General features: G+C 47.9%; 7 protein-coding genes across 17 annotated transcripts in view; 5 read left to right on the top strand and 2 right to left on the bottom strand.

Moving 5' to 3' along the window:
- The window catches only part of HOMER3 (homer scaffold protein 3), a 31,575-nt gene extending 3,564 nt beyond the window's left edge, over window positions 1–28,011 (top strand). Inside the window, exons 1-10 of one of the 3 annotated variants that reach the window (XM_027783228.2) lie at window positions 4,189–4,474; window positions 13,570–13,714; window positions 15,626–15,782; window positions 16,701–16,832; window positions 17,238–17,345; window positions 20,706–20,827; window positions 21,748–21,904; window positions 23,797–23,907; window positions 24,804–24,884; window positions 25,935–28,011. In XM_027783228.2, the coding sequence (XP_027639029.1) occupies window positions 13,701–13,714; window positions 15,626–15,782; window positions 16,701–16,832; window positions 17,238–17,345; window positions 20,706–20,827; window positions 21,748–21,904; window positions 23,797–23,907; window positions 24,804–24,884; window positions 25,935–26,123 (1,071 nt within the window). In that variant the 5' untranslated portion in view covers window positions 4,189–4,474; window positions 13,570–13,700 and the 3' untranslated portion in view covers window positions 26,124–28,011. Of the gene's footprint in view, window positions 1–4,188; window positions 4,475–13,569; window positions 13,715–15,625; window positions 15,783–16,700; window positions 16,833–17,237; window positions 17,346–20,705; window positions 20,828–21,747; window positions 21,905–23,796; window positions 23,908–24,803; window positions 24,885–25,934 lie in introns of those variants that run through there. The other 2 variants (XM_005234981.4, XM_027783227.2) reach the window with 2 other exon arrangements.
- An 8,117-nt stretch (window positions 28,012–36,128) lies between these two features.
- DDX49 (DEAD-box helicase 49) lies at window positions 36,129–41,393 on the bottom strand. The gene is made up of 13 exons (XM_055804816.1): window positions 41,236–41,393; window positions 41,022–41,145; window positions 40,838–40,923; window positions 40,468–40,589; window positions 40,191–40,378; window positions 39,914–40,054; window positions 39,276–39,351; window positions 39,095–39,171; window positions 38,483–38,580; window positions 38,054–38,128; window positions 37,371–37,459; window positions 36,911–36,982; window positions 36,129–36,625 (listed from the first exon to the last, which is right to left on the bottom strand). The coding sequence occupies exons 1-13, from the start codon at window positions 41,348–41,350 to the stop codon at window positions 36,434–36,436; spliced, it is 1,455 nt and encodes a 484-aa protein (XP_055660791.1). The 5' UTR covers window positions 41,351–41,393; the 3' UTR covers window positions 36,129–36,433.
- A 158-nt stretch (window positions 41,394–41,551) lies between these two features.
- Window positions 41,552–47,490, top strand: COPE (COPI coat complex subunit epsilon). The gene is made up of 10 exons (XM_005234983.2): window positions 41,552–41,711; window positions 42,026–42,088; window positions 42,510–42,610; window positions 42,819–42,971; window positions 43,438–43,491; window positions 44,397–44,478; window positions 45,528–45,683; window positions 45,960–46,028; window positions 46,536–46,610; window positions 47,150–47,490. Exons 1-10 carry the CDS (start codon window positions 41,586–41,588, stop codon window positions 47,195–47,197), a joined length of 927 nt encoding a protein of 308 aa, XP_005235040.2. The 5' UTR covers window positions 41,552–41,585; the 3' UTR covers window positions 47,198–47,490.
- Window positions 47,491–48,154: 664 nt separating this feature from the next.
- CERS1 (ceramide synthase 1) lies at window positions 48,155–64,319 on the top strand. 3 transcript variants are annotated; one of them, XM_027783258.2, is made up of 7 exons: window positions 48,155–49,484; window positions 58,511–58,670; window positions 59,179–59,359; window positions 59,689–59,850; window positions 60,943–61,090; window positions 61,698–61,846; window positions 62,314–64,319. In XM_027783258.2, exons 2-7 carry the CDS (start codon window positions 58,556–58,558, stop codon window positions 62,354–62,356), a joined length of 798 nt encoding a protein of 265 aa, XP_027639059.1. In that variant the 5' UTR covers window positions 48,155–49,484; window positions 58,511–58,555; the 3' UTR covers window positions 62,357–64,319. The 3 variants fall into 3 exon arrangements, with proteins under 3 accessions (XP_027639059.1, XP_055660813.1, XP_055660812.1); XM_055804838.1 differs by lacking the exon at window positions 48,155–49,484 and adding an exon at window positions 50,259–50,513; XM_055804837.1 differs by lacking the exon at window positions 48,155–49,484 and adding an exon at window positions 50,260–50,585.
- A 138-nt stretch (window positions 64,320–64,457) lies between these two features.
- GDF1 (growth differentiation factor 1) lies at window positions 64,458–69,672 on the top strand. Its single transcript, XM_005234984.3, has 2 exons — window positions 64,458–64,764; window positions 65,808–69,672. The coding sequence occupies exons 1-2, from the start codon at window positions 64,488–64,490 to the stop codon at window positions 66,641–66,643; spliced, it is 1,113 nt and encodes a 370-aa protein (XP_005235041.2). The 5' UTR covers window positions 64,458–64,487; the 3' UTR covers window positions 66,644–69,672.
- UPF1 (UPF1 RNA helicase and ATPase) lies at window positions 68,983–93,292 on the bottom strand. 2 transcript variants are annotated; one of them, XM_055804765.1, is made up of 24 exons: window positions 92,765–93,292; window positions 85,694–85,836; window positions 85,193–85,282; window positions 84,467–84,634; window positions 83,380–83,560; window positions 82,648–82,809; window positions 81,948–82,032; window positions 81,625–81,723; window positions 81,306–81,423; window positions 80,331–80,490; window positions 80,085–80,203; window positions 79,643–79,807; window positions 79,305–79,419; window positions 78,966–79,109; window positions 78,324–78,537; window positions 77,975–78,092; window positions 76,193–76,349; window positions 75,032–75,174; window positions 74,168–74,342; window positions 73,338–73,419; window positions 72,646–72,807; window positions 72,099–72,316; window positions 71,505–71,627; window positions 68,983–71,385 (listed from the first exon to the last, which is right to left on the bottom strand). In XM_055804765.1, exons 1-23 carry the CDS (start codon window positions 92,987–92,989, stop codon window positions 71,508–71,510), a joined length of 3,363 nt encoding a protein of 1,120 aa, XP_055660740.1. In that variant the 5' UTR covers window positions 92,990–93,292; the 3' UTR covers window positions 68,983–71,385; window positions 71,505–71,507. The 2 variants fall into 2 exon arrangements, with proteins under 2 accessions (XP_055660740.1, XP_055660742.1); XM_055804767.1 differs by having other exon boundaries at window positions 81,306–81,414; window positions 92,765–93,291.
- A 118-nt stretch (window positions 93,293–93,410) lies between these two features.
- COMP (cartilage oligomeric matrix protein) lies at window positions 93,411–130,725 on the top strand. 6 transcript variants are annotated; one of them, XM_055804787.1, is made up of 24 exons: window positions 93,411–93,702; window positions 93,828–93,982; window positions 94,798–95,828; window positions 98,525–98,636; window positions 108,976–113,156; window positions 113,634–114,878; window positions 117,013–117,098; window positions 119,289–119,340; window positions 121,514–121,686; window positions 122,950–123,087; window positions 123,902–123,979; window positions 124,130–124,288; window positions 124,829–124,933; window positions 125,096–125,203; window positions 125,373–125,532; window positions 126,772–126,890; window positions 127,329–127,381; window positions 127,817–128,010; window positions 128,507–128,685; window positions 128,826–128,874; window positions 129,124–129,320; window positions 129,463–129,635; window positions 129,798–129,937; window positions 130,103–130,725. In XM_055804787.1, exons 6-24 carry the CDS (start codon window positions 114,803–114,805, stop codon window positions 130,147–130,149), a joined length of 2,286 nt encoding a protein of 761 aa, XP_055660762.1. In that variant the 5' UTR covers window positions 93,411–93,702; window positions 93,828–93,982; window positions 94,798–95,828; window positions 98,525–98,636; window positions 108,976–113,156; window positions 113,634–114,802; the 3' UTR covers window positions 130,150–130,725. The 6 variants fall into 6 exon arrangements, with proteins under 6 accessions (XP_055660762.1, XP_055660761.1, XP_055660756.1 ...); XM_055804786.1 differs by having other exon boundaries at window positions 93,411–93,982; window positions 94,798–95,435; window positions 113,054–113,156; XM_055804781.1 differs by having other exon boundaries at window positions 93,411–93,982; window positions 94,798–95,435.
- Window positions 130,726–138,174: the final 7,449 nt, after the last annotated feature.

Below are 138,174 nucleotides of genomic sequence, written 5' to 3'. Positions count from 1 at the left end.
GTTGCCCAATTACAGAAATGAATACTTCAGAAGCTAATAATACTTAGCATTTAGTGCTTTCACCTTCAGACTTTCTGTTTAATCTACGAATAGCAACTAATTAAGTCTCCCAGTGCCCCAAGAGGTTGCTACTATTCTCATTTCACATGTGAGGTGAAATTACTTGTCACTGACCATAGTGAGTATTGGTGTCAGATCTGGTGCTTTGTTAGAAGTTCCTGAGTCATCTTCTTATATTTTATCTTTCTTTCCCTTTCCCTTCCCTCTATTTAGGCTTTCAAAACACTTCCCATGCATTTATTTTTCTAATGTGTTTTTAGTGACCTTTATGATACATCTTCCTCTGTCCAAAAATGTCATGAATCAGCTTAAGTACTGCGTTGTTCTGAATTTATTTCTGAGCTGCGGTCAACTTTCAGACATCATAGCTCCTTTTCTTAAAGGCCATTGAAAGTAGAGCATTTTTTCTGAGACACTTTTTCCTTCATTTTCAAATAAATGTTCTTTTACTTTCTCTCATTTGGAAAATAACAGGGGTTCTTGATCAGGAAAATCCCTGAACACAAAAGACTATGCTGCCTCACTCTGTCTCTTGCCAGACATGCATGAAGTACAAGGTTAATGCTCTTCTAGACACAGGCAGCTCATTTTTTTCCAGCTGCACACAAAACAAGTTTCTGCCAGCTGTAGCAAAACACCTGTTTTCAAGGTAAACAGGAATGCTTGGAAATGAAGACGATGTGTACAAACAGATACCTGGAGAGGAAAAAAGACCGGAGAAGTGGCTATGCAGTGTTTTTTCTCCCTTAAAACATAAATACGTTAAACTGCTTTATCTTGAATCGGAGTCACAGTCTCTTAGGATGCCTTCTTTCTCCCAGGGTCAAATTATTCTGTTACGCTTCATAACAACAACAGCTCCTTGGGTATTGCATGCAAATACCATAGAAGGAAGGTGAGGCCAGCTGTGGAACTTGTAAGAAGCAAATTCATGGATTACCGTGTCTGCTAACGCTGCTGCTTACCAACAGAGCAATCTTTGCACTTGCCACAGAAGGATGTAAAGGTGGGAACAGTGTCAGCCTTTCCTAGCAAGGTGAAGCCATAGGCATGAAGTGTGAGCAAGAGAACTATATACAACGGACATCTGAAAATAGGAAGACTGGATAGCTGCTGGCAAACGGTTACGCCAAGATCTGCCTGGCTGCATTTCAGTGATTTTGTTAGAGCAATGCAGAAACAACATCTGAGGTGCATGTCTTGTCTCACTGTTTGAAAGGGGGTCTACTTCTAGATTGCAGGGCTCCTTTACCTATATTCCCTCTCCCTATATGCAAAGGGCTATATGGAAATTAATGATACAGACTGGGTAGTGGTATGTAACTAACAGCATAGGAAGTGATAGAAATTTCCATTCTTATCTTTGGGGACACTTACTCTCTTCCCGTAGTGAAAGGAAGTTCAGATGGAATATAAAATCCCATTTCTGAAAATCCTCACAAGGCTACCAGCATTTGGTTTTAGTTCAATTCCTGCTGATCTAATTACCCTAATTTAAATGTGTAAAATAATTAGCTAAGAGAAGCTGTAGATAAGTTACAGTTAACAGGTCGATATGAAAGATATTGTGCCCTACTTTCAGTAGTGTCTTTGGTGCAGTTTTAGTCCTTTTGTCATTGGTTGCCATGTTGCACGTAGGAAGGACGGAGAATATGGGGCAAGAGGACTGCCGGTGCTCCGTGCTGCGACAGAGCCGAGGTAGTCCTTGAGCTACTTGTTCAGCTGCCAGCTTGGAACAGCCACCCAGCACTGCTCCGATTTGTGCCCTGCAATGGCTTTTCTGCATGTACACCAATATGCTATGAAAACGCAAACCTTCCCCATCGCTTCTAACCTCAGTTCAGCTCTCGGTGCCAGAAATCTTCTGTGCTGACAGCTGCTGCCTGTGTTTCAAACACCTTAGTGTGCTCAGAATACATCTTGATGTCACACTCAAAATCACCAGCAGCAAACCATAACCCCGAACACAGAGGCAATAGTTGTGGGGACACCGGAGACAAAGAATTACAGCTCAGTGAATCTCCCTTCTAAATACCTTATAAAGTAGGATGGAGATAAACTGCAGAAAGCAGTGTGGGAACTGGTGTTATTGCTCGTGTTTGTGCTGCTAGTATTGAAATCTGATATGAATATTGCTGAATTATGAGTGCTACTTCCACCTTTAATTGTAAAATTACCAGTACAGAGCTTACTATTTTGGTGCAAGTTCTAAAGTTTTTAACCCACGGAGAAATTAATGTGCAGGGATTAACAAAATCTCTCTTGGGAAGATTTCCTATTAAAGTGTCCTGATAAGTAAAGACCATAAAGGGGACTGGGATCATCCAGCAGTGACATAACTCAGCACCACTGAGCCTGCTCATGGGAAGTTGGGGTAGTGGCGTATTATAAAGCAAAGCTGAGGCACTTCTGGGAATGGAGTGAGGAGTGCTGGTGTTCGGTCAGGATTTGAGTGCACTGGTCAGGGTGCCTGCGAGGAAATGCAAACATAGTTTCCTGCCAGGGCCAAATTTCAGGTTCTTTACTAAGGTTTGTTTGTATGAGAAGCTTGCATAGTTGCTGCCATCTCAAAACTGTAAAACTTGTCTACAGCTTCAGAGTTATAACTTAAGGCCCAGAACAACCACACCCCACCCAGTACAGCTGATACTGGTCAATTCTGAGTTTTACCACAAGCACATTGGAATAGGTAGTGTGCAGGTTCTATTCTAGCAGGTCCCCATTCTTCTTTCGTAGGGGTGGACACCCACTGTGCTTTGCCAGCAGCACCCAGAGCAGCTGCTGTGCACAGAATCTCTGCTGCAAACCTGTTGAATATAATGCCAAAAAGGAGCAGGCATGGAGAGATCTGTTCCTGCTGTGGCTTTCCGTTGGCTTCACGAAGCCAGGCTACCAGAGCATCTCTACCCTTATGATGAAAAAACGTACCTTATTCCTAGACTGACCCATTCTGTGCGGGCTCCCAGCCCGCAGGGCTTGTGCCACCTGTGCTGGTGAAACTCAGAAGCACTCTTGTATAAAATTCCTTTCTACCAGGAAGTTTTTTATGGTTATGATCAAGTCACACCGTATCTTTTTCCTTGACGAACAGACGAAGCGCTTTTATTCTTTCAGTACAAAGCTTGTTGTGTTCTCTCTCGTGGCTCTCCTGTGAGCCCTCCCTGGTTGTTCAGCATCCTGGAGGTGCGGGCACTGGGCCTGGGCAGCGGTTCCCGGGGGGGCAGGGGTACCCCTCCTCTCCTGCTCGGAGCCTGGGCATTGGAGCCGGGGGTGCTCCGGCCACAGCGGCAGGCTGGGAGTGGCTGATGGCTCATGATCCACACTCCGCTTTCACGCAGCTCCCTTCTTCCCAGGCTATTTTCCCATCTCATACAAACGTCTTCATGATTTATGTTAATTTTCCACTTGCAGAAATGACTTCATAAAAGAACAACAAAGAGCGCCCTATTTCTGATAGAGCAGATGTCTAGACTGAGATTAAACCCCACGATTTTAGTTTTCATGGGGAGCCAGCGCCCATTAAGTTCTCCAGCGCAGCGCGGCAACCCTCCGGGGGCCGGGGTACAGCGGCGGTCGGGGGCACGGGACTGACTAGCCCCGGCTCGGCTAGCCCCGGCCCCGCTAGCCCCGGCTCGGCTAGCCCCGGCCCCGCTAGCCCCGGCCCCGCTAGCCCCGGCTCGGCTAGCCCCGGCCCCGCTAGCCCCGGCCCCGCTAGCCCCGGCCCCGTCGGCCCCGGCTCTACTGGCTCTGCCCGGCAGGTGGTGCCGCCGAGCCGGCCCCGGCCCCGGGAATAAAGTCAGGAGAAGAAGCAGAGAAATGTGACCGAGATGGGGCAGTTGGCGGAGGGAGGAGGCGGGTAGGGGGGAGAGGAGGAGGAGGGGGGAGAAATCGGGGAGAGAACAAAGAACTGGCGCTCCGGAGCGGGGCTGCACTTGGCGGGGCTGCGGGGAGCAACTTGCGGGGCTGAGGGCGCCGCAGACGGCTTTGTCTGAACGGGCTTGCGGAGTGAGGCACCACCTCCTCTTGCCGCTCCCCTCCGTGCCGGGGGGAAGGGGGAGCCCGGCAGCCGGAGCGGGGGCAGCGCCGGGGCTGCGGCGGCGGGGGGGGGGGGGCGGCGGCGGGGGGGGGGGGGGGGCAGCGCCCCGCCGAACGCTCTGCGCGGGGGTGCGGGTAGGCGCCCGCGGGGCCAGTCGGCCCCTGCCCTCCCTGCCCCGCAAGCTCGGCAGTGACTGGGCGTTTCGAGCCAACAGCAAAACTAGCAAGATTTCAAAGTGAAATTCCGGAGGAAATTTAAAGAGCATCCGGATCCGGAGAAAGACAGAAAGAAAGAGGAAGGGAGAAATAAATCAAAACGTGGGGAGAAGCGGCTGAGGAAGGACGGGAGAGGAAGAAGCCGACGCTCGGCAGAGATGGGGTGAGACCGGCAGTTTATTATTCTTGAATTGCTTTTATTGCTCGTGGCCGCTGAGCTATTTTAAAGGTTAGGGCAAAAGAAATGAAGGTTTTAAATCGCCTGTTTTCCACATTGCAAGCTTTAAAGTTTAGGCTTGCCTTTTATTTTATGGGTTAGAAAGTAGGTAATTGCAAGTCTCTGCAACTTCTTTAAATAAACTCGTATGTGAGGGAAGCCTCCAGTGATCTATATGTTGTATGAAATCCAAACTGGGAGGCTGGGTGGGAGGACTGGAGCTGGGTTGTGTCTACAAACTTTTCCAGAAGTTAGAAATTAGGAGGTTGGTTTGGCTGTTGTGATTTTGGCATTCAGTAAAATGGGTTCTGTTTGCATTTCTAAATGGATAAATAGCTGACTGGAAATCCCTGATGATTTAGTTTATGATCCCCTTTAGATTTTCCAAGAGTGAAATAATGCTGCATGGATGTGGCAGTGGATTTTGGCATGGAAATAGGAGCTTAGTCTGGTATTTAATTTATGTCCTAGTTATAAGTCTCAACCGCGTAACTTTAAGGACCTGACATGTGTTGTGAATTTCTTGTGCAGTAAAGTCTTTGTGGCTGTTTGAAAGCACACTGGATCTGTAGGAAGCCTGTCTGATCAACTCGCTCCAAACGTTTGGGTTTGACAGTGCAAGAGAAATAAATAACATTCTTAGGGGCTTGATTTCCTTTTGCTAATTTTCCTCCTGGACTACCTAGATAAAATGATTGAACAGTCAAACACAGATTGAAGAGGCAGAAAAGGTAGCGGGGAAGAATCAAAAGTGACAGTTGCGTGAATCTGGCGTTAGATCCTTTGAAGCTGGCGGAGTATGTGCTGAGCCAGGTTAAATCAGAGTGTCCCTATTTCCCTGTAACTTTTCCTGTGATCCCCAAAAGTTACTGTAAACTTCTAGAACAGCCAGGAAGGTTTAACAGGCAGATAGCTTGGGACTAGTACTTCATTAGAGTTAGTGGATGGATCCTTCTTGGATGTACTGCAGCTATGTGATTTCTTTAGAGGGTCGCCAGCTCCCATGGAAGACATTGAGATAGTGTTACCGTCTCAGTCTGCTTAGACTTCGCAGTATAATGACACTGGTGTAGTAGAAAAACTATTGTTAAGCCAGGGATAACATTTTCACCCAAAATTGCTTATTTTCACTTAACTTCTGAGGTAAAAGTGTCTTTTTTCTTGTACGTTTATCACATGAGGATCATGAGTAGCTTTCAGCAGCATTTAGCTTACTCTGGATATGAAAGAGATTAAAAGTACATCACCTTTTACATCACATTCTGGCAGCTGATTTTCATTAACTTATGTTTAAATCAGGGATTTTGGTTTCGTTCCTCCATATTATATTTCTTTCTAACATCATGTTCTGATTTTCATGGATAATTCTCCATGGCCTTTTTGTATCGACTGCACTGTAGGTATTAATGCGTTAGGGCTTCCTCTCTGAAGAGGACAGTTACTTGATAATTAACTGTTATTAACTAACTCTTGATCCTGAGGGAAGTGAATTTAGTTGGGTCCTAGCTGAGTGGAACTCTGCTGATAGCATTGTCAAATATAAATATAGGTAGGTGCAAATTTACTGGTGCCTAATTTGAGCAGTATAGAGTTTACCCGCTTGTCACGTATACCAAGCAAGTTAATTCACCCACCCCTACCTATACTGTCACCCACTGACCTCTGCTACACAGGCAGTTCAAACTGCCTGTGTCAGAGAGGCTGCTGGTTGTGTTTTGGAGCTCTGACAAGGGCAGGTTGAAAATTTGAAAGTAGTAGATGATCTTGGGGACTTTCTCTAGTGAAGCTGAGCAGGCATCTGTGCCTGGAAGTACTGAGGGTCCTGTAGCTTGTAACGGAGAGGCAGAATGTGTTGGAGGCACGGAGCATTTTGAAATGTGCATGTATCTCCACTACTCTGCTTCTAGTTATTACTGGACATGTTTTCTGGAATGTATAAAGAATTACTTAGCTGCAGTCTGGCTCTGCTGGGTTTCTTAACTTTTAATTGCTATACAGGCTTCCAGCAACTATCTGCGTGTCTCAGAAGAAAGAGCTGCTGAAGCTTAGTAGCAGAAGTAACAGTTGTCCTGGGAAGGTGAATGCACAGCTTGTATTGTAGACACCCAGTAGCATAGTGTTCAGCAGCCAAGACGTTCTGTAGATGGAGACTGGTTTCCAAAAGAAATCTGTCTCAGCTGTGTTGTGTCTTTAAATGCCCTTGATTCCCTGTCTCTGTGCCTGACCTTGCATGCTTGTCGCTGTTCCCCACGCTGATCCAACAGGAGCATATTCAGCCAGGATTCCTTTGCTGCCCTTTATCTGCAGACAGGCCATGAGGCAGCTGCTTTTCATTCCTGTGCTAAGCCCTGCTGGGTAATCTCTTGGGAGCTGGGGAGGCAGGAGGGAAGGCAGCCCCTCACCAGCTCCCGTTGCTGGAGCTGCACTGCTCCACCTTCCCTTTGTGGCTGTGGAGTAGAGGTCTGGCCTCTTTCAGTCCCATCTGGACACTAGCAGCATCTATGCATTTTCCCCAAGGTCACACAGGATGCAGCACAGAACGAAAGCAAAGCTGCAGCTAAGAGGGCTTGAACACCCGCCTGGTGGTGAGAACAAAGAGCTGGGAATCCTTTCTCCCAAACTTTGTTCCCAAAGCAGTTTTGCAGTTCAGTGTCTAACAGTCAGTGTCCTGGGGGCTTGTGCCTAAATCTTGGGTAAGCAATATCAAAGCTCGCTCTGCACCCCAGTCCTGGGGAAGCAATATCAAAGCACGCTCTCTACACCCATTTACAGTGAAACAGTAGAATCCGTAGGCTGTGGAGGGAGTTACACCCAGTCCCTGGCTCAGAGGAAGGGTTAGACTTTGGGGAGAAATGCAAAGGGAAAGAAATGAGGTTTGGCTTCCATTAACCCACACTTCTTCCCCAAACAGCACTGACGTGCAGTCAGCAGCTATTCAAGCTGCTGAGGGAAGATAAAAGGAAACAAAGACGGAGAGCAGTGGAGGAGGAGGAGATGGGTTCTCAGGCCCTCTCCGTGCTCTAGTTCTGCCTTTTGAAATACTGGGCTCTGTCTGTCTGAAATTCTGAAAAACATTTTCCCCCCATCTGCCCTGGCCAACCCTCTTCCTCAAATTATCCCGGCGGGTGCTGCTTTGCAGGGTTTCTCACCCCCGCGTGCTCTGGCTGGTGATCCAGCAGGAGGGAGAGCCCTGGCCCTGACGCCAGCAGCCAGCACGGCCTCCCAGCTGACTCAGCGTGGCGGTGGGCTTCGTGCCAGAGCTAAGCCACATATCTGTCGTGCTCACATGCTCTCACGTACCCCTTTCTGCTCTGTGCGAGCTGACCTACGGACACCCATCCAGGAAACCAGACCTTGCAGAGAGAAAGGGCTTTTGGGAGGATTGCAGTGAGAATTGCAAAGTTTCCTCACGGCAGCTGGGAAATCCTTACCTCCTGCTGTGGCTGGCAAAGGGCCTTTATCAGAAGATGACCTCTTTTGGAGGGGCTTGCTCATTGTGGCTGCGTATTGAGCCCAGTCACAGTGTAAAAATACATTCCTAGATACTCTGAAGGTATCCTGCTGCTGTCAGCAGGAACATTGCACCCCTGGAGCCCTTCCCTGCCCCTGTGGCTGAGTACTGTTCTGCCCGTGATCCACAGAAACAAATGATTCGGCTGATCTGGTACTTTGTAATTTCTTGCAAGGCATTTTTGGTGTGGTTTTTAGGTGAAGGGGAACCACAGACTGCCTACGTGCAGAGCAGAGTGTTTGAAGTGATTATCCTCTCTGCGTCCAAGTGCAGAGAGGCTCCTTTCTCTGACAAGTAAATGAATATCCCTGCAAAGAGGAGCTGCAGTGACTGAGAGGAGGTACAGGCTGGGGAACAGCACATGGACTTCCTAGAGATGCCCTTGTCTGAACCCTGTCCAGGAGCACCGAGGCAAATGCAGTTAATGAGGACCAAAGCTCAGCCTTCCCAGCATGTTCCAGCTGCTGTCTTAAGTGGCTAAAAGATTTTATTCTAAACCTCAGACCTATTCACTGTGTCTCTTGAGTACTTTGAACTTGGACTCACTGGCCAAATCCCTCTCTTAAAACACTCTACTTGTGTCTAGGTTTGGATCCCGCACTTTTGTTGCACGTCTTGCTTTGGACCTGAGAACAGGACATAAACGTTCATATAAATTTGGGGAATGGTGACTCTAAAAGCTTCCTTTTCCACAGCAAACATAAGGTTTCTTCTCTCTGGTCATGCAGCAAAGGGTGGGGGCAGGTGAGCAGGATGTGATAAGTAATTCAGTTAACTAAATGGGCATGTCACAGGCAGGCAGGATTGTGAGGTGAGAATTACTGAGGGGAAAAAAAAAAAAAAAGAGAGGATCTCAGTGGGAAAAATCTTCCAGATTGCACAGAAAATCAGAGAAGAATGAGGACAAAGCACAAGTCAAATGCAGCTGTGCAGTCAGAAAGAGACCCCTCCCCACAGCCAGCATAGCAGTGATCAAGCAAAGGCATCACTGGATGCAATAAAAGGTCTAAAGCAAACAATAAACGCCTGATTTCTTCCTCTCCCTTTCTCCCTGTGAAGAGGTCTGGCAGGAGGGCTGCTTTTTAGCAGTTGCCCTTAGGTTTAGGAATCTGCTGAAGAGAGAGCGAGCCTGGAACTGTCAAGCAGGATTTTCCCAAAGAGGTGCTATTTGCATTGGAAATACCTTGAGAAAGTAAAAGCAACACAACACGGTTTCTCTGACGTGCAAAGACCCCGACAGGCAGCTGAAGTTGGGATGGGGTAAAGAGAGAAGGGGGTGAGCATGCAGTGAAACACACCAGAGCTGCCACAGTCCTGTTGACATTTAGATCTAAATATTTTGCTGAGCAGCTCTTTCCAGGGCTCTCTGTCCCTTCCTCTAACCTGGGCTATTCCTTAGAATGGGATGTGTTGCTTTACAGGACTGTGTGCTGTTACCTTGTGGCAGGAGGCTGGAGGATGCTGTGGAGAGCATGCCCTGTTCCTAGCTCTGTCTGCGACTCCTGTGGCTTAAACCAAAAAACTCTTCACCTTTTTACTTCTGTTCCGCTATTAGACTTGTTTGCAAGTTGCAGGTATTTTTCTGAGGAGGATTAGAGAGAAAACTGTGAAATCCTCCTGTTAAAGACATACCTAGCAGAGGGATTAAGGCATGAGGTAGATGTGTGTCTGGATCCCTCTGTGCAAGATGGGCTCCGAGCTCCCGGCAGCCTGGTGTCAGCAGCTCTGCTTCAGCTTGGATATTGCTTTACTGTGCTGGGGTGGGCATGTGTCACCGTGATGCCTCCTATTTACCGATCCATACGATCCTAACACATCGCAGGTGTGTCATGGGACAAGCCTGGCACCGGTCCCTGGTGCTGACTCCTAAACAGGAAATGCTGCAGTCCCTCTTTGGAGAGACCTCTCTGGGAGGTGGCTCATCCCCCTTTCCGTTGCGTTCTCTCTGGGGGTTATTTTAGAAGATCCTGCTTAGGAAGAGGCCAGCATGCCTGCGAAGAGGAGGGTAGAGCCTGCATCCAGACAGGACACTCAAGGACAGTCCATGCATCCAGTGACATATGAGTTCAGATTGCACGGAATAGAGGGGGTGGCGCTGGTTTTAGCCTTCTCCAGCCTTTGGTACCTTTGGTGCCCGCTGTTCCCCTGCTAGGCAGAATGTGGCATGGTGCAGGGGACTGAATTGATGCCATCTGTACCTCCTTGGCACAGGGCAGTGCTTGCAGGGCAGGCTTCTCCTCCAGGGTCCTGGCAGTGCATCAGCATGTCCTAACGCAATGAGGTCCCTCATCCAGCCTTAGTGAACTTGGTCCCTTTGGCCTGCTCAGTCCATTGCTGCTCTGCTGAGACTGTAAATTAAGAGGGCAAATAATGATTTGCTCTCCTGGCAATGGTGAAATAAGCTGCTATTCATTAAGAAATCAATTTGGATTCTGAAGAGAGGGAAATAATTTAAGAACCAAGGTGGAAATGAGACCAGCGTGCAGTTTTATGTGTTGCCTTAATGACCACTGAGTCAGAGACTTCAGTCAGTGAGCAAATTGGAAATGATTGATCCATCGCCTATATTTATGTGTCCTCCCCAAACACCCCGTGACCTTCTTCCAGCTTCTCTGTAAGGAGAAGCCACAAAAGGAGGCGTTTTGGTCTTTGCTCAGGCAGCGTTCTGGAGCTGATGTGAACCCATCAGGAGTACCTAGATGAGTTAGACCATCTCTTCTTTTCAGTTTTAGTTGCTTGGTTTTGCCTGGTAGCTAGTAGCCTGCTGCTGGAGCGTTAGGGAACATTCACCGGGGACAGGTCATTTTTAAGCTATCAGGACTTGGGGTATTGAATTTTGCCCTTCCCTCCCTGGGCTGGGAGCAAATGCTGGCAGTGATGAGACCTGGATCCTTTCCAGTTGCCATCAGGCACTTGCTGATCGTGTCTGTGTCTCAGCCAGATCTTTGTCCTTTCAGTCATTTGCTTTGGTTTTTCTTAATTATCTGCGAAGGACAGCCCTGGGGGGATGTAAGTGGTTTTATTTACACATGCCCTTTTCACTGCTATGTCTGTATTGTTACAGGGACTCCCAGCTGGGAGCAGGAAAAGAAGTGTCAGCATTTAGGGGTGTGTGGTGTATCCAGCATATACACTTCAAACCCCCGGGGACAAGAGGGCTGTAGTGGGAGAGAGAACATGACAGTTTGAATCCTAGGCACTTTCAGGGCTATTTTTAAATGCTTTGTAGTGTTTTTGGAAACAAGAGGTCAGAAGCAAGCTGAATGCAGATGGGTGCTCCTCAGACATTACTCCACTGATGCGTCTCAGATCTGGCTTTCAGCACCTGTGCTTCTCCTGCTGGGAACTTCCCTCAGTCCTGCCAGTGCCCTTGCCTTGCCAATCCACCCGCTGTGCTGAGCCGTGTCAAACCCTGCCGTGGTTCTTTGCTGCTAAAGAGATCGTAGGAAGGGTGAGGGAGAGGCTTTTTCCATTTAATAAGCCATTTATGACTTCTAAGAGATGTGTCCCTAGATTTGCAGACTTTCTTGCTTTTCTTCTCTCTTGGTTTGCATTGCTGCCTACTCTGTCTGTTTTTTATTGTGTTCCACCACTTAGGCTCTCGGAGAGCTTTTGTTTCGTAGCATTTGCTTTTAACCTTGTCAGGCAAATAAGCGAGTATTGAAAGGCAGGTTTCCACGCTAGCCAGTATCCTTGACAATGAAATTCTTGTACTAGCTGGATACGATTTGTATCATTTGATGGATTTAAAACAAAGACTTTTTTTTTCTCTGCAGAAACACTGCAAAAGAAGCGTGAACATCTCTGCGCTGCTCCCATCAGAGCACAAAGCTCTCCTAAGCATTACCTACAGTGCTTAAGCAACTGCTTCCTAGAAAGCACTGTGCCCCTGCCAGGCTGGCGTTACGCTCAGGTAGCTGTGAGAAAGCAGTGCCACGCTGGCCTCTTAAAGCGATCTCCAGTCACCGTTATTAGGGACATGCAAGCTGGCAGCCACTGTTCCCATTTGCAGTGCGGGAAGGGGAAACATGGAAGATAATTCCAGGAGATTCTGCACGTTTTGCTTGGGAGGTGGGTGCAGGAGTCCCTTCTTGGCAGCAGGCAGGCAGGCGAATGCTGACGAGCCCGGCCATCGGTGCCAGGTTGCTACCTGTTGGAAGCAAAGCACATCTGGTGTAACTGGCAGCAGGCCTGTTCAGAGAGCTGGTGGGACTTCCACAGCTGTAACTGGAAGGGATAGCTCGCAGGCAGCACCAAGTTTTGTTGCTCCAGGGAAGGCCATAAGGCACAAACAAATGTATGAGGAGTGTCGAGGCAGCTGTGATTATGTGAAGGCACAAAAAGCAGAGCACTCTTCCTGGACAGCAGCACCCATCAGCAGTGTGTATTTCATATTTCGGTGTTCCTGAGACCAGGAAAACAGCATGCACGCCCCGCGGGTGTGGGATGGGCAAGAGAGCAGCGGAGTCAGTCTTGTGAATAGAAAAAAAATCAGCAAACCTCTGTGAAGGTGGGCTTTTCTCCTGCCTGACAGGCCTTCCAGTGGCATTTAATTTTCTGCTCCTGATGCTCAGAAGGAAAATAATGCTGGCTTTTGTGGTTAGTGACACTGTAATTACAGGGCAGTTGACATCTAGGTGGCCTTCTAATCCTCTTCTGTCTTGGAGTGATCAGTAGGAAGGCAATGGGGTTTTCCAGGTATGAAGACACCCGTAGGTGACCTGTTTGGAGGCAGACGTAGCTGAGAGACAGGGAGATCTGTGTGCTCTACCCCTTCTACAGGCATCCTTCATCGTGCAAATTCACTGTTTTACATTTTTGCTCTCTTTTTGAGACACACAGGCTCAGCTGATAACGGGAAAGAGCAGGGTGGGGACCAGTTACGGGAGACACTAATTTACAAAGCAAATGAATAGCACAGCTGTCTTGAATGTCATGGGGAGGCAGCAGGGGGTTCTGCACTGCTGGGGTCTGGGATCATGCCTGGCTCCGTGGAGTGTGGGGCAGGGAGTGCACACGGTGGGTGACTTCCCAGGTGTGGCTGCAGACTGTCCCTGCGGGCAGAGAAAGGTTATCCCCAGGAATGCCAGACCTCCATCAGGGTGCATGGCACGGGGCTGTTTGAAACGTTGCTTGGTCAGCAGGATGGTTTGCACCAGCTCCGGGTGCAGAGCTCCCCGCTGAACAGCGAGTGCAGGAATAGCTGCCCTGCGTGCGGGTTGAGCTCCGAGGAGGGTTTTCCGTCATGCAGCTGGCATCACGTGTGCATGACTGGAAACACTAGAGCCTTCCAGGCTTCTCCGTGACCCTCTCCCAACAGCCAGCGCCTGCTGCCAAAGGGATTTACTCCAGTTACACGTCTCACCCAATTATCTTCCATGACAGGGAAGAAAACTTGTTCAGTGATGAGAAATCATTACAAATTACAAGCTTTGTGCGTTTGGGACAAACGAAGCCCCTGAACGCTGCCTGGTTGAACGCTCTGTCTGTGCTCGGTGTAATAAATAACAGCTGACTCTTCCATCGCTAGGAAATGAATCACTGTGGAGGCAAAACCAAAAAGGAGCCTCAGTCCAGCTAGGAGCCCTGGGAAGGAAGCTGTTGGAGGAGAGACGCGTACTAACTCCACTGGCCTGTAGTCTGTCTTACCCTTACTAACAAATGTCAACAACTAGGTAATGTCCTTCCTCTGTTCTTTCTGACACTAGCCCAGGACACAGGGGTTCAGGTGCAGAAACATTATTTTTTCCCTACTCTGTAGATACTGTGTCTCAGAGGATAAGTTGTGATCCGTGTAAGATTTAGTATCTGTTAGTGGAGCCTGGAAAATTGGAATCACGTTTTGAAAACAGTCTGTGGCTGAATAAAATCAGGCAGCGAGGGTGCAGAGAAGGGGCTGGTTTAGACCCTCATGCAGTCACAAGAGATCCGAGTCAGGGCTGTAACCTGGGAGCAAAGCTTGAAACTGGGAGGTAGAGGGAGTATTTTATTTCCTTAATTTTTGATGCTGGGTTCAGAAAGCACCAGGTACGCTTGGCTTTGGATTGGTGGGAAGGTCTGCTCATTGCAGCTGTGAGGACTTGCAGTGGGGAGGAAATATAAATGTCTGGATTTTGGGAGCTTGCACATAGCAGGATTGTGACTCGGCCTTGTTTGCAGCTGTCATGGGGGTGTGGGACGTTTCCAGACACGTCAGATTTCACTAGGTTTGCATAAGGAGCATGGCAACAGCCAGTGCCTTGGGTTTTAACCAAAGTCAAATGAAGACCCCAAGCCCTGATGCACCTGGACTGTTGTGTCATGGAAACATTCCTTCCTGCCTACTGAAACGCTCAAGTTACATCCTGATGCCTGAGGTTCAACTCCTTAGTTCGGCTCAGATATTACTGGTTACAAAATCCGGGCAGTGCTTGGGTTCAGTGCTTTCTTACAGCAGCTGTGCATTGTGTGGTGAAGTGTTTCCTTTAATTCATTGTTAAGTGGCTTGCTTTTAATCCTGCGATGTGACCTTTCACTGCAGGATGCGCTTCCCAAGCATGAGTCAAGAGAGGAAGAGCTGAGCTGGGGGGAAGGTGCTTTTTGTGTTCACATCCCAAACACATCCTCCATCCATCCACCTCCCGACAGCTCCAACTTGGAGATACCCTATGAAGTACAAATAATACAGCCAGAGAAATCATACACCTGGTGAAGTTGCCACAAAGTGACCACCAAGAGGCCGAGAGATGGTGAAAGAAAGCTTGAAGTTAGGCTAAAAATAGTATAACCCCTGATCATTAGCATAGCTCTGCCACACTGGCTGTGTTGTGAAGGACCATCAGGTATGCCCCAAACATGAGATTGCCATGCCCTATTTGCACTTCTGCTTGCAAGTTTGGTGCCTGTCCTTGGGTGAAATTGCGTTCAAGATCTACTAACCTGAGGACATAGCCTGTTATTGCTGGAACGACCAGGCTGTGCTCTTTGGAAATATCTGAAGACTGCAGCAGGGGGGACTGAGAAGCTCTAGAGGAAGGTAAAAAACTGTACCTGTACTTAGAGACTCTTGGTAGCTTTGCTGTTGTGCCAAAGATATCTTCATAGACCCAGGTCACTAGTGTGCAATGAAAGCTGCTGTCATCTGGATGGTGAGCAAATAGGAGGCGTAAGCAGCCAAGGGCTTTTACTTTGCAGGAGCATCAGCCAGAAGCCCCCCAGCTTCTAAAATGGCCTTTAGAAGAGTGCCAAGGATGTGGAGGGCTCCTGGGGAGAGCACAGAAGCCCAGAGGTCTTGGGAAGGCAACTCACAGGCATGATGGAGAACTTGGGTCACGGCTGCCCTAATAAGAAGGACACTAGACGACACCAGCCCAGAGCGTGGGGAGCTGCTAGTCCCTGCAGGGAGGCTCAGTGAGGGCGAGCTGGTTGAGAAATGCTGTGTCCTTGGGAGCTGCGCTGCTTAGCACGTAGTGTCTTGGATCCCTGGAGAGAAGGCGAAAAGCAGAAGTGCTGCTGGCGGTGCATAACGCCACGCAAGGGCCAGGAAGTCGATGCGCTTCCTCCGTTGCTTCCCCTCTGCCCTGACAGTCCTGTTCACTCTCTTGCAGGGAGCAGCCAATCTTCAGCACGAGGGCCCATGTCTTCCAGATCGATCCTGCCACCAAACGGAACTGGATCCCTGCCAGCAAGCACGCTTTGACCGTCTCCTATTTCTACGATGCCACGCGCAATGTGTACCGGATCATCAGTGTGGGGGGCACCAAGGTAGGGGGTGTTTGCTGACAGCATCGCACAGCTTGACGGCAGGTTTTTCTCCGGCCAGAGTCTGTTCTGGTGTTGGTTTTGGTGGCAAGTTGGTCAGTTCTCAGCATGGCAGCAGGCAACGACAGGTAAAACATGACCTCCATGCTCAAGTGTATTTAGTGTTAGGCACTAGAAGCTGTGCTGATGAAAAACATGCCCTAGGGTCCAATGTTGTCTGTCCCTGCCCTACTCTCTTCTAACACCCAGTGCACGCAAAACACAAGCTTTTTCTGAGAGCCTTTATCCTGTGCTAAAACCAGCCGCTGTAGATATAATGAAATGACAGACAGAGGCTGGGGGAGTCGCAGAGGTAGTCTGTTCAGTCACTTTGACAAAAGGCGATTAGCTCTCCCTAAACTGTTCTTGATAGGCATTTTCCTGACTTGTTCTTGAAGACCTCCAATGGCAGATGTTCGGCAATCTTCCCAGGCAATTTATTTTGTTGCTACTCTAACCAGCAGAGAGTGTTTTGTAATGGCTAGCCCTGATTGCTGGCTAAGCCTTTTTTTTTTTTTTTTTCTTACTTGCCATGAGAATGGAGAACATCAGAAAGTTGTTAAGACCCCAGAGACAGGGATGCTGTCTCTTATTTTATTTTCCAGCAATGGAGGAAGCTGATGATGCTGAGTTGTTGGTTTGGTGGGTTGTGGTTTTTTTGTTTTCCAGCAGACATGATGATTGAGATTTGTTCATGTCGTGCAGCCATACTAGAAAGACTTTTGGTCACCAAAAGCCCGAAGTGTTGTCTTATAGATTAAACCCCAGAGCTTTCTACCCCTTGTTCCTAGAGTACACAGGGATTATAGTGCTCAGTCCCACATCACCACCGCAGGGCAGCAGGCTGGAGTTCTCTCTGACTCTCATTGCCTCTCTCTACAGGCGATCATCAACAGCACTATTACCCCCAACATGACCTTCACAAAGACCTCCCAGAAATTTGGTCAGTGGGCAGACAGCCGAGCCAATACGGTGTATGGGTTGGGCTTTGCTTCAGAGCAACATCTCTCCCAGGTAATGCTGCAGCGGGAATGTCCCTGAAACCCTGAAGGGGAGATCAGTCTCTGGAAGAGGCTTTAGGAACCTGATACAATGCTGTTCCTGCTGCACTAAAATCTAATGCAAAGATGCTAGGAAGAGCTTTAAAGTAACATTTGCAGAGTGTTTTGAGCATCATAAATTCAGTTAGGATTTGGGGCTCGATTTCTGTCATTGCTGTTTAGCTAACCCCACAGTCCTGAGTGCCAGAATCATGGGCAGGGGCAGGAAGGGACTATTCCCTGAATTTTATTGTTAGATGAAGAGAAAATAAAAAGCATGTTGAATGAAGTTGCAAGGGGAGGAGTAACCCAGGCAGCAATTCTAGTTTGTTCCACATTTTGGTGTAGCACCAGAGCTGACTTTTCCACTCCCCTCTAGTTTGCAGAGAAGTTCCAGGAAGTGAAGGAAGCAGCCCGTTTGGCGAGGGAGAAGTCACAGGATAAAACGGAACTGACCAACCCTGCCCTGAACATCACATCTCACCAGGTAATGCTGGGGGAGAGGTGTGAGTGAAGCTCACCGCAGGGCAGTGACAGCTGGGGAAAGCGACCACCGTCCTGATCTCCCCACGTAATTCTTGCTTTCATCCCTTTCTCTCTGAGAGTTTTCTGGCCAGACGCTGAGGTTGGAGCTCCACGTTTTGGTGACACGTGTGGCCCTGAGGTCACTCCATTGAAACACACGAAGTAGATTAACTAATAAGTGCTTAAATGGAGCTCCTGGGAAGGTTCACCCTCCTCCCTCTTTGCCAGTTATACTATCAAAACCATTTGACATTTTACAAAGGCATGCTGGAGGTGTGGGATTTTTTGGTTTGGTGTTTTCGGTTGTATTTCTTTTTTTCTTTAAGGCTGCTGGCTCTCCCTGGGCTCAGTATGACAGTAAGAGGCAAGTAGCAATCAGAAGTGCATGTTGCCTGGTTGAGGATCATAGGAAGGAAGACACATGGCATTTCCAACAGTCTTTCTTCCTCTTCTGGGGCTGTAGGGGGTTCTTCTCCAAGTTCTCTGACAGCTGATGGTGCTGTCCGTGAGGGTCCATGGAAAGATAATTTCCTAGAGCTGGTGAATGAGGAGTGCTGGCCAGACTCCCTTTTCTGTCATATTTCCAATGTGGAAGAGAAGCTGTGAGAGTAGAAATCACACTCCCCTAAGGTGGAACTGCATGTATGACAGCCAGTCGTTCAATTTTCTTTCCCCCAGGAAACCAAGCCAGAAAGCTTAAGCCAATCACAGATCCTGCTCGCGCACTTGTTACCTTTCTCCCCATGTGGTTAAACCAGCTCCAGCAGCAGTGGGATGGAGGGGAGAGGATAAACTGTGGAGAACTCCATGCTGCTTTTTCACATGGTGAAGCAGCTCGGTGCTGGTGGTGAAGCTGCCCTCCCAAATGGTTCACTCCAGAGGTGCCTCTGCATTTTCCAGAGCTCCTGGCAGTAGGAGAAGAGCTGTAGGATGCAGGGCACTGCATTCTCTGGGTTGAGTAAAGATGGAGTGGGAGCAGAGGAGGAGGAGGGAGTGTGAACACTACCTTGGCCTGCAGGGAGGGGAGAGGGAGGGGAAGGTGGTGGCTCTGCAGAGCGTGGAAATGTCATGTGGGGTGCAAAACCAGGGAAAATCTGCCTAGCTTTTGACTCCTGCTAACTCTAAGCCCCATCCCAATGGGTGGCATTACAGTATGCAGTAAAGCATTTGTAGCAGAACCAAAGGTTCAGGAAAAAGACTCTGGTCAGTAACAGTTACCCAAGACAAAACTTGATGGCCAGCTGCAGCCTCCACCTCCCAGCTCCCCTGGCCACAGGAGATGGAGGCTGGGAGTAGAGGTACTCCCTCTTACCCTGTTTACACCAGGCACCACTCCTCAGATGCCACAACAGGATGCGTTCATCTCCCCTGTGCTGCAATGGCAACTTGCAACCGAAGGGATGAAGAGGTCAGAAGCTGAAGGTTAAACCCAGATCAGGGAAATGGCTGAAGGCTCTGTTCAATTCTTCTCACCTGGCTCAGCAGCTCTAAAACTGCCACATCGTGAGCCCATTGAGCCTGCCCTGTCTCTAGGTGGGAGAGCTCAAGCACAAGTACGCACAGCCCCTGCCTGCAGCCATCGTGGTGCCACAGCCATGCGTGCGCTGTCCCCTGCCATGTGGGCGTGCAGATCTTGTCCTGCCTCCCCCAGCCCGGGCATCCGTCATCCCTTCTCCCGCTGTCCCGCTCCTGATTTGCGGTCTCTGCGTTAGTAGAGCTTCAAACATGAGTTTCGTCCTTGAATAATTGATTGTGTTTCTGTTTGCAAGTGAGCAGAGAGTAGATCTGTCTCCTGAAATCAAATCAGGGCTTCCTCATTTTCTGCATCTGCACTAGTTTACTTAGGCTTCAGATTTTCAGAGCTGGGGAAATCCCAGGATAGCATCTTTCTCCTCTCCTTTAGTACTTTCTAGGCCAATCCCCATCCCATTTAGCATCCCCATTGCAGAGTATGTCACTAGGGATGCTGTAAGCAGCAAAACAGTATGGCACATACATCCTCAGCTGTTCTCAGTTTGAGTTGGACTCACAGGGTCTCAGCACACCAGAACAGGAAACTTCTGCCCCTTCCCTTCCTCAGTGTCCCCACCTTGTAGTAAAGGTGAGGCAGGGTTGTGTTTTGCAGGTCTCACTTCTCAGTTGCTCCCTGGAGCTGGTGTTGGACACATCTCCTGGCCCTGCCTGGTTCTATTTATAGATGTCAGCCGACCCTGAGGGCAGGTGGCTGTCCTTAACCACCGGCATTTGAGGGCTACCTATGAACTCCAGCGGGCTCCCCAGCCACTGGTCTCATAGTCCCCAACTTAGGATCCCAGGGACCCATTGCTCAGAGTGTCTTTTTATAGCTGTTTTCCCCGTCAGTGCCCAGCTGCCCCCCCGCTGTGAGAGCAGACTGTGCCGACGGGGTCCCTGAGGGGGCTGGAGGGTGTAAAGTTGGCTTCTGCATGTTCATCTCTGCTCCACTGCCACTCAGGATGAGTTGGTTGCAAGCTCTGATGTATGCAGGAATATGAAGCCATAGAGAAGGATATACTTTGGTGCAGAGGCTGTGAGTTTCCTCTCCCATGCCTTTGGGAAATGGGGACCAGAGTCATCTGAGCAACAGCAGAGCTTCCCCGCCTTGAGCCGGAGAAACACCATCCCAGTGGCACCTGGTGTCTTCATTCGAGGTGGACATGCGACTGAACCCAGGTGGCCTGGTAGACCTGTGTTTAGAGTTGAGTCTTTCCACTGCTCTGAGAACCAGCAAGAAAATCCTGTTAAGAACTCCGCAGCCCCCTGAAACAGGCAGCTTGAGCAGTTCCGAGTGCTTGCACGGCCCTGGGGCTCCGGTTACAGCTATAACGTGGCTGGCATTTGTCAAGGGGAAGCTGAGAGCTGGAGAATTCAGTACCTCGAGGTGGGAGGGAGGAATAGTTGGTGCACGCAAGCTGTGAGCCCACCTGCTCAGGGTGCCTGTGCGCTGGGATCGCTGCCCCAGCATGGCATGGAGACAGGGAGAGAGAGGACGTGGCAGCTGCTGGAGGAGCAAAGCACTGATCTACTTATCCCAGAGAGAGCCCCGTGGCCATGTAGCTTCCAAAGTCATCGCTATGCTATGACTGGTGTTGCTGAGCCATGCAGGAGGCTCTCTGCCACCCCTGGTCATGTAGACAAGCACAGCACCATCTAAGCGAGGACTGAAAGCCAGCGTTTCTCACAAGAGCGCAGGGGCTGGGAACCAGCCCTGTGAACTGGGCTGTGGATGAGTTTGCAGAGACCTCGTGGCCACGTGGCCTCTCATCACTGCTGTGTGATAACCCGTCTCTTCTTCATCCCCCAGGTACTTCCCAGCCCCATCATCAGCTCCAATGGGCCAGGAGAAGATAAGCTATTCCGGAGCCAAAGTGCCGATGTTGAAATAACAACAGAGAAGGAGCGGCTGAAGAAGATGCTTTCAGAAGGGTGAGGCTGCCACAAGCGCTCTCTGCTCCTGACTCCTAAACTCTCTCTTTTGGCATGATTTGGTGCATGTCCCTTCCTCCCAAATACTTTTGACCCAACGCTACTTCTTTAAGTAGCCGAGTAATGCCCCGTGTCTGCTGCTGCTCAGACCCTCCACTGTACCAATTTCCCCTCTTCCCTAGTAGAAAGTTATTGCAGCTTGGCCGTGAAATTTGCTGTTCAGGCTGATGGGAAGAAGAGCGCTTTGTGCCTGCAGCAGGGATGAGTTGATGCCAGTTATCTACAGATCAGTAGTTTGTGATACCAGAAGATGTTCACGCTTTTCCAGCTGGCCCAGGGCTGCATTTGTGTTAATTCCCCTGATGATTCCAGCAAAGTCCCTGCTGCTTCCGTTCTTTGTCTGTTGAAAAGGCTCTGGGCTGGATTCTGCCCTGTGGCTCCTATTAAGCTCCCAGCTGAACACTTAGAATATTTTTAAATCAAAAGCAAGTGTCCTTTGCTACCTTCTCCTGAGTCTAGGGTGGTAGGGTTTTATTCAAAGCAAACTCAGATCTAAGAAGGATTTTAAAAATGCATTTGCAGTCCCACGTTGCAAAGCTCCTTTATAGTAGCCATATCTTCCCCCACCCCCCCCAACCCATTAATCTCACAGTGTGGTTCCTGCAGTCTCAAGCAAGCACACATGGCCTCAAAGTCAAACATTATCCAGGGATAAAGGAAAGGGATGCAAATTCAGGGCTGGGAGAAGCATTTAAATTTGGGAAGCGACATGAAAGCCAAATAGAAAACTGTCGAGGAGCAGGTAGCTGCCCAGCACGTGCAAGAACGTTGTTTCAGTACGTGTTAGCACTGGGAGAAGAAATCTCCATGCTGAGACTCTCTTACACTTTCCTGAACATTTCTTCTGTTCTCTCACACAGTTCGGTGAGTGAGGTCCAGTGGGAAGCTGAATTCTTCAGCCTGCAGGACAACAACAACAAGCTTGTGGCTGCTCTCCATGAAGCAAATGCCAACGTGGACCAGTGGAAGAAGCAGCTGGCTGCTTATCAGGAGGAGACGGAAATGCTGCGGCAGCGGGTGAGCGCGGGAGGGCCTTTACAGAGCAGGTCAGAGGAAGCCCTGCCTCAGAGCCAGATGGTGCCCTTGACCTCATTCTCCCATCGGCTTCCATGGGTGCCTGCAGGAGATGGGATGGAAATCCAGGATGCTGCATGAGCCTGGCAGGGAAAACATGTCAAGGAATAAGGCCATGTAACTAGGGAGCTCTCACAAGAGCTCCTCTTTTCTGCAGAGCACATTGGGGCGTGCTGGGTCCCCATGGATAAAGGGAGGAAACGAGAGTACAAAGTCAACGATCACCAGCTTCCCTTGAGATTTTCTGGGGGGCCCAGCAATACTGAGTAAAGCCTGTGCCCCCCCTGAGCTGGGCATAGGGGCAATGTTCTGGCTGCTGGCAGGAAGGATGAAGATTGCTCTATCTGCTATAATTAGCTCGAATCCAAGCTGCAACATCATGAAACCCGGGTGGCGCCGTACAAACAAGCCCTTGTTCGGTTGGAATAATAGAATCTTTTGACCTACATAATGTCAGAGAGGTCACGGATCAACTGAGGAGGCCTGTGTGCATCTGGGCAGGGGAGTGAGAGTCACACGGCTGGGTTTGTTGGGAGGGAAGAACTGTGGAGTGCTCAGGAAAAGGTTTTAGGACAGTTGGGGTTTAGCTGGGAAAGGACTCTGGAGCCCTGGAGAAGAAGGCATGAAGCCATTTCACTTCGAGATAGCTCATTCAAAGGACAGCAGGGATTTATAGCAATTAACAGCTGTTCCCACTTGATGGCTGCTGTGTGGCCAGTCTGTGCAGTACACACAGCCATCCTGCAGGATTTGCTCTGCCCGTTGCTAATTCTCATTGCTGGAGGCAGGCAGTGGGACAGATGCACTGAAAAAATTCTCTCCTCTGCGGTAGGAGCCTGACCTAGGTACAGCAGGGATCTTGGGAAGGGGTGGGTGTATACATGTGGCTTTGGGGCTGCCTTTTTCCTGCCATTGCTCTGTGCGTACTCAGCTCGTTTGTGGCTGTTCTCGCAGTCAGGAGCTAGGAGGGAGGGTTTTGTGGGCATTGGGTGAAGGGCAACCACTGGGGGCTTGGCAGAGTCACAGCAGAAACTGTAACTCAGTGAAACATCTAGATTATCATCCCTGAACTGGAGCATTTGGGGGCTGGAGCTGGTTGATTCTAGCCGTGACTCTGTGACCCTCAGAGCTCACAGCCACCGTTATGTGGACCCTCAGAGCTCACAGCCACCGTTACGTGGACCCTGGCAAGGTCCCAGGCCAGCCAGCGTTGCCTTGCTGCCCCTGCTTGTGGAAAACCATCATGCCAGGGTCCAAGCCCTGCCTGTCTGAGGGTACCCATCACTAGAGCTGCACCTGTAAAGCTCAGTGCAGGCCCCATGAGAGCTTGGGCCCCAGCCATAGCTGCTGTAGACCTTCTGATGAGCTTTTAAAAATGAGTCTTCATGATTAATCTAAGCCACCAGGCTGAATTTTTCAGGAATGGGGAGGATGCTTGGGCAAAGCCTTCCTCCCAGCTCTGCTGTGGTAGAGCTGCAGTAACTCTTGTCCTTGGCACTCGCTGCCCAGGGGTGTAAATGGAACTAGATCTAGCCATCCCTTTGGGTTGTAGGCTCATGTGCTTGGTGTCAGCCGGTTGGGCTTTGCTGGAAGTGCAGAACTGCAGGAGAAAGCAGAGACAGAGCCTCTAGACCAAGTTCCACCACGATGTGTTTCTGTGCAGAGCAGGAGAGAATTTTTTCCTAACAGCCTCTGGGTGGGAGCCACTACCATATTGTAAGCCCCGTTGGGTTTGTAAGGAAGCCAGAACATGATAGAGAATGACTGTGGGTGACAAGGTGTCAGGACATTCCTGTATCTCTGAGCACGCCTTCCCTGTGCTTGCTTCCATGTAGGTAGCAGAACTGGAGTCACAGGGGGCTCACGATTCCTCCAGTGAGAACAACAAGGAAGAGCTGAGCCAAACCCTTGAGGAGCTGGAACTCCTGATCAAGGCTAAGGACGAGGTAATACCCTACAAAGCAGAGCAAAGCCTGAAGCCTGTCAATCACCAACACCTCGTCTGTCATTACAGCTTGTATGGGGTCAGAGGGCCCCTCGTGCTGTTGCACGAGCTGTCTGTGCAAGCCAGGAGCCACTGCACGGCCCCCTCAGTGGTCTCCCTTCCCAGAGAGGCAAAGCTGAGTAGGAGCAAAGTGCTGGGAGCTTCCCCTGCAAATAACCCGGAGTGGGGATGCTCCAGCACCGCACAAATGGCAGGGCTCAGCCATACCCCTTCTCTGCTCAGCCGTCTGCAGCTGCAGCTAGACTCTGCTGGAGTAATTGCTTCTCGCTTTCACTGCATGTAAATGAATAATTTAAAGCACAGTTTTAATTACAGAGGCTGTGAAGGAGGGGAGATGTGGAGAGAATCTCTCCAGTTTACACATCTGCAGGCTCTCTGGTGGCCGTGCTTCAGCAGGGTGGGTGGATGGAGCCTTCGGGTTGGAGCCACAACATGAGGATTGATGAGGGGAGTTGTTTTGGGGTTCCCAATCCTTAGAGAGTCAGCCCTCCCCCATCTCCACACCTACTCAGGCTAGGGGAAGAATGCTGGGGTAAAGGCATGCTTCACCCAACGGCCTGCGATCCGATCTTGAGCAAGGATGCAACAGGGTGCAGAGACCACTGAACCTCGCTGGCACTCAGCCAGACATCTTGATGAGGGACTAAGAGCTTAGAGGGAGGCAGCAGGTACAGCAGAAGCAGAAGGTTAGAAAGCGAGGTAGGAAAATTTGGAGCTGAGCATGGTGATGTAATCCTTGGAGTGAGGGAAAGGGCCTTGCTTGGAGTATGTGGTGGGCTCTGGCCCAGCTGGGACAGGGGCGGATCTGACACGATGCTCTTCCTCCTTATGCTTTAGGAGATTCAGATGCTGAAGAGCCAGAAGTGTGGACGATGGGAAGCAGAGGGCGAGCGTGAGGAGACACTGCAGAAGCTGCAGGTAAAGATGGCACATCTGGAACACTTCTGCACTCATAGTAGAGGGATCCATCCTCATTCCTCCTTTGAGCCAAAGGGTGAATGCCATAGAGCTGCCATGCCTATCTCTGCCTCTGGATGATGGGAAAAGGTCCTTGCCTACGTCTCTCCCTTCTGCCACCCTCCCTGTATCCCTCAGAGATAATGGCATGGGGCACAATCAGCAGGTAACAGCAAACCCAGATTAGTGTCCCCTTTTAGTAGGTCAAACAGAGGACCCAAGTCTGTATTAGAAATTCCCAATAATGGTCGAACCCAATTTATTGTTCCCAGTAATTTTTGTGCATCGTGCAGGTTTCTTACATTGGTATTGATCTGCAATGGTTGAGGAATAATAGTTTGTGCTCTCATTCGCCCCAGCCTTTGCGTACTCACCTCTAGCACTTACAGTAGCCCCTGAGATGGGACTGGAGCAGAACCTGTGGTGTCCTGTGACCCTCCATCTCTCCCAAGTCCTGCTTAGCTTGCTGGGTGGACAGGGATGGCTGGGGAGCCGAGCTCTGACTCAGTCTGGCTGGCAGAAGGGATGCAAGCTGCTCTGCACCTCAGGGCAACGACACAGATGGAAGGACGGTCTGTTGCGCAGTCTCTGGGGGCTCTGCCTGCCTGTGTTTACCTCTGAGCTACTGAACAAGGGGATCTGCTGCGGGGCTCAGCCCCGCACACGGGCACTAGTTTTCATGGCAGAATAATATCTCCAAACATCAAATGCCATCAGACCTGGAGATGATAGACATGTGAGGAGATGATCTGCATTTATATACCTTTGCAAACTGTGGGAAGATGGCTGGGTTTGGGGAACACGTGCTCACATGCGTGTGCATGCTGGCGTGCTGTGGCTTGAGATAGGGAGATGCATCGGTCAAAAAAATTGGTGGAGACCTGGGCTGGCTGGGTGTGGGTAGCCTGGCACTGGCGTGTTAGCACGGCTGTTTTGTGGAGATAAGGGTGGTCCGTGAGCAGTGTGTGTGGTCTGGGGTGGCCACCTCACTGCACCTGTGTCCTTCGGCAGGAGCTGGAGGCACGCAACACAGAGCTGGAGCGACGCCTTCACCTGGCTGAGCAGACGCTGGCAGAGACCCTAGCCGAGAGGGAGAAGATCCAGAACGAAGTCACCAAGGTTGCAGAGATAATGGATGTGAAGATATTTGAGCTCAGTGAGATCCGGCAGGGACTAGCCAAGCTGGTAGAGAGCAACTGAGCAGTAGCAAGCCCAGAGGAGACGCCTCCGGAGGAGAGGAGCCTGAGCTGGGACTGGTCACCGACAGCAGTTACAGTCACAGAACAGCCTCGAGGTCTGTTCGGGCAGGATATGCCAACATACCAGCAGCTGCCTGGACAGCATGGAGACCAGCCGCAGCCACTTACTGCCCCCTGAGTGCCCAGGCAGAGGGCAGAGAGCATCTGAGCTCCTGCATCCTCTACAGGAGCATCGACAGGTCCCAGCCAGCCCTCTCTGGACCCTGCCATGGCTGTGGCGTGGTCCAGAGATGACAACTGTCCCCGTGCTGCCTTCCCAGCCCCCCTGCTGCCACACTGTGTCTCCAGCATTTTTACAGTTTTCTAGGGGAAGGGGCTGAGCAGGCTTTGCATTTTTTTTCAGTAGTTTTTTTAGGAAACCACTTGCCTTTTGCAAGCCTTTGCTGCCTGTCTCCCCACCTAGGGAGGGAGGAGAAGTTCTAGCACACTGAGGACAACAGTCACTCCTTTTCCTCTTGCCCAGCCCTAACTACCTTGTGTCTTTCTAACAGGATCCAGTAACACTGGTAGCTGTCAGGAGCTTCCAAAGGTGGCAGTCCCCCCACTGCCCAGAAGGATGCTTGCCTGACCAGGTGTCCTTTCCACTGTTCAGTCACATCCTCCAGAGGAAGAAGAACCGCAGGTCTTAAAGCTCTTAGTTTAACACAGTGGGATTTAATGACTTGTTCAAATTTTAAGCTGAGAAGAGTAAAGGCTCGGTTGGGAAAGGGACATTAGAAATGGGACGTCCCTGAGGGGATGACCAACAAACTGCTAGATTGGCATCTCTCTGGGCCTCTAAGGGCGGCAGTTAATTGAAATTAAATGGAGCAAGTCGCAGTTGCTCTTGGTTTCTTTTTTTTCTTTTTTTATTATTGGGAAACAGTCCGCAGAGCTGTCCTGCTCCGTGCCAGCCGAGCAGTACTCCTTGTGAAGGGTACGGGTCCCAGCTTGCCACGCTTGGCCAGCTTAAACCAGAACAGGAGGCGTTTGGAGCATGCTGGGACCAGTGCCTGGAGGGGCCTGTGGGATGTTCGTGAGTTATGGTAGATGTTGTCTAGTAATAGGAATTGAGGGAGGCATCACAGAAACCTGGAAGGTTGTGTGTCCCCCAGCACGCGCTGTGTCCCTGTAGTAACCTAGGAGCATGTTAACCCCATGCTGAATGATGAAGCAGTGTCTGTGTAGAAGTAGTTAGTAGCCTTACAGGAGTGCTGATGAGTTTGGATTTTGTTCTTGGGTTTTTTTCCCTTCTTTGCCGCTCTACGTTAGGCAAAGACAGCAGCAATCCTGGGAACGTTCCACAGGTCTGCAGAAATCCTGGTGCTTGGCCAGCCCTGGCTGCCCAGCACTGCTCCCCGTGCCCAGCTGAACCTCGGCAGAGCTGCGGCTCCTCGGGGTCTGCCTCTCCCTTCGCTCACCTGCTGACCACGAGGGGAACTCGCAGTTTCCACTCGCTGCCTGCAAGTCAGGGCAGGATTTGGGTCTGGCACCCTGGTGACTCTGCTGGATTTTGTCTAGGCAAAGCCCTTCCCTTTCCCAGGGGTAACAAGGAAACATCGAGATTTCCAGACCTGCACAGCCAGGGAAGGGCTTTTCTGTTTTGTGGTTGGGGTTTTTTTGTTGTTGTTGGGTTTTATTTTATTTTTTTTTCTTTTGCATGAAGTGTTCTCACAACCGTATGAGGCTGGAGTTACTGTAGTAATATTTGTTTCAGGGTATTTAAGAAGGGAAGGAAGTAACTGGGTGACAAAAAATTTCTAGGGGTTTGTTTACCACCCCGTGCCAGTGTTCATATTTTATTCCCACAGGAGCAGCCTTCTTTTGAAATAGAGATCAGCTCCCAGAAAGGTGTGTTTGCTTTGCATCTCCGTCACTGGCATATGGAGGGAGGAGGGTGGGATTGGGGGTATGGGAGAAAGTTGTGTGAAAGTTTTACGTTCTGTACTACTACTCTCTCCCAGTTGTTTTCTGTGGCTGCCACTGGAGCTGGGTATGGATCCTTACAGTCTGGCAGGGACCGTTTTGTAGCTCAGCGTCCTGGCCACTGCCTGTGCTGTATTATTGCTCATTGACGGGGCTGACCAGCCCCGCGCATGCCACGCCTGGCTGAGTCATCTCTCCCCAGGGAGGCCGTGCTTAGGCCATTCCCGAGAAATGAGAGGGAGGAAGAAATGAGAGGGAGGACGAGAAATGAGAGGGAGGACAGCGTCAAGCTGCTGCACATCCCAGCAGGACTCCGTCTGAGCAGGGGAGAGGCAGATGCAAGCTGCAGCGTGATGCTCGGCTGAGACGGCAGCTCCGACAGCTTCATGGAGTGCTGTGCTGCCTGCTGCTCTCCCCAGACAGTCCAGGTACCAGACCTGCTTTCACTTGGGTCAGGCAGCAGTGTAGCGTTAAACCCAGCTCTTACGCTAGTTAAGGATATTTTATATCCTCAAAGCACAGCCTAGCATTGCTAGAGAACTCCACCTAGACCTACAGCAAAAAGAGAACCAACCCATTGACAGTCCGGGTTGAGTGCAAGAAGGGCTACAAGTCATGCAACAAGTCACAAACATGAGGGATCTGTAGCTAATCTTCCACCGATGTCCTGCAGGAAGCTCTTTGTTTCGTGGTGTTCGACCTCTTCATCTCAGGCTGAGTCAGCTGGTACCAGACTGTTTAAAAAATGCTGTGAAAAAAAACCACAAACCAAACCCAATGCCCTGAAAAGCACAAGTTTTAGCCTGCTGCTTATCCTCATGTCCCGTATGAAGCCAAAGCCTAGGTGACTGCTGTGGAAGCGGTCCTGCCCCCTCAGGTCTCACCAGTATGGTGAATGAAATGGGCATCGGGGGTGCTGCTGGGCTCAGGCGGTGGATGGGGTGTTTGGGTACCAACAAGAGGAGGGTGCTGTGCACCGGTCCTGCAGAGTTCCGGAACTAGTGCTTGAGACTCAGCAGCCCACTATGTGATATCCCGAGGAGGTGTAACCCCCTGGAAGTGCTGTTCCTGGCTCATGGGAGGAAGTATTACACCCAGTTGTATTAAGTGCAAATTCCTCCGCTCAGCTCTTGCATAATCAACACTTCTGCGGTGGGAACCAAGAGAGCTCATTGACTAAACTCTGAGCAGCCTGTTCCTTGCAGCCCAATGGTGCTGTCACCTCTGGAAGCTTTGCCGTCGGAGCTGCCCTGGCCCTGGCATGCTGCTAGACGCTGTTCCACTGCGTGCAGCGTACCTCCAGGCAGCGGTACTTCGCACGCGTTCGCTGTGCATCACCCACAGCTCATCACGGTCCTGCCTGTGCTGCTTTGCTCTTCCATTGTCAGGAACCGTGAACAGAAGCCATCTTCCTTTCTGCTCTTCCCCACGGGTGTTAGTTGCAATTCTTTTCCTTGCCAGAATAATCTGAATAGCGGCTTTTTGATGAGATCTGTCCTGTGCTCAGCATTTGTTAAAAAAAAAAAAAAAGGCTTTTATTGAGGCATCACAGGGTGGTGTGATGGATGGTTCTGGGAGGCACTTTCCGTTGCAGTCTTCCCCTCTTCTGAACTAATGAAAACCCATTCATCACCAGCTCTTGCCACAAATGCCCTAAATCTGCCGTTAGCGATGAGACAATCCTACTGTAGACGGTAGAGCAGCAAAGCGCTGATTCCGTCTGCCCCACGCTAGTGAGCATTTAAAAAGGACTTCAACTGTGGTTCAGAACAGTAGCGCCCTAACACATCCCGGCCACGTGCTTTCCAAGCCTCACCCCTTCCCTCTTTGTGCTGCTTTTGCTTCAAAAGAAGATATGGTGTTACAAAAGCTGAGTGGCAAGGCTGCAGGTTTATGTTTGCTTCTGTCTCACAACAATTACCGTCAGCAATTAAATAACAGTGGCTTCCTTACCGGAGGAGACATGCTACTGATTGCAGGTACCTTGAGAGAACTAATTCTTTTGGCAAATTAGAATCTTAATTATTCATAGAAAACCTAGACAGAACATTAATAAAGGGGGAAATGGCTCACATAAGAGATCAGGCTGAACAAATAAAAAAAAAATAATCTTGCAACCTTCCCCTTTGTCTGACGATGATGAGCAGCAAGGTGTGATCCTCCGCTCCGAATCCAGACCCAAGCCGAGCTCCTTCTGACCAGCTCAGCCAGAGGAAACGAAGCTTTGCTATTCCAGGACGTGCCAATAATAGAGCCTCAGAAAAAGGATGTGCCTGATGCAAACACCATCTGACAGATGCCAATACAAACCTTCTAGGCTGAGCAGGGATGCAAAGCCAGTCCAGACCTGGAGGACCACCACCAGCTTGGCAGCCTGCTCACCTGCCTGGGCTTGGATCCCTCCTTCACAAAGCAAGTAATTACCCTCCCCCAAGGATTGCTCGACTTAGATTACCAGCATCTACAAGATGCCCCGAGAGCCAGAAGAAAAGGTTAACACAGGCCAGGCTGGTTAATACCTTAAGTCTGTTGAGTGATGTTAAACAAGAAGTAAAAATCTTTCTTTTCCCCAAAAAGCTGCTGCAGAGCACCCTGGTAATGCATGTGTTGTTAGGCAGCCTCACTTCAAAGTTACTTAACAGATTGTCTTTGATAGCTGCGGTTTTGAAAGAAGCAAATTCTTGATGGAGGGAAAGCTAACTAGGCACTTTGTTTCAAATCTCCGAAGGATCAAACCTGGCGGAACTTGTAATTAAATAGTGCCATTAGTGAAAAATAGGTGACCTAACCCTTCTGAGCTCTTGCATCTGGGCTGCAGAGATCAGCTGCTCTGTTACTCAGAGGGTAGGTTATTTTTAGTTCAGAAATGGTCTGTTTACACTTGACAGCACAGGCAAGCGTGCTCCAGGAGTGTAACCCCCGCCTCTCCATGCACACACTGGGAGACAATTTCCATGTGTGCCAGAGAAGGCAATTAAATGTGTGTTTTGGAACATGTCCATGCACGCATAATAAAGCCCCCCCAAATCTGATGAGGTTCACAGTCCCCTTTCCCAGAGTCATTTATAATTGTTATCGTTATTAGATTGTGGTGTGTAAAGGCAGTTTCTGCTCCAAGGGAAAAGGCCACAAACTACAGCACTAACGATCTGTGTGCAAGGTCCTGCCTCCTCCATCAGCTTCCCTCCACCCTTCCAAAAAATCAGCGGCTGGAGTAACGCTGGAAATCAGACACTTGTGGTAAGAGCAAGCAACACTCCAGAGGGATGGCAGCTCCAGCAACAGGGAATCCAAGGAGCGAGGCCCCGGTTGGCTCGCGGCTGACGCATCACTTGCATCCACTCGGCTCCCTGGGCTCTGGCGTGCGAGCCTGGGCAGTGAGAATCAAAGGTACCAAATTCCATTTCTGCGGATGCCGCTGTTGGCTGCCTCCGTAGGGCGGTGCCAGGTGGAACAGGGCAGGAGGCTGGTCCACCTGTCCCCATGGTGTGCAGGGCAGGGCTCTGCAGTCTACAGTGCCAGCTATCCCAGTAGATACATCCGCTTTGTAGTTTACTGGGACTTGCATAAGCTGCTCCAGGTGTGAGTTGTCACCCACCTCACACAGCCTGTCCTGCGGGCTGCACGGGGGTGACGCTGCGCTCCGGAGAGAGCAGGACAGCCTCTTGCCTCAGCACTAGCTCCTCACCCTGTTCCTAGCTTATTTTTCCCAAGGACTGGAGGAACGACGAGCGTGGATGCTGTATATAGGCTCTGCCTTCTGTTTGCACCGATGCTGGGCTAACAGGGTTTCAAATCCCAGCAGGCAGCAGACAGAAAACATCTCGCTCTAGCCTTACAGGCTGGAGATACTCATGTCCAGACCTTGTTACGGGTAGATGAAAACAGTGTCTGAGCCTGGAGATCCATGGCATGAGTGCTGCCTCTCCGGTGCTCTCAATGAGAGCAGCACAGCTTGTGAAGTTTGGGCTTGGGAATTCAAGAATGATACTGGGAAGTACCGAGCAGAGATGAAAGGATGGGGCTGAGCCACTGCAACAGGTTTAGTGCTGTGTTCGCAGATTCTCTTTGCAAGGCTGGAGCGGAGTATTCTGCTCCTTGGCAACTGCTCTCCCCCTCCCAGAGGTGACAGGAATCCAAAGCAAGTCATGCAGGGATGCGTTCCCAGGAGACGAGCTGCTGCAGGGAGTGACAGACAGCTATGAATTAAACAGAGCCAGCAGGGAGGTTTTCTTAGCACAGAAGGGGAGGAAAAAAAAATATCCAGGTATTCCTTCTCTCTGTCCTATTTTTGGAGTTCTGATGCTGGCAGGGAGGAACTAGGGGAGTTACGGTGTCAAGCGTGTCATACGCGGAGTGAAGACACATGTCTGGGCAGCACCTCCTGATGGAGGGTGTGCCATGGGCAAGGAGATTAATCACCGAAAACTGGCAGGGAAAAGCTTTAAGGTGCAGCAGGGAAGGTGAAGGTTCAACAAAGGAACTGCAAGGGTCTGGGAGGAGAGACCCAGAACGGAGAGCAGCCGTAACTACAATGGAGCATTGCAGGGTTCAGGATCATCCTGCTCTGCAAGGAAAGGGAAAAGGCTGGAAGGATCAACCTGCTCTGCAAGGGAAGGGAAAAGGCTGAGGCTTGACGTGCTGACCCAGTTGGAGCCTGACCCAATGGGCAAGGCTTGGGGACACCTGCCTGTCCCCATGCTGTCTCCTGGCTTTCTCAGACCAAATCCTGAGCACCCAGCTGCCCAGACAGGGAGCCCTGTGCTCCATTTCCCTCTGAGCAAGGACCAGAGCCAGCAGCGAGGCTGTCCGGAGCACACCAGCTGCCATCTGCCGGCTATGCTGACAGGTCCCTGGGGCTGCCCCAGGAGAAGGGCCTGGAGGGGGGAAAAAGGGGAAAAAAAAAAAAAAGAAAAAGAAAAAAAGTGGCAGAAAAGCTTGTTAAGCAGCTTTTCTTAAGGCTTTCCAAACAGCTGAGGTTTTGTTTACAAAGAGCATCCAAAGGTAAAGCAGCAGCTGACAGAGTGAGGGCTGGACCAGTGGGATTTTGGACAGCATGGAGAACCTATGTGGCTACACAGCTGCTTTCAGTGGGCACAGAGATGGGGTGGGGGGTGCCCCAAGTGCAGCCCCTGTGAGGGGAGGGCTGGCACTGGTTGCACCTGCAGCTGCAGCAAAGCTGGAACACGAGCCCCAATGCAGCACTGCTGCCTCAGCGGAGAGAAATCCAAAGCCTGGCCCCAAGATTACCCCAGACTGTTTCCTTGCAGCTGCCTTTTCTTCCCTGGAGAGATCCAGAGCTTTCCTGCCTGATACAGCACCCCCACACACAGGGGGAGGCAGCTCCAAAGGTGACCAACCCCTGCGTTCCACATCTCCTTGTTCAGCAGAAGCGCCAGCACAGAGGATTTATCCAATTCTGCGTGTCTCACGTAGGAGGATCCTCACCTCTCCCTTCTCCCTGCAAAACTTCTGGGAAGCGCGCGCCAGAGGTGTGTGTTCCTCTGTAAGAGGGGCAGAGATGGGGGAAATGCTCCAGGTATTTCCTGAAGCTCAGTGAAGGCAGCCAGTCCTCGGGTCCTGGCACGTGCCCGCAGAGCCAGCGGTGCCAAGGCCAGACCCACTGCCCCGCCAGGTGGGAGATGGAGGAGCCTCTCGGAGCCACAGGGCCTGGAGATGGTTCCACACCCAGAGGAGGCAGGAGGATGAGGAGGGCTGGCAGGGGCACAGGACTGTCCCCCCACACACCCCCCGGCTGTGCCTCGTGCCAGCATGGTGCTCAGCAGCCACACACTGTCCAGGTGAGAGAAGAGGCAGCCATCCAAGATGCTGAACTGGGAAGAGTTTCCATGGCAACCCAGCCAGGGAGACCCCCCACACACATACGTCGGAGCTGGGGCTGAAGGAGCAGGGAGAGCAGTGCCTGCGGAAGGCACAGGGTGCACAGCGATAGGCGCACAGCGATGGGTGATGGGTGCGGCAGGGCACAGCAGGGCAGCCGTGCGCTGGGCCATTCTTGCACACCCCGGGCAGGGAAGCTGCGAGCACCGCTGGGGGGCTGGCAGGCAGGGCCACGGGCAGCAGCAACAGCTTTTCCACCCAAAACACAGTCTAGGCTGTGACGGGAAGGGAGTCCCTGTATTTCTGGCGGATCCCAAAGGTTTATGACAGTGCTTATAAACCCCAGACTGGAATAGCCTGCTTGGGGGCAGTACTGACAGCAAATCTGGAACATCACTCCATGTCCTTTAACCCTGGGCAAGATGTAGATTCCTAATCTGGGAATTTAAGGCATTTTTCTACATCCCAGCTAGCACAGCAACCTCTTTTTTTACTCGGCCACTCCCCAAAACTGATGATCTGAAGCAAGAACATCTAATCAGCGCTACAGAAAGTGCTTATTTCCGGCACGTGTCTTACCCTCACACAGAAGGCTGCTCAAAGAAAGACAAAGGGTGTATTAAAAGGAATTTTGAATAAAGCTTCGAGACAAGAGCCTTGATCAAACCCCACATGTCACATGCAGAAGTCACACAGAGAAAAACCCCCACCAGGCTGAAGCAAAGAGGCTTCAGACAGCAGGTTAAGGAGTGTCTGCGAGAGGGAGGGGAACAACCCACACTCAAAGGCAGGATCAGCCCCCCCAGGAGGGCAGGAGCAGCCTGTCCAAGACAGGGTGTCTTTTTAATTTACAGCTAACAGGCTCGCTCCACAAATTAGCATGCACAAAGCTGTAGAAGCGTTTGGTATTCAGAAAGCATCAGCCTGATACAAACCCATTCGCTGCTGCTGCAGCAGCTGCCACCAGCGACAGCGAGCTGTGCTGCCAGGCAGGCTGTGGAGTGTTTTTTCACCCACGAGGACGAAGTGAGGAACACATTCAGGCATCTCCAAAACCCCGTGGCCAGGTGGACCTGCATCTCCCTAGGCTGAGCCAGCGCTGCCTGGCCAGGAGGCACCCAGAGGCCCTGCTGCCCGTGGCTGCAGGAGTTTCCCCTGTGGGGAACATCAGCTTTCCTCCACGAGACCTCACCCGAGTCAGGCAAACACACCGCAGGGGTGTGTGGCCTCAGGAAAGGAGCTGGGCTCAGGCTGCGTGCAGGGACTGAGGGACGGCAACACCCACAAGCAGCTCAATCCTTACTCATCTCTTGAAATAAAACAGATTTTATCCCCAAGCTGTTTGCCCACACAAACACTGCTCCCTGCCCCCAAGATCCCAAACTCCCCTGGGTGTTGGAGGAAGTCAAACATCCAGTCACTTGTTGCAATAAATAATTTATTTGGGCACTGACCACAGAAACTATTTTCATAAGCCAGAGAACAGACATAACAGATTGTCAGTCTCAAGTCATAGAAAGCTCTGAACATTGAAGAAGGCACTTGAGGATCAAACCTGACACAGAACAGAGCTGGCCAAACTCTGCCCGGAGCTGCTCTGGGATATTAAATCCTGTCTCCACAGGGAACCACAACTGTTTCTTGGGAGAGCTCAACCCCCTCCACCCTAACCAAGCTCCTGTTCCACGCACGCGTGGTGCAAATCTACATAGGGAGGCCCAGCAGCCTACAGAGCAGAGCAGACCCAAATACAAACTGCGCTGGTTACTCTTGGATGGCACAAGAAACAAGGCAATCCTCCTCCTGGGGCTCTTCTGTGCCAGCAACCAGCCTTGAACCAACTGATCATCTCAGAAAAGAGTCCCCAGCAGCCCCGGTCTCCAAACCGTGACTCCGCTATCCGTAGGGACAGCAGCCCAGGGCTGGAGTCTGAGCCAAGGCAGATGGCTGTCTCCGAGTCTCACGTAAATGTAGAAAGCAGAATTAGCCCAAGAAAACCCCAGGACCAGCCACACAATACAACCCCCCCAAAGCGTTCCAGGAATGTTTCCTCTCAGAGATCTCTGGGCTGTGGCACCGATAGGGGCTGAGCTCATTTTGTCAACAGTATTTTTAGACCCTGGCTCAGGGGAGAATCTGTTGATATAAACAAGTGTGATGGCGAGCACCAGCCCTCAAAAGAGAAAGAGCAATGACTGAATGAAGGAGGAAGAGAGAGAAAGGATCTTTATTTCCCTTCACGTCACCAAGAATCCAGGTCTGGACTCTCCTTTGCTGGAGGAAGGAAACATGCTCTTGAAAGGTGTTCTTCCAGGAGTCTGATCCAGCTGCCAGGAATGGCCCAAGCCAGCAGGGTTGTGAAGGAAGAAAAAAATAACAGAGGCAGTTTATCAAAGTGTCCCTTCTCCCCTCACCCACCTTCCCCAGAAGCGTCCAGATTAACACACATTAGATCCCGGTATTCCCAAAGTGGCAGCAACGTCAGGGCTGTCTGAGCCAAGCAAGTCAGTCCAAGGGCTGTTCTTTCTCTTCCTTAGCACGCCGGTTGTTCCGCCGCTCCATCCTCTTCTGCAGTTTCTTCTTCAGCTGCAGCTGCTTTTTCCTCTGCAGTGTCTGCTGGAGCTTCTCGCGGCATTGCTTGTTTTTCTTCTTGATCTTTGCTAGCTCTGCCTTCCTTTTTGCTTCCAGATCTGGATCCTGCAACGGCAAATGTCAGGACACGTGACATGCCCAGGGACAGCGCCACCCCCTTTGCCCTTCCAAGCCCCTTTGCCTTCCTACTCAGTCACAGGCTAGAAAAGTCAGAGGCTGCTCCAATGCACTTTTTAATACCTTTTAGTCACCCTTTCAGATAAAATTTCACCACCCTGAAGGGGAGTGAGCAGACACACCACAGCAGTGAGGGAGAAACTGCCCTTCTTCCACGCTGACAGCATTACACCAGCTACTAATCAAAATAGTTCATATAGCAGCAGCTCTCACCTTTCCTTCAAGGATCATTTGTTTCCGCTTATTTATTTCTTTCCTCTCATCAAAATCCATTCCTTCCAGTTCCTGTCAAAGGAAAAATACAGCAGAGCACTGTGTGTGACACATAGAAAAGACAGCTCTGGAGGGTCGGAGGAACCTCCCAGCACACACATTTTCGGTAGCTTGCAGGCCTTCCCCCAAAAGTACCCACCTCAACACGCAGCAGCATAAAAATGCTGTGAAAACGTGCAATAATAGAGCAAACTTAGGGAAAGTAACTAAACCAACTCTCCATACACACATATCCAAGCGCTTCCAGCAGAAAGAGGAACACAAATTCTTACTTATATGCTCAAGAGCAAATCTGCACGTCCAGAGCCGCATGTTAGACTGTGACAAATCTCCTGCTTACATGCAGCTGCGCAGGATCTCCAGTGCTCTCAGCAAAGGTGCTTCACACTTGCACACTTACGATTTCACATTCCCTCCTGGTGACGTTCACTTGGGTGAGGATGTCAAGCACAAACTGCTCCTCCACAGAGTACTCCTGCAGCTTCAGTTCTAAATCAGGGTGAGACATTTGCAGACCATGGTTGCTTACAAAATCAAGGGGTGGGTTCTCAACTAGTAAAAAACCTAATATCTTTCCAATGATTATCAGTGGAATTGTTGTCATATGCTATGATCGCTCCAATTTCTTCAGCCTACAACAAAGGATTAAATCCTCCCCGGTGTCTACAACTGCCCATACCACAAGAGGTTGCATTTATTAGGTCTACTTCCTAAAAAAATAGGAAGCCTGAACCTATGCAAGGCAACCTGTTATTTTTGTCCCCATCCGCACAGGCAATACCAAAGGCAGTAAGGAAGAAGCTGGCCGCTTTTATAAAAGGTTAGAGAAAGCTCATCAGGCGGTTTCTCCTCCACTTGAAATAGCAGGAGGAGAAAGATGTTGATGCCTGGCACACTCAGGAGCAAAATCAAAGTTGATGGAGGTTCAAGTGCTCCTGCTCTGCTCCAAGCCTTAGCCACGCAGGGAAGAGAAACCTTTATGCCGATGATCTCGAGCATAACATTCTGCACTGATGAAATCAGTGCCGCCAGTAGCACAAGCACCAAGGAGCATCTACGATCCCCCATTTTAGTGGCACTTACTGATTTCTTCCTCAATAGCATGGACGAGGTGGATGTCATACTGTGTCACCAGTGTAATAGCTATTCCTTTGCGACCTGGATGATGAAAAAACAGCGATACATGAATCTTGACAAGCAGAGCGAGAGGAAGCCTAACCCACACCAAATTCCATCCGTCCCCATGAGTCAGCCTAGCACAGTATAGGGTCAGGGTGCTCAGAGGGGTCTTTAATTGCTCTGAAAATTCAGGTAACCATTGGCGCAGATCAGACACAAGTCAGCATGAGCCATCGGCCCAATCTGAAGGTGGGATGCTGAGCCAGAGATCCCAGTATATCTGGTACTGACTGGGAAGGCTGCGCTGCAGCTGCCTCGCACCCACTCAGGGCTCAGCCCCAACACTGGGATCCCAGTTTTAGCCAGCCAAAAAAATCGGATTCCCCTGCTCACCTGCACGGGCTGTCCGGCCAACCCGGTGAATGTAGATTTTCGGCAGGCCAGGAGTGTTGTGATTGATGACGACTTGTACTGCAGGAATGTCCAAACCTCTGGAATGCAGGGAAAAGGAACAGCAGCTGAGAAAGGCTGATTTAATAGAGGCGGTTTAAATTCTTGTCCTCTACTTTCTCCGAGAGCCCCGTATGTTAACAAATATCATCCTTACTGGCTCAGGCTGGTTCTAGGACAAACTCCCTCCTCGTGCAACTCCCCAACAGCCAAAAAACACAACGCTGCCTTTCCCCCTGCAGGTCCCCCCTAGATCCGGGAAACACATTAAGCCACAGAGAAATGATTCTGCTAGAACAGCCCCCTTCCCTGCTGCAGCAAAACAAGCCGGGATCAGAGCTACCTCCCACACAAACAGGCTCCGAAGCACAGCTCAGGGATGGTCTACAACAGGACTGAACAACCCTGTCCTACTCAAGCAGGGGGAATTTAAAGCTCACCCTCCTGCTAAATCCTAATCCTATCCCTAAATCCCACCCTAATCTCCACAGTGGTTCTGGTGTTTAGAAAGCAGGCTTAAGAGGTGTGGCAACAAAACCCACATTTTTCCCTTACCTGGCAGCAACGTCAGTGGCAATGAGAATCTTGAAAATGCTGGACTTGAACTTTGCTAAAGCTGCAAATCGTTGCCGCTGTAAAGAGAAAAGGCTGTATGAGGGATGTGGCGATGTGGACAGATGCCTGGCTCAGGGATGCAGCTGGAAGCATCCATCTCCCAGATCTGCCCATCACTCACCTGTTTCATCATGGAATGCAAAGCTACAGAAGGAAAGCTGTATCTCCTGAGCATCATGTTCAAGACCTGGCAGTCCCTTGAAGGGAAAAAAAGTAAATTACCAGAAACTAACAGGGAAATGTAAAGCTGATGGGTGAGGACAGAGCTGGGGTTTCTCGGGAAGCCCTCACACTACAATTCCCACAATGCAGTTAGTTCTAGAATGCTCTGACAGGAGTAGGGAACAGGACACCCGCTCACCCCAGAGAAAGCGACTGGATTCCCACTTGCACTCGGGGGAATGTCACCAGCTCCAGGGCTCAATCCCGGTCACCTGAACCACCGAAGGGAGGGAGCAGCACAGTGCTGTCTCCTCAACAGCGCCATTTCCCCCCTCGCTTTTCCAGTATCTATCAGCAGGAGGAAAGGAAGATGCAGGGAGGTCAAGCACCTCAACCTTCTAGCGTGCTAGATTTTTAGGAGGCCCTTCATCCCCAGATCGCTCCAAGGAAAAGGTGTTTCTCTACCAAACTTCAGAACAGACTAAGGAAGCAAATACCATCCTAGACTAACATCCCATTCAGTCCAAATCGGATCTGAACTAGAAACATAAAGACACATGTACGTTAGGAGCAATCGGGAGGAACAATGTCACTCACTTGCAGGTTTTAGTAAAGATAATAATAGACCAGTCTTCATGCTCATCCTGGAAAGTCTGGATTAAATGGACTAGGTACGCGTCCTTGACCGCTTCAGGTACAAGCAAGTAGCGCTGGTCCAACTCATCCACCGTCCGCACCCTGTCGGGAGGGGAAGGTGAAGCACCAGTTGGTGGTTGAAGATAGAACATAAGGGAGATGAAAGGCAGTAAGGAGACAAGGTAACGAAGTGGAAACGGGATTCTTCATCCGCTCAGTAGAGTGGGTGGAGACTTACTCGGACACAGCCTCCCAGAAGAATGGTCTGTTCGCAGCCAGGCTCTTCAGCTCGTTCAGCGTATCAGTCAGCGTGGCGCTGAACAGCAACGTTTGTCTGCGCGCTGGAACGGCCTCCAGAATCACCTCCAAGTCTGCCGTGAAGTCAGCACAGCCCTGCTCCAACAGCCGGTCAGCTTCATCCAAAACCTAGGCACAGTCAAAAATACTGAGCTCATCTGCATGCATACCTAAAAATCTTAAAAGTATTAAAATTTTAAAAAATAAAACTGTCTTACCAAGAACTTTAGCTTTTTAAGACTGAAAGTGTTGGAGCTGCGGAGGTGATCCGCCAGCCTGCCAGGTGTAGCGATGACAATGTGGGGTTTACGAGAGAGCTCCAGCGCCTGCGCCACCATGTCTGCAATGAGGACCACAGAGCCGAGGAACATTCGACACTGACCTTAAAATCATTTAGTCTGTAAAGCATCGCTCTCTTACTCCCACCAGCCTCCGCTGCCTCGGGCACTGGGGAACAGCTCCTCAGTGTGAAGAAAACAAACCGTGTGGAAAGAGAACCTCCCCGGGTGCCCTGCTCTGTCCCAGCCCTGCCATACCAGGGCTGGAGTGGGAGGCCGGAGGCTCCGAGCCCTGTGCAGCAGCACTCACCCAGGCCGCCCACCACCACGCAGTCCTTCAGGCCGAGGGGCTTCCCCAGGACGCGGAACTGCTCGGCGATCTGGTATGCCAGTTCCCTGCCGGGGAGGAGACAACTGCAGCAGGGCAGACGGCGGCGGCGGGGCCTCCCGCGGCCGGCTCAGCCGCTCAGCGCCCTCCCGGGGCTGCTCGGTACCTGGTGGGTGTCAGCACCAGGCAGAAGATGCCGTAGGGGTCCTCAGAGAGCACCTGCAGCACGGGCAGCACGAAGGCCGCCGTCTTCCCGCTGCCCGTCTTGGCGCAGCCCAGGCAATCGCGACCTGCGGGGGAAGAGAGGAGGCCGGGGCCCGTGAGCGGCCGCGGGGGGCGACGGCGGGCGGCGGCGGGCGCGGGGGGGGCCGGGCACTCACCCTGCAGCACGGCCGGGATGCAGGCGGCCTGCACGGGTGTGGGCCGGCTCAGCCCCACCTGCCGTGCCTGCTCCGCCAGCCACGGCGCAAGCCCCAGAGCCCGGAACCCCGCCATGGCCGCGCCGCACGCCGCTTCCTGCCGTACGTCACCAGGAGCGCCCGCCCCCTCATTGGCTACCCCCTGCCGCCCCACCCAGCCTGCCTTGCGCGGCAGGCAGCTTCCGGCGCTCTGCTGACGTCTCTAGCTCCTTGCGTGTCTATTGGCTGGCGCGGGAGGTCGCCATGGAGACGGCGGCTCCCAGCAGCCGCCGCGATTCAGCTGATTCCGGAGACGTGTCTGGGGCGGGGAAATGGCGTCCGGGGCGGGCGCGGGCTCTGCTGGTCAGGGCGGCGATGCCGACGAGCTCTTCGACGTGAAGAATAGCTTCTACATCGGGGCCTATCAGGCCGCCATCAATGAGGCGCAGCGGGTCAAGGTAGGAGCGGTTCGGGGGTAGGCGGCCTCTCCCCGGGCCTCTCCCTGGGCCTCGCCGCCCCGGCGTCTCAAGGCCTGAGCCTGGGGCTCCCCGAGTGCCCTTCGATCCTGGCCGCCACGTCCCGGCCTATCTGGGGGGCTCCCCACCGCCCCGCTCCAGCAGGGGGACGCGGGAGTGGGGGGGAAGCTCCCGTGGGCCCTGAGAGGATGGGGGCGGGGATCGTTTCCCTGCAGGAGCCTCAGGTGTTGCTGCGGGGTTGGGTTCTGGCTGTACGGATCCCTGCGGGTGAGTCTTATTTTCTGTCATCCCTTCAGCCGTCCACTCCGGAGAAGGAAGTGGAGAGGGATGTGTTCTTATTCCGCGCCTACATTGCCCAGGTGAGTGCTGTGTCTGCAGCAGCACAATCTGACTGCAGGGCTGGTGTCGAGGGGGTCGTGAACGGGAGTCCTGTGAGTACAGCGTTATACAGTTTGGTAATAATTCCCCCTTCAGCACTGGAACGTAATGCGTTCCCTGACCGTGCTGCGATTGTGATCGCAACTCACTGTATGTAGGGTCAGGGTGACCCGGTGAGACCCCTTTGAGAGGTGCTTTATTGTCTTTAAAATGGCACATGGGTAAATAGGCCTCTTTGGGGTTATGCAGTCTGGTCGCATTTTATAGAGTACAATGTGAGACATAAAGTAGAAATCTACTGTTCCTGATGGTGTTGTTCTCACTGTGGTTTTAGGAAGTAAGCGTGTATTTCTTGTGTCCTGAAAAATTAAGTCACAGGGTTTTCTTCACTGTCTTTTACAGAGAAAATATGGTGTTGTCCTGGATGAAATTAAAGCCAATGCTAGTCCTGAGCTCCAGGCAGTGAAGATGTTTGCAGAATATCTTTCAAGTGAGAATCAAAGGTAAGTCTGATAATAAGTTCGAACTCAAGCCCTGGCCTACAGGAAATATGTCTCCATGCGGAAAGTTTCTTGTAGAATTGTGGTCTTTATTGTGGTTTTTTGTGGGTTTGCAGCGAATCTCAAAAAGGCAGAACTGATGGGGAGGAAGGATCTTTTTGTCTTGCGTGGTAATGAAACACTCCCAAATACTCACCCTTGCTCTTCACAGGGATGCAATTGTTGCTGATTTGGACAAGAAAATGGCAAAAAGCGTCGATATAGCCAATACTACTTTCTTGCTGATGGCTGCTTCCATCTATTTCCACGACAAAAATCCTGACGCGGCTCTGCGTACTCTGCATCAAGGGGAGAGCTTGGAATGGTAAGTGTCACTCAGCCTGACATGGTGGAGGTGTGTGCTAGCAAAGCCTCTCTCGTCTGGGGAGAGGTGCCCTAGAAACGCCTGAGGTCTGGCTTATGTCTAAAACCCTTTAAAAACCATTGAGAAACTACTTTGAGGTTTGCTACCTTGGAGTAAATGATTTGGTGCCTGTCCTACGATGCCAAGTCTGTTGCTCCCTTGTGAAACCTAAGATCCTGCTTTATCGATTCACGTGCGTTCAGAATCGCTGAGGTGAGCATTAATGTCCTTCAGTGCAGCGAGGGAGCGCCTGGGAGCTGGGAGCAAGTTTCCCCCTGCTGGGGCCTGCACTAGTGGTTCCCTGCAGCAGGGAGTTGGGTCCCTGGGCACTGGCCACTCTCTCTGCTAAGGAGCAGGCTCCCAGGCAAAGCGCAGGGAGCAGTAAAGCCTGCAGTTGTGAAAATCACTTTGCTCTCGTTCCTTGCAGCATGGCCATGATGATACAGATTCTTCTGAAGCTTGACAGGCTTGATCTGGCTCGGTAGGTTTGTGTCGCTTTGCTTCTTGATGGTGTTTTTCTGGGGTGGGTCTTGATAAAGGAATTTTCATCCCCCAGCCTCCCTGGGCGATGCATTTCAACACCTGCAGTGGACAGAACAACTTGTGTGTAGGTGTGGGTGTGCTGCAAAATGTTTTCATTCAAGTGGCAGTAGCTGGGTACAGCTAAAGGAAGAGACTGACCTCTAGGTTTAATCTGACCTTTGATAGGATGTGATTTACTGTGTCCAGTGCTGGGCTCCCCAGTTCGAGAGAGACAGGGGACTGGTGGAGACGGGCCAGCGAAGGGCGATGAAGATGATGAGGGGCTGGAACATCTCTCTGATGAGGAAGGGCTGAGGGAACTGGGGCTGCTCATCCTGGAGGAGGGAAGGCTGAGAGGGGATCGTATCAATGCATGCAAACACCTTAAGGGCGATGTCGAGAGGACGGGGCCAGGCTCTTCCCAGCGGTGCCCAGCAACAGGACAAGGGGCAACGGGCACAAACTGCAACATGGGAAGTTCCGTCTGAATATGAGGAAAAATGTCTTTGCCATGAGGGTGGCAGAGTGCTGGGACAGGGCTCAGCCAGGCTGTGGGGTCTCCTCTGGAGACATCCAGCCCTGGAGCAGGTGCTGGGCTGGGGGGCTCCAGAGGCCCCTTCCCACCCTGGCCACGCTGAGATGCCATGTGAATTTCTTTAACTTCCCATAGGGAAGTAAACGAGGGAGGTCTTTGACAGATCATTTCAGTAAAGTATTAGGAGGTGTTTGGGCCGTGTTGCCAGCTTGCTGTGGCTGTTGTGCTATAGCGATGAAAGAGCTGAGGGAAGAAACTACAACCTTTTGTGTCTCTCTTAAAGAAGTTGCCTTGTCTTTGTTGTGCGACTCCCGCTTTTGTTTCTGCAGCAAGGAACTTAAGAAAATGCAGGAGCAAGATGAGGATGCGACTCTGACTCAGCTGGCAACTGCCTGGGTGAACCTGGCCGTAGTGAGTATCTTAAATGGGGATCCCTAGGCGGCAACATCTGAGAAACACCACTCCGTGTCTTGTTGCTTGATTGCTTTTCTCCCATCACACTTTCAGAAAAGTATCCATGGTTTTTGTTGGGTTTGGGGTGGGGTTTTTTTTTCCTTCCTTCAAGAACACAGAAAATATTGGTAGCTGGCTTCACAAACTATTTGATTCTTTGGATTGTCAGTCTTTCACCTGTGCTCCTTAGCCTTCAGATCACACAGGGAAGAGCTAAACCCCACTTAAATAATTCACAAAACCTTATAATACAAAATGGAAGGCTGCAGTGTTACTGGCATCCAGAGCTTGCAATTAAACTCCAAGAAAAAAACGTAATTCTCTGCTTAGACCAGACTTTCAGTCTTTTGCAAACATTCACAAGCATGTTTGCAAGTCAGAAACATACACTGTGTGGCAGTCCAGGTAATCAGGTGATTGAAAATAAGTAGTCTCCTAAAATTCAGTGAAGTTCAGGGTTATGCTTGCCAATAACCTGTTACACTGTTAAGAATTCTTTTTTAGCGTTCATTTGGCTTTCTTATGAAATCTCTCGTACAATAGTGTGTGGCTAGATCTTTATTAAGAGCTGAGTTTGCACAAGGGATGCCATCTCTAATTGGTGGAAGCCACTGCATGTAGAACCTGGAACTTTTTGAAAAGCCAGGTGTCCATACCTGCATTTAATTATAAAAATCTCATTTTGTAATCCTTTATTACATCAGGCATCTGAAGTGGTTCTTTTGAAGTGTTTATTTCTTTTTGAATGGAAGCTTGAACCTTTTGATCATTTAAGTGGTTCTTAATATTTTTGAATTTCTTTCATCTGTGGGCTGACGGTGATCTGGCATGGTACAGGAGATCACACGAATGCCGACAGCTGTCAGCATTTGTTCTTACACATTTCATACCTGTGCTTTATAACCTGGAAATGAACTTTGTGCTTAGTCCTGCAACCACGGCAAGAATGTACAGGCCTCTTAGCAATGCATAATGAAACTGTGGGTGTTTGTCTTCTCCCTTTGCAGGGTGGCGAGAAGTTGCAGGATGCCTATTACATCTTCCAAGAGATGGCAGACAAATGCTCCTCCACCCTCCTCCTACTTAACGGACAGGCAGCCTGCTACATGGCTATGGGCAAGTGGGACGATGCAGAGGGAGTGCTTCAGGAGGCCTTGGACAAGGTGCTTTCTGGTTTTGCCAGGCAGATTTGCTCTCGGCTGGGGGGGGGGGGGGTGTTATAGAGTAAAACAGCAAAGACTTTCACTGATAAACTTCCTGAAAATACCAGTAATTTGATACATATCGCTGAGGGTGGTCACTGTTAGCGCCTGCCTTTTCTCCTAGTTGGCCTTTTCCAGTAGAGTGAGCTGTGGGTGTGGGCAGCACTGTCCTGGTTGCTACACTTCAGTCACGGTGGCGGTAGGTCAGCTACATCAGGTGATTGTTCTTGTTTTCAGGACAGTGGCCACCCTGAAACGCTGATCAACTTTGTTGTCCTGTCGCAGCACTTGGGCAAACCACCAGAGGTGAGGCTTGTGTCCTTGTGCTCAGCAAGCGGCAACAATTGACCCCTTCTGCTGCTGAGGACAGGTTGTGTGTTCCTGGTGCAGGTGGCAGCTTTGCTTGGGTTTTGCAGTTTTAAGTGTTCCCATCAGGATTGGCATTAACACAACAGAATAGTTCTGGGGTGCGGGGAGCTCATTTCTTCAATATTCAATAAAGAATTTCTGTAGATACAGGTGAAGACAAGGATATATACTTGAGAGGAAGGCCTGGGCGGAAAAAGGAATCTCTTGAGTTCTGTGTTCAGTTCTCACAGAGTCATTTCTTGAACCTGCTATTTAAGGTCTATTTTTTACGTGGAGGGTATGGACAAGTCTTACTGGTTTTAACTGGGGCTTCTACCATTCAGGACACTGAGAAAATCAGGTCTTTACTCACTGTAAACACACACATTGAAGTGTGGTGTTTTAAACTCTTGGCTTCTCAATAATTAATCTCAATATTTAAAGTTATCTATCTCATCTCATCAGGTTACGAATCGCTATTTGTCACAGCTGAAGGATGCGCATAAAAATCACCCATTCATAAAGGAGTATCAGGCAAAGGTACTAATTGCTTTCTAATATACACTTGAATTTATCATGCTTCATACCCGTGTCTGATGGGGGGAGCGGATTCTTTACCCCTACATGATTGCAGTTCTGAGGGGGCGGGTCCGCATTCTTTCTCCCTTACATCACTTACCAGCAAATTTCCTGCCCCTTGTGGGAGATGTTGGGAAATGAGAGCCAGGCAGTAAACAAAGGGGTCATGCACCAGCACCTGGTAACATCTTGAAAGGATAGCACTGAGATACGGGTTCTGAATCCTTCAGAAGTTTGTTACCATCAGACGTGATGCGTAAATAGAGGAAATGTCCTTCTGAAAGGGAGAACTGAGGGAGGGGGAAAGAAAGGTAGTAGCAAAGGGAAAATGGAACAACTTGCAAAAAACTGAGAACTGATACAGGCAATCTTGCTGCTTAGAATTCCTTTTTTTCCTTTGTGAGCTGTGCTAGTCGTGTTCTCTTCAGCTAACGCAGGTTTTATTCAATTACCAGTAAAGTTCAAGATTTGTTCATTTTGTTTTTGTTCCTGATTTGAAGGAGAATGACTTTGACCGGCTAGCCATGCAGTATGCCCCCAGCGCGTGAGGAGAGGGGAACGAGGCTGCGGACCTGCTCTGTGGTACCTTGGGAATGGGGGTTGATGTGCAAAGCTTCCCTGGTAACATGGAAAAATGCCTTCTGGGAGTCAGTCTGGCTGAGGCAGGGTCTGGCAGTCCAGCAAGCCAGAGCTAAACCTGTATATAACACGTGGCTACTTGAGTTTGGGAGCTGAAAAGCCCGTCTTCCAGCTCGCCTGGGTCCTGAACTCAGTTTAAAATACAGTGCGAATCAATACACAACACTGTACCTTAAACATTCCTAATAAAGCCTTTTCTGGAGCTGTGTGCCCCTTAATTTCTGGAATTGGAGTAATCCCACTGTGGAACTGAGCCCGCTCAGCTGTCCCGAGGGTACAGATGTGGGAAGGGTGTGAAGGTTAATTTTAAGCATCTGCATTCAGTACATGGATGAACCCTGAGTTATGGATCTTCTTCCAGCCGGAGCAATGGCTTCTCCTTTAACTTCAGCATCCTCTGGAAGTAGCACACGCAGCTGTAAGGGTTACTGCTGGTGAGAGGGAAAGCTTCCCCAAAATAAAAATAATCCGGTTGTAATAGGCTCAACCTTAATCTTAAATTGGTAAAGTGCAGTAGCTAGTGTCCTGGAGGCAGGAAAGTACATCCTGCAGTACGTGTGGCAGTGCACTCGTCACTGGTGGCTTCTGAAAGCCTGGTGGTGGTTGAACCTCATGTGTTGTGGACGGAACGTGATCAATGCTATGAGATGATGCTTTTCTGTAGCCTTGGACTCTAGCGTCGCAGACTGTGTGTCGAATGATCGTGTTGTATCAGATGCAAAGAGCAGCTGTCGGAGCGGAGCCCTGGGCTGGGACCTCCTCTAATATTGGAATTATCTTTTGAATTGTCATTTGGGTTTTGGGGAGGGGGGGAAGAGGGGTTTATACTACGCTGTAAATGTGTCCAACTGGCATTTCCTTTGTGCCCACCTCAGCCGTGATCGCTCTGAAAGGGCTCATTGTCTCTCTCCTTGGCTTGTTTAGCGAGCAGCTATTTTCAATGAGGGGTTATTCATGGTCCGGTTTGGAATGAATGTTTCCTTTGTGGAGCTGTCTGAGGGAGACGTGAAAGGGGCTTGTGTGCTCAGGGCAGCCATTACTCACTTGATGGGCCATGATAAATTGACTTAAAAATGTAAACAATAAAAGCAAGTGGCATAGCGGGAGCCAGCGCTGTCAGTGTGAGAATAGGGGAACATGTTGTTCGGATCTGAGGGGAAGAGTTTGTGTTTTCCCATTGCTGCCCCCGAGCAATTAGAGAGGTTCCAGAGAACCTGAAGACAGAATGGCTGCGGTCAGAGGAGTGACTAGAAATGAGATAAAACTCGCGGTTTGCCTTTTTGTTTCCCTGTTGAGCTGGTTCCAGTTCCAGTTTCATGAGTGCCTGTGATGATGGTGCTGATAATTCTCCATCTCCAGCAGTAGGGATCCCACAGCTGCGATTTAGCTGATTGTCCTGGTGCGTTAGGACACAACTGGACCCTCCGTGCTTGAATCCCAACCCCGGCTGCGCTGCTGCAGCGCCTCCGTTCCGAGGTTCCTGCTGTGCCTCACCATGGGACAATTTCAGTGTTGGAGTTTTAGGGCAATGTCCATCTTAAACTCACACTTCTCCAAATGACCCAGATGTTTAATTGTCTACGTGACTGTAGGTCTATCACTTTTAATTTTAAACATATACAGAACAAGGTTTGTGTTCTATGAATCAGCAGCTAGCGGGAGCGCGCACTGCCTGCCTTCTGGAGGAGGCGTTCAGTAAAAATTTCATCAGGGGTGACCTTTTGGGAGCGTGTGTTTGTATTCGTTCAGGTGCATCTTGTTATTCCAGAGCCTTCTAAGCTGCAGCAGGTGCCGAAGCTGAGCTGTAGTGGTAGTGGAAGGTCACCAGGTGCTTCCACCCTGAAACACTTTGTGGGGAAGGGATGAATCTTCTGCTGCTTCGAGACTCTCGCTGGGAGGTATGGAAAAAAAGATGTGGAGCAGCGTTTCGCTTTGAACACTTAGGGGTGAATGTTTAAGTTGGGCATTTTCAGATGGAGAACTGCAGGAACTGCAGTGTTGCCAAAGCGCTGCGGGCCACTTGCACCCCCAGGGCCACCCAAAGGTGCACCATGGTCAGGCAGAGCAGTTTGCTGTGGTTGTATCGTCCGTCGTCATCTCCTGATCCCAGAGTGTTGGTAGTTGGGTCCGGCTCGTGCTACAGAGAGACTGCAGCCTGTTGTCACGGCTCGGGAGAGCAGTGGCATTGCCTTTTGCGTAAGAAGCTTGTATATAACAGTATATATAACATATATTATATAGATCAAATATTAACCATATATATTATTTATATCACATTTATACGATGTATGATTATTATTCGATGTATAATGATTAAATCATATATAATATATAGAAGAATAATGTATTATTTCATAAATATTGTAAATAATATTATTTGATCTATAATGATACAACACATGCATAATTTTTATATAAATATGATTATGTATATCCTATAAATATGATATAAGCAATATATATTATTATTTGACATATAGTGATATATAACATATCGAATAATCATATAATTTATATCCTATTTATAGGATATAAATAATGCATATGATTGTTATAAATTATATATATTATATATGTCAAATAATAATCATATATTATTTATATCGTATTTCTAGGTTATAAATAATGTATATGATTGTTGTTTGATATAAATTATACATATAATATATACGATGAATAATAATTTATATTATTTATATCGTATTTCTAGGGTATATGATGTTTGATAAAGACATATATGATTCTTATTCGATATATATAATATTATATATCATTTTATATCCTATAAATACGGTATAAATGATATACATATGACTGAATTCAGTGAGTGTGCTGATGGCCGGGCACCTAATGAGCCGGCGCTCCGCTGCGTGCCGATTAAGTGCTGATTAGCGGGCACCTAATGAGGCGCCGCTCCCCCTCCCCCAAGGCACGCTGCCCCTCCTCCGCGGGGGGGCGGCTCTGGGGGCGCCGGTAGCGGCGGGGGGAGGCGGGAGGCTGCGCGGCGGCTGCGCGGCGCGGCGGGCCATGGGCGGGCGGCGCTGAGCGGCGCGGAGCGGAGCCGGTGGCAGCGCCATGCCGCCTCCCGAGCCCATGCCCGGCTACGGGCAGCTGCTGCGGCGGGGCTACGGCAGCCTGGCGGCGGCGGCGCGGCGCTGCGGGGACTGCGGCTGGGAGCTGGCGCGGCGGACCTGGCTGGAGAACGCGCGGCTGGGCTGGCCCGAGGTGCTGCTCTGCGCCCTGGGCGCGCTGGCCTGGACCGCGCTGCGCCGCGCCGCCGCCCGCCGCCTCTTTCGGGTCAGTGCGGCCGGGGGCGCGGGGGGCGGCGGGGGGGCGGCAGCCGGGGCTGCGTCGCCTGGGAGAGCCCCTTCCCCCGGGCGGCGGGGGGGGTCGCAGGCGGGATGCGCGTCCCCCCCCGGGCTGCATCCCGGCAGGCTCGTCCCGGAGAGCCCCTTCTCCGGGGGGTGGGGATGTTGCAGGAGGGATGCCCGTCTCCCCCGCCTTGGGCTGCATCGTCCTGGAGAGACCCTTCCCCGCGGGCTGGGGGGGTGTGCAGGAGGGCTGCCCGACCCCCCTGGGCAGCATCCTAGAGGAACGAGCATCCCGCTCCACCGGGAGCGCTCCCCCCGCAGCCGCATCCCCGCGGGGGCTGCGGGGTGGTATTTCCATGAGGATTCCTTGGGGGGGGGCGGGGGGGGGGGGGGACGGGACGGAAAGGAAAGGACCACATTCCTGTGTGTCACCCGCGGCTTGCAGGGAAAATGGCCTTCCCCGCTTCCCTCCCCGGTGCGGCGGTGGGGAGGGATGGCGTGGGGGTGGCTGCGGTGCTGCAGCGCTGCGCTGACCTTCCTGGGAGCGCAGGGAGGCGAACCCCCAACCTCGCAGCCTCCGAGGGGTCTCTGCCCATCGTCCCCTCCCTGTTCCCGCGGTGTGCTGGCAGGGGCAGGGCGAGCAGGGGGGTACCCAGGAGCGGAGAGCAGCTCTGTTTAATTTCTCCCTGTGGAAAGCGTCGGTAACGGAACTGAGCTCCCCTCTCCTCCCGATGGCTCCGTCCCCACCTCATGAGGCGGTTTCTTCCACGCTGCTTTCCTAGAGACGCTGTGCGCTTCGCTCCGCGCTTACCCTGGCCTCCACAGGACTCGGAAGGCAGAAGTAAGGGAGATGGAGTGTTTTGGGTCAGGGGAGAGCCCTTGGCTCTCGGAGACGACCCCTTGCTCACCTCCCCATGAGTAGGCGAGAGGCCTTGAGTAGCTACAAGAGCATGTGTGGCTCTTTGCAGCTACGCAGGACAGGCCTTATTCCCTGGGTGAATGGCTTCCTTTGGAGGCTGCTTCACGGATGCGTTGCATCCCATTTCAGGGATCTCTGATTTCAGCATCTCTGAAAGACAGCTGCTTTGCATCCCAGAATTAGGCTCTGGGGAGCGACAGCTGTCCCCTCTGCCCTGTCTGCTGCCGACCTGCCTTCAAACTGCCTCTTCCTTCTGTGCGGAGCTGCCTTTGCTTATCCGGTAACACAAGGTGGATCCTGACCTTGTGCAAGGTTCCAGGCTCAGTCCCCCGGAGTCATTTGAAGCTGCTGGAGTGGCACATCGGCGAGGTGGCACGCTGGCCGTCTGGGGGGACCGAATTTCTCCTTGTTACCTGTACCCCGGCTGCCTGTGGCTACCGATGGGCAGCGTGCGGTGCTGCCGCTGGGCTGAGCGAGGTTGGAGGTGACCCTGGGTCTGTCGTGACAAACGCCCTCTTGTTTCCTTCATGCTGCAGTTGCCCCGTGCATAAGGCTCAGCGTCACGGGGAGAGCGGTGGTCAGAGCGTGAAGAAAAGCAGGATGCTCGGTGGCTTGTACGAACGCAGAGATACCATTCCCTCGGAGAAATGGGTCACGCTTGTAATTGCAGAAGGGGGGGTGGGGGTGATCAGAGCTGGTTCTTGTGGCTACATCTGCATGTGTTATAGTGATGAGAGAGGTGCCGGGTGAAATGGTGATAGCGTTGGTCTTCTCCCGGCGAATAGGTGGAAGGGTAGTGGCAGGGAGAGACAACTCTGTGTATTTTAAAAGGATCTGAAGTTTTTCTCTGTTTGTTCTGCTGGAGTTGCTATGGGAAAAGATGGAGGCTGTGGCTTTCCTCTAAAACCTCTGGCAGCATTTAGCAAATGGGTTTGTGTTGCGTGGCCCCTGTACAGGCAGCGGTGGAGTCGGGGTTGTTCAAGAAGAAAGTCGGGGAGAAAAAAGACCTCCAGGGTCCCGTGCTCGGGACTCGGCTTCCCGGTGCAGACTCGAGCCACCTTCCTCGTTTGGAATCTCTTCATGTTCCCTGCAAGAACTGAAACACAGTTACAAAAATGAATCCACTCGGTGCCTGGAGAGCGCTGCCTTCTTGCGCGTTATTTATAAATAATAAATCTTGCCTCTTGGATTGTGATCCTCTGCATCTGAGGAAGAAGTGACTTACCACAAGGCTCGGAGGGTCAAGTGCACCTTACTTAGCTCTGGCCATGGCTGCTCCTCCGAGAAACGAGCGCATTAAAGCTGTACGCCTCTTGCCGCGATGCCTGCATGGCCTGTTTTCATCAGCGGGATCCAGAGGAGAGGTGGTGGGCTCCTTGCTCCCTTCTAGGGCCACAGCAGCATTTACCCCGTGCCATCTGTGTCACAAAGGGTCTTGTGGTTGGGTTGCAGGAGTGGGGAAGGTTGTGCCTGTGATGGGAGAGGTCTGGTTGGGATTTGGTACCGTGGACCTTCGCTTGTTGCAGCAGTTGGGTCGGTCCCTGTGCATTAGACACAGGTTTCCCATCATCCTTAGAACAAAGATTAATTTTTGGCCCATTGCCTCTTCTTCACAAAATCCTCACTTGGTGCAAACACGGAAAGGAGCTGTTTTGGTGTAGGAAAGATCCCAGTTATGAGTTATGCTCGGTTTTAACCTGAGCAGGTGTGGGTTACCCGGTAGGGAGAGACCCCGCAGTCAGCTGTACTGGGGGCATGGGCATCCGTGTAAGGGCTGAGGGACGGATCCTTCCCTCTGGGGTCTGGCCTGAGAGTCTTTGCTCCTTGTCCATTGACGTCTGAGTGCACAAACATGAATGATACTCAGGGCACGTGTGATGGTATGAGCTCGCTGGAGCTGCTGACCACCTTCAGAAATGGGGACCAAGCTGGTTCCAGGTGAGTGTTCCCACCCCTGGAAGCCCCTCGCTCAGCCTGTGTCCCCTGTCCCCCTGCTGTGACCAGCATCTGGGCTCTGCTGGTCTCTGGAAGCCACTGCCCTTGCTGTGTCCCCTGTGTGGAGTGCGGCTGCAGCCAGGCTCTGAGGAGTTTGATTAAAAAGCAGCAACCTGAGCATCTCTGCGTTCGTTAAACACCCTGGAGGGCAGCTGAGCCCAGCGCTGCCGAGGCCAAGTGCCGCTGGGGAGAGGCTGGGGCAGTGGCTGGAGCTCGGCGAGCCTGCCCTAGCTGGCTCCTTTCACCAGCAGGTCTCAAGCGATGCGCTGAGCCCGAACAGGTCTAAGAGCCCCCCTGGATTCATGCATGGAGGTGAGCCCCCATAACTGTGGCAAGGCAAGGCAGGCACCAAACTACCCTGAGCCACCTTTGCTGCTGGGAGTTAAAGTCCCCAAAGTCAGCGAAGTGTAAATCCATGAGTGAGAAAAATTCATTTCGTGTAAAAGCTGCTTCTGAAGCTGGTGATGTTTGTCGGGCATCGCCCCCGTCCCTAAGAGCTGCCTGCCTTTTCTCTGCACTGGGTGAATGTTTCCTGGTTTTGGCCCAGCCGCTAGTCAGCTTGCTGTCAAAATTTGTAGGGCATTGCAGTGTCGTCTGCAAGGAGAAGCGTTGTGTAAATTGAAAAACATGCTCTGGAAAGCATGGCTTCTAGGTGTGTGAAGCGTAGCCCCGTGGAAGCTGGAAAGTGAGGGTCTCTCTTATCCCTGTCAGTGATTTATGCAACTTTTCTCCACCCTACAGTATTGCCAAGACTCATTTTTCCAAGCCCCGGTGCCGGGCGTGCGACTTGGAGGCAGGAATTACTGCTGTCCTGAAAACTGGCCACCCAACGCAACCTCTGCCGGGAGCCAAGGACCCCGACCCAGCCCAGGGGTGGGAGAAGGCTCTGCTGCGCCGGCGTTTCCTTGGCTCGTCCTGCTGCTCCAAGCACAAACCCTGGAAGCGGGAGGGGAGAAAGCCACAACAATGGGTCTTTTCTTGGGAATGAAGCTGCCACCGCTGCGCACGGGGGCTGCTCGCCCTGTGCTGCTGCGTCAGCATTGGGCACCCAGAGTTACTCAGCCCCCGCAGCACCCTGCGGGCAGATGCGTCTTGTCTTCAAAGAGTGTTGTCTTCTGCTCTTAGGGGCACGTTCTACCGCTTGCAGAGGAGGAAATAATGTCTCTTGGTTTGTTGCTGTTGTCACAATGCTTTTTTTCTACCTATTTATCTGGGAAGTCTTGTCCAGAGCCTAATGCAGCTTCCCAGTGTCTTAGCTGCTGGGTGGGCAGAGAAACTGAGGCACTGAGCAGTTTGCTCCCTGGTGTAGGGATGGAGCAGTGAGAGCTGGAGCTCTCCATGCCACGCTCCCTTCGGTCCCCTTTTGTAGCAGGGTGACGGCTGCTGCCCTCAGGTCCACAGGCTCCAGGAGACCCATTTCTTTGGGTTTAGAGACCAGTGATGGGTCTTTCTGCAGGCTCTGCACCTCATCCCTGCAGTGGCAGGGGGTGGGAGCGGTGTCCAGGCTGGGTCCGGAGGGGATTTAGTCCCTCGGGATGGAAAGGCACCATCGCCGCTGTGGGGGGACAGCACGGTGCCGCAGGGAGCTGTGCTGCTGCGGTGGAAGGGGCAGGAGCTGTTTGCCATGGCAGGTTTGGCCTCGGAGCTCTGCTTGCTCGTTGTTCTCATCCCCATGGAGTAAAAGCTGATGTAAAGCTGCCAGTTCCCTGGGCCGGGGCTGCGTCGTGCCAGCCAGTCCTTTGTGTTCTCTGGGGAACGCGTTGTGCCCAGGACCAGACGGGCACGGCTGGGATCTGGCCAGGCTCTGGTCCCCAGCCTGGGGAGGTGGCAGCGGCGACGGGGGCGGTCTGGGGGCTGCGATTCCTCTGTAACAAGCCGTGGTTCATAGCCCATCGCTGCAAGCCTGCCAGGCTGCTGGGAGGACTGGTGTCCTGCTGCTTTAGCTGGTTGTAGATTTAAGGGGGCTGGCAGCTTTCCTCTAGTGCCGGAGGCTGCAAAAAGGGAGAGAGCATGTGTTTGCTTTTTGCTACGAGTATTTTTTTGACACTTCAGCAGAGCTGTGGGCAGCGACAGTTTCCATTCGGTTTCTCTTTCCAGCTCCAAACCGCTCTCGCAGCGCGCTCTCACCCGCTGCTCCGCTCCTTCCCCCCCTCCCGCGGTGTGGGGCCGGGCTGTGGGGGGACAGTCCCGTCCCCCTGGCTGGTTAATTTTGCAAATGAATCAGAAGGTGCCTCTGAAGGTTTGCGTGGGGGAAATGGGGAGGAGGAGGAGGGAGGAAGAGCTGGTTGCCCTTTGAGCAAAGCCCCATTACATCACTTGCCAAGAGCCTTGGGCTCTTTCAGCCGGAGCCAGATCCGCTGTTCCCGCCGCAGCATCCGTCACCCTTAGCAACAGGCATCTCTGTGCTGTTGCCGTGGGAACGGCAGCCGGGTAACAGGGGGACATCCCCCACCTCGCACACCTCCCACCCCCAGGGAGAGGGCTCACACACCTCCTGCGTGGGCTGCTCCGTGCACCTCCTTGGCTCGCGCTTCCCGTGCAAGCCAGCCAGGTTTCGGTGGGGCCTCCCCACGGGCATGAACTTGTCCCCCCAGCCTGCTGGGTGCTGCTGGTTCCCTCCTTGTGTCTGCTCCGGAGCCAGCTACCATCTCTAGAGCTCGGGGTACAGCCGGGGATGCCCCGTGGCTGTCTAAGGCAGGAGGAGGGCTCTGGCCAGGGCTTGTCATTAGCCATATGCGCAGCGAGGGCTAAACCCTCTCTGAGCATTAGTTGCCACACGCTGCAGTGGGGTAGCCATTCCTTGGGTTTTGCTTTTGCTCCGGACTGAGAGCCACTGCCATGCTGGCGGTGGACCCTTCGCCAGGCGGTGCCGGCGGGCTCCCAGCAGCGATGCACTGTGCTGCTGCCATCTCCACCAAGGGTCCAAGCACCTGCAAAATGCGGGGTGTCTCCCACCGTGTGCCTGCCCCATGGGCCATGGTCCTTGCCATCAGCTCTGTCTCCCCGGGGTGGACATGTGGTGTTCCTTCCCCTTTGCAGGCAGGGAACTGAGGCACAAAGAAGAAGAGAAATGACTTGGCAGATGATGGGCGGCAAGGCTGCAACAGGGATTTGGGACTGAGCTCAGCATCCTAAATCCAGCCCCAGCTGAGGGGGCAGGGGGCTTTGCAACTCGCTGGCATGGCAGCGTGGTGAGCTGTCCCCATAGCTGAGCTGCTTCTATGCTCCACTGTATGGAGACACAAATAATTCATGCTTTCTGGGCTTAAGGACTTTGTCTCTGCATTATTTATTCACCCTTCGAGCTTCCTCCTCTTTTTCCTACCTTGGAAGAAGCCTTGGCAGCAGCGCGGTCCTGGTCTCAATGAGGACGGCCGCGCTCTGCATGCCAGACGCGTAGGGGCGAGCGGAGCTGTTGGAGGGGATATGGACCGCTTTGGCAGGGCTGTGTGGGACTGGTGCATCCAGGTCTGCCCAATGCTGGGAAACTGGGAGCTTCAAACAAAGCACTTGGAGGCTGGGACAATGCTTCGAGTGAAGTCCTTTGAAAATCTGATGCTGAGAGGGGCTAAAAGCCAGAGCAGCCACTGCCTGGGGACAGCTGGGGTCTTAATATAGCCTGGGGGCATGGAGGAGCCGGAAAAAAGTGCTGACCTGGGGCAGGGTACGGTTACTCTGCAGGCATTTTGTTTTCATCTCCAGCTTATCTGGCCTCTCCCCGGGGAGCTCTCAGCCGGGTGCCTTTGGGTGTTATCCGTGTTTGGGGCAGCGATGGTTCCCTGCGGACCTGGAGCAACGCGCTCCCCTGTGCCGGCTGCTCCCCTGCAGTTGACGGGAGGAGGTTCCCCGGGCTGATAGGGCTCTGTCACGCTGTGATGAGAAGCAGAAACGCTGCCTGTTGCTGCTCAGCTGCCACGGAGGGAAAACATCCACGGCTGGAGCCCCAGCCAGGCTGGGCATGCTCGGGGTGCAGCATCGCCCGTGCTCCGGCACGTGGGCTGAGGCGAAGGGGAGCGTCGGCTGCTGTTTTGCTGTTCAGTGCTGGGGCTTTGCTTTTGCAACAATTTCCGAGTTGTCCCGGTTCTCGGTGGCCCAGCTCTCCCACAGCTGCAGAGCGTGAGTGCTGGGAGAGCTGGGTGATGCTCCTCAGCCACGGGACTGTGGGGACATCGGGGTGAGAAAGTTTCGTTCTGATTAGCACAAGCCGTTTGCAGAACTGCTTGTCCTCCCTTCCCTCGCTTTGGCCGGATCTGGGGAGACTTCACAACCTGTTTCTGAGTCCTGGCAGGTGGGAGGGGTGCTGCAAACCACAAGTAGGGGGGAAACCAGCAGCATTTCAGCACTGGTCAGCTAGAAAAGCTGCTCTGGGAACGTGGGTGAGGGTGAGAGCAAGAGGTCCCAGTGCTCCATTACCTGCAAAAAGCTGCCCCACCCCCCCCAGCACTGGTTGCACATGCAGGGGCATCTTGCACCAGCCGGGTGTTTACAACTCTGCAAAGCCACTGCTTTCTCACTGGGAAAGCTCTTCTCTGGAGTTGGCCGTGCTGCAAGATCCATACACGTAGGGCAGTCTCGTTACAGCTTCCCCTTCTGGGTTTCCTTGTGCAGATAGGACTCGGGTTTTATTTTATGAGTTATTGGCTCTGTTGTGCAAAAGCTGGCTGTGGGCAGCCGCTCCCGGAGCGAGGGTGATGGAGTGGTGCCCGGACCACGGTGCGCGCCGTCGGCTCCTGCCTTCTCTGAGGCTCTCCCCTCACAGCTTCCCACCCTGGCCAAGGCTGAGTGGCAGAATCTCCAGCCTCCTGCTTTTCCAGGCTCTCTTGGACCTCCTTATTTGTGCTGTAAAGGCCAGAAAAATGGGGTTAGTGAGCCTGTTTTTTCCCTGTCTGGTGGCACACGCAGCATTCACATCTCTTGGAGGCCGGGTGAGCTGCCCTGGGCTCTCCAGGGCCTGACTTTTCGCCCTGTCTGATGATATTTCTCCTCTCTCCTCGCAGCCTTTCGGGGAGTGGTGCAACTTGCAGCCAAAAGATGCTGCCAAGATGCCCGAGAGTGCCTGGAAGTTCTTTTTCTACACGTTATCTTGGTCATATGGCATCTACCTGCTTTTCTTCACCGACTACCCCTTCTTCTACGACCCACCATCTGTCTTTTATGGTAAAGAACCAGGGAGAAGTGGGTATGGCTTAGCGTGTCCAGGGTCGTAGGGCACCTGGATTGACCAAGGGAATGGGAATTGGGGTGAAAGAGGAGACTGAACCTCTAAATTGCCTTTTCTATGGTGCTGTGTGTACCGAAAGGCACAACAGGCTGTCTCCCTTCATTTCGTTACAGAGAGAGTCATCTAGTGGCTATTGCAGGTGGCAGGAGCTGGGATGTGTCGGCTGAGGAGGGGAGCGGGACTGAGTAGTTAAAGCAGGAGAGAAGTAAACCAAGGCTTCCCTTTTAGGTCTGGGGGGGAGTGGGTCTAATGCCCAAGGCAGAGTGTGGGAGCCAGGATACCTGCGTTCCCTTCCAGCCTTTGGGTCTGTGATGACCTGAAAGGGAGCTGGAGCGCTGGGGCAGCTCTGGCGGCTGCGTGCTCGTGCTCGCTGCTCTTCGTGCCCCTGTCTCTGCCGCTGACGGAGGCTCTGGGCTCACCCGGGTGTCTCTTGTCCCACCCCAGACTGGAAGAAGGGCATGGATGTGCCCACGGACATCGCCATCGCCTACCTGTTGCAGTGTAGCTTCTACGGGCACTCCATCTATGCCACCGCCTACATGGACACGTGGCGCAAGGACTCTGTCGTCATGCTTCTCCACCACGTGGTCACGCTGACCCTCATAGCCTTCTCCTACGCTTTCAGGTGAGGTCCCTGCTGTGACGCTGCTCCCGGGCAGCTACGCAGCACAAGCTGCAGCTGTTCTGTGCTCACGTGCATCTGGTGGGCACGCAGCAGGAGGACTCCGGCTGGGTTGCCGTGGAGCTTCCCCTGCCTCCGTGCTCCCGCAGCAATCCTGGTGCTCATGAGCTGTTGCACCACTACGCACGTTGCTACGCTGTGCCGTGCCAGGTCTGGCTGTCTGGTTTATTCAGGGAGCGAGTCCACTCCTGGTGTGATGGACTGTGGGTGCTGGGTGCTGATGTCAACCCGCATCCCACACATCTCCCTCCCTGCGCCCCTTTTTCCTGCAGGTACCACAACGTGGGCATCCTCGTGCTCTTCCTGCATGACGTCAATGACGTGCAGCTGGAATTCACCAAGCTCAACGTCTACTTCAAGCACCGGGGGGGTGTCTATCATCGCCTCAACGACATCATCTCCAACATCGGCTGCCTCACCTTCAGCATCAGCTGGTGAGTTTGTGTGATCCCACTTCCAACTGTCCCTGCCAGCTCTTGTGGTCCCTCCAGCGCCTCAGGGTACCCAGCACCTCTGGCTTTGTGCGCATGGGAACCAGCCCTTTCCAAAACTGCTCAGGAAGAGGTTCCCGCAGAGCCTGACCCCATGCTGAGCTTGGAATCCTTCTGTAGTCACTTTGCCGTCTGCCACCACAGAAGTGCCTGCGAAATGTCGAAATGTCGCTTTGCAGCATGACAAATGACCCCGGGGGCGGAGGAGCTGTTCCCATTTCCCCGCTCTCTTGGTTTTAGCAGTCAGAAGCGCTTTTGCAAGAAGGAAATGGGACGCAAGGCTGTCCCAGATTCCAGCCTTGCTGCTCCTCTTGGGGCAAGGCAGGAGAAAAAAAGATGAAGAGTAGACAGGTAACAGGTTGTCGCTCCTAATCTGTGCCTTGGTCTCCTTCCTCCCGCTCCACGGGCTGCTCGGAAGAGCGGGCGTAGCAACAAGAGCCCCCAGTTTGAGGGAAGGAGAGCAGTGAAGGTGTTTGGTGATAAAGTGGGGAGGTGCTGGAGTAGGAAAACCTTCCAGCTATGTTCCCCTCCTGCCACCCATCCAGCTGAGGCAACCTGTAGTGCAGACCTGCCTCAGGTGCCGCGTCCCACAGAAATCACATTCTCCTTTCCCGGGAGCTGCGTGAAGCCCTGCCCAGAGCTGGACCCGGGAACCCAGGCCCGATGCCCAGAGCAGGGATGGCTGGGTGCGAGGGGGGCTGCGGGGGGCTGCTGGGGGCAGGAGGTTGTGTGAGGGGAACCTGCTCCCTCCCCGGGATCCCTGTGGGCCATTAATGCCCCCCTGCTCCCCCAGGATCCCTGTGGGCCGTTAATGCCCCCCTGCTCCCCCCAGGATCCCTGTGGGCCGTTAATGCCCCCCTGCTCCCCCCAGGATCCCTGCGGGCTGTTATTCCCACCCTGCTCCTCCCGGGATCCCTGCGGACCGTTAATCCCACCGTTCTTCCCCTGAGATCCCTGCAGGCCATTATTTCCACCCTGTTCCCCCTGGGATCCCTGTGGACCATTATTCCCACGCTGCTCCTTCTGCCCTGGCAGGTTCTGGTTCCGTCTCTACTGGTTCCCCCTCAAGGTGCTCTACGCCACTTGCTACTCCAGCCTCCAGTCGGTCCCCAATATCCCCTTCTACTTCTTCTTCAATGCTCTGCTCCTCATCCTCACTCTGATGAACATCTACTGGTTCCTGGTGAGTAGGGGGGCTCAGCGACCCCTGCCTGGCTGCTCCTGCAGGGCGCCTGCTGCCTGCCTGCCCTGGGGCAGCTGGAGGGAGGCAGGATGCTTCAGAAGACTGGGGGGGTGGCATGGAGGGGAGGAGGGAGATGGTGTCAGTGCCCGGGGGGTTCCTCTGTGTTGGAATTCAGACTGTCTCTCACCCACCCACCCCCGGGGGATCCATGGGGAGAGAGCGATAACAGCAGCTGGCGCAGGCTGGAACTTGATATGGGTGTCAATGCTCCGGCATCCCCTGAAGCTTTGGGGAGGGGGTGAGAGGGGTGGGCTTGGAGGGCTCAGGGCGGTGAGCTCGACCCTGGGTAGAGCAGGATGGCATCAGGCTTCATCATTCGGGGGGGGGGGGAAAGCAGTGAAGCGTGGTTGCAGGAGTGCTGCCTCCCCCTGCTGCGGGTCATCGGCCACGTCCCAGGGCTCTGGCCATCCCGAGGGACCTGCCCTGCCCTTCTTGGGGTTACAGACAGTGGAGGAAGGTCCCCCTTAGCCAGTGGGGTGCGAGTAGCTTGGGTGGAACAGCTCTGCGGCTCGGAGTTTGTGGCTGACGGTGTCTCTCCCCCCACCAGTACATCGTCCTGTTTGTGGCCAAGGTGCTGATGGGGCAGATGAAGGAGGTGAATGACGTGCGCGAGTACGACGTGGAGGACAGCAAGAAAACCACGATGGCCAAGAAGAAAGAGGCTGGACTCCAGCTGCCCAACGCTCTGAAAGAAGGGTATGTGGGCCGTGGGGGGGTGACACGTGTACAGCATCTGCGGGCTGGGGTAAGGGATGCTGGCAGACCTCCCAGCACCACTGTCAAAGGGTTCAGCACCGGGCTGGAAGGCAGAAGAGCAGGATGCCTTGATGCAGAGTGTAAAACATTGCTGCAGGCGTCAGGAGCTTTGTGTATCCATGCCTGGGCATCGCGGTGCGTCCCTCCATCTTTCTGTCCTGTGGATCCTCCCCTGCTCACCCTGCAGGACCGGCTCTTTGCTTGAGCCTGTTCTCTCTGAGCAGCACCTGCGCTTCGTGGGGTGAGGACTAAGTCTGGCAGGATGGATCCCACAGGGCAGGTCGGGCTGACTGGGGACAAACTGTGAGCTTGTCGAGAGGGCTGACCTGGGTAGTGATGTGTGAAAGTAAGGGAGGGAGAGTTGGCACGGAGGCCGAGCCTCACTGCCTGCCGTGTCTCTTCCGCAGGATGCACCTGAAGAACGGACTTGTGAAAGACAAGCGGTTATAAGGGCAGCGTGGCCACCGCAGCCTGGGCAGCCTGGCTGGATCTGGGGACTGGCCCAGGACCCTATACTCAAACCCAGCAAATGAAAGGCACAAGGAGAACTTCATCCCCGACACCCCTCCATCCCCTGCCCGGAGCTGGGGAAGAGATGCCACTGACAGGATCAGGCCCCTCCTGGGGCTTGCCTGTGACCAGGCTTCACCTGTGCTGCCGTGTTTCTGTAGCCAGCCTGTGCTGGTTCAGTTGAGAGGCTGGTGACTTTGCTGGTCCAGGTAGGATTTGGAGCTGGCTTTAGGTCCCCTGGTGTTTCTTCTGTCGCTCCGTCCCTTGGCTATTCTCAGCCCCTTTGTGATTCCTCCTCTCTTTATGGTTGGACCCTCCCGCCGACCCTTCCTCAGCAGCCCCTGGAGGGTCCTCTGACCCAGCATCGAACAGGGGAGGGAAGCGGCCTCTCCTCCGTTGGCATCACTGGGTGGTCCCAGGCAAGGGGAGCCCAAAGCCAGCTCTGTAGCTGCCCAGAGGGACGAGGGAGGTGATGCCGTGCCCCCCCTGAGCCTTCCCCCTCAGGAGGGGTCACCCATACGGAGCTGCCCACGTACGTCTGGGGGCACAGCACAGGTCCTGTGAGCGGGTCTCCCTGGAAGCCCAGCCCTTGGAGCATTATTCCAGCCTCCTGTCCTGATGGATGAGGGCCAGGAGATTTAAGTTGCTTAAAAAGCTGGTCCCAGTCCTGCAGGGTCTCTCTCACCCAGCAACGTCTGCGCTTGCTCAAGTAACGAATAAATAGTTCCTGCTCCCAGGGTTGGTTTTCCAGGCAGCACCGGCCCGGAGCCCTGCAGGGTCCTGAGGCCGCGCTGGGCTGTGTCCCGGTGCTGGGAAGCCCTGTGGATCTCGCAGCCCCCCCAGACCAAGCCTGCCCCATTGCTTCCCTCTGGCAGGGCTGGGACCCGCAGCTCCTGGGTCCTCCCTGGGAAGCGGAGCTCCCTCCCGGCTGAGGCAGCAGGTGGTGGCGGGGGGGATTCAGGGCATTAATTCCAGGCATCAGATGGTGGTTAATTGTTCTTTTTTTCTTGTTTGGTCTGTTGAATTGATTCAATGTGAGCCGTGGGGAAAGTTCCTTGGTAAGCAGAAAGGAAAACGTGACTTGGGGCTGATGGAAGCTGTCCCAAGCGGTGGCAGGCATTGTCACCTCGCTTGTCATCGCCTGGCATCTCGGTGCTTTAGTTCCTTGGCTTTCAAGCGGGGTTTGCAGGAAAGAGAAAATGAAGGGAACTGATATCCCAGGCTTCTTGCTGCTTGGTCGTGGCAGTCGGGGTAGTGACGGCACCGATCTGGGGGGACAGCAGCACCCGGGCAGTACGTGTGTGTGTAAACTGAGTCTTTGCGGTACTGGCTTGCCCAGCTTCAGCATTTGGTGGTAACTCGTTGGCCAGTGTCACGTGCGTGTCTAACATCAGTGGCGCTGCCTGCAGCTGCGAGGGCTAGAAAGGGGCTGTGGGACAGGGGGGCCCCTCTGCCTGGCTGGGGCAGGGACCCCGTGCCCAGGGGGGTGCTGGTGGCTTTTTGTCCTGGCCCTGGGGCTGTGTGGCTGGTGGGCAGGGCAGTGTGTGCGGCGGGGAGCTGAAGGGTCGGATGATTTGGTGTGCTGGAAGTTGATGGCCTTGAGAGAAGTGTTGGATGCGGCGATGGAATTTTGAAAAAAGAAATAAAGTTGATGTGGGAGGAGGGAGAAAGGAGAGACCCAGATCTGTGTCTCCCCCTGGGTCCAGGTGGGATGTCTGTGGTGGATGGGAGCAGGGCTGGACTTGCTGGTACTTTTGCGTGGGGAAGAGTGGCTTCTTCCCTGCCACCAAGGACTTTGTCGTTGGCCCTCGATGGTGTGGAGATACGGGAGAGGTTGTGGGAGCTCTGAGGGAGGAGGGCAGCTGCCCTCCTGCCGCGCAGCCTCAAGGGTTAACAGGTCCGGGGGAGCCTGGAGGGACTGCTCCCATCCTCTGCCCAATCCTGGGAATCCCTCTGTGCTAATTGAGCACTAACCAGATCAAAGGCTCCAATCAGGCCATCAACACCCCCCTGGCCCCTGGCTTCAGGTCCCAGCCCCGGCTGCCCTTTGTCTGCGGGAGGGAGAGCAGCAATGGGGCTTCTCCCCAGCTTCAGGGCCAGCCTTGCCTGGGCTCTGCTTGCCACCGTTCTGGCCACCGAGTTAAGCTTGCAGGAAAGTTTGCTCTTAAAATCCTTGGGTTTGAGCGCCAAGCCCAGCCCCAAATCCCCCGTTCCTGTGCCCTCTGTGCTCTGGCGGATCTTCCAGAAGAGAAAGACGATGCCTTCGGCAAACAAAGACCTGGCAGATGGCTGTAGGGTGGAGGAATTTAACGTCCCTGGGAACATCATCCGTGTCTTCGCTGACCAAGGTACAGAAACGCCATAGTTTGGGCCCTTTACTTTGGGAAGCCCCTCCGATCTCTGGGCTGGGAGATTTTTTCCTCCAGTCCTTCCTTTTCCATCTCTGGGGTGCAGCAGGAGAGGCTGGGGGGGGACAGGGCAGTGCCCTCCAGGAGAAGTCACTGCTCTGTAGGCTCTGGTCCCTCTGGATGTTGCAGATACAATTATTTAGGGTTTAGAAACACGTCGGTGGGCAAGGTGGCAGGGTGAGGGTGTGGAGCCCTGTCGGGCTCTGTCCTGCCGTCGCCTAAAGCGGTCCAGAGGTGCTGGTTTGATCCTGGGTGACCGGCGTGGCCCGTTGGGCTCGTGGCAGTGGAGGTGACTCATTGCCTGGGCAGTAGCTGCGAGACCAGCACCCAGCTCAGGGCAGGGACCAGATGCTCGGGCAGGGATGAGATGCTTGGCCATTTGGCTGTGTCCCCCCCTCCTCCTTTTTGTCCTCATGCCTCTGGCTGACCCTGGGGCACATCTGGCTGCTTCAGCCTGTGGCCCCTCTGAGCCATGTTCTCAGTTATGTGGGAACTGTTTGATTGGTGTCTTCTAGGCCTTGGGACACCACGGAGCTCGCTTCTCTTGTGGTTCCAGCTTTCCATGAAAACCTTGGGCTGGCTAAAGCAGGCAGCTTACCCGCTCCTAAACTTTGCTGCCATTTGTCCTCCTTTCCCCTCCATCCCAAACAGCCGGCACCCACAACAGCCTGGCTGGGGGGGGTAGATGTTCACAGCTGGGGAAAAATAACACACCAAGAGGTTAAGTAGCATACAGAGGAGACGCTGGGATGGCTGTAGCATCCCGGTGCTGCAGGCTGGAGCCTGGGCTAGTGTTTGTGCCTCCAGACCATTGAGCTGGTAGCCCTTACTGCAGCCTAGTCATCTTGATCCGACAACTGCAGGCTTGGCTGCCCGCCTCTGTCCGCACCATCTTCCTCTTGCTGCACAGCCAAGAGCTTAAACTGGAGTGTTGGGAGGCTGATCCCGCACCACCACCACCATCTCTGTTTCTCCTTTGTCAGGCCACTTCATTCATAACGGGCAGCCCCCGAGGCTGCTGTGCCTGCAGAAGCGCCTGTACTTTAACCTCTCCGTGCTGGAGGAGAGCGAGCGCTTGACGATGGCTCAGCTAGAGATCAAATTCAGCCACAACTCCTACCACACCTCCAGCCAGGGGCAGGTTTTTGAGCTGAGGCTCTACCAAACCTCCCAGCTGTCTCTCCGGGGCATGCCCTCGCAGGAGGGCAGCCGAAAGCTGCTGGTGGAGCAGTCCTTCGCCCAGCTGCACAAGTCTCTCCTCTTCAACCTGAGCGGGGTGGCGAAGGACTGGAGAACGTACAGCAGGAATCTGGGCTTGGTCTTGGAGATCTCGGTGAGCAGTGGCGGTGGCGCATCAGCCCTGGCAAGCATGGGACTGCAGAGCCTCTGTGCCAGCATCGATTCCTTCCTGGACACCTCTCTTTTGGTGGTGACCCTCAGCCAGCAGCAGTGCAAGGCTTCCAGGAGGAGGAGAAGTGCTCACTACACCCCGGTCACTCCGAGCAACCTCTGCAAGCCGCGGCGGCTTTACATCAGCTTCAGTGATGTTGGCTGGGAGAACTGGATCATCGCCCCGCAGGGCTACATGGCTAATTACTGCCTGGGCGAGTGCCCCTTTCCCCTGACAGCGGAGCTGAACAGCACCAACCACGCCATCCTCCAAACCATGGTGCACTCGCTGGACCCGGAGGGAACCCCCCAGCCCTGCTGTGTCCCCGTCAGGCTGTCCCCCATCTCCATCCTCTACTATGATAACAACGACAACGTGGTGCTGAGGCACTACGAGGACATGGTGGTGGATGAGTGTGGTTGCAGGTAGCGGAGTGGCTGGGGGAGCGCGTGCCCTGGGGTCCCCGAAGCACTGAATGATTGATGGAATAAATGCAAGTGTGTTAAATCCCCTCTGTGCTGGTTTCCCGGTGGTGCGTTGAGCGCTGGAGCTTCCCCCGGGCTGCTGGGGAGGAGGGCTGGCACGGGGGGAGCGGTGCTGGAGCTGTGACTGATTGATTAGGGTGCTCAGCCCTGCGTGCAGCCATCGGCCGAGGGATTATGATCAGGTCTGGTGCTGGTTGTCTGTGCCGTTCTCCACGGACGATGGCAGCAGCAGGTTGTGAATCCCAGGCCCCTCGTGCTTGTCCGAGCTGCTGCTGGTGCCAGCCAGGCACCCGCTTGGGAGAGCAGCAGCGGGCCTGTATTTTTCGCCTTTTTGGCTACATGCTGCAGCTTTCTCAGCGCAAAAAAGAAATTCCTTCTTTTGGTGAAATGATGCTGGTGGTTTCCCGTGTCCTGGGTGCAGGGCTCAGCTGCAGCGTGGCCGTGGCGGGAGGAGTTGGTGCAGCAGGAAGAGGTATGATGTCACGGCAGGAGCTGCGGCTCCGTGACTGAATCCCTTCCCGCAGCGTTTTCTCTTTTGCTGTGGAACAATTTTTGCTCTGCGGTTGGTGATGGGGCGGTTTGGGGCTGGGCTGTGCGTGGCTCGGAGGTGCCACGTGGCCAAATGCATCCGTGGTTCTGTCCGGAACGGCCCCTGGGAGCTGTGGGGCCAGTTGCTGTGCGATGGGTGTTTTGGCTGAGGGTAAGGGTGAAGCAGGGGGCTGAGGTGGGCGCGGGGTGGGGTGGTGGAGGCTCGCTCCCTCCCAGCCTGCTGGGGGTCAGTATTTAATTTACCTCATTTGCAAATTGATGAGACGGGGCTGTGTGTGCGCTTGTCCCTGCTCACCGGCAGCTGCAGCGGGAGCCAGATGGCAGCCGAGCATCGGGCACCGGCAGCCCTGCTGTACCAGGCACCACGTTCACGCGGTTGTGCGTTTTAGCGATATTTTAATTTTTTTTTGTTGGCTGCGGTGCTCAGTCCCTCGCAGTAGCGTGACTGTGCTCTCATTTAATGCCACTACCAGGAGCCAGCGGAGCAGCACTGTGCAGCGGGGACCCAGCTTTGCCCCTCCGAGCACGGTGGTCACCGACGGGAGCATTGCTGCTTTTCTTCCGCGGGGCCTTGCAGCAGCTGGGGGTCTAAAGCCTGGGCCAAGCTCCAAAGCTGCTCCCTGTGTCGTGTCAAACCGTGGGGCTGGGATTGAGCACCAGCTGCTCCAGGCTGGGCTCTCCTGCCACACCTGCAGCTTTGGGTTGTTTTTTTTTGGGGGGGTGGGGGCAGGGAGAAAGAAAAGGAATCAGAGTTAGACTTGAATTTTTTGTCTTTTTTCTTTAAATGTGAACCTGACAACATAGCATAGATTAATATTTTTTTGTTTGTTTTGTACTGATGCTGTGTTGTCTTCAAGGCGTGATGAAGTATTGCCAAGCCAAGCTGGACCCCTCCCTGGGGGGGGGACACACTGAGGGTTTAACCACTGCTGGCTTTGCAGAGGAAATGTCTCGCTGTCCCCTGCAACAGTGTTTTTCTAACACCCCTGAAACATGTAGCTGAACCCTGAGACTGGAGCAGCTCCAGTGCTTCAGCTGTGTGGTAACATCCCTCCGTTTCCACGTCCAACTGCGTTTCCCAACAGCGCCAGGGAAGAGCTATGCTGAAAACCACCTCAAGCACTTCAAACCACTTAAGGGCTTAGAGTCGGCATTAGGCAAGCAGGAGCCAGCTACTTAAGATGAGCAGAACTAAGAAAACCTTGAAGTATTAGGGTTTTTTTGTACCTGTGCTGCAGCAGACAAAGGGGGTGAAGGGCTCAGCTCATGTAACACGTGGAAAGGAGGCTCAGGGCCTGGCTCCCCAGCACCCTGACCAGCACCGCAGCGGTGGGAGCAGGAGGCAGCCCTGGTGTAGCTGCGCTGAGCTTACCCGCAGGGTGGGCAGAGCCAGGCTGAGCCACCTGGAATGGAGGGAAAAGCCTGTTTTGCGTTTACTGCAGCACAGGGGAAGCAGGAGGGGGATGTTGCAGGCCTGCCTCGTCACCTCCTACAACCAGGGTTTGGGAGCGCCGTGCTGGGGCTTGCAGTACCCCCCCCTTTGAGCCTGAGGGAGGACAGGTAGGGCATCTAACAGCGTTTTCACACTTCATTTGCTTACCCATGTACACTATGCATACACCACACTTTTGTACTAGTCTGTGTTTAAAAAAAGTAATAAACTTGAAGTTTATACAATCAGACTAAGTTTTAATGAACATTGCATGGTTTCATCATTGAAAGGTAGGGGCCACCTTGAATGCAAGAGCTGTTTATTAATATTTTATTGATGACAAACAGGTTTAAAACAAACTGAGACAAAATCAAAAAAAAAAAAGAGTAACACCGTGCTAGCACTGATGTCTGGATTTATAAAACTCAGAGTAACTGCTACAAAGGAAAAAAACAGCACAAAGCAGAGGCAAGCATTCCTGTCAGTGAAATAAAGGGGTGAGGGGAGAGGAGGGGGTTACGTTACTCAATGGATTGCATTGCACAGAGGGTTACAGCTTAAACCTATCAGAAAAATCTATGCAACTACGCAGTCTACGGAAGGAAAAAAATTAAAAAGCCCTTCGGCAATGTTAATAAATAAAACAGTCCATCTTACAAGGAAGGAAGGTGGCCTGTGTCTCCATTCTTTCACATTTTAGAAGTCTAAACTCTGGAGGCTTTTTATGAGAAAAGAATGGGTTTCATTTCTGGAAAGTTTCTTTTGCAGTTCTCAAACTATGTTCGCTGCAGGACCGAACAAAAAAAATTTTGAACACCTGTTCCATGTTTATGTGCATGCTACTCACAGTTTGTGGGTATGCTACACCAGGTCTGCACTGGGGGAGAGACACTCTTGAAAAACTACAGCAAATACAGGTTATGAAAGCGGTCAACAATCTACAGAAAGGACAGTAATGAAAGGGCTTCCCCCCCAGTTACAAAAAGTGGGTTTTACGTCATTTAAGTACATTCATATGAGAGGTATTTTGAGTTCCCCCAAAAAAAAGACTAGAAACACTTGGAGCCCTTTGAGTATAAAGCTAACTTAATTCAAACTTTAAAAACACCGAGGTTAGTGAATCACACTCTACTGTTCTTTGCCAATTAGGAGGTAGAGGTTAGTCTAATTTAGGGATCTGATAAAAATGGGTCTGTAGGAATTTTAAATTCTCTGCGCCGTTTCTAAAAAGGTTTAGACAGAAATAAAATGCTCCCAGTGTTCCCATATGACTTATTTAAGACATGGGTACAACTTAGAAATTGGATGGCTTCTCTTATGTGCTGTTTTTGACTTCCAGCTATTTCTCAAGCCAGCATTGATGGCACAGCCGTGTCCACTACCTGAAAAATAGGCTCCGGGTTTGGTTTTCAACACCTGAATCTTTCAGCTATCTGCATTAATCACCGAAGAAGCCACACAAAAGCCTAACCCATTATCTCTAATTATACCCAGCTATCAGAGGCCACCTTCCAACAACTGCCTGCTTTGTCCATTTTTTTCCAACCTTCTTCGGTTAACATTGTAGAGTCTTTACTTCAAAACCAATATAATCCCCAGTTTCCACTACTTCTTCCCCAGGTCTGAGGGAGCAAGTAAAGCAGGCCTGTTAGCATCTTTTCCTCCAGGGCCGAAGGGCACAGGAACCCATCCCCTTTCAAGCGCAAAGTTCATCTTACAGAAAGGCTTGTTTTTCACAGAGTAGAGTCCAGACAGTAGCCAATTAAAGCATACAGAAAACACTTTGAAACCCTCCTCCTGCTCGAGCGCGCAGGCTCCTTTCACTCTAACTGCTATCCAATGTAGGAAGAAGAGGCTGATTGCTGCAACTTTAAAATCACACTGAAAGTTCTCAAGGTTGGTGCTCTAATTTAGTTTTGTTTTAAACTTTTTGTAAGCTTCTCAGAACAAGGATCTCCCAGGTCCACCACTAAGAATTCAGAGACAAACTTCTAAAAATCCAGTGCTCCTTTGAAAGAATCTCTTTAAAACCACCTTGTCACGAAAGACCCGTTCAGAATGTGGGCGACACGATGACACTAGGATTTCAGAGCCAGTGTTGGACAACAAAACCTGCATCTCAGAGTTGAGCATCAGCTATGTTCTGCTGGATTTCTGCTTGGCTTGCTGTCACTTAGGAACTCTCTCTCTCTCTCTCTCTCAGATACTCTGCTTCTAAAATGTAAACAGTTACTGCTAAAATATAGTACCCCTTTAAAACGAGAACAACTCTGAGATGAGGGTTTTCCTCTCCCCATCTGCTCTGAAAAGTAATGCCCTGCTCGCAAAGAGAAGTATGGAATGAAGTGAAACCTGCTTAAGGCCCTTCTCTCGAGCTTGTTTGACTGGGGGAGCAGGGACTCAGCTGACCACTCATTTCAGGGTGAGTTGCCTTCCCAGTGAGGCGCCAGCCAGTCCTTCAGTGCGCTCTCTCCTCTCCGGTCAGTCTCCTTGTCTCAGTGAGCTAGCAGTGGGCTCTCTCGCGCGCGCTCCTTTCTCTCTCTCTCCTCTCCGTTGGTTGGTTTCTTTCTCCTGTTGCTCTCACACAGTGGTGCTTCAGTTTTAGCAGTGGAAAACAGGTATCCATTTTATTTTATTTTTTTTATTACCCAGAATAAAATGCTGATGAACTAAGCTCCACACAAGCTTAGCTCTTCTTCCTCAACCTGAAAGCAAGAAAGCAAAACAACAGCTGCATTAGGGATGTCGCTTTTAAGACAGACACTGTGTTTGTGAACTTAAATCGGGGAGTAAGAAGCAGAGGAGTGAACCTCAAGTGCCTTACACTCTAATACTGTGACAGTCCCGTCACTCCACCATGTTGATATGCACGTTCACCCTGGTAAGTAGAGTCCTGTGACAGCGCCACGTCAATCTGAGATTTAAACTCATCACCAAGGTAACTGTCCTGAAAATGAAAGTGGGTGTTAAGCCTTTAACTCATTATCAAGCTCAAGTCCTCCCTTACAAAGCAGAATGCCTAGCAGCCAGGGTTAATAAAGAAGTCTGAGAGGTTTGGGTTTGTCAGGGATTTGTTGAACTGTGTTCTGTTGATTTTTTTTATTTTTTTTTTTTTAGATCTACTTTTTTTGCTGCAAATTACCACAAGCATAAAGGGGTTTGCAATAGCTGGCCAATGAACAGGCAAGCAGTTCAACATTAAGGCTCGAGTTCAAGTCTCTACATGCAGCATTTCACTTTTATTCTCAGGCGTACTTAGAGAGCCCACCAAATGGAGGAGTATGAAATGCTGTGGCCAAGTCATTGAAAATGGTTTTAGTTTCCATTTTCCTTAGTACTAGGAAACAAGGATGTGCACACACAAAGATCAATACAAAACCCAGGGAAAAGGGCACACCATACATCAAATCCTGCTTACCTGTGATAATTCTGGTTGGGAGAGCCCAGGCTGACTCATCTGTGATGGCTGACTCATGGAGATATACCCCTGAGTCAGTGGACCCTGGGAGAAAGGCTGGGACACCACATCTTGGCTCGCTTGACTATTCGGAAGGTTTGACTGACTAGTTCCAGGAATCCCAAAACGATTTTTCTGGCGCCCACCACGACCAGTCTTTCCTTTTGGCGCCCCACGTCCTGGAAAAGCGTTTATACCAACCAACAGTGAGAAGTCTTACACATGCAAACATGTGAGAATTAACTTTCTAGGAAGACTTGACCACTTGCAAGACACAACGTTTTACAGGTCATCAACATAGCAGGTGCAGAGAAACCAAAAGGCAGAACCACCAGTGCAGATGCAGCAAAGGGACACTTGCTAGTGGCTGTAGCGCTCCCAACTAAGACTTACTACTGAAGCACATCATCTACTCTCATCAGCGCTGCTGCAAGAGTAGCAAAACCCCCCATTCTTCAACTTCAGACCTAAATTATAGGTTTTGCACCATTCACCCTTGCCCCCATACCTGCAGCTGGTCCGTTAGCCTGGCCAAAGTACCCCGGCGGTGGCATCGGTGGCATCACAAGGTTGAAAGGGATAGGAATGTTCATAGCAGTGACATGGCTGGGGCCAGCACTGATCATCCCAATCTGGTCGTGGGTTTGGAAGTACATGTTGGATGGGCGCCCTGAGGAGGGGAGGAAAGCCACAGTGATTTCAGGCCCGCTGAATATTTAGAAATCAATTAATATTTCTGCTTTTAACAGTAAGGCAGGATTTGTAAGCAGGATAAATCAGAATGAGAAATTGAAAGGACAAGCCTACCACTGCCAAGAACCACCAGTATTTCCAGTTCACCAATTATTCCACACTTGAAAATTTCAGACTTGGCGAACACATGTTCCTCCCTACAGATACTTTTACTGTATTTGTAAAATTTAAGACTCTTGAAACATTTACACACAGACACACACACGCTCCCTTCCCCCTCATTTTTCACTTGCTCTGCAGACATCAAGTTAAGACTGTAGGGGCTTCTATACACAGAGAGCAAAATCCAGGCACCTCATGAACATTCTCAGTTCTCAAATTCTGTATTTTTCTGGAGTGGCTCTTCAACCGTTTAGCAGTTTGAAGTCCGTAACGTACCACCCCACAAGGACTAGTTGAGGAAAAAAAGTTATCTATGAAGGCGTTAATTCTGATGGCTTCCTTTACCTTGACTGCTCCGGTCATAGACAGATCCTGGAATAATAGCCTCGCGTGCGTCATACATGGCAGTAGTCATGAAACGGGCACCCTGGAAACATTATAGGAATTAGACAAAGCCTTTGCACAGAAAACTTTGCACTGCAACTTCAATGTAAGTTATTTTGGGTAAAAATCCAGAAAAACTCCACAGATCACACCTACTTTACAAGTGCTGAGGAAACTAACCAGTTCTAATACACAGAAAACATCCAATGATCATTTCAACTTCATCATGACAACAAGAAAAAGAAGTTAAGATTCTACAGGCAGCTGATCTCAAACTGTGAAACACCGGATGAATTTTCAGTCCATTCCAAGGTTCTGATGATAGCTCTCCCCTTGCTCCATCCCTGCCGCTCTCCTCCTGTGATGGCGGACAACCTTCCTCCCGCAAACGACTACTTATCTTATGTTAAAGGACTAAGTATAAAACTTACAGGTTGAAGATTATAGTATAATGCTATTAAGTATACGTGCTTAATGAGCTTGCCATTTCTACAGAAAACAGTTACTTTGTTTCGCTCACCTCAGAAGTTACCCTCTCATAAAATTTTGCAGTAAATAAAGAGCAATAATTTAAAAAGCACACTAAAACAGCTTTTCTACGCGTGCTCAACTTGGAAAGAGCTGAAGCAGCAACTGACTTGAGTCACACATCATTCACTAGGCAACAAAAATGGAAAGTCATGGCTGTGTGAGGCTACGTAGGTGACTTTATTCCATCCATTTCTAACTGATCAATCGATTCCCAACTGTTTCATGCCACAAACATCTGAGAGAAGATGTCGTCAACTCACTGGGTTGATGGTATTGACAAGTTTCCGGGGTTTGCTGAACTGCATAAGGCTTTCCCGGAGGTTATTCAGTGGTCCCTCCACCAGAACCTTCTGTTCTTTGTAGTAATTCAGTAGGTGATTCCAAAGTGGTTGTTTAGACAGTGCTTTTGGGTTCCCAACAATAATTACTCCATACCTGTACAACAGCAGACAGAGAAACTAAAATTAACTTTGACTAAAAATAAAGCCATGCTACATATTAATGTCAGAACAGCCTTGAAGCCAATCTCTTTTGCAGTAAATCAAGGCACATAACAGAAGCCCATGACAGTGGGAGACCCCGATACAATTGTTTTGTTTACAGCAGATGATTTCTGTAGTATGACAAAAGACTTGAAAGGAGATTGCTGCAGTCAGTTTCTCAATAATCACAAGCTTCCTTTTGCAGGCTTACCAAACCCATCTGTGTACCCAACCAACCACCACCCTGCACTGGTTTGCAAGCTTGCAGAAACCAAGGAAGCCAACCAAATAGTGTTGTACTCTTCTCAGTAATCAAACCCATTAAGAGAAGCAAAATGGGAAAATGGCTGCTGGAAGGGATAAAGCAGCAGATGAAGGGAAGAGTGCTGTCCTGCAAGCAAAGGGGAACGACATGGCGGCTTCTGCTAACTACTGATGCCACATGGTGACACTGATTAGGTTGAGATTGCTCCTGTAAATTGTAGGGAATGTGGAAATATTCAGGTTCCCTTAAACCAGGTGGAGTGGGGAACGGGCCTGCTACCCACAAAACACAGACCTTTTGTTAGGTGGGCTGTATTGATGCTTTAGCAGACCAAATTCTGTGTCTAGAATAGATAAGTTTGCTTGATTTTACTTTACCTTGCTCTTGTAAGAGCTACATTAAGACGCCTGGGGTCATTCAGAAACCCTATTCCTTGGTGTTCATTGGCCCTCACACAAGAAAGGATAATAAAGTCCTTCTCACGTCCCTGGAAGGCATCCACACTTGCAATTTCCACTTCCTGGAACAGAAGGAAAACATGTAGATCACGGAAGCACAGTGCAAAACAGTTACGCTACCAACAGGCATTACAAAATGCATGGGCCATGCACTAGCAGTTCCCATCATTTGACAAAAAATGTTTTGTTTTTTTTTTAAATGATGAGTGATTTAGTAATTCCACTGGTCAGTAAATAGTTTCCCTAAAGAGGAACAGACAGTCTCAGTTTAGGACAAATTACTTTTATATTCACTGCTTTATAGTTCTCATATTTCCTCCCCAAAACTGGCATTTGCACTATGGAAAGCATTCCTTTTCTAGGTATTTTGCCAAGAAGACTTCTGAGTATTCCAAAACCTTGTAGTAAGATGGGTCCAAATGAGCACTGCTGCCCCCAGCTACCGAGAAACCCGAATCAGAGGGACAGATCATTCCTGGCAGAAGGAAAAGTATTTCCACTAAGTCTTCCTTCAGTGAAAACACTGACCAAGTTCTCAATATTGCAAAACAGACGACATTAAACATACAACCATCTTGTTTGTAGCAACAAATGTTCATGTTTGGTAGAGGAGTTCTACTGATGCGAGGACATGTTCCCAAGCAAATAAATAGTATGACCATCAGAATTTATGGAGCTTGGTTTCCTGCATGTCTCTTGGCATGGCTCTTTTATCCTACGGCACAAGCTGACTGAAGCTTTTCCATAGCTGAAGCACTAATGACCTCTCCCTTCTGTGCCTCCGTGAGTCCTCAGAGGAGAAAGGAAGGCTTCAGTGCGTTCCAACAGAGACCTTAGAGCTTTCTCCTTTATCTGGCCAGCTGCTCCCCTGACACTTCCTGGCACTCGATACCTCTTAAACTCTTCTCCCCAGTCTATTTTAACCGCAATCAACTAAAAAATTCAAAAACGACTAAGAATAAACACAGACTGACGCCTAAAAAGCCAGACTAAAAATGAAAATATTGTGAAGTTTCACAATATCTGACTTTTCTAGCTTCTCTGCATTTAAGTGCTCTCATTTGTGTAACAACTCCATACCTGGTAGAGTTTCGTATGCAAGGAACCACTGAACTGCATATACTGCACCAGATAGGATCGTTGACCTTCGTAAGGAGTAATAATGCCAATCTGATCTGGTTTGGCACCAGCTTTCAATAGCTTTGTAGTTATCTTCTCCACATTGGCAGCTTCCGTCCTAGAAAAAGAGATTTGTTTATCTAAGGAGAATCAAGGCATTAGGTTTAACTTTCTGCAAGTTAATGGGTCTAAAAAACTTGACCATGTACTCTGTGCTAGCCTTTTGTCAGAAAGGCTACTTCGGGAAAAAGATCAATTTTACACCGCTCAAGCACTCAGATTAATTCTGCTTAAGCATTCACCACTAATCACCTCTTGACTTAGGCCAGACACAAGATATTCTCAGCCAGAGGAATATGAGCAAAAGCCAACATCTCAAAAAAAAGGTCTCAGAAGGACACAGAAATTTCTTCTTACATAGACCTCCACCTTCTCAGAGCTACACAACTAGACTTTCTGGAACAATTAAATTCACGGTGGCTATTATTCCAAGATGGAACTACTTAGTTAAAAGTACATGTGTACATTTATGAGCCAGATCATTAAAAATGTTCCATCCCACTGTGCGAACGGTTCCTTCAGTTGCTTTATCTTCTAGTTTTAAATATAGACTGTTTTTAATGCCAGTCTCCCTGTCAGCCAACTATTGTGCCATTTGTGTGTGCACAATCTGGCTTGCTGCATTCAGCAGTCTTGCACATGCTGTTCATGAAACAGACAGATTAAAAATATCACAGCAGATATTTTTCTTAAGTTGGGCTGGTTTCCCTTCCAGGCACATGAACACACACATACAAATAAGAGGAATAAGGTGTTTTAAGCTCACTAACTGAAAAACGTGGAAAGTGCAGGGAAAAAAAAAAAAGGGGTAGAAAAGAGAAAATTAAGTTCCCATTCCTTTCGCACCCCACCAAAGTCTAAGAATTAGGACTCTGCTTCAGGAGCTATTTGGGTTCTGGCCTCAAAATGCAACTTGATCAGCATTTCCTGCTGCAGCTGCAGTCAGTTGACTCACTGGCCCAAATTCATTCCACATATTAGGCACTTAATTGTCCCATGCTCCTTATACTACTAGTGAAGGAAAACACACATCTCCACAGAACAATTCAAACCCACTTAAGATCTGAACTGCTCCCATTGCAGATGCCTTTTTCTCTTTGTTTACTGTGAAGGGAGCCTAGGGCAAATCGACTCCAAAAGGCAGCTCAGCCTGCACTATCCCTGATGGCAGCTTTTATTAAAAACCAGCACACAAGCAATTCCAATCATAGCTGTTAATAGGAAACAACGTTTTATTAATTTAGAAGAGCTACTGCAGAACATAAGAATCGATAACACTGAAGTACTGTATCCCAGCACACAACACATTTGAGGTCGGGGGCTGGCTCATTTGAAGCCGAGATACCACCGTCACAGAAACAGAAGTAACTTCTTTGAGAACACAAGCCTTTATTTAGCTGTTACGCCTTTATTCGCACAGCAAGGCACCACAAGTCACAGTGAATACAGCATACTGTTGAGTTTTGTTGCGGAGATTCTGAAGGATACAGAAACGCTTAGCTATTTGGTCTGCAGCAGGAACTGTACACTGCACTCTCCTGACTTCATTTAATTGTGACTGTCTCCAAGAGATGTCACCAGACTGTTAAATGGATCTGTTAATAATCTCCCTTACATTTGAGATGCACTGGGACAAAATATTTTTTTTTTTAAGTTTATATCTCAGCATTTAATTTTGTTTACCTGTTTAAGTAAGAAGTGCCTGAGCTGGCAATTTCTTCCTGTCCTTGTGTAACATAGAAAAACATCGGCTTATCTGGCTGTGGCCACTGGAAATCAAAACCTTTTTTCACACGGTCCGCTGAAGAGCACAAAACCAGTAAGTAAAAAAAACCAGTTAGCACTGTGCTTTACTAGCAAACATACTTATTCTCATATCAAAGCACTGTAAAGACTCAACACTAAGTGCAGTGGAAATTCTTTTTTTAGGCAAATGTATTAAAAAAACCCCTCATCTAGATTAAAGAAGCCTGCCTTTGATCCTTAATGAATGGAAAAGAAAATAATTCGCAGGCATATCACTCTTGCTTACCTGCAGTAACACCATTCTGGAGTGAACCCTCATAGAAGATATTGGATGGAAAAGCACTCAGTGCAGGATGCATGCGGTACTGCACTTGTAGGCGAATTGGCCGAATCCCCAGCACCACAAGCCTCTCGAAGAGAGACTGAGACAGGCCAGCCTTTGCAGCCTTTTTACACATCACAACAGGACCAAGCTGGCAGTGGTCACCCACAAGAATAAGCTGTGGAAAAAGAAGGTTGCAGATTTCTAAGTTATTTTCTGAAACTGGCCCAACAGCTAGAACAATAGCAGTATCCTACTATAAAATATACTACCAAGTAATCAGTCTGAATTTAAGGCTTATAAACCTTTAGCATCCACTAGCTTTTCAGCTGATCATTTTCAATTAAGATCTTATTTGGTCTCCACATTGTTCCAACAGCACCAACATATTCCAGGCAAAGATTACGCCACAGAAACAGAAAACTAAGAGGACTAACACAAAATAAAATCATTTAGATCTATATTATGGAACCACCTTCCACGAAAGGAAAGGATTTTGTATCCTTACGTGCCTACACTGTGAATGTTACTGCTTGATGCTACTTCCTCTATTCATAAACTCTTTCTTCAATGACATTTTCTTTAGTGAAATCCAATGGCTCCTACCTGTTTTGCTCCCAGGACAACTGGCACCATGCACTCCGGCTCAGTAGCCTGGGTGCTTTCATCAATCAGAATGGAGCGGAACTGCATTTTTGCAAGTCTTGGATCACCAGCTCCCACACACGTGCAACAGATCACGTCTGCATTCTGAAACAGAAACAGAACTGAAATTAGTCAAGTAGGTTATCAACAGACAGTATTTCTACACCGAAGTATATTCAATACCATCCCAGGAATCCTCCCAAAATTTAAGTTGTACGCTGATCTCTACCAGCAAACTGCAGCTAAGCCTCAACTGGGAGAAGGCAATTATTCAAGCTGCTAGAAGCGAGGGAACCTTACCATAAGTAATTCACGCTCTGCTGTTCGTTTCAGTGCACGGTAACGTTTCTCATCAGCAGATGACAGTTCTCCAGTTTCATCTTTAAGCTGCTGCAGTTTCTGAAGCTCTGGCATGCTAAAGAAAAAAACCAGAATTTTGCTTTACAGCCTAATTAAGAACTGGGTAGGATTACAGCAGAACTCATTTGTAAAACTAAATATGACACATGTATAGAAGCAAAAAAGTTATCACATCAAGCAAGTATCACATCATCACCACAGAGTTAATCAGTTGTGCCCACCACAACACTTCAGTTGATTTTTCACCCCCCACCCCCCCCCCCTCAACCACTTCTTACCTATCCATGTTTCTGATCTGGTTATGTAATGCCAAGAAGGAGACAGGAGAGTCAATTGCCTCACGACTTTTAGCACACAGACGAACCACTTTCAGTCCAGTTTGATGGATCTTCTCAGTCAACTGATCGACAGCTATATTACTTGGAGCACAGACTAACACAGGCCTTGACAAAAATAAAGCAAGAAGTCAGTCTCAATGCACTGTAAAACTTTTTTCCAATGGACTTGTAATAAAACCATGCGTTATGGCACACACACCCTAAAAACATGCTGCAGAAAAACATTTTCTGAAATAAGCACAAATCTTCCCAGAAAAGTATACTTCTAGAAAACCTTACTAGCTCAATGATACAAGTTATTTTAGTTTTTAAAATCAAGTTGATTCTTTGACCATTAATATCGTAACCTTATACATAAAGATTTAGGGAGAGCAGTTCTTACCCATTGCCTTGTCTAGCCAGATGATAGACGATTGTGGCTGATGTCACTGTTTTTCCAGTACCAGGGGGACCCTGAATAAGGCTCAGAGGACGCTGCAGGACAGTCTTCACAGCATAAACCTAAAAAAAAAAAATAATTTTATTGCTGTTTAGCATTCTATGCATAGGAAGTTACAAAGTTGTTCAACCTCTATTTATAAATTCTTCATCATATTCTTTGTGTGTAGTAAAAAGGAGATGAGGTTACCTGAGAATGGTTGAGATCAGGAAGTCCTTGTGCTGTAAAGCGCTTTGGCAACTGGCATTTAATAATTACATCTTCTACCTCATGACCTAACAGTTTGTGATAGATGTACCCAGACACTGAAGTCTCATCCACAGCAAATGTTTTTAAAGCACTCTGCATTCTGAAACGAGGGAAGGACAGAAAAAAAAAAAATCAGTATGACTTCAAATACAACTATCCACAAGCATCCTACACAAAGGTTAATCAGACATCAGGCACAAACGCCTTGGGGAAAAAGAACAATGTAGAATGCCTGCTAATAGAATTAAGAGATGAACATTAGACCCTGAGAACACCGCTGTTGTTTTTCCCTATGTGAATACTACAAAGTATTATAACCAGAAAAATCCACAGAGAAGCACCAGCCTCCAAAAGAATTTGCAGTAGTAATTTTAGGTGCAAGATCTGAAGAAAATGTGTACTCTTCCACTGTAATAAAACTCCTAACAAAATGCAGTACAGACATGTCTGAAGCTTACTGATGCCACAGCAGATTCAAATGCCTTGAAATTTCAGCTAAAGTAACTCAAAGTTTAGAATGTCAACTCAAATCAGAGCATACTTCATGATGGAGCAGTGTTCAGGAAGCTGAACTACAAAACAATTTTTCTTCATACGTTCCAAATATTACTAGACATAAGGTAAGTTTCTCCCCCTTGATGTACTTGCAACAAACCCTAAGCATCCCTTCAAAATGAGAAAAAAGGTAGTTTGATGGCATTCAGATTAATTCCATTTCTAGTAAAAGTTAGGCCTGTTGCTCTATGAACCAGTTACCATGTTCATAGACTTGATACATTGGGCATACTCAGATTTGATTGCTAGCATCACAAAACAATACAACTTTCCTTGTTCAAAAATTCCCGCCAAAGGTAAAGGAAAATATACACATCAACTGCACCCACTATTTGCAAAGGTTAAGTGCTTTCTCAATACCTGTCAAAGGAAGTTGACTTCCATACAAAATCCACCTGGAAGTTATGAGTAACTTCCACAGGTGCTCCAACGCTGCTCCTCAGCTCAATGGCTATCTCATCACCATAATCTGTAGAACCTCGTTAAGTAGTAATCTATAGCAAAAATTTGAATTTTATTTTCCCCAATTTTGATTTGGTTTTTTTTAGCAGACACCCAGCCGCCCGCCCTCAACAAATTAAAATTATCTCAAAATTACTTTTGTACACAATTACTGATTTCTTGGAGAGACTTAAACCTTCAATTAAGCCTTCCTGAAGGCTCATTAAGTAAAGGATACTATCAGGAACTTTGATAACATGACCAATTCCTTTCCATAAAGGAGCCAGGTCTCCTTTATACCTCAAGCAGATCTCATCTCCTTGCATAAGACGCATATCTACAAAGGAAGGAAAAAAAACCCACACTCAGAATACTCACCAAGAAACAACCATCCCCCGACACAAAAAACCCCTTACAATACTATCTTATATCCCAGGCCAGATCACAGTTCTTTAAAAACTTATGTTATTCACTGGGCAGTAAAAAAAAACAAACCAAAAACCAAACCACACAAAACAAAACCCAAAAACCCCCGACAAAACATAATCGAGTTGTCATTACCTGAATCAGTCTTTGGCAAAGTGAAATAAGCAATCCTTTTCTTGTTCAAGCCCAAGTCCCATCTCACTGTGATGTTATCTTGTGTCTAATGGTAAAGAAAAAGCATCTATTATGTTCTTAAAGAGCTGTTTGCTGATACGACAGCCCTCGCTGTCCTATACTTTGAAACAGTAGAGAAATACTAAAGGTGCTGTACCAACGTCACAGTACAGACAAATCTCTGTATTTATTCCTACGGACTGAGTTCACACCATCTACAGAAGATAATTCTGTTCTACGAAAGTTACTTAATGAGAAATGAAGTCGTAATCACCACTTGCATTATTATTCTCTCACCCCCAACTTTAAAACATTCAGTAAGTGCTTGCATGACCTCACAAAATTCAATGACAACATAAAAGAAGGTGGCCAAACTGCAGTTCTATGATAGAACATGGTTCTTGGAAAGATGAACTTTGAACAAAGGTGGAAGTTCCCAAGTATTTCAAGCTCTTTTTTAAAACCTCAATTTATTTTCCTTTCCTCTCCCTGCTACCATACATCACCATTACTACTGCAATTACTATGATGCGACAGTACTGTAATAAAGACATATATTTCATTTGGGCCTTTGTTCTACGCTGTTGAGAATGACCACGTGCTTTGATACCTGAGAACTAGCCAGAAGCCCCCTCAAACAAGCGTACTTCAAGCACATTACCTGAGACTCCTTGAGTTTCTTGTCATAGTCTGCCTCAAGCTTGACTAGAGGACCAAATATATTTTGGTATTGATAAGCATCTTCATATCTAAGCAGAACATGCTGTGGTTCTTCATCAACACCAGGCTTTTCTAAGTCCTCAAGGGTTGCAGATGGATTTTCCTAGAATGTAAAGCACCAGTGTTTTGTTTCAAGGTTTTAAGCACAAACAAGTGATAAGCTCTCATTGTGCAATGGACTGGTAATACCATGTTTTACTATTATGGGAAGTTATATCAAGGTATGACCACCTGTTAAAACTACACTCACATCCAGTCAGGTCTGTTATGCTTTAAAGGATGTACAGAAAAGCCTCTCAAAAAGCATTAACTGAATACCAAGCATGGACTAACTGTTCCCATCTCAGCTAGTCACCACATAAAGCAGAAACAAGTGAAAGACTCAAAATGGGGAAGGAAAGTTGTTTTTTCAGATTGCTTGACAGTGCAACTTGAACAGAGCTGAGGAACCCAAGGGTGAAACTTTCCTACTGAGACAAACAATTTCGTGACTCTGACTCTGTTGACCAATTTCCAGTTACACTGCTTGTCAAATCTGCAGGATTTAAACCTCATGTAATTTAAGTATGTCCTCTGTCTTATACAGCTGTTAAAACAGCCTTGTCCCTCCTTCATAAAGCCAGAAAATTAGCACTTCGTAAAATATAACCAGTACTTGAAAAGCAGCACATACCTTCCAAAGTTCTTCCAGTTTGTTAATCTGTTGAGCTGTAATCTGACGTGCTCTCAACTGTTCCTGTTCGGATGGAATCTTTACCAGCCATGAAAGGAAACAACGATCTTGGATAAGAGGCTGCCACTGTGAACTGTCCCAATTAATATCCTTTAAACTGCTCTGACTGGCACATGGCTGCCTGCACAACCAAAACATTGAAAAAAATTATTAAATTAGACAGGTGTAAGAAAAAGTCTATCATATCAAATGTAAAAATAGGCTCTTAAAACAACTCCAGTATCTCAGTTAAAAGGAAAAAAAAAACCAACCACCACCACCCCAGCCTACCGGCCCAATTAATTTTTTAGTTCCTGTATTTGCTACTTCAACACTGGGAAGGCTCAGTATCCTACATAGCATTTCTTGGGCATTTCTAGAACTGAAGTTTCAGCATCTAAAATATTATATATGACACTCACCTTTGGAAGTGGTTACAGTCCATTAAGATTATGCACACATATAATATATCAGAAAACACTCAGGATTACTTCCCATCTGTTTTTTTAAACAAATAGAATAACTCATTCCATAGAAACACACCTTCTACTGTCAAATACATGGTGACAGCATTTAATTAAAATGCATACAATTATGAAATCATGATTTCTGATAGAACCTGTCAGAGAACAACTCCTGATTTACTGTCATCTTCAAATGATTCTACGTGCTGACAGAAAAACGCACTAAGTAACAGAGGGACTACTCCAGCAACACTCCAGAGTAATTTTCTGAACTGATTTGTTACTCTTCCAAATCTGAAAAAGCAGAGTTTAAAAAAAAAAAAAAAAGGAAAACCACACGTTTCTTCCATTAAGGACTGCTTCATTTTCTATAGAGTTAAGATATTTGCCCCACATAACAGAATGTTCAGTTATTGCATTATCTACACAAGGCATGAAGTCTATATGATCATCTAAAGGAAGAACGGTAGCAAATTAAGAGTATAAAATGTGTTTCGGTACCAAATGAAAGCAAGCATTATCCTTTAGAAACAAGGTTATGCAACAGACTTGACACAAACATGCCAACAAAGGCATTCTCTCACCTGCACAGCAAAACCACCACAGAGTCTGCCTTAGCTGGAATAAAGCCAAGGAGAAACACATTACGACATCCACAGTTATAACATTCCAAGACAGTCTCTCCTAGAGGTCCATCTTTATGGAGAGTCACCTCTTTGCACTTCGCTCTCACAAGATGATTAACAATGTGGCTGAAACCAAAGAGGACATACATTTATATTAAGTTAACAGGAAAACCACATTTAGTCCTAACTTGATATGTCAACTCAGTTATTAAAAGACACAAAATCTATTTACACTGTGGCAGACGTTGGCAAGATCTTGCTCTTTTCATCCAAGCAAAGACACTGCCACTGCAGTTTCGGTGGTTTCTCAGTGAATGAACACTTTAAAGGTAGATGAATGTAAAAGAATTTCTTACAAGTTTCCTATTCTTTCAATGTTACTGATAATTGAAAGAAGCCTCCCAAAGCTCCACAGGTCAAGAGCATCAGTTCTACTGTGCTTTGCAGGAATTCACGATAAGAGAAGCAGCAGCAAGCTGACTTCACAGAAGTGATTCAAGTTTTGCTGAAATCGAGGTCTGAGCTGGGAACAGCAGAAAAGCTAAAGAGGCAGCTGGAGGTTCACATTTAAGTCACTAGACCTAGATTATCACCAAATGTCAGTCACAGCCATCATACCACTTCAAAACCAACACACTCTAAAGACAAGATTGTCATTGTTATTTCCATCATTTGACCATTTACCTGCCAGATGTATTTCCACGCCCATTACAGAACCACTTTTTGCTGGTGTTACAGTAGACCACACAGGCAGGGTCATGGATGCCACAGTAGCTGGAATTAAAAAAAGCAAAAATGGGAAGCGATTGGGTACTCGCGTATAGGAAAATTCAAACACAAGATTTAAATTCCCTAGTAGCATACAAAAGTGAGGGGAAGCAGAAAATTAGGGAACATGAGTGTTGGTAAAAGCATCAAACACGAGCTTCTGTTTTGAGTCACAAGTATTTTATCACTTCCCACCATTACCATCCCTAGGCTGGCTTAGCCTTTTTATTCTTCAAGGGAGCTCAAAGACCTGCTGGATGTAGCAGCTCTAAGTCTCTATAAGAGCTCACCAGAGGGCACCACCCTCCTACCCATAATGTGGCTGTCTCCAAAATCCTCTAAGCATCCACCTTTCACTCACACAAAGTACTCCTGCCCCCTGGAAATAATAAGCCTGGGGCAAAGCTTAGGCCTTACCTGCAAGCATGCACAGGAAGATCCTTTGTATAATAGGTATCTTCTTCATCTTCTTCAAAATTCAACTCTGCCAGAAGCTGGCTGGTTTTAGCCACATTATCATCCACAGCTCCATTCTGTAGAATGCCATCAGGTCCATTAACCTGAAATGCAAGGTCAGTGCTTAAGTTATACAATCAAAACAGACTCCAAAACATAAAGCCAAGGACAGTGACCCCTACTCCTCAAAGCAAAAATTTGTGTTCAATGTAGAAAATCTCAAAAGGAAAGAAAAATGCTGGTAAGAGCTGGAGCACATACCAGTTATATAATCAATACTTGCTTCATTAGCTCCTATCTTACAGCATTATTTAAACACCAACTGATAAGCAGAAAAAAGTTGAAAGGAGATGGCTTTTCTGCAATTATGTCTTTCCACCCAGTCTTACACAATGCACAAAATCCTGTTTAAACAGTTCCAGCAGCATCAAACATGGTTTTTTTTTCACCCTTGATTTTACTCCAGAAATCTACCTGAAAGCAGAATCTTTATTGTACAGGGCTTTCACCACCTATTTCTGCAGGTCTCCATCCACCAAATCCATGTTTCCCCCCAACCAAAGACATCAGAAGCACAACTTCATGCCACTTGTCCAACACAGAGCAGGTAATCAAGAAAGCTCTTCTCATATAAGCCAAATTAAAAAAAAAAAAAAAAGATTGAAATAGCACAAGAAAGAACAGAAACTGGTTTTCAGCTGAGTCTCTAACTCTCCAGGCAGTATCACTTGTTCAAGATGTACCAACTCTATGTCCTGTTTTCAGTTGGGATAAGGGTTGATTTTCTTAGTAGCTGGTGCAGTGCTGTGTTTTGGATTTTGTGTGAGAACAATGTTGATAACACATTGGTGGTTTTAATTGTGGCTAGGTAACGTTCATACCAAGTCAAGCACTTTTCAGCTTCTCAGACCTTGCCAGCAATAAGGCTGAAGGGGCACAAGAAATTGTGAGGGGACACAGCCAGGACAGCCAACCCCAAGTAGCCAGAGGGGTACTGCATACATCATGCTCAGTATATAAACTGGGGGGAGTTTGCCAAGGCCTGCTGATCACTGCTTGGGGACTGGCTGGGCATTGCTCAGCAGGTGGCAAGCACTTGTATCGTGCATCACTTGGGGTTTCTTTTTCTCCCTTCCATTTGAGTTTTATTCCTCTCCCCTACTCCCTTTTCATTATAATTGTTATTATTGTTGTTTTGGTTTTCCCTCCTGTTTTAATTATTAAGTTGTTCTTATTTCCACCTTCAAGTTCTATCTTCCTTTCCAAACCCAAGATGGTGGCGGGGGAAGCAAGCAGCTGCATGGTACTTTGTTTCTGGCTGGGGTTAAACCACAACACCGTATTACACACAGAATCAAGCATACTTGCAAAATACATCCGGTGTGACAGTCACTATTGTGTTACTTTAGATTTGGGTTAGCTACAATATGTTTTCCTTTTAAAAAACGAGGCCTAAGTTACCCAAGAAAGCTGCCAAAGTCCATCAAAACCAGTAATGCAGCCCAAGTTTTCAGAGCAACACACTTCAGAGATCAAGTGCACTAACAGCATACAAGCACAGGTGCGCTCTTTCCACTGAGGATACACTAACTGCCAGAACCACCAACTCCTGCAACGTTTGGTGCTGCATCAGCAACTTTCACACACCAACCCTTTCTCATGCTAAAAATAAGTCCTTTTTGGCAATACTGGGTAAAGTGCATTTACCACCAGGAAGGAGCATCAAGAAGCACACATGTCACAAATCAGATTGCAACATGACTAGTACAGCTGCTGGCCCTTGGGCCTCACAGGTGTTCCTTGTTTAATTCCACTGCTGCACAGACTAACAGCCATGGAGAGCCTTAGCACCTTAACACCATGCTGTCAAGAACCTCCCAAGATGGCCAGATCCTCACATCCCCCAAAATGTTGTTCACTCAGCCACCTGATTCTTTGACTTGTTCAGCCAAGATCTCAGTAAAACGTGGGAAGAGATAAGCATGCCATAATTCACAGAAACCTTGAGTGGAAAAAGGTGGGAAAGGGACCACCACAGTGACTGCAGTGGTTATTAATAGAACATTTGAGATGAGCCCAGTGAGGTAGTTTCCCTATCACAGCAAAATCATCAGATTTATTAATACTCCCACCACACACAATGTTTTTAAAGGTACTGGGTGAGACAAGATGAATTTATTCCTGAAAATTTTCAAACTAGCTAATAAATGGCAGCATAAGAATCACTCAAGGCCTCCATCTATCAACGTAGTATTTTAGTAACTCTTGCACTTAAGACACTGTAATGCAATTTATCTGGTATCTGTAACATGATTCTCTGACAAGAGAAAGCTGTCCACAGCGAGAAGAACGCTAAATCTTTATTAAAAGAAATTTGATAAAAATAGTTGCTGTAGCATTTTATAGCTGTAACTCATAGGCAAATCAAAACAAGCTTACTTCTCTGAAAGTCTCATTTAGATTCCATGCCAGTTAGTTTCAGTATTGCACATTAAAATTTAACAGCCAATTGCAAGAGTTAAACTTAAAAATAAGTGTAAGCCGCTTCACTTTTGCCCTCAGCAGTAAGGAATTGGACTCAATGACACAAGCTCTGTTCCATTATCTTCAAATGAAATGAGGCTCATTTGCAAAACACAGTCTAAATAGCATGACTTTATATGATGTTACCTCCAAGTACTGGCTTTTAATAGAAAGAATCAGCCAAGAGGAACCGTCAGCCCAGAACGTGCAAAACCAGCAGAGGGAAAAGATTAAAAAAAAACTGAAAGAAACTGCAGCAGCATGCAACAACCCACTAGTATGATGAACCCAAATCCAATCAGCTCAATGTGTAATGGCATCTGCACTGATGTTTGAAGATAAACATCCATTTTTAAATATACAATGCCATTTTACAAAATACGAAGATAACTTATTAACTGATCATGAAGCAGGTGGAATTCCAAAGCCTTAAGTTAAACTGAATTTCTTAGAAGCACAAATACCAGGCATTCACCAGTGCATTTCTATCAGTCTATTCCAAAGAGGCAGAACACATTATTATACACATCAGTTGACAAGTTTAATACTTTTTTTGGGTGCTCATAAAAAATTAAGATTACTGAACAGTAATAAAACTATTTTTTTTTATAATGCAGAAAACCAAGAAACTACAACGATTGCAAGCTATCTGTACTTCTGCACCAGGTGACTGTGTTAGTTACACCCTGGGGAGCTCCTGCCCTTTCAGAGAGTTAGGCAGGAATGATGTCACCTGTTACTATGAAAATCCGGCAGTGAGCGAGTACTAGGCCTTGGCAGGCACACAATGAGGAAGTGACTCAACTATTGTTCTAAAACCTACTCTGATGTTAGCCTATGTGCATATTATTAAAAATCTGGCACCATCAACTGTTGTATAAAGGAGGGGGGAGGCCTCCTCTATTTTAAAAAGTGTTGACTGAAACTTCTAGCACAGCAAGTTTAACAGCTACAGCAGTCTAAACACTGAGGTGCTCCAAAACTACCACCAAGGTACTGGTCCCTCCCTTGCTCCTTTCCTGGCGTCTAAAATACCAGTCGAGAGAGCTGAGTTACAGAATCGTAAACCAGACTATGTTGTGGCTTCTACTGACCATGTATAAGCGAGTCCCAAAATCAGCAGGAACAGAGTATTACCATCTCAGTTTCTCCCAGTGCTTCCAGCTAATGTACCCCACCCACATCAGAAGCTGATCCACAAGTGAACGCAGCTACATCAGCTTTATGTAGTTCTACTTTCAAGTAGCACATTTCAAGCTGTAACAAGAAAACTAATTGCAGTTAAGTAGGTATTTTGCTACAAGAGTAAGCCTTACAAGACTACTGTCCAATCAATCATGGCAACACACTTCAACACTGCACAGTAACTGCAGGACACCCAGTCACACTGTCCCAGCCTAGGTAATTTTCCCCTCATGCTTTAGAAAAAATACATACTTTTGGACTTGTATGGGTAACCCAAGCACTTGGTGTTTATAGAGGTATATAATATTACATTAAAGCTATAGATTAGTTATGGTATTTTATTATAATCTCTTATAAAGATTTGCTTTCCCTTTCAAAATCAGGAAGGGGATATTACAGAGAACATTCACTGCCACAACACCTCCAGAGCAGCGTAGACACTAAACTGTATTTCCAGATGGGGACCTGAGCAACAAGGACTCATTTTGCTAAGACAAACAGTCTTTGTTAGAACTGGAAATTAAATCCAGCCCCCATAGTCTAGACCAAAAATCTAATAGCTGACCCAGCCTCCCTCAACCACTTGAACAGCTTAACTAACACACTAACACCATGTGCCTTGTCCACCACACTCATCGAGCCTGTGACTGCTTCCTAGAACCGTAACTAAGCCCTTGCCTTGAAAAGGGAAAAAATAAGACAGAAACCAGAAGCTATCTTAAAATATTTAGAAAAGTGTATTCCTATGTTTGATTTTAATTATATGTAAACAACAGATAGTTTTCTGAAAACAGTAGACATTGTTTCTGCGCTGCTAACCTCTTGCTATCTTTCATCAATTGGACACTAATCAACTGTAACAACATCCTTTTAAACTATTAGTTAAATATATGTTGGGAAAGGAAGCTCTTGTAGACTGCCTAAATCAATCACATTTTAAGAAACCGGGTGCTTTGTACTGCTCAAGTAATCTTTTTAAACACTAGGACACCAAAATAAAGTACCAGAATTAAACAGCAGAGTAGAAGTATACACCTCCAACGTTTATCAGCTTCTAATAAAAGAGCATTTATTTAAGTCGCTTCAATTATGATCACAGTGACCACCTTTAATTGAGCAAAATGTATGTGATCAATTTTGGTGCTTCAGAAGTTATTATCTAGTATGTCCCCTGCCAAAAGACATAACAAGTTTAAATTATTTCTTGAAGGCAGCAAAGTTTTCCCTAGAATCTTTAAAAACCATAATTTCTGATCTTATCACTCATGAGACTGTTGAAATGTACAAGTCTAAACAGATCCAGGGATCTGGGTTTTGCTGTACCTCAGCTCAGAAGGACACTATACTTACTGCACTTCTGAGAGTTCTTGTTTGCAATAGGTCCATTCCCTCTCCCCACCCTCCCCAAAACCCACATTTCTGAAGTCAAAAGGAAGATCAGGATGACCACAAGAAATTGCGGAAACATCACAAATGCACTCACTTTAAAAAAAATAAAAGTCTTACAGACATACTAGTACCTGAATGTGCTCTCCAGATATTTTTTTTATTTTTTTTACTTCAAAGGCTTTCCAAACATGTTTAGACAAAAAATTCAAATTAATCCTCTTGTCTGGTCTTTTAGCTTATGAGGCTTATTTTGGGGTGCCTTTTCTTCTTTTAGCCACATATTCTCTACTGTGAGTTCTGGAATGATCACAACCCACTAAAGCTTTAAAAACTGAAATTTTATTAAATCTGCCTTTTTAATCAATTAATGTATAGTCTGACCGTACACAGACAAGATTTTACTATTACTTCGTAACACTAATATTTCAATGCTCAAACTGGATAAAGTCTACCAAACCCAAACTCAGAAGCTGTAAGTAAACAGAAAATACACAAACAGCCCACGGGGTCACATCTCCAATTCTATCCCAGACTCTTACCTGGAGCAGGTCCCTGCGCAGCAGCTACGCCTAGGCTGCACACTGAGCACTTTCAAGTACAAAAAAAAAAAAAAAAAGTCATTCAATTTGCCCTGGGATAAACCCGATACGGGTAGGACTGTAGGGATAATACCACCTTCAGTCCTGCACTGCACACCTGTAGATTCTCAGTGCCTGGACATGCTGGCTTGTTTCCAGTTTGCTCACTTCTGCACCCACAGTACCACTTACCAGCCCTGATACATCAGGTTTTGCAAGTAAAAGGCAAAATCAAGCCCACTCAAACTATGTTTGGTTCAGGGTTAAAAACCTATGTAAAGCATTTCAACTCCTTGTTACACTCATATTTAAAACATAGATAACATACATTTAATTGTTAATAATGGGACTGCATGAGTATTTATCCAGATGTAATGAAACTCAGCAGAACATTTCATGATCTTTAAATGGAGAAAAGTCCGGCTTTTTTTTTTTTTAAAGGAACAGTTTTTCAGGGTTTTTGTTTTTACTATAGACACAGTCAAGATGTAGCACAGTGACAGGCAGTATCTTCACTGGCAACACTTCACTTGCGAGCACATAACCCTAGCTCCTTCTTCACTTTCACTTTTGTGAATTGTTGAAAAAATGCAATTTAATTGTCATGTAGGTACCAACAGGCTATATTTAAAAAAATTCACCCGTTTAAGTTATGGGAAACCAGACCCAGATCTGAACTTAAATCTCAGGCCATGTCAACTGTCACTCCCATACAAACCCAAAACAAACCAGCGCTGCAACTGTGCAGCAGAAAAGGTGGCAAAGAAATAAAGATTACAATAATAATAACAAATTAAAAGCCTATTTTGTTTTTAAGTCATATGAAGGACGAAATTAGAAGTAACGTTTAATTTCTTCAGTACCCGACTTGATAACCAAATACTACCTATGGCCGTACTTGTTTTAAAGAGGAAAAGAAGCTGAAATGACACCCAGCAGCGTTTTTGATTTCTTACTTCAACGTCGCAAGGAAAAGCGACCCAACTGCCACGACACGGCCGCGAAGCCCGCCGGCCGGGCTCAGCCCTGCCCCCGGCGCGCTCCCCCTGCGCTTCCAGGGCAGAACCGGCCGCCAGGCTCGCTCCCCGGGCCGGCCAGGGCCCGCCGTGTGCCGGCCGCCGGCAGCCTCCTCCCGCCGGGGCGGGCGAGCAGCCACACGCGGCTCCACTTCCCCGTGCGGCGCTGCCGGGGGCCGAGCGCCCAGCCCCGCAGCCCGCCCAGGGCTTCCCCTCGCCGGCCCCACGGCCGGGTCCGCCCGCCCCTTCCGGACCCCCCCCCCCCCCCCCCCCCCCGCGCCCCAGTAGCGGAGACGCCCTGAGGCCCCCCCCCCCTCCCCCGCCTCCGGCCGCGGACTCACCTGCGCTTCGATCGGTCCCGGCGGTCCCTGCCCCGCGCCGGGGGGCCCTTGGCCCTGTCCCGGCCCCGCCTGCCCGGGCCCGGGCGGGGTTTGGGTCTGGCTGGGGAGAGTGAAGTCGGTGAACTCGAACTCGGAGCCCTGCGTGTCGGCGCCAAGCAGCTCGGCCTCCTCGGTGTCCAGGAAGGTGAGGGTCTGCGAACTGGGGCCGTACGCCTCCACGCTCATGGCGGCGGCGACGAGGAGCAGCGGCTTTTCCCCACCCCCTCCACCCCCGAGCCCGAGCCCGAGCCGGCCGGGCCTCACCTCAGGGAGCCCGGGCGCCGCGCTACGCGAGCGGCAGGATCCGCCGCGCGCACCAGGCCGCGCGGGCGAACCGGCCACCAACGAGCCCGCCGCCTTCCCGCTCGGGCGGGTCCCGCACGGCCCGGAGCCAACGGCGGAGGAAGGCGGCCGAGGCGGCGGGCGGGCGCCGCCGGAGAAGCGAACCCCGAGGCGCTGCGAGCGGAACCGTCCGGCCGCTGCTGCCGCCGCCGCGCGCCAGGCCAGGAGCGGTGACGCGGAGCGCACGGAGGACGGCGACGCCAGCACGCCCCGTACGCGCGGGAGGGGTGACGTAGCACGCACACACCTGGGGAGGGCGGCCGAGGGGGAGGAGCTGCCGCGGAAGGCGCGAAGGGGCGCGGGCGGCGCGGGGCAGGCGCCGCGAGCCACCTGGCGGGCGGGGGCGGGGAGGGGGGTCCCTGTCAGAGGCGCTCCCCCCACCGACACCCCCCCCCTCCGCGCGGTGAGGGGCGGAGCCTTCTCATGACTGACGGCTCTGACAGCCAATGGATCCTCGAGATGAAGAGGGAAGGCGGGCTGTGGAGGCGGTGGCGGGCTGTGGAGGCGGTGGCGGCCCTGAGGAGGCGGCTGGCACTTCGACTCGTGGATTCGTTTAGGTGGGTAAAGACGTAAGATTAAGTCCAACCGTTAAGCCAGAACCACAGGGTCTATCACTAAGCGCTGCATCTGCACGGTTTTTAAACACCTCCAAGCACGGTGGTTACATCGCTTCCCTGGGCAGCCTTTTCCAATGCTTGACCACTCTTTCGGTGAAGACATATTGCCTAATATCCAACCTAAACTTCCCCTGGCACAACTTGAGGCCGTTTCTTCTTGTCCCGTCTCTTGTTACTTGGGAGAAGAGGCCGACCCCACCTGCCTGCAGCCTGCTGTCAGGTAATTGTAGAGAGTCATAAGGTAAACCCCTGAGCCTCCTGTGGCGAAGGGCCCTGAGGAGGTTGGAGGGAGGAGAGAGGCTGTGCTGGTTGTCGACCCCCGTGGAGGGTTGTGGTGGTGGATGGGCTCTGTGGAGGCTGCAGCCTGTGTGGTGCTGGTGGTACCAGGTTCGTGTGAGGGGAGGTGTCGTGGTGGTTGCCCCTGTGGAGGCAGTGTGGGGCCCTTTAGCTCCTTAGAGGCTGCTGCGAGCCTGGAGCTGCAGCTGCTGGTTCTGTGGCCTGTCGGCCTCGTGCTCCTGATTAAAAGGAGTGGTTAGAGTCTGGGCTAACAGAGAGGTAGCCTGGATGAGGGAGTTACGCAGGGGCTTGAAGTGTTTTGAGGCAGACATGGTAATTAAGAAGGATTTGGTATTATAGTAATACCTGTTCTAGCCGTAATACCTATTATACCTGTAATACCTAATAAAACTGTGAGAGCCAGAAAGCTGTGTTGCTGTGAGGTGAGGGTAGTGGAGTTGGCCATGGAGATTCTCTGAGGTCAGGGAAGATGAATGACTGGGTTGTGCAGAGCAGGCGAGTAGCACATGTTTCTACCCATAAATAAACAAAGTTTTGGATCTGGTTGCCCTTATTTCAACATCCTTTTATTAGCACACAACAAATATCTTTTAAGATAACTTCTGTGTGTTGTGAAACACATCGATATGAAAGGTTAGATATTCAATCCCTCTTCCCTACTAAAGCCTTCAACTATAAGATGCAAATATGTATCTTCTTTTACAAGTAACTTTAATTTTATTTTTGCTTTTCGTGTAGGATAAAGCCTGGAACTGAAACAACATGTACCAGATTTGCAGCTGGTAGGCTGAAAAGATCTAGATGAAGATTGAAAAGCATCCTTGTCCTAGGAATGCTGCACACCAAATACAGGAAGGGAAAGAGCAAGTCAAGAGAATACAGGAGTCATCACTTCTGCACACAGACTGTTTGAATTCATCTTTAGCATTAAGCCTCTAGGAAGAATAGACTGTGTCAGTAGTTTATCAAAAATGTATCCTAATTCAGGATTCAGATTAAAGTAGGTTAATTCAACAAGCCACTAAAATCAAAAGGCAGAATGGAGAATTTATTGTTGAATTGTGACTGTCACATCAGCTCCAGTTTAACATGGTGACATCAGGATAAGCCAGTGTATACCCATACTTAGGTTCATCTGTGTCACGAGACGGTTATAATGTCTTGATTCTTCTAGATTCCTAAAGGTGAAATACAACTGAATTAAAGCCCACCAGAAGTTTGGTTGGAAAGCATCCATGGATGAACTAAACTGGTGCTTTCATAAAACAAACAGCAAATTAACTGTTTCGTAGTTCAGAAAAAAGTGTAACTGTGAGAAAATATGAAATCCTACTTGAGGATGAAAGTGGAATTGAAGAAGAAATTTATAAAACCAGGTAGGCTGCTTGGTATGAACACTTACTTATTAATAAACAGAACGTACTTGCACCATTTGGCTGCTTTACAGAATCCTCAAAAGTTTTGGAAACTGATCAAAGTTTTGATGCACTGCTGGATTTCTTTCCCTCTCACTTACTTAAAACAGAACATAACAATGCTTTTAAAGGGAAGTTGTTTGGAAAACTTGCTGAAAATTGCAGGTCCTTAGCTCGCTCTGCCATCAGAAGGTAAATTTGTCTTCTGATATGGAGGCACCAAGGACTGTTGGCCACATTTGTGGGCAAGATGATGCTGCTGTCTGAGGTGCTGAAGCTGGAGGGCTGCAAGGAGATCCCCCACCACACCATATGGTCTGCTCCTCGGTCATGCCAGGCAAAAGTAAAACCAGAGTAAGTCGGGTGGATGGCCTGCAGTTCACTTCCATATATTTTGACAAGGGGTCAAACTGGCAATTAGTTGTGGCCATTGGGCTCCTGGTTACTGTGTGTAAAAATGGAGACTGCAAATAGTCTTTATGCCAACGTAGAAGCATGACTTGTGAAGAGGGTACATGTGACTTTCACGACATTATTAATTGCAGTGCACTGCGTGCTGGAAACTCTGTGGGCTACTTTGGTGCTTTGAAAGATAAACATGGAGGGACATATGCAGGCCATGCTACAAAGCTCGTAGACAATATTTTTTGAGTAAGCCATCTTTTGTGAGTTTTCTCCTTTAAATCTAGGCTAATGCAGAGAGATGGCACTCTGACTCATTGGTCTTTGCTGTCGTGCATGCAGTATGAAATTTTAAAAGGTAACACTTCAGAAAACTGGAACACATTCTCTGAAAATGTTGTTACTTTACCATTTTTATGCATAGTTAGAAGCTAGAATTCGCAGGACATACTTAGCCATAAGATGCTATCCAAGAGAACAAATGTGGGTGAATTTGATTTTAAAAAAAGATGCTTTCTGCTTGCTTCCAGCAAACTAAATAAAGTTTAAGGTGATTATCTTGACAAGGTGATAATAAAGGTTCCTGATCATTATGAATGTAAAGGGGATGCATACAGCAGTTCAGGTGTTGGTAGAAATAACAGCCCTGACTCAAAATAATTGGCTTTGCCAGAGGACTTTCCTTGAAACTCATTTCAATTCCAAGACATGCTAGCACTGGGATTTGATAACATCCTCCACTCAGGACTGCACAAGAGAGGGCTGAAAACAAGCTGTTAGGAAAAGGAATGAACTGATTGGTCTCTGCAAACTCCAAGCCATGGAGATAGTGCTGGAAAGTGTCATCATGACGTGAGAGGTTCAGAGCCAATCAAACTGAGTGTGAGGAATCTTTGCAAAACTGCTACTTCAAATGACAGGCTTGGATAAAAAAAAATATGTGTATTTTTATCCTGGGATAAAACAATTCAGGTTAGGGGAAAACGAGTATGAAGTGGAGATCAGATGTTCTTGAGAAAGCATGCTGAAGGAATGCTCACACATTACACATCTGTATCTATATCATAAGTACTGTGGTTAGCAATGCATTTAACATATTCTAGAACAATAAATGCAATCAGCAAATTTATTATGCATATTTAACCACTTTCTTATTTCACTTCACATCTGTATTTCTTCATTGTTGTTGAATGTTCAGATAGCTCATATTGTTTTAAAAGTGCTTCATTTTCTATTTGTCTCTGTTTTTTCTTTTGCTTGCCTTTTCCCTGAAAGAAACCTTCAAATGAAAATTCCATACAATTTTACCTAGTTTACCTAGCCTGAGTACTAATAGATGGAAAAGCAAAGAATACCTATTGTTGGGTTTTTTAAAGAAAAATTATTCTCCTCTATACCAACAAAACTGCAATAAAACAAAAATTTTTATTAAAAAAAAAACACAGCAAAAATGCAGCAACAAAGCAAAAATTTTTGAAGGCTATGAATTGGGCATTCCATTGCGGATGTTACAATTCTTCTCAGTTGCCACAAGAGGGACATAGAAGGAAAGCTAATGTAGCGCTGGGGAAAAAAATAATCAAAAGAACAGCTTGAAGCAGGTTCATAGCAACATACATTTTCCTTTTGTTTAGGAAGATCCTCTGGGATTATAACATTTCTATAGCTTCCTTCATCCCATATAATCTTTAAAAAGCTTTATAGCCCTTAAAAATGTGATAATAAGCTTTAATAGCTAAAATGGATCTTTTCCCAGAACTTCGTAATTTTTCCTCAGTTTTTTCCTATTGGAATGTCTGTAGTAGCGTCAGGACAGGGAGCGGTTGGGTTGGCTGTATTTTTGTTCCATATCTAGGTATTGGACCAACAAATATTGCAGCATTGAGTAGGCATCTGGAGAAGGTGGTTATGGATCTATTTTTGTTTATTTCTATTTAATTTCTATAAATTAATGGCTGATGATGCAAATGTCGTAAGATCAGAGCTCATATAAATACCTTCATGAAACAAGAAGACCATAAAATCTCCCTGAGTAAATATTGAAGGGTTTATTGGGCTCTTGTGGAATTAAAAAGCACAGTCCTAATATGCACTAGATTGAAAGTAATGCAGCATGTGTGTGTAAGGATATGCAGTCTATTAATCCCTAATGTCAGTAAAGCTTTACTTCCAGCCGTGGTGAGACAGACGCATCATTAATTGAGCATGCTGCTTTATGGAATATGAACAATAATACTGGGAGAAAGAGCTGTTCTGAGTAAGATGGGAAAAAAAAACCCTTTTTTTTTTTATTATGATTTTATGGCTTCAGTCTTAATGCTTACATTTATATGACAGATATTTTAACATCACATTAAAAGATCTCTGTGGAGTGGTATTAGATTGAGTGGTCATTTTTGAAAAGGCCTTTAATGGACAGAATATTTTCACAAGCTAAAAGCATATCAGAAAAGTATTATTGTGTAAATGTAAGAATTTCTCTAAGGTGCCAGAAATCTAACAGCAACCCAGCTTTGATTTCAGGAGTACGAGTAACGTAGTATAGAAAATTCACAGAAAAGGGCTATTACTCATTATCAAGGGAATCTCAATGCTTTTATCCTTCAGCAAATTGTGTAATATTTCTGTTTCAACTCATTTACCTGCAGGTTCAATTGTGGCTTTAAAAAATATTCCTGAAACAAGTCATGGATAGATAACTTAATGAAGGAAAAAGAGGAGAAGATACTGACATTTCTTCAGTGATCTTGAAGGAAGAAGGTACTTATATATTAAGGTGATGATTGACATAAAAAGATAATAGCAGTATATGAAAGCCAGTAAATGAAACTAGCTATAAACTCTATGCTGTAAACCAGTTTTCTTGGCTGTCTTAAGGTAAGTGGATATTAAAAAGCTAATAAACAATGAAAAGGTAACAATGTTAAAATACTAATTAAAAATATTTTGTTTCAATCTAAAATTTGAAATCCTTCCCTGCAAAAATCTATTAAAATCCTTTCTAATTCCCACTCCTTGAAAACAGCTGAAGTGTGTGTTCATCCTAAACAATGCCACGTTAGCACAGAATCTGAATTCAAGGAACTAATGTAGGGGGGAGATCTTTTTATGAACAGAGCTTCTGGCTTTCTGCAGGTTTTTGGTTGCAAAAGTACTATGTGAAGTGATCTACTTCTCTGTAACTGACCACAGAAGTTAAAGATCGCAAGCAAAAAGGCATAGTTTCTAAAATCCAAGAAAAAAAATTGCTGGAATTGATGGATATATTCAAAAAGATATTTGAGAGTATCTGTTACCTATTAAATCTTTGGTAGGAGGTCTGGAAGGAGAAGACTTTTTAAAAATACTGTTTCTAAAGGGGCATCAACGTTTCTTTAAATGGGGCTTCTTCAAAACAGATGTTGTATCTGAGCTTAAAAACAAATATTGAAGCTCATGATTGACTACAAAGAGTGTACATGCCTCTTTGTTTTAATTTCTGGCAGTCATCCTAGGCAGATGGAGAAGCAGTGAGGTTATTTCGGTATAATGTAAAATCCAGTACTTCACAAAGGGTTTTGATGTGTGTTTGAATCTTGTGGACTGGTGTTCCTCCCTCAGTTTTAGTGGGGAAAATAGAAGAGTGCTGAGTTTTCAGGTTATCCCTGGTGTCTCATTTAAATTTATAAATACTTTGAGTTTTAGCAACAGGACTTCTGATGTGGTAGCAGCTTGCTTTCTTCTCAAAGCATTACTGCTTTATAAACATGCTTTTAACTTCTGGGGAAGGTAGCATGCACAGGGTTAAATATGAAGCTGTTTTTGTAAAGAGTATCTTAAGAGAATGGATCATTTGAAAACCAGTATTTTTTGAGTCCCACCCTATCTTTTTATTTGCTTTTTGTTTAAGTGAATAACATACTTGCATTCTCTACGTATAAAGTAAATCCTTCCTCCTGCTGTGGGAGAAGTTTGTTAATTGGGCACTTGTCTCAAAAATGAAATAATGTAAGCAATCCATCTATTAGGTGTGTTGCCCTTTGGGTTTTGCTGAGGGGTGTGTGTGTCTGTAAACACACATGTAACAATGTGTGTTTAGCCATATAATGTGGCTACATGACTTACAGGAGTGATTCAGATTCCTGCTGGACTAAACACCTGCATCCAAGAAGGTCCTTGTCCTGAAATATGAACGATTTCATTTTCTGGTCTCCAGCTCTTAAAAATTATCTTCTCTGGCTTTTCCATGAACATCTCAGTTCCTATGGATGTGAAACAGAGTTCACCAGCTAGGCCTTCTTTTTTCACTGCAAATATTAAAGGTTCAGAGAACAATGAGTGTAAGAACTTTCATACTTTGATAGTAGCAGCTATAGGTAAGGCTAGTTATGTTAACAGTTGCTTTTCCTTTATTTTTTGTCTGAAAAAAACCCAGATCTAGAATTGAGTGAGACCAAATGTATTAGGTGTTGCAGTTGTTTTGCCATCATGGAAGCCCTTCCTTTAGAAGGCTTGTGTTTCTGATGTCTGGGGGTGAGGGCAGGGCGAGAAGAGGTTGAGTGCCTGAACCAGACTGGTTTCTGGATGGAGAAGCTTGCTTGAAGTGGAAAGAATGTTTTCTTTGCAAAATGTTGTGGATTTGAGAAGGAACCAAGCCAGTACTGAACACAGGTCATGAATGGTTCCAGTGTAGCTTTGTAATGCCTTCCCAGAAGTCATGAGTTCCTTGGAAATGTACCCAGGCCACTGGCAGAATTTCATCAAACAGCATATGGAAAGATTAAGAGGGCAGTGGGGTCCCAGATTTTGACAGTACTCCTGAAAATGAACCTTTCAGTTCATAACACACCTGCTTCCTAAACACAATGGGCTTAAAATGCAGTGAATTTGCCCCTGCTTGCTTAAAACAAGGTTTCCCACTATCAGATTGATGTTAAGGAGTGTTTTGTGGAGTTTCTTTGCTAAGGGTTATTGGTTTTCCCTTTCTCAGTACAGTTTCATGGCTTGCTCCTCAGCTGCTAAGCAGGCAGAGGTGTGCCAGTGTTTTGTTGCCCTCAGTAGTTTACTCATTGGCTTTAGCAAAAGAAAACTCTTGGTTTAATTAATAGATCTCTGTAGTGTTATACCTATTTTTTGGCATCATAGTTTACAGCTTGGAAACTATTTTTGTAAGAAATAAACTTTTTTAAACATGACCAGGCCCAGATTTAGTGTGGGGTATTATCGCTTTTTTCCCCCTTTGTAACTGATTTTAACTTAGTTTAGTAAATTCAACTTACCAGAGACCTAGCTTTCAAAAGGAACCATGCTATGGATTGGCTTTCTACTCCACTAACACTGAAAGCGATTCTCTCACCCCAGCCTGGTGGTGCTGGTTACTGAGGCTTCTTCAGACTGGACCATTTAAGACCCACTGACCTGCCTTGGGGAGCAGCAGCACCCTGATGGCAACACCTCGGGATCTTCTCCAGACCTGATCCAATCTGCCTTCTACCAGATTTTCAACAGCACTTCCAAATGAACCACCCAGCTAGCCTTTGCTTTTGGCTTTTCCGTGTGCTGTGCGAGGAGGCAGAGTTCCCACTGTGGAAGGCAGCCAGTGTGACAGTGAGTAAATAAATGGAAAGGTGCTGGAAGAGCTGTGAAAAAATAGAGATAAGGAATGTTTCCATACTGTTCCTTCCAGCATCATGCAGACAGCAATTATCAAGTGATGCCATTTTCGAGATTCATGTTGCAGAAGCTGCTACAGGTGCTGTAATGAAAGTGGAGTCTGCTTGAATTCCTGGACCCTTAGGAAAGCCCATGGCAACGCTATGGACCCATCAAGTCTGGAAACTGTGAACTGAGGCTGTTTTTACTAAAAAGGTAATTACTGGCCTTGATTTATGATCAAACAGAAGTTTTCAAACAGCTTCTCAATTCTGGTCCAGAAATCCATGAGCCTTATGTCATATGGAGGAAACCCAGAACACAGATTATTTTTTTTTTAATGTAGTTGTTAGCAAATGTTATTAACAAAATGAAATATTTTTGAACTAGATCCTACAGCCTCTATTTCAGCTGTAACGTAAAGACGGAGCAAAGGTGCTATGGGAAGCTTTCTGGCAAGTAAGTGGCATTCCAATCTCAGACAAGATACTAACATATTAGGCCACCTTCCTGGCAGCAGATTAGTATATGACTTTGCTGGAAGAGGTGATTGCAAAATGGATATGAAGAAGGTCTGGAGGGCAATAATTCTAAGTAGCGCTTTAGTAATGATGTCAGTTAAACAAAAAAGTGATGTTAAACATTGGACGATGAACTCCTTTGGATCAAGAGCAGCACTGGGCCGCTAGCCAAGATGCAGAACTTCTACAGCAGGAGAAGTTGCACAGTGTAATAAAGAGCTCATGGAAAGTCCAAAGCATGCAAGGTCATGATGGAAAAGCCAGATTAGAATAATCCTAAGGAGTGGCAGGATAAATAACCCAGTATTTTCTATGAGTGTGAGGGCTTACTAGGAAATGGAGGGAAGGATGGTATTATAACTAGTCAAACAGTGTACTCATTCATGATCAGTCCATGTGTCTTGAGATCTGAAGCCAAATCTTGGGGTAGCTGGAGCAGTGGAACAGGCTGATTGCTGGATCCCAGACTGATCTGGAGCTGTTCTCTTGGGGCCCAAACCAAATCCAGTTGTAGCCTGCATCCACCTTTGTTACTGAGGAAGCAGAAAGGCTGAAACAAAACAAGGGATATTGTTCTTGTGGACTTGATGATGTGATGAGCATCGGGAAACACCAAAGATATCATTTAAGAACTGTGTTGTTACAGATGTTTTCTTTATAGAATGACCCATTATGGTGCTGCGAGTGGTCTGAATTGATGGATCACTCTCAGGCTAGGGTATAAAGGTTTGCCCTTTACTAGCAAGTATGTACTGCTTTAAACGAATTCCCACTGAATTAATCTATGAATAGCTGAAGGCCTGGTCAGCTTTGTAGGAGGCTGCATGTGCCTTGCTGCTTTTTTTCCTTTTTATACTATTTGGTCCATATTCCGCTAGAGGCCAGCACAAACCTTGGGGGTGGGGGGGTGGGGGGGCGCGGGGAAGAAAGGAAGGGGGCACTTGCAGCACTAAATGGCAAAAGCTCCTGTTTTGTAGGGAGATTTAGAAGTGTACTTGGATCTCCCTAGAAACCACTTCTCTTCCCACTGTGTTCGGAGTAACTCCCAGATGTACCTTGAAGCCAGCAAATGATCTCAGGCTGTGAGATCAGATTTTGCTGAGTGTACAGGGTTAGACATGTTCATTACTCTTTCCAGAAGATCTCCTATTCAAACCATGCATTGATATTTGATTTCCTTGGGAAATATTGGCCTTCGTGGTAGCTTTTACTGCGTTTGTGTATAGAGGCTCAGAGTTTCAACATTGTCTCCTGCCTTGCCAGTAGAAAGTTGCTTTTGTCATTGCTATTTATTCACCTGAGGCGTGGGGTTCCTGGAATTGTGTGCGCTTTCCTGGAAGAAGTGTTGAAGGGTGTAATGGCTTGTGCAGAAAGCATTCAAAGACTAAAAAGATGTCAAGGAGAGACAAAGCAGCTGGAGTTTGGGGAGAGCTCTCGGATTCCACTCTCATGATAGGTATTTCTCTGGCCGTCATTGTCTCAGGAACTCAATGTTGCTTACACCCAAAGTGTTTTGGCTTGAATAAAGGTTAATGGAAGAAACTGGCTGCTGTGCTAGCCAAAAGCAATTGGCCTTTATTGAAGGGAGTATTGCAAAAATACAGAGGATCAAACTTCTAGTTTCCATGTGGAATTAAAATTAGAGTAATGCTGTGACCATCACAATTAGGTATGAGAAGAGCAATTTAGTTGAAGCAAGGACTTACTCTGAATCTTTACACAGACCATGATACTGAACAATATTGTGAAAAATAATAGATTTGCTTTTGTGGCTGTTTTTCAGCTTTGGGTGGGGTCCGGAGAAGGAATTGCCAGAAATCTCCAGAGCCAGTTCATTCCTGTGAGATTTCTGGTCTGATATTTTCTTGAAAACTCAAGAGGTTTGTATTAGTCTCCAGGCTCCATCTTTCTGGAGAGCTTCCCACCACTTGTGAGCCTGTGTACATGCCATTTTTCCATTTCTCTAGGGGTGAAAAAAACCCCAACCCATAGTCTGGATGATGTTGAATTTTCCTCTGAGTTTATAAATGACGTACAAAGAAGCACAATTTTTGGATAAAGCCAGTAATCTGTAATGTCTCAAAGCTTATGAAAACAAAATGTGCATGTGAAAAGAGATGTATGATAAGATGAGCTGACAGTATGTGCACCAGGAGAAGTATGAATTCTCAGTTTCCACAATCTGTGGGGTTGGTGAAACAAGCAGTTTCACAAGTGCAACTGTTTAAGGCTAATATGCCTCTTGAATTGATTCTTTTGACTTGCAGCTGTTAATAACTTTCTAGTAGTCTGGACGAGGTAGCACAGACGTTCCCTTTAGCTTGGTGAAAGCTGCAACTCAGATATTTTTGAGTCATACCTGTGCGCTTTCAGGCCTCAGCAGGGAGAGACTTCTGCGTGCGAATAGCTGAGTATTTAACGTTGTTATCTAACCAAATGTGAATAAGGGCTCAGCTGCCTGGCTCTGTGCTATTATTTCTGTTTGAAAATTCAACTTCATATTGTATGAGATCTCTCTTTTGAGAGAGACAAAGTGCTCCTGGCTTCTGAGGACGATACCTGTCCTTGCCCACCCCCAGAGCGTGGGCCCAGTGAACATCTCCGTCTATTCATTCCTATGACAGCCATAATTATCTTTGACAGAAAGCCTATGGAATGCCTCAGGCAAACACTGGAAAGGGGACAGCAGTGTGGAGAATATACTGCCTTGTGATATAATGGGGTCTGTCTAGAAGATACTGGGTTTGTCATTCTTGAGGAGCTGGCATCCTTTTGTGGTCAAGATTTTGGGAACAATTAATGAAGGCATAAAAGATAGTTTCCAGGAATAAGATTCATTCTTCTTTGCTTGAAATCTAGCAGAAGTTATTAATCAGCTGAAGCAGGGTATAAGCAAAAAAGGTCGAGACAATGTTCTGCTCTACCACCATCATAAGAAGAAGAATTATTTTTGTGGAATACTAAGGTTCTGATATAATAATAAACCCATTTTCTTTTTTCATATTCAGGATTCTCATTTTACATATGGATAATGAGACCACTTTAGAGAACAGCCTTGACAATCTGCTGGTGCTTCCTGTATCTTTGTGCCCTTCATGAATGTCCTAGTCATCCTGATTCCATGGCAATCGAAGAAAGCATGTATACTTGAATAATTTTCATTGTAATTCCTAAAGGCTTGTTTCTGCATTTCCCTTGTATAAGAAAAATTCATATTTCTGCATGCAAGTGTTAAACTACTCATATGAAAGCTGAATGTGTGTGTAGCCTCTTCCTGAGACGAGACAAAGAGTGACATTTAGTGACTGACTTCTTTTCCCCCTTTCTCAGTTCCATCCAGTATGTTTAAGAGTTGAGTTTGGAAAAAACAATGGTCAGGCTTCTGACCTAATGCTTTCAGCATCCCCACAGCCAGTGAAGATGTGAGGGGGAATTAATACAGAGTGTTCTATCCTTTTTTCCCCTCCATACAAGTTAACTCTGATTTTCAGTAGCGAAAAAGTTTGTGTCTCCTGCAAACAGCTGACTGCAAATTACTTTTTTACAGAGTACCTCAACAGTGGTCTTTTGATCACTGGTGTCCTGAAAAGACCTGATGGCTTGGTGCTGGTTTTGCTTATTTCCAGCTGTTAAATCACACTAGATATCTTCCTTCTGGTTTTTGGTGTGTTGTTTGTTTTATTTTAATGTAAGCGGTAGAGCTAATTGCTATGGAAAGGTTATGTTAAAAAGAGAAAATGGGAAGGAAAAAATGGCCCCTGTTGCAGTTGGTAAGAGAGGAAGTGTCAAGAGAACTACCATTAATCTTGAATCAACACTTATTAAAAAGCTACACTTTTTGCTGCATGTATCCAGGAGACCTGAACAGGTCTGCTTAATATAACTTCTGGAATGGAAAATTTCTTGATGTTCCCTTGAGATGTCCGCAGAAAGGACAGCTTTGTGGTCTGTCTGAACGCAGTTATTAGAACTACTGGTCCAGTTTGTTGGGAAAGGTAACTTACCACTTCATACTGCTGAGGCAGAATAAACTGTGAAGTTCAAATTTTCTCTGTGGGTATTTGGGATGTGACCATAGAAAGCACAGTTCTGTCTCCCATGAATGGATGCTAACCATTCCTTGGCTCTCTCTATAAACAGCAAGGTTTTCTCTGGAGTCCTAAGCCAAATGTTTCCCTTTTTCTCTGCTGTTCTGCACTCTGTTATGTATTTGGCTGTGCTCTCTGTCCCAAAGGTGTCTATGTTCTGGTGGTATTAGGTATGAATAGATTGTCAAGTTCCTTGGGATCCTCCTTGCTGAAAGGAACGATGGAAACTTAATCTTTTTTTGAAGCTGCATGTCAAAAGGCTAATGGCATGTGCCAACTTGTGGCTGGAAAGCAGTAATTTGAGGACAGCAAATACTCATCTATGTAATACTTGTATATGTGATACAGAAATAGTATTATTCATACAGTATGTGCATTTATGTATAGCTACCGAACTAATCATGTGCAGACAGCTCCAGCAACGTATCAGAGTAGATTTCCAGGGTCCCTTAGGTTCAGTATTCTGCCTGTGAAGGGGTCAATGCCAGATGTTTCTTTTGAGTTAATAAGTCTTGGTCCGTGATCAAAACCAAGTCAGTGCTCCCTAAGAGAGGTCCCTAGACTATTAAAAAGTGTACGTGTTGTCTGCCCACCTACATGTGTGATCTCAGAGCACTGAGCACTTCCAGTCCCTTCTGTAATGAGACAATTCCTGTTTACACTCTTGCTGAAGACCCCTGGATTACACAATAAGGATTGACCATGGAGGTGAATTATATACATCATTTAGGGGAAAAGAAAAACCAGTCTGCTAAGAAAAGCTTTTGTTTTTAAGGTTTGCCATACCTAAGAGTTCGGGGAAGTGACTTAGTGCATACTAAGCAATGAGTGAAAGCAATCAGTAAAACTGTGTTATTGTCATTATGACTCTGGGAGGTGTCTTTTAGTAGCAAAAATCAAAAAGGGAGACCATGGCCAAAGCAGTTTTACTGAAAAAACCTGCATACTCTAACGATACTCCCACCAATAATTCCCAGCAAGACATGATGGCTTAACCATCGCATCAGTTTGCTTCTCTCTTGGTCAAAACAGCCTTCAGTCTTCTCCTTTTTTCCAGTACAATTCAGCTAATTATTCCCAGTTCCCTCAACAAGTCTGAGCTCCCACTGGTTCCTGGAGCAATAGTAGCTCATTGTTGCAAATGAGCTTAATCCAGTGTTAGAAGTCTTTATTGTCCCTAATAGAAAATGGCATGAATAGTAAAGGAAAAAATGTGAGATGTTTCCTGTAAGGTTTTAACAACCCTTCTGGGTGTATGATTACGACATATGCTGGGGAACAGTTTTGAGCCGGGTGGCGGTGGGGAGAAGGAGCTCTGGCAGCATTTTAAACCCCCATCTGTACGCCTCATTACAGCGAGCTGCTTGAGAGGACGGGAAGGATGGGAGACAGCTCTTCTTGATCTGAACGTGCTGCTGCTTTTCAGCCCCTTGGGCTTCTCTTTCATTATGGTTTGTCTTTGGCAGGCTTAAATGAGAGGTAAGGCAAAGCTGAATGAGGACCAACACGAAATCTGTGGGCCCTTTGATTGGCCTTCTGCCCTCAGTTTTGAACAAAGCATTTCAGTTCCAGGTGTCTTAGTTCTCTTCAGGCAGGATTATGTTGACACAATGTCTCAGGCATTTTGGAAGGGGTCAGCTTATCAGTGTGGAACCCTGGAGTGTGGAATATTTGACAGTGCTGTGACCTTTCTAGAGACAACATATTAGAGTATTAAAACTCATTGAGCCACTGGGAAGTTTTGGGCTATATTTTAAATGAAGAACAACGTTCAACGTGATCTTTTAGCCCTGTCTCAGGATAGACCTTGGACCTATATTGTGTCTTTGTCACCAGTCCTGTCACTGGCCTTGTCTCCTGCTGATCCTGAGTCAAGTCCCTGGATGTACCTACTGGTAACCAAGTAATCAAGTAATCTAGGTGACCTGAACAGTCTAGGCTAGCCTCATTCGTACTTCCTGCTGCTCTCTGAGTATTGGAAGTGCACTATCACATCTGTGATGAAACTGAACAGTGTTCTTGCCATGCACTTAGACACTTTTTATGGCCTATAGTTGCTGGATATTTTCTTCTCTTGTAAAAGTACAGCCTTTCTTGCTGATGCTCCTCAGAGTTCCTGTGTCATCGTGTGTCGTTCTCTTAGCCAGTGTGGGCAGAATATGTCACTTCCAGGAAGATCAGCCACTTAGCGTGGTGGTAAGGCTGCCCAGACGATATGTAGTATCGCTTAGTTTAGATGAATGTCTGTGTGCTTTTTTTTATTTTAGTATCTTTCCCTGCCAATGTTTGTGAATGAAGATTCCCCTTCTTCAGAGAAGAAAGACGGTTTAGTTATTACAGTGCTGGCATGAGCTTTGGGCTTCCAGGTTCAATTTACTTGCATGGTGTGACCCAGCTCAAGCTTCAGAGTGATTCAGTTCCATGTCTGTAGAGCAGGATTCTTTCTTCCTCAGAAGAATAATGTGGCAATAAAAAGTCAGGCCATTTAACTCTCTCATGGTTGCTACAAATGGTTATCTTGTTGGGAGTCTCGTTAGAAAGATGAAGAATCAAAAAACCTTGTAGGACAGGAGCTGCTTCCGATTCTTACCGGTAGGTCAGGTCCAGAGGTGCAGGGAGTCTGTCCTGATGGTTTAGAAATTTTTGGACTAGCATCTTTATTTTCCCTCTATTTTTGGTTGGGGGTTAGGAGCTGAGGATAAAACAAAGAGTTTGAATGTGTTCTTGGCTCATCAATGTCTTTTTTTGTGGGATTCCTCCCTCAGACTTTGGAAGGCATCTCTGTGCCTTTTTTCAGAAACCAGTTTGCAGCTATTTTTGTACACTAATGTTATGGTGTTTGTGTTTTGTTGCATTCAGAACTCCAAGTAAATGCCCAGGATAAAAATGATGTTCCCTTGAAAGCCAGCTTTTCATATGCAGTAAGTGTACAAGTCATCAAATTTCTAGAAGCGTTGAAGGAGCAAGCAGGAAAGTTGGACCCTCTGGAACTCTAAGCTTATTTCAAGGAGCGCCATGCTTCTGTGGTGGAAGGCAGTAGCTTCCTTGCAGGAGACGTCCTTATCACAACGTGCCAACTGCTGTGATATCGTGGTTACGGCCCAGCGTTATGTCATTCTGCCTGTTGCCACAGCAAGTTGTGTGACTTGTGTTTTTAGCTCATGTAAATGGCTTTATTAACATTAGTCACATTCCCTTAGTAGGGTAGAAAACAAGAAGAATGAATGGTAAAGTTAGCGTCATGCACAACAGAGCCATGTCCATTCATTTTGCGGGTTGGATTTTCTGACATTGCAGTTTGTCATTGATTAAATGAAAAAAACCATCAAAATACTTACAAAAGGTCTTCTTCAGTGCTTGCTTTCCTGAGGAATTCAAAGTTAGAGACATAAACCAGACTGCAGCAAGTTGTAACTCTTCAAACATGTAACAAACCACAACCTATAATGGATTATTCCATCTTGCAATGAATGAGGTATATGGGGAGGGGATAGGAATGTTCTTACCTATTGACTGATGGATTTTGTGTGTAATATTTGCATTAGGTGTTTGTGTCAAGTAACGAATCTGTCTCCCATAAAGCATTGGTGCTATTCTTTACATTATTTAGTTTTGTTACTTCAGCACTGCAAATAGCTCTAATTAGGTCATTTAGGAATCCTGTTTGTTGAGATTGTGTTTTAGCAACGGATGAAATAAGTATTTGTACATAATCAAGCTGTAAAATCATGTTTTGCAGACTTTTGAAAGTAGGTTTGTTGTTTCGTCTGGAAGGACATAGTAGAAAGGTAGGACAAGGCTGAAGATTCTGCTGGCAGCTAAGCCTCAGACTTCAGCATCCAGTCCTTCTCACAGTGTGTATCTTTGGAATTGGCAAACGTTAGACAATAGCATTCAAAATAAGTACAAGCTGAAAAAAACTGCTGTGAAATTCTGATGTATTGGGCTTCTTACGGATCTACTCATGAGTGAAATGTTTGTTCAACTTCAGTTATAATCTAGCAGTTCACCACAATAGATGATGTGTCTTCTGAGTCATAGTTTATGTATTGTGACAATTAAGAAAAAACACAACTGATGAAGATTTAGTTGAGACTTCAGGACTTTTATTTCTCTTAGAACTAACTGCTGACAGTCTGCAATGACTATGATCGTTTTTCATCTCCACATTGCTATACTGGTTGTATAAAACTTGGAAGCTGCGTACATTACCAGGCTTTTACAAAAGTATAGAATTGAAACACAAGTTTTCAAATACATAGTGCTAGGTCAAAGAAGGGAGTAATCTGCTCTTTGAGTCCACGGTGAATAAGAAAAGAGGCAAAATAGCATAAATAGCATCCCTTGGAAACATTTTCTAGCAGTGGGAATATAAAACATTGGAGGGCTGCTTAGGGTGGTTGTGGGGTCTCAATTGCTGGAAGTATTTAAGAACAGGGTAGAGAAGTACTTGTGAAGAGTGCTATTAGTACTATTGATCCTGTATTGGGAGGAAAAGGAGACTTTTTTTAAAAAGTCCTCACTGCTCATCTTTTATATACTTTGGTTTCTTACAACCATAAATATATAAGAAACATTGTAAAACACTTAGCATACCATTTCAGAGGGTGTAGATGTTTTTCACTTATTTTTAGAACTTGACCTTACAAGACTGAAAAATAACTTTTTCCTTCTGACTTTTGTCCTTCACTTGGCAAAGATTAGTTAAAAACACAGAGATGGAAAGTATTTTAACTTTAAACTAGTATGAGCTTTTCTTTTTGTTGTTTGTTTGTGTGCTTGTTTCATTTGTGATGTCAACTCCAGTCAGGGAAAAAGGTGTAACTAACCTGGCACTGCACAGAGTGCAGAAAAACTTTAACACTGAAGCCCAAATAAACACTATCTGCTGCTCACCTTTTTTTTTTTTTTTTTTTTTTTTCAAATCAGTAATGCTTAAAAAATGATATTGACAAATCTGGAAGATGTTTCCCCATCAAATAACAAGTTCAAATAAATCAGGTACTTTTGAATTTGTCCTTTTCAGACAGACACAGGCATCCAGAAATAATGAACCAAACACTTTCTGATCTTCTACTATGTGTTTAAGCTGTGTTAAAGTAGTGATTTACAGGGATTTCTAGCCCCCAGATCTGAATATAGAAAGGTATAAAATGAGTCCAAAGAAAATAAAGGTAGGAATGACCTCACCTTGTGGAGACACCATGTCTTGCTCAACTACAGAAAGCTCTGTAAAAACTAGCTACATTTTAATTTGTACAGTTATTTTGCTACTGTCAATGAAATGGAAATGATCCCAGAAACTGTTGCAGACTAACGAGAAATGGCTTTGGGTTTCTAGAATAATGTAAAGACTTACTGATCGCTACCTTAATATGCAGAAGACCTGTTTGTTCAGATACATAAAATTAGTGTAATGCAGATTTAATATGCTTTGGTTCATTTCATTTAGAATAAGTCAGCAGTAATAACAAGCAGTACTCTGTCACCATGCTGCCCTACACTAACTGCTGCTGAGGGAAATGAATGTCATTTCTTAGCAGTGAACATTCCTGACTTTACTGAGTTTGAGAACTTGCATCTTTTAAGTACATACTCACAGTTTCCCCTCTTGTGCTGTAACACCTCAGCTAACTGTAAAGTTACTTACAAGTAACGTGCGCTGCCTGTGAGCCAGTTTAATGTACTCTCCAGCCTCCACTAATAAATTTATTATTAGTGACTCTCCTGCAGAGGAGAACAGAGATGGTGACGTATTTGTAGATCATCCACTTTGCAGATTGTCCACATTACCAAAGTCCTCTTTTTCTCATCCCTGTGGAGAGATCCAGGTTTGCTGCTGGTAGCCCTGAATGTTTTAATTACTTTGGGGACTTGCAGCTTGTCAATACAAGGTATTCTTCAGAAGAAAGGGGTTCACTCTTTGCCTTTGCAGTGACTCCAGGAGCTTGGGACATTTCTTTTTTTTAACATCAGTTATTTGGATTCCTTCAGTTCATAGTAAACCCAAAGAAAATTACCTAACTTCTCTATAATAATGGTTTTGATGAGTTAATTTGGATGTTAAATAATAGGCATATTAGAAAATATAATGAATTTTACACACAATGTGATCACCAGTTTATAGTATTACAAAAGGGCATGTGATTCTGGCAGCTGAAAGTGTTCAGAAAAACACTGAACTCTGTACCAAGGAAGCAGGACTTTTCTGGATAGTGTTTGAGAGCTCTTCCTAGGTACAAATACTGCTCCCTTGCTGGTTGGGGGTCACATTGTTTTACAAGCCAATTTCTTGTGGCCTCAGAAATGGTTGTTTCTAGTCAGCCTACAATTTCTTATCAAAAACTGGCAGATTTTTGGCCCCTGAAAACTTAGAAACACAGAAGTATCCAGTTAGCTGGATACTGGACTTTCAAGCAACTTTTTTATTAGGTGTCTGACTTCAAGGGTTGTTTTCTTTTATGTGGGTTTGTTTGGGTTTATGTCCTGATAGCACTGAGTAATACTTTGCTTAGATAGCAGAAAACATCATTACTGCTCATACATATTTTATTTGCCTTATATTGAATAGTTCCTTTTTTTGTTTCTGTTTCTATTTTTGTAGTACTAGATTTTGATTATCTCATCGTTCTATATGGACATATATTTCTCCATACAAAGCAAAGATGATGTCAGTTGTTTCCGAGGTGACCTCACAAGTGACCCTTGTCCATTCTTCATTCCATTTGAGTTACATTTCTTTCTTTCTCGAGTTTTATTACTTCTCCCTACTTGAAAAAAAAAACCAAACCACCAGATATTTTTTTTTTACATAGTTGGCAAGAACCTTCCTTTATTAACGACCTATCAGGCTTCTGTTGAAGTAATATGCTTTTTCCTTAAAACTCTCTGCTACCATAACAGGTACTAATGGGCTTCCTTGCTTGCCATCTATCAGGGTCCTGGACTGAGCAGTCTGGGAAGTCTGAATGCCTCTCTCACCCCTTGCCAACAGCATCTTCAAACATCAGCTGGATGGACATCAGCTGTCACTGTTTCAGGTGAAAGGCTTGGTCTCTGTGGGATGTGTGACAGGGCATTTTTCATTCACTCCCCATTTGTTGCTATAAAATAAAATTTGTAAATAATATTTCCCAGAACATCACTGCAAAAACCAGTGTATTTTATCTTTAATATAATCGGTTGCCATGGTTTTGATTTGTCCAGAAGTACTCAGAAATGCTAAAACTTGGGAAACTCAGTTGTTCTGAGTTCCAGCTAAACCACTTCAGCTTACCACAAGTATCAAACCCTCAAAGCTGATTTACCTGTGGGTTGACAGCGGGAAGTCACTTGCGGTGTGTAACATGAGATGGCATGTGTGCCAGACAAGCAGAACCATGCAAATACCACCTAGGTAACTCATGCAGATTTACTTTGTTTTCATTATAAATTTGCTTGTTGCAAGAAAGTGTAAAATCTGTCTGCTGCAGCATTCCTGTATAATAAAACTAATAATATTTATTTGCTTACTGTAGTGAACATGCATGACCACCAGCGCCTGCAAGACTGCACCCAGTTACCTTCGAGAACTGTGCACAGCCACAGGGATAGGAAGTTTCTTCCTGAACATGGGAGGTCTGAGGTCAAAATGAGAAAAAAATCTTTTATGTAAATATCCAAGGATCCTGCTGCTCTAACACTTTTAAGACTGAGCTACTGTTTCCTGGGGCTTTCCTGTTGGTGTCCCCAAGGGTGTTGTATGATCAACATACTGACAGATTTCACAATCAAACAGTGAGAATGTGTGATCAAGAACTTCACTGATCTCCAGACTAACCCTTTTTACAGGTCACAGTTTAACTTGCAATTTCCTTGATGTAGTAGCTTTAAGATTTTCTTTGGGCAGATTTACGTTGGCTGCTCTAGATGGATTTCTCAATCCGCTCTGTGTCTTCTGCTGGAAAGTGCTGGATTGAGACTGACTGATGGAAAATGCTGGATTGAGACTCATTGCTTTGCAGACAAGAAACGACAAAGTTTGCCGTCCTTTCATGCCGTCACTTGTGCACTGTATCCTTCCTTTAAACAAGCCTGGGTGGGGGGTAATAAGAACATCAGCCTCTAAGGGCTTATACATTTGCCCAATCCCTCTCCGAAATAGGATGTGATCGCTCCTCTTTGGAGCTGGAAGATGATTCAATAATTCTGCCCCAAGAGTGAGTGGTGAAGCTGTCTTTTGGGAGTTCAAAGAGCCTTTTCTGAAATTCTAGTGAAGTCCAGATGTCTCATAGCTTTTGTGATCTTGTGAGCAATTTTAGAGGGAAAATCTGTGGCGGATACGGCTATGAATCATCCGTCTATCCTGTGTTCATGAAGAAGAAATAAAAACCCCAATCCAAAAAGAATCCATTTAATTCTGGAATTTTCTGACCTATTTTGGTGCAAGCTGGTCTAAAAAAAAAAAATTAAACTACTCTCCTGATGAGTTTCTCATATTGTTTACTTTTGCAACGTTCTCTGTGGACTAGCAGCCAGAAATGACGTCCACCCCTCGTCCAGCATCAGAGAATAAGAACTTCAGAGGAAGGAATGCAACTTCATAAATAGCAAACCACAGACACTAATGGGGAGCAGAGGCAAACCTGCAGGTTAAAAATTCGTTGCAAGAGAAGCCCATACATCCATACTGCCTGGAGATTCAAAGATGATTTCAGCTCAAGCCTTTGTTTTTCTCCTCTTCCTCTCTTGTCCTTTTTCATCATATCAGCAGAGAAGAGCAGGTAAGTAATTTTAATTATGTCTATATTTTTTGGACTTGTATGCTTTCTAGACTCCTACAAAAATTTTGTTTTGCAGAAGGGAATAGGAAAAAGGTAACATTTCAATTGTATCTACTGAAAGCTAAAAACAATGTTTAGGGATTTTGTAGTTTCATATGAAACACGAAGCTTAACTGTTTAAATGTTCAGTCTTACATTTTTCCCCAGTTCCACTCCTGCGTAGTGAAGGTTTTTTTGAGAAAAGCATTTATTCTAGGGCAACTGGAAATTGTGTTGTGTTTTGTAATGACCTGCAAGAGACACATCACATTACATTAATCTGCATTTTTCATGTGATTTAAGTTAAAAAACCAGACCATACAGAATGTCCTATATCAGGATCCTTAGATAGTCTCTGCTTGTGCACACAGAGCTAAGGGAAGCTTTGACTTCTAGGAATGTAGCCATACTAAATTCATTAGAAAAGTTTCACTTCTGTGAACAGCTTGTTAGGGGAATGCTCAACTTGAAGAGCATTCGTGAGATCTGGCAGACCTAGGCTGTGGACCAGAGAGTCAGGTGTTTGCTTGTGGAGACAGAATGAGTCTGTGGAGAAGGACACATAGTAATGCAAATGTCTGCAAGTGCATAGATTTCCTTTGGAAATCGCTCCTGAGTGGTTGAATCATTATTGTGAATTTGAATATTAAAAAAACCCCAAACTTTTATTTTCATTTACATCTTGCTACTAGGGATGGAAAATTCTTCCCAGGAATAACGGAAGCTGCCTGAAGCCTTCATGCGGAGCTTATTCAAAACCTCTGTTTGAAGTCAGAAATCATGTGCAAGCTCCTTGTTTTCAATAAAATAAGAAACACCACTTTAATTCAGTCTTTCCATCTTAGAATGACACATTTGTGGCTTCAGTTTAGTTCCCAAACCAACATGTATTGGAGACGTTACAAATATTCATGAAGTCCTCTTGGTTCTGTGCAGAGAAGATCCATGAGGCTCTCTGGCTCATTTGTTACGTGAGAATGCCGAAGTTGTTGTACTAAGTCAGTAGCACGAACTCCCATCCTGCCTTCGGCACTGGCAAATTGTTCATGCTCAAGGAGGCAGACCCCTAACTCCGGTTAATTTTCCCCTGGATGCACAGTGCTGTTTGTAGAAGATAATGTTATTTCTCTCTTCATAAAGGATTGCTTGCACTGTAGGCATGGTGTGACTTCTGCTAGGGGCTGGATTAACCTAAGAAAAACTAGAGAAATGAGGTGGTACTTTCTCATGGCAGATAGGAGAATACCAGAGTTGAACTTTGTGTCCAATTGTTTTTAAATGGTTCAAGTTCTCTTAAAACTTACATAATTCTAGAAACAATGAGCTACTTCCATTCATGCTTCTTGAGCAAAGCTGGAGCATAGACTAGATTCTTAGCATGTCACAAACGACTAGGCAAGTCTAGAATGTAGCAGATGGGAGGGAAAAATCATGTTAATCTGCTCTAGGTGACCTTGTAAGATGATTTATATCCTCTGTTCAGCATAGCTTAAACAGGATTTTGCAATGTTGCATGGATGAGCAGATGTATCCTTTGTGTCCCAAAGCCACTACACAGCAATTTGAAACTGCCGCTGTGTGAAAAGAACCCCTCTCCAGCAAGAAAAAAGTTGGTACCTTGAGAACAGGCCCAGCAACGGCTGATGTGCTGGTTTTCCACGTTCAGTGCTTGGCAGCACGTTTGGGATAGACTCAGCAAACAGCTTTACTTTAGTGGTGCCCTTCACAGCAGCTTCCACAGTACTGAATTATTAATTTGCTTCTTTTGGCAGCAAAGCCTTCCTATGTGCGAACTGCAGAGACCGTGCCAGATTAACAGCTACCACAACTGCCAGACTGCCAGGCCAATTTGTTTGCGGAGGGGTAACTGTTACCTACCTGAGAAGCATGGCTGATTATCACTGCCTGTCCCGCCCAGAGCTAATTGTACCCCATGTGCAAGTCGGTTAATTCCAACAATCTTCTAGTTAGGAACTGGCAGAGACTGGTGTGGAGGAGCCTGTGTCTTTAGTATTAAGCTGAAGTTAATAGTATCAGTTGCTTTGTACTGCTAATGGCTCTTCTGTGTTTTTCTCAACCACTTTGGGTTTTTTAGGAGGTGAAGTTGGGCCAGAAATGCTGGAAGAGATGAGAGAAACTAACCGTGTGCTTACAGAAGTTCGAGACTTGTTGAAACAGCAGGTAGGTGAGAAAGGGACCTAATTCCTTCTATGCTGCACAAGAAAGATCTCTGAATCCTCTGCCACACGTGCTGAGTTCTGGAACTGGGGGGAGCTGCTTCTGGTGTTAAGTGAAATGGGCAATAGAACTATTGCACTGCAAACCAGAGTTGAGAGGTGGTCTCCTAGTCAGATTCATAATTCTGAGATACAGCGGATTCATTTGAATTCCAAATTCTGCTGCTCAGAACTGTGTCTGCTGTAAAACGGTGTACATGGAGCACGAACTCTTAAAAAATAAAGACACGCACACACAGTGGGTATATATTTAACTGGAAAAACAAGTCACTTTTTCCTTGGTTTTGTGCGCTCATGAAATCAGTAAAGAGTCCAAACTTGGAAGAGACCTTTCAGCCATCTATTAGGGTCCTGGAAAGGGAAGTCATATGGAGTCTAAACAAGCTCTGTATTCACTCTTTCCTCTTCTTTTAATCCAAAGCCTTTCTGGCTCTGGTAGTTTCTTAGGGAATTTGGAACTTCTTGGGTGCTTGAGATCTTTTCCCATTTTAACGAGGAGATGGTGGTTTGTCTGGTCAACTCTCTTTTAAGTATAGAAAAAGGTTCCATTCTCCCTTGATCCACTCTGGGACCTGAGGGCAGCAGCCTCTGCCTGCCAGATAATTGGAATGGCAGACAGGTCCCTGTGCCAGTGCAAACTGGGCGGCCTCTAATCTGCAAAAACATCTGTTGCATGGAGTTACTCTCACATTTCAGGCTGCTGCATAAATACCCAGTGTTTACTAGGAATCAGGTCAGACATGGTTCCTGGCAGCCTCCAGCAATGATTTCCAGTGTTCCCTTCCAGCTTAGCACTGCTTCTCCATACAGGTTTTCTGTTTGCTCTTTCTCTCACTCTTGCCACCTACTTTTTCTTTTTTTTTTTTATCCATGGCCTTTTTGTCAACAGCACTTTCAAGACAACTCTTCCTCGGAAGACAAACTTGCACATACAACTGGAGAGCCAAGGTGGCAGTTCATAAGTTCTTAATCTATGCAAAGGTTTTCTAAAACTTACTTTTCCTTGATTCAGCATCTTGGGATGCTGGCAATAAGGATGGCAAAAGGCATAACAATAAAAGGCCAGATCGACTCTCCTGAGCCAAGGCCGAAGGATTCTTGGCACAAAAGAACCACTGATATTCATTAGCAGTGCTCCAAATTCTCTACTCTGCTCTCTGTCACCCACTTCTGATGGGAGATGTTCTGGGGATTTGCGTTAGATCTGTCTCTGCATTAACTATTCAAAATACATGACCCCAGGCGGTGTTGAAGAGAAGAGAGAATCTAAGATAAAAAGAAAGCTCGCCCTTAAAGCTGGGAGCTGGCAGAGAGGCGTGAGTAGAAGCTTTTGTCCAACTGGAATGACAATCGTGAAAACATAAAGCCCACAGGGTGTGGAAGGGTGGTCCTGAGCATCACTTGTAGATAGCCAGTGAGGCTTTTACAGGACAGAAGTCGGCTGGGGTTGCTGTTTAAGATGCTAGGGATAAATGTTAGCTTGAGACTGACACGCTTAGTTGTGCCTGTCCCGTATTCCTTTCTTCACCAAAGGAACAGCATCTTTGCACTGCTTTACTGAAGCAAGCTTGAAGGAATAGGAGCCTGGAGGAGACCAGAGGAAGTCTGGAGGGAGGAGCTTTCATGAACAGATTCTAAATCTCCTCGTGGCAAGGGCATTAAGGCCAAAGAATAACATAAGCAATGTCAGATTAGGTTATTCATGTATCTGCAAAAATGGCTCACAGGGGAACCTCCTCCTGACTTGACTTACGCAGTGCCTGGACTGCAGATAAAGCAGACCTCTCTAGGACTGCTAGTTCAGCATCTTCTAGAGTAGAAGAACCAAATGAAGTAGATTCGTGTTTCTCTATGACACTTGTTTCTGTGTATTCAAGTCAAGTGTTTCCTGCATCTGGGACAGAATATTATTATCAAGTTAGCCTGTAGAAACACTACACCAGGGAGTGACTTATGGCAGGGAATACAAGCCACCTCAGCTTCCAGAAAGTCTGCAACACAGATTTTGGGGTACGAGTTAATTTGTTTGCCAATAGCTGTGCAGTCTCACAGAGACACCCTGTTTTCTGACAGTGGGGCTATTAGTTTGCGTGGGAACAAAACTCAGCCTTTGGTGGTTCTTGTTTTCTTCTAGATTAAGGAGATAACATTCCTGAAGAATACAGTCATGGAGTGTGATGCCTGTGGTGAGTTACTGAGCCCAGTCCTATGTTCAGCTGCCTCCTCCAAGTCCTTTGTGCCGTTGTGTCCAAACAAAAGTAAAATGCCACCTGTGACCATCTCCCCAAAGGAAATGGCTTGTTTCACAATTATCCCGAGTGTCACAGGGTAATACTCAGTGATGCTTTTTTCCCCCCACAGCATTCTGCACACATGGACCAGTGTTCCATGCTGTTCTTGTGGTTCAATAGCTGAAGCCGTTACCCCTTCCCTGAGCATGGGGTGCAGAAGTAGCCTTAAAAAGCTTATCTTTCCTTCCAGCAAAACCCAGCATTTGCTTACTTCCACTATTTCTGAAGTAAGCTTTGTTAGTGGTGTTGTGCCATACCACGCTGTACTTCTCAGGGTAGCCGCATTCTAGTGCGGAAAGCTGCCCAACCACATCTCCTAATAAGCCAGCCCATGGCTGATGTTAGAACTGCCTGGGAATGCACACTGGGTATCCTGTGGGATATAGTTGGCTACTCCTGAGCTGCAAGTGGAAGAGAACATCACCCCCAAGAGGCATTGCTGCGCTATTCCTTCCATCCTAGTGCTGCCACCATCCAAGCAGAGGTTTACAGAGGTTTCAGGAAACAGGGTCATAAATTTTCCCATATAAGTCTTGCCCTGTGCTCCCCAATAAATGTGTGGGTTTTTTTCTAGACTGGAATTTACTTCCAGTGTATCTGGCTTTCAGAAAGCATGGTTCTTGGAGATGCTCTATTATTTGCCAGTACACTCAAAGGGTGGAGCAATAACCACTTCTGCATTTGGAGAGATTGTACTTCTGCTGGAAAAGAGATTAGCCAAAGCTTCTGGGACCTGCAGTACACAAATGCATTCATCCACAGCAATTGTTTTAATAATTTGCTCATAAAACTGTCCTGAACTTTCTCTCTGTTACTTGATTTCTGCCTTTCCCACTTGCTGTTCTGCTTTATATGCGTTCTTCTCCTGTACTCCTTACTGTAGAATTTGAGCCTTTTTTAGTCATGCATTGAACAATGTGACTCACAGCAGTTGTGTGCTTCTCTCGTTATTTCTCAGAAAGAGAAGCATGAAGAGAGGAGGCCTTGCTTTTAGTGAAGATTTTGCAGCTGGCGGTGGTGGAGTGTTGGGGTTTGGTTTGTCTTGTTTCAGGTTTTTTATGTTGGGCTTTCAAGCTGGAGAAAGTAGGAGCAAAAAGTGTCCTTGCCACTTGGAGTAGTGGGTGTGGGAGACTCGTGACAATTCTAGATGCTGGGAAAGTTTATTCACAGTCTTGAAAGTTATTCACAGTCAGTAAAGTTCTGCATCTCATACAGATTAATTTTGCAAGTTCTCTTGTGCTGTCCTTATCATGAGGATAAGGACAAAAACCTGGCATTTGGCCTGAAACCTTTAAGGAAGGCTGGTGTGCAGCAGTGTGGGGACAGGCTCGATGTGTTCAGAGTGCTTCTGGATAGGACTACAGTAGCATTTTACATGGGTTACACTTTCCTACACATCACACATAATGCTTTGGGCTTAGATAGACCACATTGCTGTGTTCCAGCCTAGAATGTCTGCATAACAGATTGATTTCTCATCTGTCAGGATGATGTGAGGTTTCCTAGTCCTGTGGAGACAGCAGGTAGCATGTTATGTATAACATTATGGCATGAGAGCCTTCCGTGAGCCTGATGTGAGTGCATTCCTGCTACGAACCAAGCTGACCTGTTTAACATGCCTGCCTTCTACAGCGGAGATTTTGGCTGACAGCCCTCCACAATGCTTCCCAGATTTAAGCCTGTGTGGGTTCTGCTTTAGCCAAATGTCCATGCCACCACTGAGGTGTAGTTATAGAGGAACCAAGGAGAGAACCAATCTCTGTTGGACTCCACAAGCAAGGGCATTACACCAATGAGGAGGGTGGCACAACAAGAGTTTTGGACTGGGAGCTAAGACTTCTGGGGTTGCTTATCTATTTTTTGCCTGCTTTGACTCAGAAATCTGTCAAACTGCTGCTTCTGGCTTCATTTTTGTTTACAAAACAGTGCTACAACTGCTCAGCTCTCAGAAAGGTTGTGAGGAAATGTCTGGGGTGTGAAGCACTGATATCTTCTGAAACAATGGGACCACCTGACGATAGCCTCTGGCAGAGACAGCTCTGTTCTTAACGTTCCTCTTGTCCTGTAGGCATGCACACTGAGGTGACAGGCCCTGTCATCACTGTGACACAGTTTAACAGATGCCTCCCGAACTCCTGCTTCCCTGGAGTGACCTGCACTGAGACCGGCACTGGCTTCCGCTGCGGACCCTGTCCCCCAGGTTATTCAGGCAATGGGTCCCACTGCACAGATATCAATGAGGTAAAACACGAGTAGAACAGGCTGGGAGTTACAAAACTGGCTCGCTCCTGTTGGAGTGTTGCACGTTTATCTTGTAGTTGTAAAGAAAAGTCTTGCAATTCCCTTAGGAGGTGAAGTTCAACAGAAACATCATTTCAATGGAAGGAAGTCTGGATCTCGCCCTCCTTAAGCTCTGTTCCATGTTGGGTTTATATCCAGTCTAGCTAGGCATTTCTTTCTAAAAGATACATGGGCTCCAACAAAATAAATCTTTTCATTTGTGCCACACAGGAAGGCGAGTTTGGAAGACCAGAACAGTCCCTTTTGGTCTTACAATCTTTTGAGCTAAAGGCTGATGAGTTGTTAGAGATAAGATTTATTATGTGTGGAATGGAATCAAAGCTTCCCGAATAGTCCTTTATACAATAAATCTTACCACACTACTTGCTTTACTTCTGCCTTTAAACCTTGTGAGGCAGATACTGTTTAATTTATGTTTTTTTTAGAACGTGTGGCATTCTGTCAAGTTTACTCTCTGCATGTTTGCAAAGTTTTACTCAACCATTATTTCTGCGTGTCCATAAGATTCCTTAGTTCTGTGGTTCCCAGACCATAGTCCTGTGCTCGCTGCTTAGTCCACCAAGTAACTCTTAAGTGCCTTGCAAAACCATACAACCTCCATGGCACTTCAGTTCAAAAACCTGCTGAAGTTAAAAGGGTCCATGAGAGATTTTGAGATTGATGATAATCTGTTAGTCACCAAAATGTGGGAACCACTGTATTACTGTAATGCATCTGCTGGTACGGAGCATAAGTATTCAGTGAAAATAATGAAGTGTTGGAGAAAATAAAGCAAGCATTAATAGCAATTTTGGAAAGACTGTTGCTTCCCAGAGAAGTAAACAAACAACTGTTCTTGTCTTTCAAAACCAGTGTAAGAAATTATCCAGTTCTCTGGATTCAGAGACTGCCAGGAAGGAAAGTGTGCAGTGAAGCCAGCTCTTTGCCTGGGCAATTGATGTCACCTAAGAAGAATTAGTCCTGAAAGTTGATTTGTTTTACTTGTCTGCACATACTGGAACTTGGGAGAACAACTGAGATGGGGAAACTGCGTTTTCCACTCGCAAGGAAAGCCAGGAACTTCTATGCATTTTTGGTTTATTCTTTAAAAATAAAAGTACAATAGCTGGATCTCACCCAGCAAGGCCTGCTTTGAGCTGCCTTCACAGCTGGCGTGGAACGAGCCTGCCTCACAGTTCTGCACAACCTTTTTCTTGTTTACAGTGCAATGCAAACCCCTGCTTCCCAAAGGTCCAGTGCATTAACACCACCCCTGGCTTCCGCTGCGATCCCTGCCCTCCTGGCTTCACTGGGCAAATGGTCGAAGGGGTTGGACTAGCTTATGCCAGGGCCAACAAACAGGTAAGGCTCAGAAACATTTCTGTATCCTTCAGAAGCCGTTAACTCTTTCCCCTCTGTAATTGTAATGCAAAGGTCTTGGCACCTTCAAAGAAATGGGAGGGAAATGCAAGATGACTGCATTGTGCTGGGGGGGAGCCTGACACAGTGAGAGGAGGCTTGCCAACGATGTCCCAGCACATCAGCAGCAGCGTGCCCTCTACTCCAAGACCTTACCTCTGCTGAATTTATGCTGGACAGAATGTAACGTCTCTGACACATTTGTGGCTCTGAAGCCAGACTGGAGAATCCTTCGCACTAGGATACAGAAGAGTTTGTGCAGCTACTGCCCGCCCCCCCTGCCCCAACGCTTCCCTGACAGCTGTAGGCAGATTAAAGTAAAAAAAACCAAAACACCCAACCGCCTAGTCTTAGTATGGTTTATAAGAATATATTGCCAAAAGCAGGAACGGCATGTGGCTTGTGTTATTTAGAGAGCTGCTAGCTGGTCATAGGACACAGTCTGTGACCTTCTTGCTCCATTGACTCTCTTCTGTCCTTTTACAGTAAGGAGATACTCTGACAGCTCAGCTCAGAGCTAAGCTATTTTGCCAGGCTAAAATCTCTGGTGACTCTGTAGAGGGTGACCAGCTTGCTGGGGGGTAGGAGTATTGTTGGGATCTGACTGAAGCTGGTCTGAAGGAGAACCTTGAGCTGTGGGTCCTAGCAAGGTGTGACAGGAGCTTTGCTTCTGCATCTAGTGATGCCCTAATCCTCTAATCTGATGTGGTGTCTGTTTAAGAGTGAAGTTAATGTCTATTTTATCATTCCCGGACAGGTCTGTACTGACATCAATGAATGTGAGACAGGTGCTGCCAGAAATTGTGTCCCAAACTCTATCTGCATCAATACACGGGTAAATATTATGGGAAAGCCTCACATGGGTGTCTCTTCCCCAGGCTCTGGGGCCTCTGTTAGCTGTGGCAGTCCAGCCGCTGAGGAAGGTTACAGCAAAGGTTTGCTGGGAATGACGTTCTAGTTAATTCCCTATTGCTTTTTCTTGCAGGGATCCTACAAGTGCGGGGCTTGTAAACCTGGCTTCGTTGGGGATCAGGTCACTGGTTGCAAGAGCCAGACAGTGAGGCGCTGCCCTAATGGTGAAATCAGTCCCTGCCACGAGAAAGCACAGTGCATCGTGGAGCGCGACGGGTCCCTTTCCTGCGTGGTAAGGGCCAAACCTCCCTGCGCCTGGGGGCTGCTGGCTCCCCTTTCCCTCGCGCTGTGCTCGCTCTCCTGGGTCTGCCACTGCCCTCTCCTGGAGAGCATGCCTTCCCTGCGCAGCCCTGCTCCCCACCACCACCTGAGCCAGGGCAGGGCCTCTTTCCGTGCTCTCCGGGGAAGCTGGACCGCTCCTGGCACCTCAGATCCACTGTTGTTTGTTTGTTTGTTGGGATTTTTCCCTGAAGCGCTATATATTTGTCAGTCATGAAACATTACACACGGCTGAGTAGGGAGAGCCAAGAACTTTTGCTGCTGCATCTGTCTTTATAATCTCAGGAACAAGCACAGAGCTTGTATCTCAGCTATTTAAAATGCTATTTACAGCATCCATCTTTCTTCCAGATAATATTTTTCCTGTAGAGCATTGCGTACCTGAATTTGCAATGCTTTGTGCTGGTTCTCATGGAAAGCCTTCAATTTTGGAGGCATACTGCCATCAGGGGACTCACCAGTAGCCTCATTTTGTTTATCTGCTGTCTTCCAGTGCCTCGTGGGGTGGGCAGGGAACGGCTATGTCTGTGGGAAGGATACGGACATTGATGGAGTCCCTGACGAGAAGCAACGCTGCTCTGATAAAAAGTGCCGCAAGGTAATTGTCTCCTGTTTAGCTGGAAGCAGTGCCTAACCAGAACGGGGCAGTTCTGATTTGAGGGGGGGCCTTGGGTGCTGGTGAGACCCTGCCCAACCTTCAGAACTCAGGCTAAAGGACATGCAGAGCTTCCCAGCAGGCCCTCTGTTGCTTTCCTTTCAGGATAACTGTGTGACTGTCCCCAACTCTGGCCAGGAGGATGCAGACAGGGACGGAATTGGAGATGCTTGTGATGATGATGCTGACGGAGACGGGATATTGAATGCTGAGGTTTGAATTCTCATGTTTAAGCTATTCCATACCTAAGTGTACCCAGAGGTCCTGCAAAACAACTTCTCAGAGCAGCTGGTCACATACCTCAGAACTTTCATCTTTCTTACTCCTTAGTAGCATGCTTGCTGCCAAACGTTTCCCCTCAGCCAGTCCCTCTCTCCCACAGGACAACTGCGTGTACACACGCAACGCAGACCAGCGCAATGCGGACAAGGATAACTTTGGTGATGCCTGTGACAACTGTCGCCAAGTGAAGAACAATGATCAACGGGACATTGATGGCGATGGGAAGGGAGACGAGTGTGACGATGACATGGACGGAGATGGTAAGAGCTGCTGGAGGGCATCCTCAGAGAGGAGCAGATGTACTGACCTAAGAACCAGAGAGCTATCCAGCACCCAGCTGGAGAGCCTTGTGGCAGGTGCCAGCCTTCAGAGGCTTCAGCTCTACAGGAGCGGAACTAATTTCTGATGGGATGAAGCACAGCTCAGCTCTTCAGATGTGAAGATCAACCCAGCATCCTTCACAGTTCAGCTCTTGCAGGGTTTAAAGATTGATCATCAGGATGGTGCTAACAATTTTTTATTAGCACAATCACATCAAACCTGTGTCAGACTTAAGAAAGATGTACCATGCAAACTGATCTCAGTCCAGACAAGGACACTACTTTGTGCTGCAATTTAAACTTATGAAGAAGTATGGGAATACCAGAGTTGTTAGCAGCTATTGGCTCAAGGCAGTATGTGTCAGAGGTGTCTTCTGGGGCAAAAAACCACCTAGCTGGCTTTGAAAACAGTCTGTGCACTACTGATGCTGTATTTGCACAAAGCCTGCTTTCAAAAGCCAGAAATCAAAACTGCTGCTGGTCTGAGATGTACTTATTTGTTTACAGAGTATTTCCAGTGCATCTAGGGCTGCTTGGGTCTGGCTACATCCTGCCAAGTAGCTCCCTGCTGGCATGACTTGCTGGTGTAGTAGGTAAATGCAGAGGAGTAGGAAGCGAAGTCATACAGGTTGCCAATTAGATTGTTCCTGTCCTGTCTCGGGCCTTGAGAAGGCACCGTCTACATCTTCCATGTCAAATAGCCAAGATTAACCTTGATTAACCTTGACTTATAATTATATAGACATCTGCTTTAGAGAGGAAAAGACAGTCTTGGTTCAGGGAACTGCAGACAGCTTCGTCTTCCTTGGCCACTCATTCCTCCACAGATAGGATCCCAGTTTGGAGCCATGTTCTTCAGTTCTTTGGCTTTCCCCAGGGAATGCAGGCAAGGACATTTCCTCTCAGGGCCATGTGCAACAGCACGCTCAGATCACATGCGCTCCATCACAATGCAGTCTGGTGGAGCATGTTTTAAGATCAGTTGCTGCTGATCTCTTCTGTCCTCCGTAACTGCTAGATGTAATTTAAACTGTGTAAAGTATACACAAAAATTGAAATTGCTTTATTACATGAATTCAGCTGTCCTAGATTTTTGCCATCTCTTAGACCCAAGAGATCTGGCTGCGTAGAGCTTACTAGCCCTGTTGCCTTGATGGGTCCCCTTCACATGTTTTACAGGAATCAAAAACCCAATGGACAACTGCAGAAGAGTTCCTAACCCTGACCAAAAAGATAGCGATGGTGACGGAGTAGGAGATGTGTGTGACAGCTGCCCAACAGTCAGTAACCCGGACCAGGTAAGTAAGCACTTCCCATTTTGCAGTCTTAGGGGTTCATTTTTCTCACTGAAGACAGTATCGTCTGCCTCAGACGTGCGTACCTGGTAACTCACCCAAGATGGCCTCTTGCCAATTTTAGCTGCCAGCCTGCAGTACAAAAGGTACAGCCCCCCCCGGGATCACACATCCTGGCATGTGGAAGCATAACTCGGAGAGGAAGTGCTGCATTCTGGACGTCTCTCTTCCTACCCCATTCATCTGTGTTTAGAAATAGCGCTGCTTGAATTCATCAGGGCAGCTTGTAAATCCTGCAGAAGGAACTCTCCCACTGTTGCCAGCTCTGTCCTCAATCAGAATGGCTATGGCACTGAGGCTAACACCTCTCTGCTCTCTTTACTGCCTAATCCTCCTCTTGATCTATGGAAAGTGTAAATTATTATTGCTTTTTTTTCCTAGAAAGATACCGATCACGATCTAGTGGGAGACGTCTGTGACACCAACCAGGACAGGTGAGAGCTAGCTGCAAAAATTACGCTTAGGTTGCATGAAATCTTGGGGATGGAGGGAGAAGGTGGCATGCGTTGGCAACGCTGTGACTGCCTGGCTTGCCTTATCTGATAAAAAGAGAGGTTAAGGGAGGTGGAATTTTCTTCAGACCTCAGGAACTTGCCAGTACGTCCGAAAGCTCAGGGAGGTAAGCTTGCTGGCAGCAGGCTTGCTTGTCGTTAGCTGCCGCTTGCAGATTTGTTCATATGCTACACATACAGCAGGAATATTTCTGATCTGTTGCTGGTATAACCGATAGCTTAAGACTTCCATAAGGCTAAAATCACCAGCTGCTGTTACTGTTGAGGATCCCAGCTCCTAGAAAGGTGCTGCATGCCTTTTTTTTTTTTAAAAGCACGTGCCAGCAGATAATCTTTCCCTGTAATTTTCTCCGTCAGTGATGGGGACGGCCACCAAGATTCACGGGATAACTGCCCATCAGTGCCCAACAGCTCCCAGGTGGACACAGACAACGATGGGCTGGGAGATGAATGTGACGATGACGACGACGATGATGGGATTCCAGATGAGAGACCTCCAGGTCCTGACAACTGCCGGCTTGTCCCTAACCCTGGCCAAGAAGACTCAGATGGTAAGGGAAATGGATGCACATCAGCTCTGCCTGGGGGAGGGGTCCATTCCTGGTGGCCAATGCCTTTCGGTTTGACCTCTAGAGCTAGAGAGGAGTTCAGAATTTTAAGCACTTTAGACTTTAGAATTTAGACTTTAGACAAAAAGCATTAAGACTTTAGAATTAAGCATAGACTCGAGACAGTCCCACATCGTTTTCAGATGTCCAATAACCCTGACACCAGCACTGTATTTGGGAGAAGTTCTCTTCCCAAAGTGTCTACAATTTGAGGTCTTTCTTCTGTTCACAACACGTCTGCAAGCAAGAGAAGCCTCAGAGTTACTTTGCAACTGAGTTAAAGGAAGATGTACCGGTGCTCTGAACACCTCCTAACCTTGCATAGACATGGCTACCTTAAACTGTGCTAGCCAAAGGCTAGCTGAGTAAGACTTGGGTACAAGGGGTAGGAGAAATTTGTGAAAGCTTGTGACTCCCTTTTCTCTTCCTGTGCTCTCAGGTGATGGCGTGGGAAACCTTTGTGAAGATGACTTTGACAGAGACATGGTGATTGACAGAATCGATGTGTGCCCAGAGAACGCAGAAGTGACACTCACAGACTTCCGGGCCTTCCAGACAGTTGTGCTGGACCCTGAGGGCGACGCACAGATTGACCCCAACTGGATTGTCCTCAACCAGGTAGGAGCCTGCTCCAGGATGGGCTACTGGCTCCAGTGGGAACAAGCCTGTACCAAACAAGCCTCTCCCCTGGTCACTTAACAAAAGTTAAGGTAGTAGGTCTGGAACTACACTAACGAGTCAACATTCTTCTTTCTTAGGGCATGGAAATTGTCCAGACCATGAACAGCGATCCTGGCCTGGCTGTAGGTGAGGCACTTAGTATTGTCCTGTTGGAAAATTATCACTTATTAACTGCATACTTCTCGGTACAGCTTTTACAAATACTTCAGACCCTACTTGATGATTCCATCTACCTCCTGGGCAAATATTTTCTGTAGTAGGCAGAGTCTCCAGATTTGGCATAGCAAAATCCATCTCCCCCATCTGAACCCAGAAAGAAATGGATCTACATTTTGTCTTAGAACACAAAGTATTTGTCTTTCCTACCACTTACAGGTTACACGGCATTCAATGGAGTGGACTTTGAGGGCACATTCCACGTCAACACTGCCACAGATGATGACTACGCTGGCTTCATATTTGGTTACCAGGACAGTTCCAGCTTTTACGTGGTCATGTGGAAGCAGATGGAACAGACATATTGGCAGGCAAATCCCTTCCGAGCAGTAGCAGAACCTGGAATTCAACTGAAGGTATAGAAGCCACTGAAAAAGAATTCAGTAGTGGATTCTGGCCTTTCCCTTAGCTGTGCTGCTCAGACACACACAGCGGGGCATGAGCTGTAGTCAGTCAATCCTTTATCTGCACATTTTACTGGTCTCTTCCCTGTCTTAGGCAGTGAAGTCTAAAACAGGCCCCGGTGAGTATCTCCGCAACTCTCTCTGGCACACCGGAGACACCACGGACCAGGTCAAACTGCTGTGGAAAGACCCTCGTAATTCTGGCTGGAAGGACAAGACATCTTACCGCTGGTTCCTGCAGCATCGGCCGCAAGTTGGCTACATCAGGTGAGGGGTTTACCTTTGCACGGCTGAGCGCAAGTTTCACACGCAAAAGCAGCATCTCTGGTGCAGTCCTGTGGTAAAGGGAGAGTGTCTGACCGAGGGATGATTTCTACAAGGGTGCATCAGTCTTCTGTTCCTGTCCTACATGTGCTTGTTCTCCCCTAGAGCTCGCTTCTATGAAGGCCCTGAAGTAGTAGCAGACACTGGAGTTGTCCTTGATACAACCATGCGAGGAGGACGCCTGGGAGTCTTCTGCTTCTCCCAAGAGAACATTATTTGGTCAAACCTGCGTTATCGCTGCAATGGTGAGTTAGTTTGGAAAGTCAGGTGCAGAAGTTTTTGCCGTTGTGCTTTCCAGACGTTCACTAGTTCATGGATAGCCTACACGTACATCTGCAACATAGCTTACAGTATTTTTCATTTCTGGTTCTACTTCTAATCTCGATTTGCTTTAATCTCGTCCTCCTCAGACACCATTCCAGAAGACTATGAAACATTTAGAGTTCAGCAAGACTAACCTCAGATTTAAACGTCTGTCCAGCCCAACTTGCTTTAAAAACTGTGCTCAGCTGCCCCACTATTGCTCTGGTATGAAGAACTGTAAGTAACGTACCACTGCCCTCCGCACAGCACCACGTGCCAACGCATTATCTGGCATCTTTCCTACAACAGCAACTTTCTTTAAACGCTACGAAAAGCTATTGGAACGGCAGAGGTGTAGGCAGCAAGTGTGAACAGAAGCCCGTGCTGCTGTAAACACTAGTTTTCTACGCTACATGGAAAAAGATGTGCTGAGAAGCTACCTGTAGTAGCCGGAATTGTTCGAGTAAGTTTAGTGTGGCTGATTCCCAGGAATCTCTTCCCTACTCCAAGGCTCTCTCGAGTGTGAATGTTGTTTTCCATTTTGAGACCTACTGCAAAGCAAACCCAGCACTAGTCTGAAAAGGACACAGAGAGCAGCCTGTGTACGACTTGCTCACAAAAGATGAAAAAAAAAAAAAAGCACTTTAAGGAGAGTATCTTTGTTCTGGAATGTTGGATAATAAATACTTGGAATGTTGGATAATAAATACTAGACTTCTCCTTGGTCACATGCATGTTGCTTTTTCCTCTTCTGAAACTTTTCCGGTACAGATGTGTAACAGAGAAGCTCTCAGAAGCTGAAAGTGATAGCACAGCTAGAGAGCCCTCGGCTGAATCAACATTTCCGTTCACAGCGCACACGCACGGGCCGCTTTGTCATTCAAGACCCTCCCTCTAGTTAGTGTCCTACCTCCTCCTTGTAAGCGGCAGTTTTGGAGCGATAAGTGAAAGCTTTATGCTTGACCTGTCCTACGACACCATGCCAGAGCTCCCACAAACAGCCCAGGAACTGGGAAAGCTGAGGCCGGTAGCAGCGCGGGTGCTCCCGAGCTGGGAGCAGCAGGCAGAGTGGGGCTGTAATCCCATCGCCTCGAAGCTGCTGTGAGCCCATCTCTTCCAGGTAACCAATAACCCAGCAGCATTCCAGGCTGCCCAGAGAGCCAGGAAAGGCCAGACTGGGCAAGATGCTGCAGGTAAGCAGTTCACCTTAATGAGACTGAAACTTGCTCATGGTTTCAGGAGACGACCTGCTCGTGGTTTCAGCAGGCAGCTCCCATTGAGTAGCTGAAGGCGCGCTCCGGGGAGTCAGGAGCTCGCTCCGGGAGGCGGCCGAGCGATAAATACCCCACACTGGACGCGCCGCTTCTGTTTGATGTTACCAAATGAGCCAAGTGTGAACATAGCTTCTCCTCTCCTCTCCTCTCGGCAAGCTGATGGCAGAAGCTGCACTTCACCCAGTGCGGGTCTCCCCAGCTCCGTGCATCTGAATTTCCCGTTCCGGAGGCAGCAGCGTAGGCAGAGATCTGCCGAAGGAACCCCGGTCTCGCTAACTGGCTCCTTCAGAGGCTGTTTGCTTGTGATCACAGCACATCCAGCACATCTCCCTTCACCCTTCCAAGGCTGTCAGGAAAACAGCCACCAAGTTTTCTTTCCCCAAGAGGAAAAAAAAAAACCCAGAGAGGTTTTTTTCTGCCACGAGGCAGGCCAGAGTACAGCACGTCCTCCACAGGGTGCTGTACGTACCGCAGGGCCCTTCTATCCCTTGTAAGAATCCGATGCCAGAGTGGGTAAGGGCAGAGGTGGCGCGTTTGAGGGCAGCTTCTCCCCAGCAAACCCAGCCCCGGCTCACAATAGTGATTGCAAATGCACCTTTCCAACAGACAAGCATAAAACAGCATCAGAAAAAGATTAATTCCGTTCAAAATAACGGCCCGAGCAGAGGGGGAACTGCCCGTTCCCTCCCGGCTGCCTTAGGAACACAGAACTCTTCATCGCTGACCAACCTAACGCAAGATGCGGTGAAATCTACACCCAGTTCGTTAAAGCACGCACATATGACGGGCTAATTAGGCAAGTCTCAACGTCTACGTGCTCGTTTTCTCTTGCAAAAATCCAGTAACTCAAACAGACAGACTCCCCGTACCCCAGAAAGCTCCAAAGACACTCAGAAAGGGGCCAGGCTCTGACCCGAGCGGAGCGGAGCAGAGCTGGCCACCGCGGCGTCACCCGGGGCTTCAGGACTTGGGGAAAAGTGCAGGAGATGGTTTAAATCCCGAGCCTTCGCACAACGCTTTGCATCTGTTCCCTCTTGAAGAGCGAGCCAGAGCAGTTCTCCTAGCTGTAAGAACCCAGCTAATCAAAAGAATCTCATTTTGCTATTTCTTTACAACCACGAGCACTGAAAACACCAATATTTCGACACTGAAAACCATCAGGAAAAAAAGCAAACAAACGACAAATGAAACTAAGAGAAAGCTAAGCAGCCAGAGACAAAAACATTTGAACTTTTATTACATTTCATTTACAAATAATGCAAAGATACAAAGACAAAAGCCTTCACACAAAAAAGAAAAGATTGAAAAGAATGTACATTTAGTTGAGCTGCTTTTTTCACATCATTTCTCAGATTGCAAACACTTAAAGCCAACTTCAGTTTTCCACTTTACCTATAGAAAAACACAATAAATAAAACTTTTATGTCGCAGGGACAACTTTTCCAGAGTTCCTGTGCCACCAACGCTGTAGCTGAATATAGGATTGCATATATCAGTGAAATAATCCACAAATTATTTTAATAGAAAAAGTTTAGCTTGTAAAGAACAGTATATTATACTGTCTCTGAAAATGCATAAATCTGACATTTTTCCCCAAGCTCAATGAACTACACAAAGTTGTTTTAGCTGCCAGTCTGTGAGAGAAGCTGCCAAAAGCAGCTGTATTTAATTTTATTAAAATCAAACTTTCCCTTCATGAGTACTACTACATTTAACTTCCACTTCTTCTACAAGGAATCCTTCCACAGATGGGGGCTCCGTTAAGGTCTGAAGAAAAAGTATCTAAAAGTTCTAATTCCTCCCCAAAATAAAACCTCATTACCTACTGTCTTATTAGTTACTAGCTAACTGAAATACAGTATTTTAATTACTACGCTGCATAACGCCGACCAGAGACTGGTGGACGTGTACAGGGTATACTGGTACACGCGGTTATCGTCCGAGGGGGTTGATGCTCATGCCATGAATAGTCAGGATCCCGTAAGTAACGAAAGTTTTGTTTAAGCAAGCCCTATACCCTCCCCCCCTCCCCCCCGACATTGTGCCCCGCAAGTATTATCATCTAACTCTTATATTCATCATCTACTCTGCAAGGACAGAAGGTTTACCTATTTATCTTCTCTATATTTAATGTCTTAGAAATTCCAAAATCGAGCCCAAGCTTCGTCTTTTCCTTTCGAAAGGGAGGCTCGGGACATTATGCCTAAGCAAGGTTGTGGGAGCGCTGCTTGCTCTTCTTTCTCGACAAATAGCCAGAGCAGATTTTGTTGAATCAAAAAAATTTGCCCTTTGTAGGGTATAATTCAACTCAATTGCTACGAGCAAGTTGAAGCCTGTAAAATTGCTGAAGGAAATTCCGACAACTCCACGACTCCAGTTCCAGAAACCAGCTCTTAATTTATAACCGGAGACCTTTCCTCCCTTTTTTTCCTAAACCACGGTATAAAAAGGTCGGATCGAACAACCCGTAGCACACGTACAAACGAACGTTACACCCCCCCGTACAGACGGAGCAGTTCCAAAGGCGGAGGGCGACGCAGCGCGCTGAGAGCTGGCGCCTCCCCAGAGCCGACAGCGCTCTGTCACCTCGCTTTGTCCTTCGCTCTACACGACCCCTGCTCCGACTGCCTCCGCCGCAGCCCCTGCCCTACTTCCACAGCTTCGTCGAGATTTGTTACAAATAGAAACCTCTGCCCACCAGCCGAAGCCTTACCCGAGGCTCCCCTTCGCCGTTACTCAGTCGTGACAAATTTACATGTATTGAGGGGGAAGCCCCCCCCTTCTATTGCACATTAAGGGAAGAACTGAAGGGTGGATGAATCTGCACAGGTCTCGGACTCATCTTTAAAGATGTAGCTCAAGTTGCATGTGGTGGAGAGTAACGTTCCCAGGGGCAGAACACACATTTCCCTGCATTTTCCCTCGTTAAAAAAATCTCAACCGCAATTAAAAAAAAACCCTTTCATTTCACTTGCAGAACAGGGCGCCCTTGACACCTTGCAAAGCTTTATCCGCACGAGGCTGTAGCTCTATTCGATACCGAAAGTTTGAACCGGAGCCGATAGCCGGGGAAATCTGTATGTGACGTGTGCGCCGTCCCCCAGCTCCGAGAGCAGCGGCCTCACGGTGACACAAACGGATCGATCCCCTCCTGCCCTGGCCCCGGAGGCAGCACCACCCGCCGCAGCGGCAAATACTGGCCCCAGAGAACATCAAGCCAACGGTTCTGCTCCGGCAAAACCCCGGTGCCAGTGCCTGGAGCAGTTGGGCTTCTGCCACCGACAAGAGCGGGGCCAGAACGGACTCAGGAGCCTCCACAACACCTCCGCCCCCGAGAGCTGCGTTTCTCCAGCAGAAGCACCAACCGTTTTGGTCTTGTCTCCTTTTTCAAGATGCTTTCAAAGCCGAGCGATGCCCTCCCTGTTCGTTAACTGGGGTCACGAGGCTTGAACAGCTTCTGCTCAAAGAACGGATATTCCAAGACAAGAGCCGGGAGCAGACGCGGCCTCTCCACCCACGTGCCGAGCGCCCCCGGCGCCCTCCCAGCTCTGCTCATCCCCATTTATTTATCGAAGGATTCTCTAACGGCTCGGGTAAGCTGGGAGGCGAAAGCAAGGTGAGAGCGGAGTTAACTGCGTGCGTCCCCTCAGCCTCTCAGGGTTTTGAAAACATTGAGCAAACACGTCGACTGCCACACAACTGCCACCGTCACCCGTCAGCAGGTCCCAGCGCCGCAAAGCCCAGCTCATCCTGCCTCATCCACCATGCAACATGAAGAAAAACACTATAAAACAAAACCTCGATCCGACAGACACTAAAAACCTGACAATTTTAAGACCGACAAAAGCCAGGCTGACACAAACACAGCTGCTTGCTCAGAGCCAGGGCACGTCTGCCCGGGTTCCCCGCAATAAACCCGGATTAAGTTCCCACCTAGGAGGTTTCTGCCACAGCGGCACCGGCGAACTCCTCCAGAAGTAGCCCAGGTCACCTCCTGCGACAAAAGCACCCTTGGCTCCAGCCCACACTGGCACGGAAAGCGACTGCCGTTACAGACACTCATTTATTGAAGAGGAGGAATCCCTCCACCAGCTCGGGAAACACCATCCCTTCCGCGCACGGACCGAAGTGTCAGCTTTCGGAAACAGGTAATTAACATTCCCAGGGCACAGACCGACAGCTCAAATGATTTTTTTGAGTTTTGAGCGCAATAAAATGAGACTAGAACCAGCAACAAAAGTCAACGTGTCCATGCTCCACAACAAACCGCTTTCACATGGCAGATCCCAGCTTCCCAAAACCGAGAAAGATGGCAAAAGGTGATTTACCCCCAACGTGGCGCTGTCCCGCAGGCAGCTCCCACCACCACTATGGTTCATTTTTTCACCGAGGGGTTTATCCCTTTTGCCTGAACGCATCAACCGCCACCAAGGGGAAATACTGTTTGCACATTTGAAAAAAAAAAAAAAAAAAGTAGCAGCGTCTGGGAGCCGGTATAGGCTGAGGGCAGGCAAAATTAAAGAGTAAAATCATCTAAACTGTCACCTCCATTCCCATCTGATTGTCACGTTGTGAGAAAACATCTGAATGCTGCCACTGGGAAAGCAGAGTCTCGCGTACGCGCCAGTGGGGACAGAAATCCCTGTGGCAGGTGGCACGTGTCAGGAAGCGCAGCGAGCGCGCAGAGAGCGCGCAGTGACAGGTCCCCAGCAGCTGCTGCTGACGCCAGAGGCAGCGATTCCCGAGGTGTTTGCTTTGTTCCCAGCGCTGCAGCAGCAGGTTCCGCAGGTGCCTCGCAGCGGGACAGCAGGATAACGGGATAACGGGAGAGCAGGACAGGGGGACAGTGGGAAAGCTTCAGGGTGCGACCGTGTCTCCAGGGCCCGTCCCTCCAGCGCAAGGGCCGCTGTAAAGCCTCGCTGTGCCGACCGCCAGCGGTCCCAGTGCTCCCCTACCCGGCTGCTCTTCGGAAACAGGGAAAAGCAGCTGGATAAACTCAAAGCGACCCGCTTCCAACAGCCAAACCGACACCAGTAACCAGCTCCTGAGGGCCAGCAGGTCTGTCATGACAGCAAACAGCCGGAGACAGGTCAGGAACCATGAGCATTTCTCCCTCTGTCTCTCCAAAAAACAAGTGCTACTTTCCACGTGGGTTTTCTGCCCCAAATTATGTCGCCTTAAAGCTGAGCCAATTACTAAATTAAACCACAACAAAACAGGACCTTCGTACACAGTGGCAAACACGAACATGAGATCGCTGGGATTCTCCAGCAAGCAGAAAACCTACATCAAAAATTCAACACGTAGCGTTTACTTTTATTCTCCTGTAGCTACTCAACAGCAAAATTGAAAGTAAAAAGAACTGAGATAAACCAAACCCAACGCTATTTAGGCCTTTCCTTGCCTACTATTTAGTTACGAGACGACACGTGCAACCTTAAAGCAGCAACAGGTTCAGCTGGTTCTGAGACGGCGGGGCCAGAACCCGAGCGGGGAGAAGCAGCTGCCAAGCGCTGGCACGACGGCACCTCCCGCGCCAGGACCCAGCGGCCACCAAGGGCCCCGCCGCCAGCACCGCGGAACACGGGGTACAGGCACCTGCCCTCTTCTCTCTGGTCTCGTTACCTGTGACCCTCAGACAGCCACCGCACTCAGACCCTTCGCCTCGCAGAAGCGGGGAACCTGCGACAGAGAACGAGCATCGGGATCTTCCCCGAAGCGCCTGCGCTGCCCCGCTCCAAGTGGCGCTGGGAGCGTGAAATCCTTTGGGGCGAGGGCGTGGGAGGTGGTTTTCAGGGCTGGTCCCCAGGACGGCCGTGCCACGGCCCCTTCAGACACTGGCACCCGTAGGAGAGACGTGGCCGGGCCTGACAAGGCTCCTCATCCTTGCGACGCGATTACCGACGTCCAAGTGGCACGAAGACCCGAATCCCCCCTCAGCCGCGCACTCCTCCCCGCTTGCGGTTAACACGGCACTCAGCTGCGCGCTCCTTCCGCACCGTCCCTCTGCGCTACCGATCCCCTTCCCTTCCTGCGCTCCACCGCGTGGTTTTCCACAGCTGCCTCCCCGAGTCAACTTACCGAAGAAAACAGTAAACGTTATTTTACCCCTTTAGGCCTTTATTTTGATAAAATTCGTCAAGCCCACATAAGGCAATATACACCACAGTTAAAACCACCCCCCTCCCCCCCCCCCACAAAATAATAAAATAAATAACACAAATGAATATAGTACGTAATGTAGTGTTTTTGTTTTGCAGTATAGAAATTCCACACAATGATTCTGTTTAAAAAGGTAAAAATGATTTATAATACACAGTTATAATGTCATCATGGTGCCCGCATAGAAAACTGACATGCAATCCATGCCTACACTGCGCAGTATAAATAATATGCAACTAAAAATACAAAGAACAGGAACACTACAAATTTGTATTTTTTTTTTCTTTTTTCTTTTTTAAAAAGAACAGACACACGTAACAAACGCTACCTGCGCTTTCACATTGCCATCACAGTGACGGGGGTTCCATTTTTCAGAGGAATAAACGCCTTTTTTTTTTTCTGCTTTTTTTTTTTTTTTTTTTTTTTCCTCCTGAAAGCACAGCGTACATTGTAACCTACGGGATGATGAGGGGGCTTTTCCTCTTCCTTCTTGTACAGAGGGGGTTTCCAGGGGGAGTACCATGCTCATTAAGGGACAAGATCTCGAGCCTTAATTATTGTTTCTACAGAAATCCAAGCTTTTACAAGCAAGCGCAGTCAAGACCTTATTTCTGAGGGGAGTTTAAATGATTCCGTAAGTGATCGGATGCTGCTTTTATGCAAACGCAGAGGGCAGATTGTTCTCTGAGCTGCAGGTTCGTCTGTAAGCGTTCTGGGTTCGTGCCGAGGGTCTCAGGCACACT

This window comes from Falco peregrinus, chromosome 5 (assembly GCF_023634155.1).
Source record: "Falco peregrinus isolate bFalPer1 chromosome 5, bFalPer1.pri, whole genome shotgun sequence".
In the NCBI taxonomy this organism is placed as follows: Eukaryota; Metazoa; Chordata; class Aves; order Falconiformes; family Falconidae; genus Falco; species Falco peregrinus.
The sequence above is the reverse complement of the archived record's forward strand: the minus strand, read 5'-3'. Positions and strand labels throughout refer to the sequence as shown.

Bases quoted from the DNA above. Each gene is read 5' to 3' on its own strand.
- DDX49 (XM_055804816.1), bottom strand. From the start codon at position 41,350: ATGGCGGGGTTCCGGGCTCTGGGGCTTGCGCCGTGGCTGGCGGAGCAG. The intron at 40,590-40,837 runs GTGAGTGCTGCT...TCCTCATTGCAG, and splicing joins CGTGGTGGTGGGCGGCCTGG to ACATGGTGGCGCAGGCGCTG. The intron at 37,460-38,053 runs GTAAGTGCCACT...ACCCTGATTTAG, and splicing joins TGCTATTGAGGAAGAAATCA to AACTGAAGCTGCAGGAGTAC.
- COPE (XM_005234983.2), top strand. From the start codon at position 41,586: ATGGCGTCCGGGGCGGGCGCGGGCTCTGCTGGTCAGGGCGGCGATGCC. The intron at 42,972-43,437 runs GTAAGTGTCACT...CGTTCCTTGCAG, and splicing joins CAAGGGGAGAGCTTGGAATG to CATGGCCATGATGATACAGA. The intron at 45,684-45,959 runs GTGCTTTCTGGT...TCTTGTTTTCAG, and splicing joins TTCAGGAGGCCTTGGACAAG to GACAGTGGCCACCCTGAAAC.
- CERS1 (XM_055804837.1), top strand. From the start codon at position 50,364: ATGCCGCCTCCCGAGCCCATGCCCGGCTACGGGCAGCTGCTGCGGCGG. The intron at 58,671-59,178 runs GTAAAGAACCAG...GTCCCACCCCAG, and splicing joins CCCACCATCTGTCTTTTATG to ACTGGAAGAAGGGCATGGAT. The intron at 61,847-62,313 runs GTATGTGGGCCG...TCTCTTCCGCAG, and splicing joins CCCAACGCTCTGAAAGAAGG to GATGCACCTGAAGAACGGAC.
- GDF1 (XM_005234984.3), top strand. From the start codon at position 64,488: ATGGGGCTTCTCCCCAGCTTCAGGGCCAGCCTTGCCTGGGCTCTGCTT. The intron at 64,765-65,807 runs GTACAGAAACGC...CTCCTTTGTCAG, and splicing joins CCGTGTCTTCGCTGACCAAG to GCCACTTCATTCATAACGGG.
- UPF1 (XM_055804765.1), bottom strand. From the start codon at position 92,989: ATGAGCGTGGAGGCGTACGGCCCCAGTTCGCAGACCCTCACCTTCCTG. The intron at 78,093-78,323 runs GTAAGCAAGAGT...TGTGCTCTTCAG, and splicing joins CCAGAATGGTGTTACTGCAG to CGGACCGTGTGAAAAAAGGT. The intron at 72,808-73,337 runs GTAAAGGAAGCC...TCCCCTCCTCAG, and splicing joins CTATGACCGGAGCAGTCAAG to GGCGCCCATCCAACATGTAC.
- COMP (XM_055804787.1), top strand. From the start codon at position 114,803: ATGATTTCAGCTCAAGCCTTTGTTTTTCTCCTCTTCCTCTCTTGTCCT. The intron at 121,687-122,949 runs GTAAAACACGAG...TCTTGTTTACAG, and splicing joins ACTGCACAGATATCAATGAG to TGCAATGCAAACCCCTGCTT. The intron at 129,938-130,102 runs GTGAGTTAGTTT...CGTCCTCCTCAG, and splicing joins CCTGCGTTATCGCTGCAATG to ACACCATTCCAGAAGACTAT.